Source organism: Triturus cristatus, chromosome 2_1 (assembly GCF_964204655.1).
Source record: "Triturus cristatus chromosome 2_1, aTriCri1.1, whole genome shotgun sequence".
Classification (NCBI taxonomy): domain Eukaryota; kingdom Metazoa; phylum Chordata; class Amphibia; order Caudata; family Salamandridae; genus Triturus; species Triturus cristatus.
The window spans coordinates 19,943,364-20,087,542 of NC_140581.1; the positions used below are offsets into that span (position 1 = coordinate 19,943,364).

At 45.5% G+C, this 144,179-nt stretch overlaps 1 protein-coding gene across 1 annotated transcript; it reads left to right on the forward strand.

The window, feature by feature from the left end:
- Window positions 1-3,272: 3,272 nt before the first annotated feature.
- On the forward strand, window positions 3,273-91,134 carry LOC146863626 (extracellular calcium-sensing receptor-like). Its single transcript, XM_085636643.1, has 4 exons — window positions 3,273-3,326; window positions 29,472-30,299; window positions 32,768-32,922; window positions 91,053-91,134. The coding sequence occupies exons 1-4, from the start codon at window positions 3,273-3,275 to the stop codon at window positions 91,132-91,134; spliced, it is 1,119 nt and encodes a 372-aa protein (XP_085492769.1).
- The last annotated feature ends 53,045 nt before the right edge of the window (window positions 91,135-144,179 follow it).

The window sequence follows — 144,179 nt, forward strand, 5'->3', positions numbered from 1 at the left end:
AAGAGGCATCCTTTGTTACTTGCAATTTATACCTTGCAGTACCACGCCAGGAGCTGTCCTCCGGTGACTGATTTGACCGCCCCCCCTTACCCCTATGTAAGGCGGCAAAGCCCGGCCATTGCCTTGGCTGCGGGCTCCCTTGGGTGGGGGGCAGCTCCTGGGGTGCAGAGGGAGCGGCACCTCTCCCCTGGTCAGGGCAGCGGTCGGCAATCTGGGGGCGAGAGGTAGCTCGCATCGGGCCGGAGTTTCTTGGTTCAGCAACCCCCCCCCTCCTCTGGGGTTAAGGCCCCTCCCCTTGTTGCCCCGCTGCTCCCCTTTCGTTTCTGATCAATACGGCAGAGCCGGTAGCAGGGTTGCGGCCAGCATGGGCCGGAGGTTGTGTGCTGGGGGGGCTGCGAGGGCCGCGGCCCCCCCCCCCTTTCTACTGCACCGCACCAAAAGAAGGGACCCTTCTAGCAGGCTTTCTGCAGTGCGCAAGAAAGCTGCTTGGTCGGGCCCGCGATTAGAAAAGGATGTGGCGTAAGGGCATCAGGGGCAAAAGCTGCAAATTCCAGGCAAGCTGGCCTGGCAGGAATCCTGCTGGGCACCTCGCAAAGCAAAACAACCAGCACTGCCGGTCTGTGAATACACTACCGGGTCGAACAGAAGGGGAGACAGGAAAGAGTTCAAATCTCGAAAGGAACCTTCAGCGTCAAGGGGGTATGGGGGCGCGGAGTGCGTTACAAAACCCACCAAAAGAAAGATGGCAGGCTGGCAGCGAGCATGAGATAATTTGAAGGCAGAGATGTAAACCCCAGAGATACGAATCGAAGAAAATGCTGCACGGGATCACGAGCAATTTTCTGCAGACAAGGAGAAAGAAACGGAAAAGTGGCCTCCTGTCAATTCCGTGTTTGTGTGTTTTCACTCCGTGTGTTGGAATGTGGCCGCAACCTGTCCAGCAGCTGATCCAGGGAGTGGCCTGTGAGCAGCGCCGTGTACTGTAGGGCGATGTAAAAAGAGTGTTTACAGGTGGAAGTCAGACTTACACCCTGGACAAGTCATAAATTACACAAGCACGCGTGCTACGAGGTGGTGCTGTATGTGTTGCGTGATTACAAACGTACATACCGCGCCTTCAACAGTACGAGAACAGCTTCAGTTTAAACTGGGTTCACCTAGCATGGAACGGCTCTGTTCAGGGGACAGACGGTCACTTTTGGGCAGACATAGGTTTTAATTTACTTTACACTAGCTCTTAGTGTATAAAATATAAAGTACACGGGCCCAATCTCTGAGGACCCCTTCTGCAGGTAGCACCACTCACTTCTCCCTGCGCCTCCAGACCTCACGGTGCATTGCGGGGCGGCGCCTACTCCGGCTTCTCGTGGTCGCCAGGCATCGCGGGGTGGAGGTGCCATGCATGGCAGTGGGGGGTTGGAGCGCCGGTTTGCGCAGTGGTCCGAGGCACAAGCTGCTGGCTTGGGTAGGAAACCAGGGATCGAGTCTCGGAGTCGCGTCCGCATCCTGTATTCCTGGGGCATAACATTCACTATCGCTGTGACTGAAATATGTAGTTACTCGGTGCGCACGCCAGCGCTCCTATCCTTCGGGCCGAGTACGCGTTCTTATCGCAACGCTTCCCGCTCCCTCCACTGCGGAGTTATTTTAAAGTAATCTTTAAACTAGGTTGCCGGGCCAGGACAGGTCAGCATGGCTGTGGATTGCGCGGGCGCTCCCTCGGCGTCCCTTGGTTGCCTTGTCTCCCGGAGGGTGGGGCATTGCTCGGTAGTTGGGGGGTGGAGCGTCGGGTTGCACGTCCGCCGAGGACCAGGCTGCTGACTTTGGCGCAGGAGACCAGGGACCGAGCCTTAGGTCGAGTTTACACTTACCGACATCCTAGGCAGATCTCTTATCTTCTCGCTGGTTTTGATAAGGCTGTCACTCTTGAACAAGGAAGTTCGTGGCAGAAGGCACAAAAGGGCAATTTGTTGTCAAAAAACGGCATTTTTACGCAGTTATGATTTGCATTTCAAGGAAATGTTTTAATAGATTCCCCAGTCTCGAGACAGGCTTCAGCAAGGGTGGGGAAGCCCCCTGCACATGCGCAAGAGTCAAACTCAGAGGCGGAAGTTTTTACTAATCCACTTGTAACATGCTTGAGTGACAGAGGGAAAATTAATGTTCCAGCATTTAATAATTCCATTATTCTTATAGGATTTGCAACGCAGCACGGTATGAAGTATTATCGGTTTCTTCTAGAAAGTGGTCTTTTGGGTGGTAATAGGACCGGGTCGGGTGGCGCAGTGAGCTAATCCCCCCCCCCCCCCCCTACAGGGACCGGTGTCTGAACTCTGGGTCACTGTTTCGATTGCTCAGCCTTTCTTCCAGCTGAGGTTGATTAACTGCGTTCCATTGAGTTGGGTCGCTAGAACCATCTGCTATTAAGTGCCCAGTCACCTTCTGCTCGGCCTTTCATCCACATGAGCTCGATAAGATGAGTACCTTTGAGCTGGGTAACTAGTGGCATCTGATATTTAGTACCAGGCTAACCAATGGCTCAGCGTGTCAGCCACTTGAGGTCGTTAAATGAGTACAATTGAGTTGGGCATCAGGAACAATCTGTTATTTAGTGTGTTTTCGACACAAATTTAGGGGCCCCTCGGCCGCTAAGCGGAGGAGCTGGGTTGAGCCCGGAGGGAGCGTGCAGTATGCGGGGCATCTAGAAGTTATGGGTTGTTTTGAAATTTTCAGGAGAGTCCCCCGTTATACTGCCACGGTACACAAACGGTATCTCACCGGCAGTGGTATTTAGTGCTACCTCAGTGGTTCGCCAGTTATGGCACAAAACGATTCAGCTTATTTCCTTGTTTCGGTTATCAGAGTTTTTTCCGTAGTCTTCTCAGAGAAAGATGTCCCCGCACACTTGAAATAGATCTTTCATCCACCCACCTTGTTTGCGTGCTGCCAAGCAGTGGAAAGCCCTGCAAAGCTGCACTGGTCACCTTTCTTCAGCTTATGGCGGTATTTAGGTATTAGGCTGGTACTAATGAAGTGCAACCTGTACCCAGAAAGTGTTCCAAGTTTAATAAATGTGAAAAGAATGAAGTATACCATTACAAGATGGCTGTATTGTGCCACATAGTTTGCCTTTGCTTGGTGCGGTTTTACTCGACCCAGCTGCATTATTGTCCCTCACAGCCACATCCTCCAGGGCGTAGCAGAGGGCCTGGAGCAAACAGATATTATGTCAGCACATGCCATCACCGGGCGACTAGGACTGGGGGTCGAACATGCAGAGATGTGGGGCGGGCAGCGAGGTTGCGCCGCTCTCCTCTTGTGCAAAGGTGAGGAGGTATGTTCGATAGGCGTTACATCTTCAGCTTCTGAATACATTGGTCCGAGTCCCTCTGTTGTCACTTAGTTTCAGCTAGGAATACTTTTGCAGCTGCTCATGTTTAAACGAGGCTCTACGCACTTGGGGTAACATAATCATGCAGTGGCAAGCGTTGGTCCCTAACCCCTCTGGGCGATGGCTGTGGGGGGTCGGCGCGCCGCTGTATAATACAGAATGGTTACTGCTTGAGAAGTGCTGCTAGGGGTAATACCAGGCGTGTAGCGAACGGCTGGTGATTTGGTTCTTAGGCCCCTCTGTTATGCTTCCGCAAGCAGGGAGGTAGCATCGGTTCTAATATCGGTTGTAATTTTCAGGCACAGCACTGGTTCAGTTTGATGTGGGATGGAGTTTTCTTTGAGCACAGTCACATGGTGGGTTTGTTCTGTGTCGGACTGGGGTTAGCCTTCCGTTATCTCCCTGTGTGTCTCACACGGTTGTAAGACAGTTGGACATCTGCCCTGTGCTGATTGAGTTGCTACCACGCTATTAGTATTAACACATCAGGTACTCGTGGAACCCAACTATAGGTACTCTAGGGCGCAGGTCCTCCATCACACACTTCCTCAGACTGGACTGCCCCTCCCCCGCCCCTCCAATCCTTGGTGCAATAGGGGTCCAAATACTTGTGGGGTTGGCAGGCTTGGACAGAGGTTGGTGGCGGGCTCCCACATCATTCGGTAGGAGGATTTCGAAGAGTCTTTGGGCAGGTCATTGGCCGCTCCTCCCGCTGTATTTACTGTCATCTCATTCCCACTGGAAACCCTTACTCCTTCATGCTTATTGTTAGCTGAGGATGCCTGTTGACGCTGTTAGACCTGCGATTAGTTATTACACACACCTGTGTGCCTTGGCATGGTTTGTTTCGCATCAGGGCCAGTTTGGGGTTACTGGTGAATTGTTAGCTGTAGGGCTGAAGCGGGCGCTTCTAGAACAGGGCAAGATTGCTTAGGCCAGGCAGCAGGACAAAGGTCTTTCGGAAGCTGGCAGAATGGTCCAGGCTGCAACGTAGTGCCATTGCAGAACATAGATTTGTCAACATTCTGCTAGGAAACGACCAGGCACTCTAGGGCAGCTGGGGCGGGAGTGTGCCAGTGCCAAGAGGGTGCGAGTTGCCTGGTTAGGGCGGCTGGTTTGGAGGGAACACTAATACGGATCGCCACAAGAGCACATTTTGCACTCATAGGAGGCTGAATGGATACTTTTATGGCATGGTGTCAGTTGCTTTAGTTATGCGCATGTTTTCTTGGCAGTGCCAGAAACATTCAGAACGCAATGCTGGTGGTTAGCCTGTTGTCATGCTGTTCAAGGTGTTTTAGCTCAGGCATGGCCAAGCATGGGTTATAGACCGGTGGTCTTCCAACTTTACAGCCAGACTCTGAGCAGGCAAAGGCATACTTGCGATGGTGCAATGGGCACTCAGCAGTAGAGTTAGATGGGTCATCATACCCCGGTATGACGCAGTGATGAAACATAGGTTATGGCCTCACACGACCAGGCACTCGAGGGCAGCTGTGGCGGGGGTGTGCCAGTGCCAAGAGGGTGCGGGTTGCCTGTTAGGGCTGCTGGCTTGGAGGGAGCACTACTCTGATCGCCACAAGGGCACGTTTGTTTCATAGAAGGCTGAACTGTTACTTTTATGGCAGGGTGCCAGTTGCTTTAGTTATGCGCGTGTTTCTTGGCAGTGTCAGAAACATTCAGAACGCAATGCTGGTGGTTAGCCTGTTGTCAGGCTGTTCAGAGGTATTTTAGCTCAGGCATGGCCAAGCATGGGTTATAGGCCGGTGGTCTGCCCTGGGATTCGTGTTAACAGGCAGGTGAAGCAGCAGAACTTGGAGGGGCTTGGGTTTGACCTCTGGGTACTAGGGCAGAGTCTGGTTGCTCATTCGGTAGCACGCCCTTGAGTTTGGCGAAACAGGTACCTTTGCGAGCATCAGTACCGGGTAACTTCGCCCGCCCTACAGCACTGGCTGGCAGCTATGCAGGTTGTGGAAGTGGCCTTCCAACAGGGGCCTATGGTCCATATGATTAAGGGAAGCACCGGGGGAACACTTTAAGCTATAAATCTGTTGGAGACCAATTGGCTTTTCCAGTATTCAAATAGAGAAGCATTTTACACGTTGTTCTCCTCTGTGGTCACTCTGACCTGTCTCTCCCTGGTATACTAGCAGAACTTTGGGAGGGCAAGGCTTTACATTTGGTGGTGACTGATGGAATACGATGGGCATACTCCAACGGAGTGAAAGAGGAAGGAAGGCAGGCTGGGCACTGCCAGGCAGGAGTGTCTTGGCAAAGGGATTGTTATTTAGCCATGCACAGGCAACTTTGGACCATCGCCTATTTAGGTTTAGGTCATTTCAGTCAAATCCACGGTGGAGTTTAGAAAGGTTGGGGGAACCTGTCCTGATGGTGCACGCTGGCCGCCGGCCCGGTTGGGCGTAGACTTGTTTTGACTGGACCTGGGAGATGCCCGGTATCAGTATGCTGTAGGTATGATGGCCTACCAGGAGCCATGCGCAGTTGCGCAGAGCAAAGAGGTCTTGGCTTCATCAGGCATGGTCTTATACACGCCAAGTCCTCAGGGTGCCGGGAGGGAGATGGGGTGCACCTCCCTAGTTTAGGCACGGGTCTTTTCCTACTGGACCTAGGGGAAGCTTTGGCTGCAGCAGGCTGTTAGTAATAGGCTACCTTGGCTAGGAGCCCGCTCAGGAGAAGCCATTGAGGTGTCAAGGAGAAAAGTTAATAGCGCCATGTGCAAGTTCACTGAGCTAAGAGGCTTTGGCTTCATCAGGCATGGCCTTTTACACGCCAAATCACAAGGGTGTCTGGAGGGTGATGGGGTGCTCCTCTCCACGCTAGGCATGAATTTAATTTTACTTGACCTTGGTGAAGCCTTGGCAGCTGCGGGTTGCGAATAGACTGGTCCTACTGGGCCTAGGGGAAGCTTTGGCTGCAGCAGGTTGTAAGGAAATAGGTCTACCTTGGTGGGGGGCCCTGGTAGTGACGGTGGCCACTCCCAAGGCTGTGGAGGAGTTACAGGGCGATCCAGGGTCTGCACATACCAAGGGGTATAGCATGCAGCAGCACCGTGTGGTGCTAAGCCAGGATACCCAGGGATCTTTTAGCGTGTCCACTGGAAGACCTACGGCGCCCCGCTAACCGACAGGCGGTTGTGGGTCTGAGCAACCGGGGGCTGCCATGTATGCTCCGCCCACCCATCACGGGGGGGCGTGGTGAAGCATGTGGACTGGAGGTCCACGGATGGGAGGGGTGGACCCTCCCAACATTTGGTGGTCACCAATTGGCGTTGCCATGGTGACTCTAGGCTTATCAGACGGGCAGGCGGCATGGGGCTGGCCTGCCCTGGGATCGCCCGTAAGATAACCCACCGTGTTTGCATATTTATTATGCTAATAAACCTGCAGCAATATTTCTCCACTTACATTCAGTGTCATGTGTTTTATTATGATTATGTACTGATGTATGCTATGATAACGGTTGCCGATATTGGCACTATGTAAGGCTGCCCGGGGTGGGGGTTGCGCAGCGGCCCGCCCCCTTGAGGGCGGCCGCCTTAGTGCCACAGGAAGGCACAGGGGTGGGAGGTCGTGTCCCTGGGCTTGACCTAGGGAGACCCCAGTCAGGTAGCTGCTTCCGGCGGGGAGGAGCCAAGGGGGGGGTACATATTCGGTCCCCGCCCCCTCCTCGCCCTCTTGTCCGCTCGTTTGCCTTGCCCGCCCATCCGCTTACCCGGCATCAGGAGGGACAAGAAGGGGGGGGAAGGTTTTTCTAACAACTTTCACTTTTGTGTTGCAGGAGGAGTTACAGGGCGATCCAGGGTCTGCACATACCAAGGGGTATAGCATGCAGCAGCACCGTGTGGTGCTAAGCCAGGATACCCAGGGATCTTTTAGCGTGTCCACTGGAAGACCTACGGCGCCCCGCTAACCGACAGGCGGTTGTGGGTCTGAGCAACCGGGGGCTGCCATGTATGCTCCGCCCACCCATCACGGGGGGGCGTGGTGAAGCATGTGGACTGGAGGTCCACGGATGGGAGGGGTGGACCCTCCCAACATTTGGTGGTCACCAATTGGCGTTGCCATGGTGACTCTAGGCTTATCAGACGGGCAGGCGGCATGGGGCTGGCCTGCCCTGGGATCGCCCGCAAGATAACCCACCGTGTTTGCATATTTATTATGCTAATAAACCTGCAGCAATATTTCTCCACTTACATTCAGTGTCATGTGTTTTATTATGATTATGTACTGATGTATGCTATGATAACGGTTGCCGATATTGGCACTAATGCACTCGCATGTCGCAAGATGTCGATATAGAGTAAAGAGAAGCACATGTCTCAACATTCCGATTTACTTTTCTTAACTACATATCTGCAGGTCTTGACTATGTATATGTGTGTGTGTGTGTATTTGTGTATGTATATTCTTACTTTCGCAACTATTTGCTATACTGGTCATGATGATTTTTTAGGTCTATATTTCCTGTCAACCCAACAACACATTGAACAGGAAACCACATTTACAACACGAGAGAGCATCGTCTGACACCCGTCCCAGTCTCATCTCAACGGGACTATATTTCTAGCTTCCACAATTTACCAATAAACGTCTTGTGTTCCCTTTCTGCCACGTGCACAAAAAATACATGCACAACGATCACAAACAAGAAAGATGAAACATCAGGCATTCTGGTTACTCTGCTGTGGTTGTAATGCATTCTGTGCACAGCTCCCTGTTGCCCCGCCCTGCTCAGTCAGTGCGTGACGTCATGGAATCTTGCAGAGTGGACTGAAGGCCAGACATAGAGAGAGGGCTGAGCAGAGAGGATGCCGGTCCTGGTGAGGTGTTCTATTCAGTAACCTCTTCAACAAACCTATACCTGATCACCTATATGAACTGCCTACCTGAATCCTACTTGCTAAGGAACGGAAAGTGAACCTACATGTGAAACAAAGAAGAGAAGGGAGATTAAAGACTTAAGAAGAGACAGAGATGCTCTGAACCTCACCAGTGTCCTTTCCATCAGACACCCCACAGACAACTAACTCAAAGACAGAAACCTTAAGAGTGTGGCGTGTTGAGCTCTGGGGGCACACACATGAACAAGGATGAACGTCTAACCAACACCAACGTTTAATGGGTTCAAACTGCTATTAAATACGGGCTGACATCTTATAGGCTGGAGAGCGCTGACAAGCAGCCAAGGATTTGAACTAGACCGCTGTGCCTCATAGCAGGAACCATACCAAATGCAGATTTATTTAGACTTTTTGGAAAGAATAAAATCGCTGAGTGGGTTGCGGCAGTGTCAGTTAGAAGCACAAACATTTTCTTTCTTGTGCATGGTGTGAAATACTTGTGAGGCAGGTGTGCACTGTCTCCGCCCACCCATGTGCATGCTGACAGCGTAGAATGTCGGCAAACATCCTCATTGTGCTGCGCATGCGTCAACAAGAGACTAGTGCGCGACAAGCGACAAACAATAAACTGCATTCAGAGTGGTAGAGCGCCATGAGATTCCGAAATTTGTAGGGGTGCTTCATATTCACCGTTAGTCAGCGCCCGCATATTAATCGATGTATGTTTAGAAGCGCCATAGAAATGTATTTGCTGGAATCGTTTAACATAGATGTGGTTAGAAATGAAATAATGCTTTTGTGAAGATCAGCGTTACAAGTTATTGTAAATGTATTCAGTAAAAACATGATCATTAGGTTTGTGTATTGCAATGTGTTAGGTTAAACGCGTGTCATGTTAAAGTTATACGTGTAGGTTGCTTATTTACGCATGAGAATAATGAACTAATGCTTAGAGTGTGATTTAATAGTGTGTTTAATTTTGTAAAGGTCTAACTGCATATACGTTAGAAGCGAGGGCCTGTTCATTTTCTTATGTTAGCTAACGTTGTAGGCCGAACATGATTCCCTTGGTAAAGGCTTTGGGTTGTAGAGAAATGTACAATCTTAAAGACGTGAAATGTTTCTTCTTTTGTTCCCATGTTTCTGTTGCAGGTGCAAGGACATTTAGCTCGTTAGTGAGAATAAGTCTTTGTTTTAGGAGTTGGGATGCTGTGAGAAGCCAACAGGGGAGTGCATTGGAATGTGCAAAAGTTACTTTTAGCGAGAAAGGTGCCTAGGACCCAAGGTCAACCTAACCGTCGTCGGATGCCAACCGTGGACTGCAGGAAAATTACTGGGAGAAGACCTGGCCAAAGAGGTGTGCCGAAGGGCGTGTTCTACGATTTTGGGGTTTTGTATTAGGGACAGTGCCCCGTGGGTTGAGCAGATGAGGATTAGAAGGGAAGCTAGAAGGAGCATCTTAGATCGAGCTCTGACTAAGTGAATGTACTTCTTAGGAGGTCTTCACTTCTGACACCTTTTTCTTGATTCTCTTACCTGGGATGGGAATGTTAAGTAGGGAATTCAATTTAAAGTTAGTGTAGGGACAGATTGATGTTTTCTTCCTTTGACTAATGATTCCTAATTTAGATGTAGGTCTGACCATTGCCTTTTTGATGATTTGGGAATCAGTAATTCTTTTTGTCCTAAGCCAAATGAGAATCTTGCGTAGGCTTGCTTTTGTTTTAGTGCCCATTTATCTTTTACACCTTGTATTGAGGTGTTTGTACGTTCAGTTGTTTTTGATTGTAATAAAATCCTATAAATTTTAGATTCGGAGTCAGTGGTCCTTTCCAAATGAAGTCTAATTGTGGTAGATATATTTTGATAATTGTGTTCATCCCCTCTACGCTATCTGGCAGATAAAAAGATCCTGGCGACCTGAGTGGGTTCTTGGAGATAATCAGGTAGGCATGAACCCGGCCCGATCAATAGCATGTTGGTAGCTTCGGAAGCGGCGAACCAAGAAGTACTTGCACAGTGTTGATAGAGGTGAAGCAGGGGGATACTGGCACAATGTTACATGCACCTTAGCAGCACTCTGAGATGTTGAAGCTGCAAGTAATAAACATAGAAGCAACTGAGATAGAACCAACAGTAAACCACACAATGTTATCCACACAAGAATGCATTTTTGGCATCTTGTATGATTAATGAATGTTCATTGTGTAGAGGGGATTCTTCACACAAGGAAATTAAGCCTAGGCAATGCCAGTGACCAGTTAAGCAAACAATCAGAAGAGAGAAAGGATTTCCACATGACTTTGTTTGCAGTCCTGCAAGAGTGTGCAGTAAAGGGGGAGTTTGTAGTTTTCTTTCCTGGCCCTGCCAAAGTGCAATATACAGAATTGTGCAAAGAAGGGAAAGAGCATGCTTTATGCCCCTAGTCCTGTGATTGACTGGCTGACAGTAGAGTGTATGTGTATAACTTGTGCCTGGTCCTGCAAGAGAGTGCAGTAGAAAGCATGTGTAGTATATGCCCTTTGTGTGTAGTTGTGGATCTACAATCAGTGTTTTGTGATGTCATAGAAAGTTGGTGAATGGACTGAAGGCGAGACATAGAGAGAGGACTGAGCAGAGAGGATGCTGCTCCTGGTGGGGTATTCTATTAAGTAACCAGTAACCTCTTTAACAAACTTATAACCTGTTAACCTATGGAAACTGGTAACATGACTCATTCTTACTAAGGAGGAATCTTCAATTACAACACATTCTAGGCTGCATTGAGAGCACAAGCAGCTTTGGTTAGCCCTTTTCCATCTTAAAAAGACGCCTGCCACAGGAGCCCTGGCAATTCTGGAAGGGGGTACCACTCCAGGTGGGAGGGTACAGAGCCCCAACAAGGAGGGGGAGGACCAGGTGTGGGAAACCTACCCCAGTCTCCTGTCCAGCCGCCGGGTACAGGCCTGGGGCTTGTGGGTTAGTGCCAGGATGTCATACCTGACCTGAGAGGAGGGAGAAGGGACAAAGGGTGCCAAGCACCTGGGGCTACTGCCCCCGCTCTCTGACGCCACAGAGGTTTGGGAGTCCTGAGAGGCATAGTGCCTGGGTCTCATCACTGACTACTGTCAGTGGCCACTGTGACTTGCTGTCTGTCTGTTGGGACGCACCTGTGAGCAGGCTAAGGTTAGGTGCTGCACAGGTGATGTCCACAGATGAGGAAAAGTATACCCCATGGATTAGCTTGGTGGACCCTGAGAGCATGGACAGAGGGATTCCAATAGGTTCAGATTGGCATAGAACTGGAGTCTGCCCCTGCAGTTGCGGGCCAGGTTCATGTTCTATCGCCCAAAGCAGGGAAGCCCATCAAGGTAGTGATTGGTCTACCCTGCGTTTTGGCTGGAAGGGGGTTGTGTTGGACTTGGCCCTTTTTGCAGGGTCATCCATGAACTTTTTGCCTTCCTCCTATATTTTTTCTGACCTGTTGTTGGCTGTTTTATGACTCTGGGCACTTTACCACTGCTGATCAGTGCTAAAGTGCATATGCTCTCCCTACTGTAAATTAATGTATTAATTTGTGACTCCGTGATTGACTGTTTGGTTTACTTGTCAGATCCTAGTACAGTGCACTGAGTGAGCCTAGGGCGTGTAAATCCAAATGCTGCTGGTGGGCTTGCAGCACTGGTTGTGCCACCCACAGAAGCAGCCTTGTAAAATGTGTCTAAGGTCTGCCATTGCAGAGCCTGTGTGCAGTCTGGTACTGTCATACTGACTGGGCAAGTGTGGTGCAGATTGGGGTGTACAAATTCTCCCTACTTCCACGGATAGAGTAAATTCACAGATACACGCACATACACTCATCATACGCTTGGGCCCATTTCACTAACTTACACTCAGATTACTCTATTAGCACTAAACCTGTGGAAAGAAACCTTCTAAACACCCTACATCTACACACATGGTCGATAAGACCTAATTGACACTGTCTTGAGTCATGATTTAACCAATAATAATCAACAATAATCAAATAGAGTACTCAATAATTGACAAGAAATAATAACCAACACTGTATTTAAAATCATGATTCTTTATCTAAAATTAGTTCAAATGGAAATCAATTCAAAGCAAAATCATTATTCTCATAATTACCTATTCCAGCTAAATGTCAGAATGGGTCAGGACAGGTCTCTCAGTAAAGTCTCCCGAGTCGCCGTCCTCACAGCATAGATCCTCACCAACGCAGGTTTGGGAAGAAGTGGCAAAGTGGCAAAAACCCTCTCTAGACTAACAATATTTATAATGATTTAAACAATAGAAGGCAACATAAAATGTTTTCGATATCCGCTGAACCGCTGAGCAAAGCGAGCAAGAAAGGATGTAGCATCGCTACATTTGGAAAATCTCCGCTCAGGAAAAATCACAAAAAATAAAAAGACAGAACAGGAACTAAAAATTAAAAAGTATCACTCCACATTCACATTTCCTCGGAACTAACATCGTGATCTCAGAGTTCATTCATTATGGCTCCTTTGTCCTCCAAGGCTACTCGGATGTATCTGGAGACTTGCCTAGAACCGCTGCTGTCCTCACGGAAAATTTTAACCAAGCGAAGACTGTGGTCAGATGACTCTCGACCATGTTCAGCAAGGCCTTCTCATCACAAAATTCACTCAAACACAGGCTTTAAACGGTAGCCATTTTCCCACCAGACCAAAATGTACCATCTTAATTAAACGAGACAAAACAACGTTACCACAGCATAGTGATTAAACAGTGTTAACCCCACTAATACCCTTATGTGTATGTAATTATCTAGCCTTTGCAACACAAGAAAAGCATTAGTACATGACATTTAAAAAGCATTTTCGTGCTTTAAAATACACAGCACTCAGCAACATTTATTAATAAAACATGCACATTTATTAATTAGCAACGCAAAAGCATTTCCACGTGTCGTTTTTCTCTCATTAGTACACATTGGTTAGTTAAAACATTTACACAAAACAAATAATTAATAGTTAAAATTAATATTTTATTAATCGACAAATAGACAAACCAGAGCTTTAAAAAACCCAATAGATTTTCAACAGAAAACTCTGCTCCAGCAATCCCCCCTTTGGTGATATTATCACCAAATAAACAACCCAAAAAAAAAATTAGTAAAATTTTAGTCCCAATTTTTAGGAGAAACTGGAAATGTCTTTTTCTTTTTCACAACACTAGACACCAGACTCCCTTTCATCATCCCTCTTTGTCTCCAAATAAACACTCTCCCTCAATTCTTCTAATTCTATTTCTTGTGGATCTCTTTTTCTTTTATTTCTCCTTTCAATATTTCTTTTAATCAATTTCTTTTTCCCTCCCCTGTTTTTACAACACAAACACACCAATCTTCGTATCAATAAAGCAACAATTATACAAGTCAAAGGAAACAATATCTTACCTATAATAGTACTACCTATTTTTGCAATAAAATTCTTAACAGCAACTACTTTATTAGCTATTTTAGTCCAAATACTCTCAGCTTTCAGTGGTACTAATTCTTCATGCAAATCAGTAATATTTTTGATATAGACCTTCAGGTCTTTGCTTTCATCTGGAATGTAAGTGCAACAATGTTGAACTTTCAATATTCCACAAACTCCACCCTCCTTGGCCAATAGAATATCAAGGGCAAGTCGATTTTGCATAGACATGGCACGTACGGCAATCAATTCCGTATTCACCAAAACAAACCCTCCAGCGGTATTTGTCGATAAGCGATCCACCACTGTTGACAGTTTCCGAATTTTATATGCATTCAAAGAAATTCCCACTGCTGGAATTAAAGCTCCAAAAATGTCACCCACTATTTCAGACCAAGTTTTTCTCTTAAAACGTGTTAGTAAATTAATATGTTCTACATCTTCTATTCTATCTATATGAAAAATCTTTGGAAAAACCAGGCCCACATAACACGTGCCATACCAATGGTCAGGCAACTTGTAATAAGCCTTGTTCCCACAAACATAATACACTCCTGGAAAAATTGGATCCTCTCCTCCTCTAAAACCCCATCCTGTTGCAATGAAGTATGTATCATGACACTCACTAGTCCCAACAAAGTATGTATCATATTGGGATTTCCTTCTTGTAATGCATAGCTTACCCTTCTGTGGTGCATCTAAAGCTAAAGTTGGACTAGCTCCATTTCTCAATTCTTTTCCCATCTCAATGTCCCAAATTGTCTCACTCACTTTGTATTTCCCTGCCTTTTCATGCATGCTCAATCTCCTTTCCTCCACCATGTTTAGGAAAGCTTTCTCCTCTTCTTTCAAACTACAAGTTAAATTATTCTTAAAAATGTAATCTAATGTTAATTCTTCTTTCTCAATAAAAATCTCACCAAAAATGTTAGCTTCTTTAGCTGGATTCAGCTTCTCATTCATAGGCAATTGCCCAAAAATACTATCTTTGTTAGACATCTTATAATCTATTTTCCCTAGCAAATAAAAAACACTACTCAACACACTACAAGAAATTCCATACGTAGCTGGTAAATGGTGATAAGTAACACCCTCTGAAACGGATGCAGGTAATTGCATACAAACATAGCAATCCCTCACTTCCATTGTTTTTACATATTCATATAACAATTTTGAAAAAACATTACTAGAAAAATCATTAATTGACCTATCTTTATGCATGTAAGTTTTACTAATTCTAGTTGGAACTACTTTTTGCGAACTTTTCTCTACATTAGTCTCATTCTCAGTATGTATTTCAAATGTACCTATTGAAACTCTAAATGTAACTAATAAAGCTAAAACACCCCATAGTAGCATTAATAATGCAGTACAGTACCAGCACATTCTACACCATCTTTTCAAGAAGGCACATCTACTTTGATTATTCTCCATGTTAGCCATTTTACTACTTTGACCTTGTCTTTTGACTTAGCCTCTACTACTCCACTACTGTATTACTCTTTAATTCTGGATTACTTCAAACAGCTGGATTTCAGACTTTCTTCTTTTCACTTTTCTCCAAGTGATCTCTTCAGTTCACTCAATTTGGATATTCATCACTTTTCACTCCTTGTTCTTCAGCAACATCAAATTGTATCAGATCATCAACAACATCCTGTGCATCCGACTCTTCTCCAATGTCAGTCAGGATAACTTTTAAGATTCCAACAGATTCTTCCTTTTCCTCAACCACTTTTCTCAAGATCCCCTCCGGATTGTCTCGATTCACTGTGTCTTCTTCTTCTCCTCCTTCAGACAGTGCCACATAAGACCATTCCGGTGATCTGTACTTTTGGTTGGGTCTTCTAATTCTCTTTATCTCCTCAGGTTCTCTTGACTCCTTTTGCTCTTTCCTTTTTACTTCGTTTTGACTCAACACTTCATTCACTTGTTCAGCTTTCGATGTATTTGCTCTTATCAGTCTATATCTCAGCCTCTTTACTCTGTTGTTAGGCCAAAAATCTCCTCTTACAACCTTTTTCGGTCTTGTTTCTGTATTATTTCTCTCTCCAATCCAAGTTCTTTTCCTCAGAACTCGACCTTCTGATTTTTCATTCTCACTTTCATCCGATTCTGTTTCAAATGCCTCTTCTTCTTCAGCAGTTTTCTTCCGCTCCACAGTCTTTTTCACCACTGTTTGAGACTTCCCTACTTCTTTCCCTCCTCGAGTCTCCGACACGCAATCTTCTTGCTGTCTACTTGTCCCTTCACCTAGCTTATCAGAAGTGTTCCCTACACCTCCTCGGGGGTCTTCCACAATCTGTCCCTCTCTATCTTCTTCTGACCCTATTTCTTCAGGTATAATCTCAAGTGGTTCTTCAATCTCCTCCTCTTCTGGTTCAGGAGTAATTTCTGTGGAACTGCTCTTTTCTTTTCTTTTTCCTCCACTGCTTTTTGGAACTTCAGGCTCTCTTACAGAATCTGATCTCCCTTCTGAGATTCTCAATGGTTCTCTTGAAGACTTTTCTGCTTCTTTTTCTGAACTTTGATTCTTTCTCACTGGTTCTGGGTCTTCATCATCACTGGAATCTGACTCTTCAAAATACTCCTTGCCAGTCCCATCCTTTGGGTTTGGAACTCTCAGAGTATGACTTGCATGTACCCAGTTTTTCACACCAGCACACTTCACTGCAGTTGTCGTAGTCAAAATAACTTGTCTTGGTCTTCCCCACCTTGGAACCAAGCAATTTCTTCTTCTGTGTACTTTAATCCTCACCCAGTCTCCTGGACTCAGATCATGAGCTTGCTTCTTCTCAAGTGTGGTAGCTTCTTCTCAAATCTGGTGAAACACAGAATGAACTGCGTCAGCCAGACCTTTACAGTAATCCAAAATCATGTCATCAGTTATTGTCATCAACTTATTGACAGGCACATATGCATGTCGCATTGCGCGTCCCATTAGGATTTCATGCGGACTTAAACCAGTAGTTCTATCTGGAGTAGATCTAATAGTCATTAGCACTAGAGGCAAAACATCAGGCCATTTCATTCCAGTGGCTAAACACATCTTACCAATCCTGTTCTTGATTGTGCCATTAATCTGCTCAACAACACCAGAAGCCTCTGGCCTGTATGCACAATGTAGCTTTTGCTGTATGCCCAATGCTTCACAAATCAAACTCATGAGCTCATTATAGAAGTGTCCACCTCTATCAGACTCAATTGTTACTGGAAACCCGTACCTAGGAATCAACTCTCTTAACAGTAACTTTGCCACTGTTATTCCATCATTTCTCCTAGTCGGATAGGCCTCCACCCATCTTGAGAACAAACAAACTACCACTAGAACATACCTCAGTCTGTTCACTTGGGGCATTTCAATGAAATCAATCTGCATTCTCGTGAAAGGACCACCTTCTCTGCCTATTGTTCCCAGACTCACCACTGTCTTTTTCCCAGTGTTAAATTGCAGGCAAATCAAACACCTTTGACAGATGCTTTCTGCAATTGTCCTGAACTTTGCATTGTACCAAGTCTGTTTAAAAGACCTGATCATCGCATCCCTTCCCAAATGTCCCTGGCCATGATACATCCTTGCCATTGCTGACAGCATGGAATTAGGCATGACTGGTCTGCCATCCCTATAGACCCAAACATGGTCTGTTTCTCTTGGGGCACAACCTGCCTTGATCCAGTCTTTCTTTTCTTCCTTTCCTGCCTCATCCTGCAACTGTTTCACTTCATCCCATGTTTCTAGGACATTAGTAAACATCACAGAACAAAAAGACATTTCACCTTCTCGTTCCCTATTAATTGAGTGATTGTTCTTCGCGCAATATTGTGCAATGTCGTTAGCAAATCTATTGCCAACAGTCACAAAATCATCTCCTTGTCCATGAGCAGCACATTTCACAACTGCTAATTCTTTAGGCAGCTGTATCGCCTCAAGCAATTTCCCAATCACTTCAGCATTCTTTATTGGAGTCCCACTCGACGTCAAGAAACCTCTCTGTAGCCAAAGTTGGCCAAAATCACGCACAACTCCAAATCCATACTGACTATCAGTCATCACAGTCACTCTCAGATCTTTCCCAATCTCACAAGCTTTCGTCAATGCCACCAATTCTGCAACTTGTGCGGATTTCACTCCTTTCAATGGTGATGCTTCCATTACTTCTGAAACCTTGCACACTGCATATGCTGCACTCAGCACACCCTCATCATTCCTCAGGCATGATCCATCCACAAACAGCACATGATCACTCTCAAGTAAAGGAAGATCCCTTATGTCTGGTCTCGGTTTTGTACAATAATCCAACACATCCAAACAATTGTGATCATCTTCTGTCTTCACACCCACATTTTCAACATCCGGCAACAATGTCGCTGGATTCACATTCACACATCTCTCAAGAGTCACATTTGATGCTCCCAGAATGACTTTCTCATATTTAGTCAGCCGACTATGTGACATGTACTGGGTTCTGCTTCTTGTCAAAAGAATTGCCACATTATGAGGTACGAATACCCTTACAGGATATCCCATTATAATTCCCTCACTCTGTTCCAGACTTCTGCATGTTGCAGCCACAGATTTCAGACAACCTGGTAAACCCACAGCTACAGGGTCAAGTGTCGATGAGAAGTACGCAATAGGCCTTCTCAGTAATCCATGCTTCTGGATCAACACTGAAAGTGCACATCCATTTCTCTCACTGCAGTACAATTCAAACTCTTTCTCATAGTCTGGCATACCCAAAGCAGGTGCTTCACACATTCTACTCTTCAGCTCCTCAATTGCTGCCATTTGTTCTCCATCTAGTTCCAATGGATCTGTCATCTCACTTTTTGTCAGCTTAATCAGTGGCTTTGCTATCAAAGAGAAATTAATTATCCACTGACGACAATAACCCACCATTCCCAAGAACATTCTCACTTCTCTCTGGGTCTTTGGGGCTTTCATTTCTCTGATAATTTTAATCCTGTCATCAGTCACTTTTCTCAGACCTTTTTCAATATTGTGTCCAAGATAATGCACCTCTTTTTTTGCAAAATTGCAATTTAGCTGGAGATACCTTTAACCCTCCATCTGCCAGATGATTCAGTAAAGCTATGGTATCTACTTCACAAGCTTCACGTGTCTTTGATGCCACTAGTAGGTCATCAATATATTGTACTAGCACTGAGTTTTCAGGCATGATCAAACTCTCTAATGACTTTTTCAATAACTGATTGAATATCGAAGGACTCTCTGTATACCCCTGTGGGATACGACACCATTCTAAAATACGCTGGCCAAACCTAAATGCAAAAATCGGCTGGCTGTCATGATGCAATGGAATTGAGAAGAAAGCATGACACAAATCAATCACTGTGTACCACTCAGCATCATGTGGAATCTGATACAAAATCACTGACGGATTTGGCACAATAGGACAACACGCCACCACAATTTGATTAACTTTTCTCAAATCCTGTACAATCCTGAACCTCCCATTAGGTTTCTTTAGCCCCATTATCGGTGAGTTACACGGACTACTCAATAGTTCTCTCAAAACTCCTTGCTGAATCATTTTCTCAATTATAGGAGTTATTCCTTCAATTATTTCTGGTGTCATTTTGTACTGAGGAATGTTAGGATAAGTAATTCCCTCTTTCACTGCAATTTTCACAGGATCTACATTATTCATCAATCCCACATCTTCTCCAGTAAAATCCCAAACTGTCCTTTTCACTGTGTCTCTCAACTCTTGAGGCAAATCCTCCGGATCAAACACAGCATATGCACCAATTAACTCACTCTCTCTATTTTCTAGAGTCATTCGGTACAAAACATCCTCATCTGGTGTTTCAAAAGCTATTCCATCCGGTGTACAAAAAATTGTACAATTCATCTTACAAAGTAGATCCCTACCTAACAAATTCACTGGACTAGTGTCACAGACAATAAACCTGTGCATGTCTGAAAATTTTCCTATTTGTACTCTTACTGGTTCAGTAAGACGTGTCTTGATTTGTGTATTGGCTACACTAACTACTTGGATTGCTTCATCCGAGAGAGGAAGATTTCTAATCTCTGTTGACCTGACAGTTGATCTTGTCGCACCTGTGTCTACTAAAAAAGTAACACCTTCTTCATTTATTTTCCCATCCACAAATGGTCCTGCCTGGTCTATTTCTAGAGTTGCACCAAGTATGCACTCTTCCTCCTCTCTTCGGCACCGTCAATAATCACCTTCAGACTCACTCCCTTCATTCTTTAACAAGTACTGCTGTACCTGGTTAGAACGCCTCGATTTGTTTACCTGCTCATCATTGTAGAATCCCGAATCCGGATTATACTTTTGTGACCCTCTATTCTGCAGCAAGGGCGGTTTTGGCTCTAGACTCTGCTGTTTCACAACAGAAGATTGTTGCTGCTGTCGATTATTCCCTTCGTTCTGCACCTGTTGATTTACATTTTTATTCTCATTATTCGCTAATGGTGGATTGGTACACTCAGATCTCCAATGTCCCAGTTGGCCACAGTTGTGACACGGGAACTTTTTTTTGGCTTCCTCAAGATTCCCCTTTCCTTTCCCTGCATATCTAGGTCTATTCCCTGGATTATTTCCTGCATTATTCGCCTGTTCCACCAATTGTGCTTCCTGTCTTTCCACAACTTTCACTTGTGCCCACATTGCTTTCTCTTTCAGCTTTCTCTGTTTTGCTTCAATTTCATCACTGAAATATTTTGCATGTCTCAAAATCTCATCTATTTTCTTACTCTGCCAATCCACAGTATGCTCACGAATTCTCTCACTAATCTCAGGTCTCAGGCCATATACAAATCTGTATACAAAGTGACTCAAATCTTTGTCACCCAGGTGTTCATCCCCACTGAATTGTTTAAAAGCCAGTATCAGCCTCTCATAAAAAGCATGAACTGATTCTTTTGCTTCCTGATGTGTTCGATCTATTTTAACCCAGTCTGTCTCTTTTGGAGGTACTTTATTTTTCAGGTATACGATCACCTGCTCATACTTTCTCATTACCTCTGGATCTGGTGCTCCTGTTCTCTGATCTCTTGGATATTCCTCAGTAGGCCAACTTACAACTATTTTACACTCAGCCCACAAATCTGCTGGAACAATTATATCAAACAGACTATTCAGGTCAATCCACAGCACTTTTGACAATTTTACAAACCTGTCTACCTGCCTATACCACTCGACGGGCTTTTCTCTCAGTCGAGGGAAATCATTCATAAATGATAAAATATCCTGTCTGGTCCATGGAACATGTACATATCCTCCTCCAGGTATTTCTCTCATAGGATAAACAACAGTGGATGCTTTCTCTTTTTCTCTCACAGGAAATGCTGAATAAGTCCTATCCCTTGATTCTTCTCTTTTCTTGTACCACCTATCCTTCCACTTCTCAACATCACCCCATTTTCGCAATAAAGCGATCATCTCTTTAATCTGTCCTGTTCTACCAGCACCATTCAAGTTTTCTATGTCTTTGTCCGTGAAATCCATCCTGTAAGACTTCTGCAAAGCTTTCACTTTATCCATATCAACTCCTTGCTCATTCGCTATTGCTCTTAACCTGTCATGTGTATTTTTAGTTCTCCAGGTGATATTTTTACACATAAATAACAATTCACCATCATGATGATTTTTTAGAATTTCTGTAGGAACTGTCCCTGCAACAAGCTCTTCTAATTCTACACGTAACCTAGCCACATCAATTGCCTGTGAATCTTTATCCCTCTTTTGAAGAACTTTCATACATTCATTCAAATCTTCAGCTGTTATTTCAGTAGATTTTCTCACTGGAACCACTTTCTTCTGCGGTTCTAAAATCGGCATCCCTGAACAACTAGCTTCACCAGCATTCAATCCTGAATTAGACTGTATCTCCAATCCTTCACTATATGTCTCATGTCTGAATTTTTCTGTCCTTTTTCCTGAATCTCCTGAAGGACCAGCCAAACTTGTCAATCTATTCCCAACACATGGAATCACCAAACCATTCTCACCTGTCCTCTGCTTATCAAAAACAGGCATAATCGGACCTATGGTTACAGGCACCGTAACAGCGTCTAGATTCTTTGTCAGCTCTTTGATCTTTTCAGTCAACTCCGATGTAGTTCTGACTAATTCTCTCGTATTTTCGCCACCGCTTCTATTCTCTCTTTCCCTGAAAGGATTACCACTTCTTAACTCAGGTGTCACATTTTCTGTCTCAATGATACGCAATGTATCTCTTATCGGAGAAACAACTGGTGTACTCTCTTCTGGTTCTGGTCTATATGGGGGTGGTCTTTTATAAATCATGTCATTCAAGACTTCATCCTCATACTCATTAACTCCATATCTTCTCACTTCTGCTTCAGGAACCCTTTCTGTACCCTTCTCTTCAATTGTTCTCATAGGGTATAATCCCTCTGACATACTAGCATCTCGCCATCTCGTCATTCGATCATGATGAGTTTCACGACCATGTCTCCTCCCAAACATATACCTATAGTTTCCCCCAGACCTCTGCTTTTCTCGCTCATGTACTTCCTCCTCCCATTCCACTAAAGCCTCAAACTGTGTCGGCCTTGGTCTTGGGTCAAGACATAACATCTTTTCCCGCAAATTTTTCAACACGGCCAGATTAAATGAACCATGTTCTGGAAATGCTAGAACACCATCTTCCTTTGTATACCTAACCCAATTCTCCAACCATATACAGGTATGATACCCATATCTCGCAGCCATGAAGGATGCAGGCGTTTTCGATGCAGGTAACAATTCACCCTCTCTCGTTTTAACATCTTTGTCCTTGTCGAACCAATTTTTAATCTTTCTGAACAAAGATTTTTTCTTTTTCTCTTCTTGGTAATACATTTTAGCTTTTACCAAACTTTTCTAATCCCTTCCGTAATACAACTGAATATTACGATGTTTTATCCAATAACAGCGCGACTCGCACTAACGCACCAATCCTGGAGCGTCTACGTCACTAGAGTACAGAGTGACTCTTTCCAATCCCTGCGCGGCTCACACCAACACACCAATCTCAGCGCGAGCACTGTTCTGATCTAATATCCAATCAGAGCGCGGTCTGTTTGACGTCAGCAGTCGCTGCAGTTTCTCGCTCCTGTCTCCTGTCAGTCGTCTACCCCTCCTTTACAAAATGTTTCAGTTGACTTCGTGTCAGATTCTACAAAATCTATTAGTTACAACATATAAACATCTCCATTGTCTGCTTCGCTAACCAAAGAATAGTAAAGAAAAATCTATTTCACAAGAATCCCGTTGACACAGTAGCACATCCCTCTGCTCTGCCCTTCTAACATGCATTTATTAACTGTTTCCTCTCGGACTGCTCCAAAGAGTATTACAATTAACTAAATATATGAGCATTCACGCACATTCATACAAGAAAATGTAGTACATACACACAGAATCCTGCTTTTCCCGAGAACAGCGAACAATCTGCTCCACTACAGAATCATAACATACGTTAACCAAGCAGCGCTTACCTCTGCCCAGTCCTTCAAACAAGCTCAGTGAATACCTATTACTCCTCCCGCAATAAGCCTTAACGGTGAACCTTACGGATCCCTGGGACTTAAGACCAAAGTTTCACAGATAACCTTCGCTACCATACACACTCCTTTTATACCAGAATATTTCTAATAGTAACACACAACGATGTCACTAATTCCGAACACAGACAATGTGACGCGCAACTTCAATTGTCACACGTTTTCTTTTCCTGCATACATACAGGACCAACAATCCCGTCTTTCCCGAGAGCAGCATATACTTCCCTCTGCCCTACTACGGAACTGCTACCAGCTCCCAAATTCCAGAAGCACTACATAAAACTCAACATGACAACTTCAACATATAGTATTAGTACATATACCAACATCAATCAATAATCAATAAATCAAAAGCCAATGTACAAGCAATCTAATCAGATCAAGACAATCATCAATAACCATCAAATTCTGCTACCAGGAAATTGGTGCAGATTGGGGTGTACAAATTCTCCCTACTTCCACGGATAGAGTAAATTCACAGATACACGCACATACACTCATCATACGCTTGGGCCCATTTCACTAACTTACACTCAGATTACTCTATTAGCACTAAACCTGTGGAAAGAAACCTTCTAAACACCCTACATCTACACACATGGTCGATAAGACCTAATTGACACTGTCTTGAGTCATGATTTAACCAATAATAATCAACAATAATCAAATAGAGTACTCAATAATTGACAAGAAATAATAACCAACACTGTATTTAAAATTATGATTCTTTATCTAAAATTAGTTCAAATGGAAATCAATTCAAAGCAAAATCATTATTCTCATAATTACCTATTCTAGCTAAATGTCAGAATGGGTCAGGACAGGTCTCTCAGTAAAGTCTCCCGAGTCGCCGTCCTCACAGCATAGATCCTCACCAACGCAGGTTTGGGAAGAAGTGGCAAAAACCCTCTCTAGGCTAACAATATTTATAATGATTTAAACAATAGAAGGCAACATAAAATGTTTTCGATATCCGCTGAACCGCTGAGCAAAGCGAGCAAGAAAGGATGTAGCATCGCTACATTTGGAAAATCTCCGCTCAGGAAAAATCACAAAAAATAAAAAGACAGAACAGGAACTAAAAATTAAAAAGTATCTCTCCACATTCACATTTCCTCGGAACTAACATCGTGATCTCAGAGTTCATTCATTATGGCTCCTTTGTCCTCCAAGGCTACTCGGATGTATCTGGAGACTTGCCCAGAACCGCTGCTGTCCTCACGGAAAATTTTAACCAAGCGAAGACTGTGGTCAGATGACTCTCGACCATGTTCAGCAAGGCTTTCTCATCACAAAATTCACTCGAACACAGGCTTTAAACGGTAGCCATTTTCCCACCAGACCAAAATGTACCATCTTAATTAAAAGAGACAAAACAACGTTACCACAGCATAGTGATTAAACAGTGTTAACCCCACTAATACCCTTATGTGTATGTAATTATCTAGCCTTTGCAACACAAGAAAAGCATTAGTACATGACATTTAAAAAGCATTTTCGTGCTTTAAAATACACAGCACTCAGCAACATTTATTAATAAAACATGCACATTTATTAATTAGCAACGCAAAAGCATTCCCACGTGTCGTTTTTCTCTCATTAGTACATATTGGTTAGTTAAAACATTTACACAAAACAAATAATTAATAGTTAAAATTAATATTTTATTAATCGACAAATAGACAAACCAGAGCTTTAAAAAACCCAATAGATTTTCAACAGAAAACTCTGCTCCAGCAATTGCACCCACTTGCCAGTCCCTAAACCTTCCCTTTTCTTCATGTCAGACACCCCTATGGTAGGCCCAAGGGCAGGGTGCATTGTAAGTATAAGGTCGGACATGCCATGATGTGTGTGGCATGTCTTAATAGTGAATTACAGCCATTTTCGTTTTTCACTATTGCAAGGCTAACTGTTCTCCATAGGCCAGAATGGGCTGTTAGATTATTACATGTTTATAATTTTAACTGACTCAGGGAACATGGTAGAAATTCGAATTTAGTATGCCTGAACTCAGAATGATAAAATACACCTTTTAGTGAAGGTGGTTTTAACATTCTGTGTTTGAAAATACCACTTTTAGAAAGTAGGTATTTTCTTGCCTAACCTTTCAAGCCTGCCTCTGCTAGGTTGTGTATTCCTTTGTCTGGTTTCTGTGAGTGACAGGGCTGGGGGATTCCAAGAGACAGGATGAGTCAGCCCAGTGGTGAATAGAGAGATCTGCATCTAGATGGGAGGGAGGGGTTACACCTGAACCTTGAATAGGGCTGTGCCTGCCTTCCACAATGTTGGCTCCACCTCCTGGGGAGTGGCTGATGTCTCTGCCATGCACAGTGATTGAAGAGAAGGAATCCTGTCAAAAAAGTGCTCCAGAGCTGTACTTGCCTTCCACAATGCTGGCTACACCTCCTGTGGGACGTCTGATGTTTCTGCCCTACACTGTGATCGGAAAGGAGAAGTCTGGTAAACAGAGTGCTCAGGAACTGGTTTGGACCAGGCAAAGGCCCCGCTCTCCTCAGAGAACAAAGGATTTTGGGGTATAAGTAGTGGGAGCCTGATCCCAAGAATTTAGATCACTTTTGGAACAAGAAGAAACCTTTACTGAGGAGCTGAACCTGAAGAAACTGAGGAGAGACTATCCCTAAGCTAAAGTGCTGCTTGGGGCATTGGCCTGCAGTGGTTTGCCTGACTGCCAAAGGAAGGAGAAGAGACTTTGTGTGCCTATTTCAACTTGTAAGGATCTCCAAGGGCTTGGAACAGAGCTTGCCTCCTGCTGAAGTCTCAGGGACAACAGACTTGAACCCCCAGCTCCCCAGAGTTCTTTGGAAGTGCCTGCTGCTGTTTTGGGCATTCTGAGGGACTGCGTGTCGCAAGGAGCTGGAAGCGCGACTCAACGAAGCTGAAGCGTGTCGCCATCGCTGCTGCTGCCATCGCACTTCTGAACAAGGGTGTCACCGCTGGAGTTGTCGCACTGCACCGCATCGAGAGAAGCGTCTCGCAATGAAGAGGAAGCGTGTCGCCGTCGCTGCTGCCTGCCGTCACACTTCTGAACAAGGGTGTCGCCGCTGGAGTTGTCACACTGCACCGCATCGAGAGAAGGGTCTCCTCAACGAGGAAGAAGCGTGTCGCCATCGCTGTTGATGCCGTTGCACTTCTGAACAAGGGTGTCGCCACTGGAAATGTCACATTGCACCGCATCGAGGAAAGCGCCTTGCATCCCAAGAGATGTGCGCCGCCGTCGGAACTGCTGCAGTCGCGTTTCTGAACAAGGTTGTCGCCGCTGTGGTTGTCGCATTGTGCAGAAGCTTCATGCAAACTGGGAGATGAGTGTCACAGCTGAAGCTGTTGCTGTCGCACTTCTGAACAAGGGTGTCACCGCTGCAGTCCACGCATTGAACCGAGAACTTCTCGCATCCCCGTAGAAGCATGCCGCATCTGGAAAATCTTCACGTCTTTATTTCTTTGCACCAGAACTTTGCCGCATTTCCATCGCTATGACATTGCTTGTCGTGGAAGCGCAACGCATCGTAAGGTACATTGACGCAAAGTGTTGCATCTTAAGAACTGAACTGAACTAAGCTAAAAACTACCATCTTAAAGTAATAGTATTGTGTATTTTTGTCGTTTATGGTCTTTTGGTAAATCTATATAAAGTATACTTATTTTTTATATAAAACCTGTGTGGTGTCCATTTGTAGTGTTGTCACTGGATTACTGTATGTAGTCACAAATGCTTTACACACTGCCTCTGAGATAAGCCTGTCTGCTCATGCCAAGCTACCAAGGGGGTGAGCAGGGGTTATTGTAGGAGTGTACTCCCTTACCATGACTATAGGCAAGGGTCCCTATTTGTCACAAGTACCTACCTGTGCCAACTAGAGACCCCAAAATCTATCAAACAGCAATGCATTCCCATTAAAACTCCAGTGTTGAAGACAATCAGCACCTTACACTAAGCCTTTTGCTGTGCTGTCCTTAGAAGGTAATGTAGGAAGGTGGAATCTGACTATATGGTTGCCTCCACTTTTTGCCTGGTGTTTTCCTGGTTTATGACTTAGGTGGACTGGGATCCTGCTATTCAGGGCCCCAGTCTATCTGCTTCCTCTGTAAAATGGTTTGCATGTACATTAGGTACATATCTAATTGGATTCTGGAGTGCCTTATAAGCCCCTAGTATATGGTATACTACGTAACTAGGGCATAGGTACCACAAAGGCCTACCAGGGGCTGAAACATGTATTATGCCAGCCCTGAGAAGCACTCCAAAATGGCACCACAGGTCTCCTACTGCAGCCTGGGTAAGGGTGTGCTGGCACCCCTTACAGCGGTATAGGCTACCTATATCATTACCATTGCACACACATATAAATCCTATAATTCACTCCTATGGCAGGCCTTAACAATCCTGAAGGCAGAGTGCTTGGTTTTTATGTGAGAGGGTGCACCTGTATGAGCAGAGCCCCTCTGCAGTATTCAGAGTACCTCCTCTGATGCTATTTGTGGTGCAGCCTGATCATATACTCTTAAGTGCAATATAACCTCGCGGTAAAAGCTAACTTTGGAATGGCTGCACGGAAACATGTTGTGTTTGGTGTCAAACGCTTTGGAATACAAGCCCCCTGCCAGTTCTGGTGGCAGGGATAGCATTCCACCCTTCTAGAGGGATAGACATGTTCACACTTGTCTTACCCGGTAGGACTTTCTAAAGACCTGGCATCACAAAATGGATGCCCCTGCACAGACACGGGTCTGGCCTCCTGCTGCTGACTGAAACTCCGGCGGGGGAGGCCTGAACAATAGGTTTCCTGTCCCAGGGAGGTGTAACCACCTTCCCAGACAGGCAGATGTGTATTGGGGCTTGGCGGGAGCACTCTCTGGTGCTTTGAAGTCCTGCACTGGGGGCACACTTGGTGTCCCTGTGCATAGTCTGGTTCAAACCGGTTGCAGGGGCTACCTGCCCCTGCTCTGGCGCAAAACTGGACAAAGGAAATGGGTGTAACCATCCCTCTTTCCAAACACTCCCATAGGTGGGTCCCTAGAGTATGTCCAACCCCCAAACTTAGTATAAGTAGGGGAACCCAGTCCTTGCAACTTTAGATTACCCTGGATGAAACTCTGCAATACATATCCTGGACCTTTGATGTTCTATCCTGACTAGAAGACTGAAGAAATCTCCCTTGGAGTCAAGGAGTGACTCCCATGCATGGCAGGCACCAAAGAAGCAACTGTCTGGTCTGCAATTCCGAAGCTCCGGTTGGACGCCGAAGTCTCTGCATCACCAGAGGTGGATTTCCTGACTTTCCTGAGACTTCCCTGAGTCCATAGCAAAGCTGAGGCCCGTGGCTATCGTGGGTGACAAGGAACCATGACCCATGGGCACCACATACTATTGCTGGTACATTGACTTCCTGTTTATCCTTGAAGTTCTGCTTTGCGCTCCGAGTAGCCCCAGCCTTGAGCACTAACTGCACTAAAGATCTCCAGCCTCCACTACACGAGTGACCCTTGGGCCCAAACGTGTATTTGTGCTATTACTACTGATTGCTAACTTGTAAATTAAGTACTTCGAACTCCAGTCTCATAAAGAGACTAGAGGGGTGTGTTTTATCTTAAATACATATATTTTAAATATATACATGGTGTGGTTGTCCTTTAATTTGATCATTCAAGAGATTATAGACTGGTAAAACAAGCTGCTTTACATTCCTTCAAGACTTAGCGTAAAGGCTGCTTCCCAAAGCTACCACTAGGATAGCTTTCAATAAAGGTTGTCTTTTACCAATCACCATAAGGGGTTGTTTGGACTGATACAAGGTGCCCACTAGAAATAGTGGACAGCACATATGATGCCACCTTCTCACAGGTAAGATGTGTTGCATCTGACCAAATTGAAATTTTCACTCTACAGGTAGCACCTTTTACAGAAACCCTTTGCAAATAATCAGACATAAAGGTATTTCACCTAAAATATCTTGGCAGATAATGTTTTAATTAGAATCTATTTTTTGTTAAATTTGTAATAATTGTTTTTGAAGATCATGTTTGCTATTACAATATTTTATCTTCATTCAAACCAGTAATATTTTGTTATATGTTTCCTTTACCTAATTTCTGAATCTTGTGTTAAAATTCCATTTGTGTCGCATAGCCCATATAAGAGTGTGTAGAAATTTTTCACGAGCTTTCTCTATAATTTGTTCTCATTTACAGATTAGCTTTGGAGCTTTGGATCCCATTTTTAGTAACAAATTGAGCTTCCCATCCTTTTACCGGACAGTTCCCAGTGAGTTCTCCCAGCTGGAAGGTATTTCTCAGTTGCTAAAACTTTTTTCCTGGAGCTGGGTTGGGATTCTTGTTCCAGAGACTGACAGCGGTGAGAGAGCTTTGCGACAACTGATGACGCTGATCACCGAGGGTGGAGGATGTGTTGAGTTTTTTCATATGTTACCTGTTACAGATTCAAACATGAATAGTGAAAGACTGATCCTGATCGCAACTGCTCTCAAGAGGTCCACCGCTCAGGCCATCATTCTGTATGGCAGTGGCGCAGAAATAGTAGACTTTTACTGGTTTTCTGTTTGGTACCATGTGCCACCGAAGGTTTGGGTGGTGTCAGGGGAAGCCCATGTTGAGGAATTATTTCATATTCGCGATGCCTGGAAATCATTTAATAAACTCATCACATTTTCAATCAAGAAAGGGGAAATCAATGGATTTAAAGATGTTCTTCAAGGTGTCAATCCTGCCACATTTCCAGAGTTTGGTCCCTTGGACTTTCTCTGGGAAGGAATTTTTGAATGTGAGTCAGCTGGAAGAGGGAATAATACTGGGGTTTATTTGCCTTTTTGTTCAGGAAATGAAACTCTGCAAAGTGTTCATTTGCCCAGCTATGATGTTGTGAACTTTAGATATACATTCAGTGTTTACACAGCTGTCTATGCTCTTGCACATGCTTTACATGAGATGCTTGAATCACCCTCCAAGGAAGGAACAGCTCGTGCTGCTGGGAGCTTCCATCGGGATCTCAAGCCCTGGAAGGTAAGGGCTCTTTGCATAGACCTGCAATGCCATATGTGTCTCTTTCCACAATAACACTGGACACCTGGCCATTACTTTTTAACAGTAGCGTCATGTATTTTTTTCAGTATGGGTATCAAATATATCTGTTGAGATTTTGCTGCATTAAGTCAAAGACTCTTCAGATTTTCATCAGAAGTAACAGTATAATGCTAGCGGATCAAACCTTCTCATATGGCCAATACCTGATATGATATGTCATATATTGTCCTCAGTAGAATCACTTTAGAAAACATACTAAATAGTTTGCAATTCCCATCTATTGATTTACACTGGGACTGGAGATAACTGCCATAATTCTTCATAGTGTAATTACTCACAATTATAGTAATTATGTGTAATTACATGGGAAGTGTAATCTAGAATTTAGTAATAATCTCTTAGAGCAAAATACACTCTTGTGTTCAAACCAAGTCTGGGTGGTGAACTCTGCTCTGCTTGCATCAACTTCAAGTTGGCGAGCACGAGCATGGAAAAGCAACCTCCTAGCGAGATTTCTCAATGCGGGCGGTCAGATTTCTCATTGCGAGTGATTGCGTACGCTCGCATTGAGAAACAGTCCGTTCCCGTTGACTCAAGTAAAAATCTACTCAAACAGCAGAAAGGAATCCGCGCACGCTTGCGTAGTGCATGGTGCTATTTGCGATGATTGCACTGTGTGCACAAGCACTTGACACTGAAAATCACCGGGAACTGCATTTATCTAACACCCTCCACTGCTCGCGGAGCACGGCATAGCGCAGCGGAGGTTTTTTTGCACTTTCAAACTGGGCCTGAGGATGCATTTTCCACTATGAAAATAGCACAAAATGGTGCAGGCAATGGACAGCCACAGCCAGCAGATTCTAGACTTTCTTTTAGATCATTGTTCCTGCGCTCCTGCAGCAGTATTCATTCCCCAAATTACACTTGATTACTTAAGCTAGATTAATCGTGTAATTTTGGCAATTTTGCATTTCAAGACTAAGGACTCATTTTTGAAATTACTCTGATTACTCCAGCATAATTAAAATTATGCCCAGGCCTAATTTTCACCCTTGGCATAGAGTATATATGGGTTCAGGTACAATGATGAGATGGGCATAGCCAAAATTATTTTAAATTGTAAATATGCATTCTTCTTCTTATTAATATTAAGATTATTATTAAGACCATATTTATTTTGTTGCCATATTAGTGTACCATATTGTTCTAAAAATGTGTAGAATACATCAAGTCCATGCTTCAAGGTTAAGAGAGCAAGGAAACTGACAGGATCCTAAATAACCGCACATTTTAAAGTCTCGGCTGCCACCTTGATTCCCAAAAATATTTAAACCTACCCAGAGGAGTACGGCTTGCTATGCAATCTACTAATTTACCTGCAGATTTGTATCAGTCGGTGTCCTACTGCACAATACCCAGAAACTGCTGATTTATTTCTGGATTATTCTATACACTGCAAGGGACATATTTGGCAAAGCATGAGTACCCTAAGAAAAGAAAAAAGATTTCAAAAAAGCCAAATTAGTGATAGAATGTGACATGCATTCCAGCGTTTTCCCTAAGAAAAGAAAATGAAAAGCATGTTTAACCTATGAGCAGTGTATAGACATGTGCAACAACTAGAAACATGTTACATGAGGACTAACGTGATTATTATTATTATTATTATATGACATTTGATTAAGCGTGCGGCTACCCCCAACGGGGGTGTCCCGGCGCTGCGGACAACTGCGGTACGGAGCAGAAAAGGCTAGCAGCTAGCAAATAGCCAGGTCTTCAGGTTTCGTCTGAAAAGGGATTCGGTGTCAGTCATACGGATGTGAAGAGGGAGGGCATTCCATAGCCTTGCAGTGATTACTGCAAAGGCTCTACCACCTCTCCTTGCTCTATGGTATCTGGGGGGAAGCAGTAGTCGCAGGTGATTGGATCTAAGTGTCCGGACGGAGTGAACCTGCTTCAGCCTGTGTCTAAGATATCCTGGCCCCCTACCGTTCAAGGCCCTGAAGGTAAGAACCAGGGCCTTAAACTTAATCTTAAGATGAGGAGAGATCGAATGGCGGTAAGGGATATTACAAATCAACCTGGCCGCCGCGTTTTGGACCAGTTGGAGTCGGTGGAGGAGATAAGCTGGTGTCCCCACATAGAGGCTATTACAATAGTCCAGGAGGGATGTGATGAGAGCATGCACGATAGTTTTCAAGGAATCCCGAGGTAGATAAGGAGACATCTTTTTTATCATATGGAGTTTGCCAAAGCAGGCTGAGGTGACTTTATGGATTTGGATCTTGCCAGATAGCTCATTATCCAGTTGGAAGCCCAAATTGTGGGCTACATTGACCGGGGAGGGGGGAGGGTTTAGTTCTGAAGGGCACCATAAAGATGGGGGAAGAGGAGTTTTTTGGTTAAAAAAAAAGCACCTCGGTTTTGTCCGTATTATGCTTCAGAGTATTGGAGGTCATCCAGGCTACAATGTTCGAGAGGCAGGTTTTGAAATTGGAAAGTCTTTCGTCAGAGTGGTCTCTAAAGGAAACGATAAGCTGAGTATCATCCGCATAGGAGACCACTCTGACTCCAGAGGCCTCTACCACGTTTGCCAAAGGTGAGACATAGACGTTGAAGAAAAGAGGGCTAAGCGCCCACCCCTGAGGGACTCCGCAGCTAAGGTTTTTTTTGTCTTTCAACATAAAGGGGTTGCACCATGCCTGTTGGGTTCTGTTAGATAGAAAGGATTTGATCCAGGCTAACGGTGTATTACGAATCCCAACGTCGTAGAGTCTATCTAGCAATATGGCATGTGAGACAGTGTCGAAAGCTGCGGACAGGTCGAGGAGTACAAACATGGCCACCTCGCCTCTGTCCACGCTTTCCCTAATGGTTTCCGAGACCTCTAGTAGTGCAGTCTCCGTACTGTAGCCGGATCTGAAGCCGGATTGAGAGTCGTGAAGTCGATTTTGGGCCTCCAGGTAGGCAGTAAGCTGTTCCTGCACTACCTTTTCTAATATTTTGGCTGGTTTGGGAAGAAGTGATATCGGACGATAGTTAGAATAAATTAAAGGATCAGCTTCCGCTTTTTTTAGAATAGGAATTAACATGGCCTGTTTCCAAGAAGTAGGAAATATGCCTGTGGCAAGAGAAGAATTCCAGATAGAGATGAGCGGGTGTACAATAGCCGGGGCAAGGGCAGTAAACACCTGGGCTGGAACTGGGTCGAGAGGAGAACCTGATTTACATTGCTATATTTTTAAAAAAGCAGTGTCAACTGTGATTGCTTTGAAGGCATGAAACAGTGTAGAGAGGATGGGATCCTGAAGAAGAGTATCCACTTCCGTTCTCTCCGAGGGATTGAAAGTGGAAAAAATATTGATTATTTTAGTGTGAAAAAAATTGGAAAGGCCATCACAGATCTCTTGACTGGATTTAGTGGGACCAGTAAGGGCAGTAGGATTAGTAAAATTTCTCACCCATTTGATAAAGTGTTTTGGTTGAATTTTAATGGAGAAGTATTCTTTCATAGTAGCCTTTTTAAGTATGTGGAATTTTTTCACTGCAGCTCTATAGGTGTTTTTAGCCGAGGGGTCGTATGTTAGTCTCCATCGACATTCAAGCTTTTTGCATTTGCTCTTCTCTTCTCGGAGCTTAGGAGAGAACCAGGGGGCCGAGGGAGTCAACCGTGTCGAGGCGAACGGTAGCAGGGGAGCGATGGTGTCCACAGCTAAAGAGAGGCAACTATTAAACTTCTCCACATTTGAATTAGGGTCAGCCGATGAGAGTTCGTTCAGATTGTTCAATCTGGGCTTGATTTTATCACAGGTGACTTTATACCATTTTCTCCCCAACCCCTCTTTACGGCTGTCGCTGGACAGCTGGGGGCTGAGGTTAAAGTGAAATGGTATAAGGAAATGATCAGACCAGAGCAAGGGTTGCGGCTCGAGGGTGGTGAAGGTTGATAAGTTAGTAAAAATAAGGTCAAGGGTGTGCCCCGCCTTATGCGTAGGACTATGGATTCTTTGGTCTAGGTTTAGGCCTTCGAGAGTTTCTAGTAAAGATCTGGCTTTAGGGCATGAGCTTTCATCTACATGGAGATTGAAATCACCTAGAATTATGAAATGGGGGTGTTTTAGTGATAAGTCCGCTAAGGTCACAAGTAGCTCTGAGAGATGCGAAGAAAGTGTGCCAGGAGGATTATAAATCAAGACTCCTGCCAGAATTAAGTGCGAGGCATCAGATATGCTAAAATACATGGCTTCAATGGGGCCTGAGTTTGTTAAATTTCTCGATGTGATGTTCCATTCTTTCCGTAGTATTATGGCAATTCCCCCCCCCCCCCCTTTAGTGCCTGGCCGGTTGATCCCTGCAAGGTAGTATTCCCCGGGAATTGCTATAGCAATATCTGGTTTAGAAGTGTCTTTAAGCCAGGTTTCGGTTAGAAACATCAGGTCCCATGCGTGAGACGTGAGAGATAGCCAGATATCATTGGCATGTTTTGGGAAGGACCGGCAATTTAGTAGGCAAGCGTTTATTTGTCTGGGCGGCGTCTGATGGGGATTCAGAGAGCAACGATCTTGCAAGTTGTTAGGCACATAGGCGAGTGAGCATGAGCAGTATTTACATACAAAGCGCCTGGTTAATAGTTGCACAGGGTTACATATCTTTCCATTGCAGGGCCGGGGTCTTAGTGATAGCAGAAATCACCTTGACAGGCATATCCGCCTGATTGGGGGGCCACTGACAGAGTTTCCCGCGCTAGTCGCGGCACAGGCGCGGGGTTCACATAGCCTTTCTACAGGAAACTCACCTTAATCAAACTGAGGGATTAGCGCTGAAATGTAGATGGTGAGGTCAACTCTTTTACACGACTTATTCGGCTTTTGCAAGGGGAGCATTGATATGGATTAGAGCGGGAGTCCCATTCCAACCAATAAATTGCACAGTAGATCCAGAGGGGAGGTTTGGAGCAGTATTGGGCCGCCTCGATGGGATAGATGTAACATTGTGCAGCATATACGCTCTCAATGTGGATCAGATCCCCTTCCTTAACCACCTATCTGGGAAATTGGCTCCCTACTTGACTGGACCAGTTTTAATGGGGGCGGACTTTAATTCCATAGCAGACATCACAATGGATAGATCCCACCCCCCGCTCTCTGACGCTCCCATACATAAACTCTCCAAGGCTAGACATGCGTGGCAGGACAAGTGGAGGTTGATAGACACATGGCGCGCATATCACTTAGAAGAGCAAGATTACCGCGCTCCATGAACTGCACGTGTGGTTAGAGGCGATGTTGTGCACCCCTGGTATCCACGCTAAAGTGACTCACAGTGAATACCTCGCAAGAACACTTTCTGACCACAACCCTCTGCTGGTGACTATGTGTTGGGCCAGGAAGAGACCTGTGGTGTCGACTTGGAGATTGCGTCCAGAAGCATTGGAGGACACAGTCTTCCGCGAGGCAATTAAGACAGGTATCACCCAATACTTTAATGAGAACGAAGGGACAGCTACCACAGTGGCGCTGGAGTGGGACGCTTTTAAGGTGGTAACACGGGGCCTATGTCTCGCAAAGATGGTGGGGGTGTGGAAGACGCTTGTGAACGATATTGACACAGCGGAGCAACGTTTGCGTACAGTTTTAGAAGCTAGGGAAGCAGTAGCAACCCAAGTGGAACGCTTACGCTGCTTTGACCATAGAACCTATTTAGCGAAGGCGCATGCAGAGGGAGACAAGGCGAGCACATTATTGGCATGGCTAGCAAATCCAAATCCTCTGGGCGCGCTCATCGTAGGACTGACGTTTCCGGCGGGAGAGCTGGTATGCACCCAACAAGAGAATAATGGGCTGTTTCTGGATTACTGTACCGAATTATATCGAAGCAAGTTGGGAATTATACAGGAGAGATCCTATCAGACTTGACCCTGCCACAATTAGATAAGGAACAAGCAACATTATTGGGACAGGATATTACACTAGGGGAAATACGGGGCGCAATCAAACACATGGCACGCAACAAAACGCCGGGAATAGATGGCCTGCCCATAGAGTTTTATTCAACATATGTAGATTGCCTAGCACCGCGGTTGCTAGCAGTGTTCCAGGAAGCACAGGAAACGGGACAGCTACCTGCCTTTACTAGGGAAGCAATAATTATTCCTTTTTTAAAGTCTGGAGGGACCCTCACTGATAGGGCTGCCTATCGCCCTCTCTCCATGTTGACCACTGATTATAAAATTTTAAGTAGAATCCTTGCGACTCGACTCCTCCCATATATGGTACAGCTGGTCCATTGTGACCAGGCAGGATTCATACCCACCCGGAATACATCTACTAGTGTAAACCGGTTACTTCGCAATTTAGGGGAAGATCATAGTGCGACGGTCTTATCGGTGGACATTGCAAAGGCCTTTGATAGCCTGGAGTGGCCATATTTGTTTCAGGTCCTGAGAGCACTGGGCCTGGGGGAGGATTTTGTGAGATGGACTGAAATACTTTATAGATCAGCCACTGCGCGGGTGCCGACAGGAGCGACAATATCCTCTCCTTGGTTAATCGAACGAGGCACGCGACAGGGGTGCCCACTCTCCCCTCTACTATTTGCACTAGCCATCGAACCTTTGGTGGCCAAAGCCAGATCGGGAAGACATTATACTGGCCTAGAATTACGTGGAGACATGCAATATATATCGCTCTATGCTGATGACCTCCTCATGTTCCTGGCTGATACAGAGGGAGCTCTGCGTGGAGCGACATCTCTGCTGCGTACCTTTGGGTCGACCTCGGGATTGCAGGTGAACTGGGCGAAGACTTGCCTGTTTCCTGTGGACAAATCGATGACGAGCCCTATGCAAGTAGAGGATATTCGATGGGAACCTCACTGCCTACCTTATCTTGGAACTAATATATATCACTCGCAGGAAGACCTATTGGATGGTAATATAGGCAGAGCTTTGAGAGGCATCAAGGGTAGTATGGTGTTCTGGAGCACTCTGCCCCTTTCCGTAGCAGGTCGAGTGGCACTGTTGAAAATGGTGGCTTTACCCTGGTTGTATTATTTTAGAGTGCTGCTAATATGGATACCAAGTTCGATTTTTAAAACACTCCGCTCTATGATGGGGGGGTTCTTGTGGGGCAACGGACAGAGAAGGGTGGCATTGGACATAATGATGCGGCCACGAGGTGAGGGGGGTTGGGCAGTCCCAGATTTTGAATCTGGTGGCACAACTGCAATGTCTCACCCAAGCAGTGGCCAGGGAGTTCAGGGGCCCGGATGATTTGGCCAGTCGGTGGATCCCACGTCACATACTGTCCTTCATTATCCTCCAGCAGCGACTGCACCTTATAGTATTGTCCCATGAGGAGCGGACACTACGATTATGCTGGAATCGGACTCAGCGCAGAGGCGAGATTGCCCACCCATATGCCCCGGAGATACCCCTGGGCATGTGTACTGCACTCCCGCATTGGGGGATTGGACTGCATTGGCCGTGTGGGAGGAGTTAGGGGTCCACGTGCTGCAGAATAGATGCGGCCTTCCCAGGGGCGACTTTTTACTGCACTCAGCTTTAACATCAGTAATTCAGCGGCATTGGGGAGGAGGGCTATCAGAACCGCGGACGACTTTGGATTGCCAATACGTTGTGATGGCAGCAGGGACATTTAAAGCTGTCACATGCTTAGATAGGCGAATGATAAATGAGGGAGTAAAACCATTGACTCAATTGCAGGGGAAATGGGAGGCAGACCTTGGTAGGGAAATCCCGGAGACAACATGTTGAAAGAGCGTTGAAGAGCACACGTAATGCCAGGTTTCAATTGGTTCATTTTTATATACTACACAGAGCATACTTAACCCCAGATAAGATCAATAGGTATTTTAAGGTGGATACTGCTCAATGCCCACGCTGCAATCTAGAAGGAGCGGACTTTCCCCACATGATGTGGAGCTGCCCACAATTGGGAACGTATTGGGAGGAGGTGGTTGACTTACTCCGAGAGGTGACATATCGACAAATAGAGTCAGATATGGGTGTGTGCCTCTTGCACTGGTTCCCACACACAACTAGAACATAAGTCACAAGCAAGTTCTGGGACTTGGGTTTGTTGTTAGCTAAGAGGGAGCTTACAATACACTGGAAATCTAAGCAGGGTCCCACCTTTCCACGATGGAGGGCAACATTTCTCAAATGGGCGACAAGTGAGAGCATAGTTCGATTCCAACAAGCTAAGAGAGCTAACAACGAAAAGGCACTTGAAACTGCAAGGGCGTGGGAGCCCTTAGTTGCATTGTTACATGACCCTGAGTTAGATTCGGATGGGACACAGTGCTAGAAACATAAATGGAAGAACCTTGAGCAGCTGTCTAACAGGAGAGTTGAAGTGTTGATCGGGCACTATAATAATACACATAGGACTATAATAGAATGAGCTGAACAACTAGGGAGCTACTGAGTTAATTAACTTTGTGCATCACAGAGCACATATCAGAACCGCGGACGACTTTGGATTGCCAATACGTTGTGATGGCAGCAGGGACATTTAAAGCTGTCACATGCTTAGATAGGCGAATGATAAATGAGGGAGTAACACCATTAACTCAATTGCAGGGGAAATGGGAGGCAGACCTTGGTAGGGAAATCTCGGAGACAACATGTTGAAAGAGCGTGGAAGAGCACACGTAATGCCAGGTTTCAATTGGTTCATTTTTATGTACTACACAGAGCATACTTAACCCCAGATAAGATCAATAGGTATTTTAAGGTGGATACTGCTCAATGCCCACGCTGCAATCTAGAAGGAGCGGACTTTCCCCACATGATGTGGAGCTGCCCACAATTGGGAACGTATTGGAAGGAGGTGGTTGACGTGTTGATCGGGCACTATAATAAGACACATAGGACTATAATAGAATGAGCTGAACAACTAGGGAGCTACTGAGTTATTTAACTTTGTGCATCACAGAGCATGGTTTCTATACACCTATTGCATATAACCTGAACACACCGGTGGTAGGAGGTAGGAAGGGGGAGGGAGTGAGGGGGGAAGAACTGGTTTGCTTATTACTGATGTGGTTGCTTATTAATTAAAATGATGTGTCTTGTTTGTGGGCCACTTATAGTCACACAACTGCAAGAGGACAATTACTCGAAAGGGCAGTACTGAGACATAGCCTCTCATAGATGGAATTGTAACCACTCCAACATATAGACAACTAATGGGGTACAATCTATCGAAGAACTTTGGTAAAATGTATATCAACCAAATGTATGCAAATCAAACACCAGTAGATTTGGTTTTTCTTTGTTTGTTTTAAAATCCAATAACAATTTTTATTTTAAATGACAGTCAACAAGTGTTTAAACATGTATATATGTTTCATTCTGAATAGAACACATAACTGTTGTGAAATTTGTTTCAAACCCTACACATGAGAGAATCATTTGAAGGGAAAAGAAATGACAAGTAGCTAAGGTATTACTAATGTTTAGCACAATCAGTAGTCACAGTGGTAAATCTAACACACCATTCTACAAATATATGCACTCCCCCAATATTTGTGGCATTGTAATATAGAACAATAAATCTTGCCCCCTTGATGTATGCACTTTTCTCAATGTTGTAGCGACTTACAGAATGTAGCTGTGAATCTGAATATACCTGTGACTGTCTGCTAGGACATGACATGGAGCAAACTGTCTGGAAGGAGGTAGAGCTCTCATCACATCATTAGATGTTGGGGCTGCCTGAGTTCGTGCTCATGGCCAAACGGTCCAGGGCAGCCTGTGAGGGGAGTCAGAGGGACCCAGAGCCTGAAACAGTGGTTGCAGTACCTGGCAGAGAGAGAGGGGTCAGGCGGCATGAGAAATTAGACCAAATATTTCCCACAGTCCAAAAGCAGTCTAATCTTGAGGTGGAGGACCTGGTACCTACAGGAGAATACATGTCTGCCATGGGAGACCCACCTGACCTGGCTGGATGGCAGCCTGTAGGAAGACTGTCCAAGCCATAGTTCTGCAATGTACAGAGAGAGTGCCCAACTCTCAAGAGTCTATGGTGATGACTAAGGCCCATAAAATTGGAGCATTTCTGGTTATTGCCTCATTTACAAGCAGAAGGATCTCCTGAATAGTGAGCCTATTGTCTCTAAGCCTGTGTGAAACCAGAGTGTTGATGGGCCTCCAGTTTTGTACACCATTCCTTCTGGAGCTGGCTCATGATATTCCCTTGGTAGGACATTTAGGGTGGGCCAAAAACTCTTTGCTACCTGTTAATCCAATTTTATTGTCCCCAGATAAGGATGAAGTCAAATACATTTCACAGATCCTGTATGTCATGTCAGGCCAATGAATAGTCAGGTTGGAAGTGCAAGGCTCCCATCCAGAATTTCCCAATGTTGAAGCACGCTTTGACAGGGTGGGTGTAGACATTGTTGGTCCCATTAATCACAAGACAGTCCTTGGGAACAGGTTTATCCTGGTGTTGGTGGACAATGCCACCCGGGGTGCTAAGGTCATACCCATGGTAGCCAGGGCACTGATGGTGATATTTACCTGAGTGGGGTTCCCTAAAAGGGTAGTGTCTGATAGAGACATCAGCTTCATATGATAGTACATGAATTCCATATAGATAAAGTGTGCTCTTACCTACCAGTTCCCCAAACCATACCATCTCAAGACCAATGGGCGTGTTGGCAGATTCAACAAGATCCTGGAGGGATAATCATTGGGGCTCTTTCACCCTCAAAGAATCAGGATGCCTTGCTTCCATGCCTGTTGTTTGATTACAGAGTGGTACTACACAAGGCAGCAGGTTTCAGTGCCTTTGAGGTGTTCTTAGGGCACTCTGTGAAAGGACCTATCAGTCTCACGAAAGAGGGATGGGAGAAAGCAATGAGGAAACCCTCATAAAATGTGGCTGATACATGAAACAAGGTACTGAAAATTCAGATGACAGTCAGAAAATGATCAAACAATTGCATGACAAATAGGCCACTCTGGTGGAATACTAACCTTGCCATGAAGTGCAAATTATAGAACCCATGGAGCTTTAAACCCCCACAATATTAGTGGATTGGATTGTATGAAATCAAGGATTAATCCTGTCCCCCACACTGACAGAAGGCCATCAGAGAAACTGTGTATTCATTCAATCAATCAATCAATCAATAAATCAATATATCTATCAATCAATCAGCATATGTAAAGGGCAGCACTGTCATTCCTAAGGCTATCTGGGCACTAAGGGTGCCAAGTCTCTATTGCAAAGCCATAGAATTGAGTTTCTTTCTGAAGTCTGCCAGGGAGGGTGCTGTTCAGAGGTGGAGAGACAGGTGGAGTGGCCCCACTGCCCCTGCGATGGATGTAGGGTGTGTGTGCAAGGGCAAGTGAGGCAGAGATCAGGTGTCTTGAGGGCAGATGGAACTTCAGTCAGTGGTTGATGTAGAATGGTCCTTAGTTGTGAAGAGCTTTGTAGGCATGTATGTGGATCTTGAACTGGCATCTTTTCTGAATGGGAAGTCATTGGAGGTTTTTGAGATGAGGGGTGATGTAGGTCCATTTGGGGAGGTCCAGGATGAGTCTGTCTGAAGTTCTCCATGGTCTGGGGTCTTCTGTGGAGCTGGGTGGAAATTTTAGTGTAGAGAGTGTTACCGAAGTCGAGGCGACTGTTGACAAGGGTGTGTGTGATGTTCTTTCTGGTGTTGATTGGTATCCATCTGAGGATTCTGCAGAAGGAGGTGACTGGGAGGTTGAGGTTGTTGAGGCTGGGAGAGTTGGTTTGGGAATAAAAGTTGTTGTGGATGGTGGCGATTGCTGTGGAAGTGGTTCAAGAGGGTGTTGCAGAGTTCTTGGGAGGGGTGTGTGGTGTTCTCTGTGGCTGTTGGTTTGGAGAATTTCTTGAGTAATTTGAAGACCTCCTAGACATGGTTGGCCATGGTTTCAATGCAGGCAGTGATGGCTGGTCTCTTGGCTTCATTGAGGCACAGGTCGTAGTTGCTGCGGGCTGCTTTGTGAGCGGCACTGACTGAAGGATTCTTAATGTCGAGCTATAGCTTCTGAGTCACTTGGTGGTTCTGATCTGACTGTTGACAGTTGTTAGGACAATTTGCCTCAATATTCTCACGAACTATTCAGCTCAGAAATTAATGTAACCATGACATTCATCCAAGGGAGAGGAGGCCAATCAAAAACAAGATTTGCAGGCTATTTCATAAGGTGAGAGACAGCATCAAGCATCAGGTGTCCAAGATGTTGGAGATAGGGGTGGTTGAGCACAGTGGTATTGGTATCAAAGGCTGCCTCACCAAGTAGTGGTTCTGTTTGGACTACAAGGGCCTCAACACAGTCACATAGTGGTGATGAGCTTTTGACAGGTTAGGAGCTTCCACGTTTCTCAGTTCTTTTTACTTGACGCTACTGTATTTGTAGGTAATTCTAACAGCGGGAGCCAATAAAAGGTTGAGAATGACCCTGTCACCTTCAAAAGTTTATTCAACTGGGTCCTGGCTGCGTAGAAGAACTTTAGTGCTACCTACCTGGATGACATTGCTGTCTTCAGCTCCACCTAACCAATGTGAAGGAATTACTACAGTCCCTGAAGCCATCGGGCATGAATATTAAGGCCAGTAACTGGCAGATAGGGAACTGTTCTCTTGGGTACATGGGTCACATAGCTGTTTTTGGACTTGTACAGCCTCTCCAGCCCAAGACCCAAACCATCCTGGCCTAAGAAACTCCCAATACAAGACCCAGGTGAGAGCCTTTTTAAGCCTCACTTGATATTATAGGAGGTTTGTGGGTGTTACCACACTATTCTTAACTCCCTGGCTGAGCTGACTCCCAAAAGCAGCACAGGAATGTGATCTGGATAGAGCTCTGTCAAAAAATGTTGATAGTAACAATGATGCTGTGTGCACAGCACCAGTGCTCAAGGCACTTGACTTTTGTACGGAATTGTTTGTGCAGGCAAATGCTTTCATAACTTAATGAGGGATGAAAGACCAACCTATAGCCTTCATCAGTAGATGGCTACTAACCAGGGAGCAAGGCTGCAGATCAATTGAGAGAGAGGTATTTGCAGTGGTTCAGACAGACTACAGGCCACCCAGATAGCTGATGCAGGTGCGAGGTGAGAAGCCTTAACAGTTGAGGTAGTCCAATTTCCTACTGGAATTTAAACCAATGCTTAGTGTCTTTCCTGGTTTTTCCACCTTGAAGATGAGCATTTCCATGGGAGTCATGGCGGTTGGTAGTTTTCTATGCATTCTGGTTATATAGGAAATGATCATCTTATAATTCAAGAATCATGTTAATTTCTATTCAAAATCCAATCTGACAGAAAAACTGAATTTTTAATCATTACATTTTCCATGCCTAAATCTTCTGGAGGTTAATTTGCATTAACCTCCAGCTGCAGCCCTCTGAGTGCCCACTCCCAGATAAGGTGTGAAAACTTCTCCCAGAGAGGAGACAAAGAATAGTAACTCAGACCCCCTACATTTGTATGCATTTCCCCCTTTATTTGTGAGATAAGAGTTGCATTAGTAAATCTGACACCCCATTCCACAAACATAAGCGCTTTCCCCAATGTTTGTGTCATTGCAATTTACAACAATGAATCTCATACCTTTAATTTATGCACTTTTCTTTGTTAGAGGGACTGGATTTAGAAAAATAAATCTCGTCCTTCCCCTCCAATTCAAAATATGCATTTTGCCTAATGTTTCTAAGAATAGAGTTAGAAGAGTAAATCGCACCCCTTCATATGCATATTATCCCCAGTGCTAATAGGACCGGAGTGAGAAGAGTGTCAAAAGTGCTTACATTTTGGGTTGACTAAATGCAATGTTTGCAAGTCATGAGTTCGAACACATTTTAACCCAGGCTTGGTTGTAGGAGCTCTCCCCAATGTATATGGGTTTACAGTTAAATTAGTTATTCTACCCCTCACCACAAAATGTGAAAACAAAAGTACTCACTTTCTCTAATTGAAGTTAAAATAGGATGATTTATGTACTTTTCCAAGTCTTTTGGGTATTGAAGTTAGAATAGTAAATATGATTCCCCCACATTTACGTGCCATCCTTGATCTTAGTGCATTTTTAATGTATTGTAACATCATTATTATGTGCTGTATAACCCTACACGAGGCATGGAAGTGCTCTACAGTACATAGGATGTTACTCTACTTAAGTGATAAAAATAATATTTACCACAGTCCATCGAATATATGCTTTTTCTCCAATGCTTGTTGTCTAATTAAAAAAGTAAATCATTCTCCCCAAAAATGTGCATCTTCTCTAATGTTTGTGAATTTGACTGAAAATTAACTGGACTATTTAAGCCCCACTATCTGTAACAGTGGATTAGCATAGGAAATTCACATTTTTGTCATCAATATTTGTGGTTCTTATTTTACATTTTGAATTATTCCAGAAATGTTTATGACATTTTAGACAAAGGTTTAAAATATTTGTAAAAAATAGGCATTATAGTAAATTCCAAGTTTGTAAAGAAGAATACACCCTTTGGCTATATAAATATCAATTTCAAGTATTAACACTTGTTGAAAAAACAAGATATTTTTTGCATTTTATATAACTTCAATTTAAAAGAAAACTACAATTGCATACAGTTAGATACATCTTAATAAATTAATAAGTATGTATAGTTACCTAAAAACACATACTTTAGGCAAAAATAAAGTGTGCTTAAACAACGTGAAAGATTTCTTTCCATTAAATATTCAATAATTTGACAGATATATTTTTATTTTTATATATTGATCATATAATTAGAAAAGGTAAAGAACATATTTTGGTTAGAAGTCAAGAGCTAAGTATTATTATTTATTTATGCAATATTTTGTGTATTTTATTTTTGTTTTCTGTATTTTGACAAAGTGAATTGTTCATTTTTAAATACTGTGCTTATGTCACAATATTTGTATGACATTTCACATGAGATAAAACCAAAACAGGACGTAAGCACAAGTACAGTATGTTTGCTCCATAAATATCCATATTATCAAAAAGTATAACAAGCACTTGTAGTTGTGGTAGGGCAAGCTGGGTGGACCATTTGTGGAAGGGACGCTGAAAGACTGTGCTCTGACTTTAAGCCTAATGGCATAAAAGATACACACTGGGCTGTACAGAGCTTGACACAAAATATGAATAATCGATGTGTGAGAGAGTATATTGTGAATCATTGTCTCCAAATTGCAAAGGAATATGATTGGAGCGTATTTGGTCTTCACCCTTCTATTAATTTTATATGCTGAGATGTTTATAATTATGACATTAATTTATACTCATGCAGAAGACTGGTAAATAACAGAAAAACGTATTTACTAATTACAAAATAGCAATATATATGTGAATAGTTGTTTTGAGATGCAGTATAGAATTACCTCAAGAGCATAGCTCCATGAGAGTGCTGTGAGACTTCTGCCAGTTTTTCCCTTCTCTGAAAATGGTGTACTTTAATTTTGTGTATTAGATAATCTACTAGGTGTGACCCCAAAATGTCAAGGACCATGATATATATATATATATATATATATATATATTGAATGAACAGCACTGAGAAGTATAATTCAAGCAAAACCCTTTTAAAGTTATTGTTAGCAGCAAGTAGAGACACATACTGCAGGGAGGTGGAAGTTCAGCAGTGAAATACTGCTGTGGTGGGATTAAACAGATAACCATAAGGAAAATATTATCCATTAAGGTCAATGGGTAGGAGAAAATGATTATTGGAGGCACATTTTTAGCATATATTTGAAAATTTTATTAAGGTGATTTTTAAAGGGCCTGTAGGAAGGTGGAATCTGACTATATGGTTGCCCCCAAACTTTTGCCTGGTGTTTGGATGTTTTTTGACTAGTCTGGCTGGGATCCTGCTATCCAGGACCCCAGCCTATCTGCTTCCTCCCTAAAACGATGTGAGTACCCTAGGTACAACCCAATTGGATACTGAGGATACCCTGTCAGCCCCTTGTAGATGGTACCCTAGGTACCCAGGGCATGGGTCCCTCAGAGGCCTACCAGGGCTGCAGCCCTTCTTGTGCTAAGCTGGGACAGCCATACCAACTGACACCACCAGACCACTTCTGTAGTCTGGGTAAGGTGGTGCTTGTGCACCTTACAGGGATCCAGGTACCCTGTATCCCACCTATTGTGGTAAATAATTTAATTACCGGGACTTAATTTGATACAGAAACATAATAAAATAGCTCAGTAAATAAGAGGCAGAATCCGTGGTATTAGAGGTTCGGAATGGGCTTTATTCCAATGGTCGATTATAATCGGTTGCTCCAAGTTCCGTCACCACGAAGGTTCAGGAAGTGAAGTACATACGTTATTGACAATCAATTACTTTTATACAATAGGCTTTACAGTGAAGCAAATACAAGAGGCGTAACAATTGATAGTGTAGATAATATATTCATGCGTAGCAAAAATAGGCGTAACTGGGTGTGATTAAAGAACGTCATCAGATGTGATGTCATAATAGGGTGGTTCTATGAAAGAATTTCGCAATGTCAGCAGAAATACTTGGCAGAAATGCGCGCGCAGCAACATGACGTGTGATTGACGTGCAACTAGGGGGTGAAGGGGACTTGACATTTAGCTCTACATGTGGCGACAGAAGTCTGAAGGGTCAAGTCAACCTAATCCCAAATCATATCTAACATCCTATGTTTAAAGAACTATGTTATCCAAAAGAGAGGTCTCTTAGAGTAGAATCTTATTCTATACTGACTATACTGACTGTTAGTGCGTGTACAAGCGTCTAGGTGTCTACACTAGATGCGAGGGTAGAAATCTTCCATAATAATAGGGCTATGAATTACTTGCATAAAGACAGAGAAGCCGGGCCTTTTCTCGGTAGCTGGAAGAATGTTTACTTAAACTATTAGACAGGAATGCATTGGGCAGGGAACGGAGCAGATAATTTCGAAGGTGAAATACAGTTTTTGGCAGGCAGCAAGCTAATGTCAGGCTTCGTGGGCCGCGCAGAGAATGAGACAAAGTTCATGGTCACGGATGCAGGCTCAGACTGGAGCTTTCAGAGGCAGAAGGCAAGAAGAGTTCGACGACAGAATCAGGGCCTACTTGCCTGGACTGTAAAATGGCATAAGTGAACCATATAAAGCCGGTGGCCTTTCATACTTAGGAATGGAATATCCGGCCTATTTATGGCGGATCTGAAAGAGGACATGTTGACGGTGGACGCACATGTGTTTGCGTCTTCATAACTGGAACTGGAGGGGACATACATGTACTTGTGATTCATACATGAAACCGTTGGGGTCCAAGATAGGGGACATAACTGATCAGAAAAATCCATATTTCCACATTCCCTCCTTGTCCCCTACTTGCCCGTTAAGAGATATCAATCTTCATCAATCCATTGATCTGTTCATATAGCATCATTTGTTCTTCTTTCTTCTTCCGGGATGAATGAAATCCTGGTGGTGGAATACACGATGTGGCACACAGACCACAGATCGCTGGTCCACATTGCAGACATAGACAGCAACTGAATAGTACGAGAAGGCCAATACCTAGGAAAGATAGGACCTTCCATCCAAAGGTAGATATTACACTCCAAAACCAACCGGACCAAGTCCAGGTGCCTGGGTTCTGGTGTATCTGGCTTACAATCTTATGAAGGCGAGTTATGGCTTTATATACAGATGGCGAATTTTCTGGTATGAAAATGCAACAGCTTGATCCGATGACCCTACAAGCTCCGCCCCTATCGGCCAGGATGACGTCAAGGACAAGACGATTTTGAAGCAGAACAATCCGCATAGCAGACTGCTCTTCTGTTAAATTGCCTAAGGCGGAAATAGTTTCGTTCACTACTGCTTCAAGTGTTCTAGTTAATCTACGTATCAGCTTACTATTGGTAACGGTACCTATATAGGGAAAGAGACCTTTATTGAAATCTGTGTATTTTTCCCATGCTGTTTCAGTATAATCAACTATTGGGAGATCTCTCCTTACTCTATTATATACTAAATGAGTATTTCTGTGATAATCAGGAGGAGCTAGAAAAACAGGTGGCAAAAGGAATCCAATGTAGCAAGTACCATCCCAATCTAGAGGCAGACGTACATAGGCCGTCTGACCACATATGAAATAGGAATGGCGGGAAGCTCTAAATGTAGACTTGCCTTGATCACTAAATTCTACTACAGTGGTGCATCTACTATGGCCCATATGTATGGAACCATTCTTTCTTACACATAATTCACCCTTTACTGGAAATATTGACATAGCGGGCACAATTGGAGTAGCTTCGGATTCGACATTTAGGATCATAAGATTAAGCGTAAAATTACCTAATCCATATACTTCATTTTCTAGATCAGTTCCTGTTCTCTGAGGAAGTCCCTCCTTGTTAGGGTAGCAGACTTTAAGTAGAACTAAGTTCAAATTTCCCCATACCCAGTTATCTTGGTAAACTGCAGAATTCGAATCTAGAGAATTTATTAAACTAAACCATGCTCCACAGGAGCCGTTGTGTGTGAACGGGTATGGAAAGAGAGGTAGAATTCCTTTATAATTCGGATAGGGAGGGAGTCGGCCACATATCCAACAATTTGTAGTATTGTTAACCTGATGGGAATGATGTAACATACTAATAAACGTGTTATTGCGCAGCGCAAATCTATAAGACAACTCAAGCGGAGGTAATTCACTAAAAGAATGCTCAGCAGTAACATTGTAAACACGTCTAGAAATAGGATAATATATGTGCAACAATATACTTGCAGTAATTATTAAAAGACTTAAGAAAAACAAAATTAATAACGTCACTATGCAATGACTACGCAGTGATTTACAGTACGCCTGTCGTTTCAACATTTTTCCGGTGTTATCTCTATTCAGGTCCAAGGGATACATGTCAGAGACAATTCAACCGCTTCACCTCGGAGAGGACTTAAACAATCAAATTGCTTGACTGATTGGACCTGAGCTTTAGTTTATAATGTTCGGAATTACTCTTTTCAACAAAAGGAAGTTTTGAGTCAATGGGTGAAGACTCACGAGGTGTGGTATTCACATCCGAGGGTAGTCCATGAAATTTCTTGATATGACTTGAATGAATCCAACCTTTCCTGCCCTCGATCTTCACGGCTGTCCTTGTGGTGAGCAAGACCAGCTGCGGTGACTTCCACCTAGGTTCCAGTTGAGTCTTTCGATCAAAGTTCCTCACCAGGACCAGGTCTCCCGGAACTACGTCATGGGGTTTCACCTCAGTGTTGTCAGGAAAAGCTGCAGCTACCTGTGAACGACAAGATTGTAGTGCAGACATCAAGGAAGCCAAGTAATCTGTCAGCATATTACAGTCAATATCAGTTATTTTGCGTGGTATGGGCGTCCCCCACATATTTGGTGGTCTGCCAAAGATCACCTCATACGGGGATAGCCCAGTTCGTGAGTGTGCTACCATTCTCATGTAGAAGAGTGCAACTGGTAACGCTACTACCCAGTCGACACCTTTCTCTCTGCATATTTTGGACAATCTAATTTTCAGGATCTGATTATGTCTTTCTACGAGACCTGCTGCCTCGGGGTGTCGGACACAGTGGAATTTCCACTGATAGCCTAACAAGAGCGAAACGTGTTTCATTAATTCGGATGAGAACGGCTGGCCGTTATCTGAGTAGACGACACGTGGTAAACCGTATCGTGGGAAGAATTCTCGAACCAACTGTTTGGCAGTAGTCGGGGCAGTGTAATCTGAAACCGGGTATGCCTCCGTCCAACGGGAAAGAGCACAGACAACTACGAGAACATATTTGAATCCTCGACATCGTTCCATCTGGATATAATCCATCTGGAGGACTTCAAAAGGGTGATCAGGGGGCTGAAATCCACCCTGTTCTACGGGAACGCTTTTTCCTGGGTTGAACTGACAACAGATCATACAGGTACGAACTTTTTGTTTAGCTGCTGTTCGTAAATGTTTATTGAACCAAATGTGTTGAATGCTGTCTAGCATAGCTTTTTCTCCTAGATGCGCTGGACTATGTACAGTGTTAATTATAACCTGGACCATTGAATCAGGAAGGAACCACACAGACTTTTCCTTCATCATCCATCCTTGTTCCGTTTGGATCCCTCCTAATTCAGTCCATTTCTTTATTTCGTCTGGTGTAGCATGTGTCTGTATATCAATTACATCAAGAGTAGGATCTTTAATCGTCATACAATGTGTTGGCGTCGGGACTATTGTCTTTGTCATGTCGGATGTTTGAGTTTGAGCAGTCTGTTTAGCTGTTCTGTCAGCTAGATCATTGCCTTGAGAAATGATATCAGTAACTTTCGTATGAGCTTTACATTTCATAACTGATATTGCAGTGGGTAGATGTATTGCATCTAATAAGGCATGAATGAGGGGTCCGTGCTGAATGTGGGCACCGTGGGAAGTTAAATAACCTCTCTCTCGCCACAGCACGCCGAAGTCATGTACAACTCCGAATGCATAACGTGAATCAGTGTATATGTTGACTTTTTTATTTGTGGCTTGAATACAGGCTTGTGTCAGAGCGATGAGCTCTGCGGCTTGAGCTGACAAGGTATTTATGCAATTTGTTTCAATGATTTCAGTATCTGTTGTGACTGCGTAAGCGGCCACTAACTCTCCTGTACTTGTTCTCATACATGAACCATCTACATACAACGTCAGGTCTGGGTCTGACAATAGAACATCGGTTAAGTCTTGTCTGGGTTTCGTCGTGATTGTAATAACTTCAATACAGTCATGGGCTAGTGGGTCTGTTCCGTTTATAGGTAAAAGTGTGGCAGGATTCAATGTGTTACAACGTCTGATTTCTATATGTGGTTGGAACAATGTTAATTCATACCCTGTAAGTCGTGCTATAGTCAAGTGTTGTGTTTGCGTTCGATTCACGAGAACCTCTACTGCATGTGGTACTTGAATTGTCAATGGATGTCCTAACACTATGGCATCGCTTTGTCTGATTGCTAAAGCGGTTGCTGCCACTGATTTTAGGCATGCAGGCAAAGCCTGAGCTACTGGATCTAATGTACTAGAGAAATAGGCACATGGTTTGTGTGATCCTGCTTGTTCCTGTGTGAGTACTGACAAGGCAGTACCTTCGCGTTCTGTAACAAAGAGTGTAAACTGTTTATTGTAACATGGTGTTGCTAAAACAGGTGCTTGGCATAAAGCTTTCTTTAGGCTTTCAAAAGCTTGTGTATGTTCCTGAGTCCAAGGGAGAACAGTCGATGTGGCTGCCTCCTGTGTTGTCAATTGAATGAGTGGTTTTGCTAGGAATGCATACTGAGGGATCCACTGTCTACAATATGAAGTGAGGCCTATGAAAGCCCGCACCTCCTTTTGTGTCCTGGGTATTGGCATGTTAGCTATTAACTGAATGCGGTCGGGTGTAAGCTGCCTTCCCTCCTTGGACAGCGAGTGTCCAAGATAAACAACTCGCTGGACACAGAATTGCAGCTTAGAAGGGGACACCTTGTGCCCCTTTTCGGCTAGAAATTGTAAAACTGTCAGTGATGCTTTCTCACATTCATGTTCGCTTCTCGCGGTGATCAGCAGATCATCGACATATTGAAGCAAGGCAGTGTTAACTGGCATGTGGATACTGTCGAGTTCTCGTTTCAGTGCTTGGCTATAGATGCTGGGGCTTTCTGTAAATCCTTGAGGTGCGCGTGAGAATTTAAAGCTGCGTCCATTTAAACTGAATCCGAACAAGTATTGGCTTTCTGGATTTATTGGGACGCTGAAAAAGGCATTCTTGAGATCAATTACAGTAAAGAATGTTGCTTCGGAATCAATAGCTGTCAGTAAGGACGAGATATCTGGGACCACAGGGAATTGTGGCACAATGCACTTGTTCAATTCGCGCAGATCAATAACCAGTCGATATACTGGCGGGGCCTTCGGATCTGTTCGTTTAAGAATCGGAATTATCGGTGAATTACATACATTGGAGTCTGTTTCCACAACCACTCCTTGGGCAATGAGCTCGTCAATGATTTGCAGTAAAGCCACTACAGCATCTGGTGGTAACTTGTATTGTCGCATTCGTGGTAGTACCACTCCTGCCTTTAGTGTAACTCGGTATGGTGTAATATTCATGCAACCAACATCAGTAGGGCCTTGCGCCCATAGATGTGTAGGTAAAGTCTGCAGTCGGGGATCCATGTCTCTGGACACATAGTGACCTTTAAAATCACGTAAAAACAATCTTACTCCTTCCGGAGAACAACATATTATAGCTCCTAGAGCTTTCAGTGTTTTTATACCTAACAAGTTTTCTGGACATGATTTAGTAAGCAATAAATCTGTAGTTCGGGTCAAAGGTCCTATTGTAAGTGGAAGAGGCTGTGACACTTCATTAACAATAGGTTTTCCTGAAAAACCAAGGGAAATATTTTGTGAGCCTGAGAGGGGTGCCCCTGGAACTTCACTACATTTTATAGTTGTTCGACTTGCCCCTGTATCAAGTAAAAATTTTCTATCTTGGCCTAATAATTCACTGTGTACATAAGGTCCCTCTTGGTCTACAGGGACCTCGATAAGGGGTAAGTCAACTTCCCTCTCTAGGCTGCTTCATGCGTATCGTTGATAATCAGGATAGTCGTACTGTGCGGTCTGGTACAGCTGTCGTGTCGTGGTTTGTGTGGCAGCAACAGGCAGCGCTGGTGCAGCTGGCACAAACTGTATAGACTGTGGTGGAGCTGGCATGGACTGTGCATGCTGCGGGGCTCCTTGTTCATTCTGATCCTGTCTAGGTGGCCGTGGTCTTTCTTTTGTATTACCTATGGCGATATTATGTTTCAAAACTGGACAATCGTGTACGTAATGACCTGGCTTTTTACAATAGTTGCATGTCCCTTTTACAGGTCCTGTTGAATCACCGGAATGTGTCGTACCCTTTTTATGTCCTTCAGCTGGAACTGTCTGGGAGACTAACATTTTCATTTTCGTGTCTTTCATGCGTCTTTGTTTATGTTCTTGTTCCTCTCTAATTCTATTGTGATGATACTGTAACATTTGTAACATTTGTGATGGAGTGTTACCTTGCCAGGTACTCTCGAATTTTAATACTCTATTCTTCACTTGAGGCAAGGAATTTTCAACCAATTTTGTCACAAACAGATGTGGGTATGATTCGCTACTTGCTTTTATGCCACTATTTATACCAAAACATTTTTCAAATCGTGCATAGAAATCACAAGTGTCTTCATCTTGCTTTTGTTTACAGGCTGAAATTGTACCCCAATCTTCCTTTTTCGTAGTTAATAAACGTGGCAGTACCTGTACTAGTAAACCTGGTAGTGCTTTAGTTTTATCCCCAAGCCCTGCTCCTGCAGTTCGGGCCTTTTCTTCTGCTTCTAATGCTGACCATTCTATCTTTTGGTCGCCTACCTCCCACTCTTTTTCCCTGAGTTTTTCAAAAATGCCAGCAGGCATTAATACCTTTAATATTGTCATAATGTCGGGATAGGTATACTCTCCCATGAGTAACATGTCTTTAATTTCTCGGTGGAAACCTGCTGGGTCTTTGTCATGACTGGGTACCACTTTCTTCATTTCTAACAATTCTATTTTCGATATGGGCGTATATACAAATACGCGCTTAAACTCATTGTCCTCGCCTTTTATTGGGTGTACTTCTCGTAAGGGATTCTGTCTGTCCATGTAATACGTGGTTCTTTCCTTGATGGGCAATGAGACATGTTCTGGACATACAAAAAGAATGTACTGTTTCTTGATTCTAGTATTTCTTTAATTAATTTAGTACCTGAACCTCTCCATCTATTCGTGAGTAATTCAGTCAGTATTTCAGGTAAGGGACCGGGATCTGAATGCTGACTTTGATATAGTATAAGGAGTTGTTGAATCATATAAATCCCAGCTAAACGCTGTTCATCTGGGGGGAGATTCAAAAATGTGTGTGCTACTGTATCATCACCATACATTCCGGGACTGTCAACCCATTGAACGGCTGACCTGGCTAATTCTGGCTAATTCTTGTTCATCCCTAGAATCGAGAAAATGATAACCCCTTCGTTCTCGGAGTAATTTGTCAGCGGCTTGGAACAAATGCTCGTGAGACCTTATATTTATTATAGGTGTTTGGAAATTCCTGTTATTATCCGGATATATCGGACGTATCGGGTCAATAAGACATCTAGTATTATTACAAGATCTTCCTCTACCTACATAGGCTATGGTGTCCGACTGTCCTGTGGGCAGTCCTGATCCTTCCTCCTCGCTTTGTTCGAACTGGTCTACCGCTATTCTTTCTTTGTGTAGGCGTTCTATTTCTTTACGGATCTTTCGGCACATGGCTATTATACAATTTTGCTTATCATGTCTCCCTTCTGATATATTCTGGCTCCATCTGGTAAGAGTTTGCATTGCTTCCGGGTCTACCCCCGGTCGGTCTTGATTTCTGATCACACAATTTACAAGGAAACGTAACAGTTCCCCCTGTATCTCCACTTTCTGGTATTCCATAGCTCTGTTAATACACTCAGAATCTCGCCCTGTTTGGACAAAATGATATATATTATCTAGATGTGCAGTCATTCCGGGTAACTTCCCTAGATACACCGCGGCTCGTCTGATACGTAATGATGCCATGATCATTTCGTCCTCTTTGCCGGGCACAGGGTCATATCTACAATCTATAAGAAGTTCCTTAAGCGTACGGGCATTTATGAGTTTGGGGGTACGTGAATGTGCTGACTCTTGAAAGGTAAGTTTATTTATTCTGGGTGGCGTAGAAAAAATGTTGGTAGCACTTCCCGTAGCTCCGTCTGGGGTATCGGGTGTGAAAGGATTCGTTGAACGCGATACCGCAACTATAGGTGTGGACACAGCTATAGAAGTAGCTGTGGGAGCAGATGTAGAAACAGATGTGCTTGCCGGGACTTGTGTCAGGATTTGTGGCTGTAGAGATACAGATACTGGATCTTGGCGTTGAACCTCCCTGGCAGGCGGTCTATGTGGGGCGGGATTAGCGTACTCGGGAACTGCGTCATCTAAATATGAGGAAAGAAAAACATCTTCTGCGGTTCTAGGATGCCCCTTAGGATGTACTTTTATTGGAAATAATGGGGGTGGCAAGTCTTTTGGTATTTCCGGGGTAGCCTTAGGTAATCCCTCGGCCAGGAGGGGATACATACCATTCATAAGGGCATTTCTTTGTCTGTCTATTTGTTCTGATTTCACTCGTGTACCTTCTTTAATTAATAGATTTTCTCGGACTTTATTTGAATTCTCTCTATTTTTCTCTTCCTGTCGGAGTGCTTTTTCTGTACGTCTATGAGATTCTTTACGCCATAACTCAATGGCGTCTTTCTGTGACTGTCTGACTTTCCTTTTCCATAACTCCTCCTCTACTTTCATGATGCACTCTGCATCCCAGGTCCCAGCTGCGGGCCACCTCTGACTTTCTGGTAATTCCTTGGTGTAGTCTACCCATAAATCAAGAAATAATATAGCGTCTAAGCCATGTTTATGATACATGAAGTACCCTGGAGTGTCCCTAGGAGGAATAGGAACGGCTTCTTCGAGTACCCCTTTTCTCGTTGTGATCTGTCTTAATTTTGAAAAGAGCGGCATATTGAAAACTGATCTGATACTTGATTTTGAACAAACTTAATACAGTAAACACAATAATGAACAGTCATTCATACCACAATATGCAGAACGTATTTAAAACATTTAACATTTAACATTTAACCGAGCAACAATGATGATGACGATCTAAGGAAAACTTAATCACTAAACATAATACTCGACATTATCTTGGTTATTCTGAATATATAAACTTGATATACTAGATATACTGCTAAACAGTACAGATACACTGCTGAAACAGTGCAGACCGGATTTGTGTACCCAAACCCGTCTTGACCGGCACAACCTATGTGCACGTCAGAACGCCTCCCCAGTAATGGTACTCACCGGGTAGCTCGGAAACGGAAGGCCTCGGAAACTGAACTGAACTTGAACCGGACTGGACTCGACTCGAACACTTCGGAAACTGGACTCGACTCGGGACTTCGGAAAACTGGTGGGCCTCTGTATACCTCGGATCTTGCTCTCTCAGCTAGGCTCTGGTCGGGATACTTCGCACTTCTCACCGCCTCGTCTGGGTGTTGATTGCAGCCTCAGTCGCCCCCGCTTGACCGGAGGGAGATACAGGAAATCCTGCTGGTACGCGTTGTTGTCCGTCCAGCTGTGGCAGGAGACCGGGCCTGCAACTCACCGCCGGCGCGTGAGATGAGAAAGTGTCCCTATTCGGGCGCCATTCATGTGGTAAATAATTTAATTACCGGGACTTAATTTGATACAGAAACATAATAAAATAGCTCAGTAAATAAGAGGCAGAATCCGTGGTATTAGAGGTTCGGAATGGGCTTTATTCCAATGGTCGATTATAATCGGTTGCTCCAAGTTCCGTCACCACGAAGGTTCAGGAATTGAAGTACATACGTTATTGACAATCAATTACTTTTATACAATAGGCTTTACAGTGAAGCAAATACAAGAGGCGTAACAATTGATAGTGTAGATAATATATTCATGCGTAGCAAAAATAGGCGTAACTGGGTGTGATTAAAGAACGTCATCAGATGTGATGTCATAATAGGGTGGTTCTATGAAAGAATTTCGCAATGTCAGCAGAAATACTTGGCAGAAATGCGCGCGCAGCAACATGACGTGTGATTGACGTGCAACTAGGGGGTGAAGGGGACTTGACATTTAGCTCTACATGTGGCGACAGAAGTCTGAAGGGTCAAGTCAACCTAATCCCAAATCATATCTAACATCCTATGTTTAAAGAACTATGTTATCCAAAAGAGAGGTCTCTTAGAGTAGAATCTTATTCTATACTGACTATACTGACTGTTAGTGCGTGTACAAGCGTCTAGGTGTCTACACTAGATGCGAGGGTAGAAATCTTCCATAATAATAGGGCTATGAATTACTTGCATAAAGACAGAGAAGCCGGGCCTTTTCTCGGTAGCTGGAAGAATGTTTACTTAAACTATTAGACAGGAATGCATTGGGCAGGGAACGGAGCAGATAATTTCGAAGGTGAAATACAGTTTTTGGCAGGCAGCAAGCTAATGTCAGGCTTCGTGGGCTGCGCAGAGAATGAGACAAAGTTCATGGTCACGGATGCAGGCTCAGACTGGAGCTTTCAGAGGCAGAAGGCAAGAAGAGTTCGACGACAGAATCAGGGCCTACTTGCCTGGACTGTAAAATGGCATAAGTGAACCATATAAAGCCGGTGGCCTTTCATACTTAGGAATGGAATATCCGGCCTATTTATGGCGGATCTGAAAGAGGACATGTTGACGGTGGACGCACATGTGTTTGCGTCTTCATAACTGGAACTGGAGGGGACATACATGTACTTGTGATTCATACATGAAACCGTTGGGGTCCAAGATAGGGGACATAACTGATCAGAAAAATCCATATTTCCACACATTTACAACACATATACTCTCATAGGTCACCCCTATAGCAGGCCTTGGTAATCCTACAAGGCAGGGTGCTGAGGTATGTGTGAGGGGGACCCCTACCTGAGTAGGGCCAGTCTGCAACCTTCGTAAAACCATTGCTGGGTTGTTTGTAGTGTAGCCATACCATATACTCTTAACCGCATTATAAGTCTATCGCGATAACCTGATAACTTGAGAATGGCTACACAGAACCATATTGTGTTTGGTGTCAAACATGTAGGAATCATACCCCCAGTCCAGCCATGGGCATGAGGATACGATTCCCCCCTGCTAGGTGGGCGATGTGGGAAAAGCGGCAGAATTTAGACACCAATTTAAAAGTGCACACGCAGTACAAAATGGATGCTACCAGCCACCCACACAACTCTGGCTGCCTGTTGCTGGGGAAAACCCCAGCCTCGACAGCTGGACAATAGGGCTCCTGTGACAAGGAGGTGCCAGCACCTCCCCAGACAGGATATGTGAATTGGAACTGGGTGGGTGCACCATAGGATGCCTTTCAGAGTTGCAAGTAGGCTGCTACAGCGCCACAATTCTGCATAAACCACCTGGAACTGGTTCAGGGGCATCCTGCCCCTTGCCCAGGCGGGAAACACACAAAGGGGAGAGGGTGTAGCCACCCTTTCACGCCTCACCACTCATTGGTGGACACTACTCTGGACACTCCCCTAATCTTGGGGATAAATGTGAATAACGTGGCCCCAGAGCCTCAGATCAATCTTGGACTTCACAGACTTGACCTTCGACGAGCTGCTGCCCAGCTGACTGAAGAATTCTCCCTTGGGGTAAAGGAGTTACACCCCTGCTTGGCAGGCACCTGAAACACTGCAAATGACCCAGTTGGAACTTTGCTGCTCCCCCAGACTTTGTCAACCTCCAGCAACCTTGAGGTGGGTTTCCCAAGCATCACAGGGGCCAGTGAGTGTGCACAGCAAGTCAGAGCACCGTGGACCGCATGGGGGCCGAGATTCCCAATACCCCAGGACACCAGCCACCTCTTGCATAGCACACGACCCTGACCAGTGGGGAAGTTTTTCTTTGGCCCATTAATGAGCCAACCTCTCAGCAGCAATTGTGCCAAAGATCAGCACCCTAGCCTCCTCCGGTGGCCCGTGGGCTCCCTTTTACTCACTCCAAATTGCTGCTTCCTGTGGTCCCTTGTCTTTCAACTGATGGGCTCTAGCGGAGGTCAATCTCGACATTTAAGAGTTTCCTTGGTTGCTCCAGGTCTGCTCTATAGTCTCTCCAAAGGAGACCTCTCACAGACCTCGTGGGTCTTCATCAGTAGTGGATTTGTTCATCTTGCGTGGGTTGCGGTTGCCAAGGCTTAGTGGATCCAATCCGGACACTAACACTGCAGCGACCCTCACCTTGCATAGGACAGTCGCTCTCCAGAAGCTGGCCTTCCTTGAAGCCTCCCGGAGCCCGTGGCTGCAGATCCAAGCCACACCTCTTTCCACTTGAAGCACCCAACATTGAAGGGCTCTTTCCTTTGAGCTCCCTGGTCACTGTGCCGTGACCCAGACTCTGTCGCCTCTGCTTTCAGGTTCCTCTCTACAAGATCTACAACTACATTCTTCACGACATCATCAACGCTTTTGGCTAGCAGCAGTTTGGTACATTTTCCCATTGAAAATCAGCCCGCGACCCGACATCGAAAACGACCTATGCACCCGGATTCCCTGGGGCAGGTAACAGTGGTACCTCGGTACTCTCGTGGTAGTGAGCTCCTCAAAAGCTTAACTCTAAGCCCTTGACTTTGAACTCCTGCTAGAAGTGTCCCTAATCTTTTAAAATCAAACCGCAACATTCTCCTTAGGCTATAATAGTGATCCAGATAGCAGCTATTTGCACTGCACGCGTCTCCCGTGGGTCCCCTTCCTCATAACCTGGGGTGTATTCTTAAGGGGCCAGAGATCCTAAATGCCCTAGGCATTGTCTGTAGAATTGTCGAGGTTCTTATACCACTTTTTTAATATATGGTTTGGTCCCCCCGGGGCCCTGTGATTTCAGTGCTATTTATTGTATCTATAAATGCTTGTTTGATTTGTAACTTTACCTCTAGCCTCATAAAGAGACTTGTGGGATTCTGGCTAGAATAAATACATATATTTTATTTATATACCTGTGTGAACTACTCTTTCATTTGGTCATTCAAGAGGTTATCTATGGTAAAACAATAAGCTTAACACTCCTTCAAGACTTAGCCTGAAGGCTGCTCTCCACAGCTACCACTAGGATAGCTTTCTTTAAAGGTTGTCTTTTAAACCTATCATCATAAGAGTCGAATTGAACTGGTACAAGGTTGCCACTATAACTAGTGACCAGCATAGGCCAACTTGTCACATTGGTGTGCAGCGGTTGGATTCAAGCTTGCCATTGTTTTACCAGATAACAAATTGAATTTCTAAAGTGAAAACCACTTGGTACTAAAGGTACATATAAATTCAAGCTTAGAATATAATAAGTTCTACTGAACTTAGGAGTTGTGTGTAGAGGGTTTAGCACACCTTGACTACAACTCAAGAAAGGGTTCAGTAGGCCACACCTAGTGTAGGTAGATACACCAGTACCACTACACAAGACATGTCTTTAAGTTCAGGTGCCCATAAGGCCCTGGAAGGACCCTCAAGGGTACCAGTCGACAAGTATGACCACCTCTCTTTTGCTGAGCTTAGGGAGATGTGTACTAGCAGACAACTTAAGACAAACAAAGGTGCCAACACTCAACGTCTCAGAGAAATCCTGCTCATAGCAGACTTTAAGCAGACTTTAATGTCTGAGGGAGTAGACAGGTTGGGTGGGCAACCCACAGAAGAGGACACCCAGTTGGTGGACTCTGATGAGGACCAGGAAGAGGAAGTTGAACTTGACCTGGATGACCAAGACCACTCACAACATGGAGGTGATGGCCCAAGAGGCACTCTCTCCATCCCTAATGGGAGAGTGGTGGATCCAAGCAGAAGGAACAGATCTCCCTCAGTGGGGTCTAACCATTCTGAGAGATCCCAAAGGACCTCTGCCTCTTCTCAGAGAAGAGAATCCTCCCAAGAGAGGTATAGCAGACTGCTCCAGTATGAGCAAGCCAAGCTTCAGCTCAGAAGAGAACAGTTGGCACTAGACAGGGAGTCCCTGGAGCTTCAGAAAGCTTCAAGAAAGTGGGGTCTAGAGACCCCTGGTGGCAGTATTAATACCCCTAGAGTTAGAGAGAAAGCTCCTGACAATAGGAACCTGCATAAGATTGTGCCCCCCTATCAGTCAGGGGATGACATCCACAAATGGATAACTGCACTTGAGAGGGCCTGTAAAGTACAGAGGGTCCCAATAGAGCAGTGGGCAGCAATCTTATGGCTCTCCTTTGCAGACAAAGGCAGAGACAAGCTCCTCTCTGTAAGAGAAGAGGATGCAGATGATTATTATATCTTGAAAAATGCTTTGATAGATGGGTTTGGCTTAACTACTGATCAGTACAGGTTGAAGTTCAGAGACACCCAGAAAGCACCAGATCAAGATTGGGTAGACGTTGTGGATTGTGCTACTAAGGCTCTGGAGGGTTGGTTAAATGGCAGCAAAGTAAATGATTATCAAGGATTGTACAATCTCATCATGAGGGAGCAGATTCTTAATAATTGTCAAAACCAACTCTTACACCAGCACATGGTGGACTCTGATCTGACCTCTCCCCAAGAATTGGGAAAGAAGGCAGACAAATTGGTCAGAACCAGGATTAGGCCCAAGAACCAAGGTGGTGACCAGAAGAAAGATTCCACAAAGCCCAAAGAGAAAGGTGGGGAAAAATCCCCTGAAGGGCCCCAAAAATCCACTTCTGGGGGTGGGTCCCAAAATCCTTCCTCTTCCAATAGGAAACCCTATTGCCATGTGTGTAAGCAACCTGGCCACTGGAAAACTGACTCCAGTGTCGTACTTTAGAATTTGGGACCGCGTAGGAGGCAGGGCCCTACCCCTGTCTATCCCGGTATTAGCGAACCGCGAATGGTCAATGCGGTATGTACAAGTGCTTTGTGTAACGTTTTAGCTATGAATGCACTGTGTATACGCTATTATACATCACTACGTGGGTTCCATCTTGGAGCAGTGGCCATCTTATGGTTGCCCTCACATAGGCTACCTATTATGAAGTAAATACGGGCCTTTAGAGCACATGTACCTTCCTTTGACTTCTCTGTGACCTGGGCAGCTTGGCTCCGCTGCCCCAGGTCAGTCCGGTCTCACGAGCTCCCCGTCCCCCGGCCACATGTGATTAGCATCAGGGCTTGACACACCATAAAGCCTTTACATCAAACACGAGCCTCCTGCTAATCTCTTTCACACCTGACTGTTCCTGCTTTATGGCTTGTTTTCCGAACAGGAGATGCTCATGTTTATTGGGGCCTATCGATATCTGATGTGGGATCTGAGCCTTGCTGGGTAAATAATTGCGGGCTGGCTTAACTGGAATGTGGGATGGTCATCATGACTCTGCCTTTTCGTTTATAATGTATACATGTAATGGCCATATCGTAAACCAAGGAATGTGTGCCTGAAGCACGATATTTTTGTATTTAAGGAGAAGCCCGTTTCTGTGATTTTTAGCAGTCTCCTGAGAACATACACGCTGTTGTACTTCTAGGATACCTGTAATTGGTCTGCAGCCAATAAACTGATTTTGACTTCACCCAGAAGACTCTGTGTTTCTGTAGGTCTGAAACAGGAAGAACCCCGAAGTCATAGGGTGTGTTCCCCTGCACCGCTGGGCTTAAAATACCCAGCACTTCAGTTGGCGCCCAACTCGGCGCGATTTCAGCGGTACCGGTCCAAGCCAGAGGTTCGTGAGGAGCTTCGTGTGGAAATTCTGGAGGAAGGCCGCCACTTCATCGACCCCTGCATGTCGACGTGGTCCGAAAGTCTTTTCTGCGAGGTTCTCCGCGTCCCGACGGCTACGAAGGACTGCTGCCCTGATTAATCGCCCTGTTTTGGACCCTTGACGATTTTTTGGTAGAGCGAAACAATCGAGAGAGTCTTCTGGTGATGCCATCGATCATCAATATTCAGTTAAGTATAAGTGGAGCGTCTCCTAGTTTGAATTTGGTATCCTTCGGGATCATTTTTGATTTGGTGCTTGCAAGTCCCAAAGCCAGAGGACTCGTGTATTCACGAGACTATCATATTCGATAATCCTTTGACGTTTGAAACTAGACTAGTGAGCGAAGATGCCTGGTGCTAGTGTATTTGGTAATTGGTTTTGTTTAAGTTGTAGAAGGGATTTCCAGTTGGAGGATGCATGTCCGGTTCCTCCAATTGGAACTCCTACTTATGAGCTTTATGTAAAACATGGCGTGGTCCCCATTGCATATAATGAAGTATGGATCCGATACACCAGAAAGGACGGTGTTTTAAAATGGCCCCAAAATGGTAGTTTCGATACAGATATCTTAGATAATTTGGAAGTTAAATTGTTTAAAAAGAAAGCCGGCCGGCGATGTTTGATTCTTTCCGCCTATGGCGAAAGGAAGCCAAACAGAAGGAAATTAAGCTAGCGAAAAAGAATAAGAAAGAAAAAGGTATGTCAATGATGCAAGCAGCTGTGCAATTTAAAGAGAATGAGGAGGAACAAATGAATGAGCAATTACATAGACAGCGCAAACTAGGGATTGATAAATGTTACCCTGTTTTGTCACCCCTTGTGCAAGATGAGACAAAAGAGAAAGATTCCCTAATGTCCCATTTGCTAAGTTTGTCACCCCCGTATGCGCAAAATGCTACCGCGCCTCCACAGCCTGTAAATGCGCAGCCTCCAGTAAATATGCCGCAAGCCTTCCCACAGCCGCCAGCTCCTCCTCAGCTGGCTCCTACCCCTATAGTGCAGCCCTTTCAAGGGCCGCCAGTTTTGTTACCTGTTGCCCCCGCGCTTCCTGTGACTTTGCCTAGCACGCCAGCTGCCTCCTCTGGCACTCCTTCTTACACTACCCAGGTACCAGTATCTGAATCTGTGTTTCTTCCCTCTGTCTATCCCCCCGTTGTCGCTTCAACTTCTCCTTCAGCACGACAACGACTAGCTAATGTAGTGACTACTTTAATGTCGCCTCTCTTTGGGTCATCTAGTGCGACCCCTGGTTTACAACGTAAGCAATTGCGCAGTCAGCTGCCTGATCCTGAAGAGAAAATGGTATTAGATCATATGGCGCGTAGGTGGATTATTTTTTCTTCACTCTATGATGTGGAGTCAGTTGTTGACGTTTTTCACCAATGGGATGCCCCGAAACAGAGGTATGTGTTCGAGAAAATGTGTGAAATCCTCTGTGAGGAATTGGATGATCATGGCAGAGATCGAAACCCGCAGGAGTTGTGTCAAGTGAGATTCGATTTTGAAAAAGGTACGATTGTGGGCCCCGATATAAATAGAGCAGTTGTGATCTTATTATCTTTGAGGAATGATGATTGCCAGCAGTCGTTGTTTGAGCAGGATTTCCCTGTGGGGAAGAAGGTAAAAGCACGCCAATATCCAATGCGTGAGGTTCCTCCAATGTGGAGACCTGGTGATTTGGCTGCTAACCCACCTGTTCAGCCATATTTTCAGCGTATTTGGGTACATGTCCCTTGGAAACGATCCGAAGTGTTAGCGCTTAAGCAGACATTGCCTGACCCCCGTAAAAACCCTGCAGGATATTATAAGGAGTTATCATAAACTGCAGAATCGTGTGTAATGAATCTGGCTGACATAGACATGTTGTTTGGGAATGTTGTTTCACAGCCTTTATGGGGATCCATTCGTAAAGTAGATCACGCTGCAGAATTGGGTAACACATGGGCTAATATCATTGCTGCAGATGCTGGGCAAGTTGGTGGCGCGAAACCTGACCCTTTAGTAGCAGAACTCCCTGGTCGAATTATTACCTACATGAAAACTATAATACCCGCGATGCGCGTAAATTGGGATAAATTATCAGCATGTAAGCAGAAGAAAGATGAGACAGTGTCTGATTTCTTTACCAGGTTTGAAGAAACATTTATCGACCACAGTGGTCAAGACATGAGTACTGAAGGTGGCCAACGGTTATTTGTTGATAAATTTGTGCAGAATCTACTTCCCGAGTTGTGTAAGAAATTAAAAGACTCAGAAAGTTCTTGGGCTGTTTCCTCTTCAGCGCAAATACTGGCTACTGCACAGTATTATGAAAATAGAGATAAAGACGAAAAAGATAGAACAGACAAGAAAACGAAAGAACTGAAAATGAAGGTCCTTTTGCAGCAGGCCTATCCGCCACGTGGAGGACAGAATAATTATAGGCAAACACAAGGTGTCTATCACCAGCCCCAACAATTTCAGAATAATCAGCAAATGAATGGGTATTATCAACCACACATCCCTGTAGGTCCCAACCAATGTTCATATTGCAAAGAGGAAGTTCATTTCAAGTATAGTTGTCCTAAATTAATGCAGCGTAACAGTAATGCGTATGGCGCAAGAGGTAGAGGTGGTCAGCAAGCTCCTAGAGGTAGGGGGCGTGGAAATGTTCCCCAGAACGCGCGTCCTCTTCCGCCTCAAAATACCATAAACAGCTTTGATCAGCAAGCCAACGCGACTGGTAATACAGCTCAGTATTACAATAATGATTATTATGCAGAAGATGACAATGTAGAAGATAATGATTACTAGGACAGCCGTAGACAGAGAGAGGGAGTTGTTTCAGTGCCAGTGGATCAGAGCGGACCTTATGTTAAAGTAACAACAGCAAATGTAACGGAGCCCTTTCTGCTGGATACTGGTGCTGCAAAGAGTTCAATAATGCATTCAAAACTCCCTGGCGCGCCTTTGTCTGGCGAAATGAATGTTTCAGTAGGTTTTTCTGGCGCCCCAGTTAAGAACCCGATTTCTAGTCCTATGTCTCTTTCTGTTGGACCTTGTGAGCTAAAAGCACCTCTCATCCTAACAACAGGTTGTGGTGAGAATTTGTTAGGATTAGATTTGCTAAAAAGATTACATGCGACGCTATATTGTTCTCCTTCAGGAGTACAACTTACATTAGGTAAGAAAGTGATTTCCCCAATGTATTTATCTAAAAATGCAATGCCGCCTGAATTGTCATCCCTTCCGGATGTTCTGTGGGCTACTGGTCCCAATGATGTGGGTCTCTTGGAAATACCGCCATATGTGGTAACTTTAAAGGCCAATGTCAGATTGCCACGTATTCCCCAGTATAAGATCTCCAATGAAGGTCAGAAAGTGTTGTTAGAAATTGTCAGCGATTTGATTAAAAAGGGTGTAATTGAAGAGACAAGAGGCAACGTTTGCAATAGTCCGGTTTAACCTGTCTTAAAAAGAACGGACCCTTCACAGCCACCTGTTTACAGATTTGTGATTGAGCTTAGAGAGGTTAATAAGATTGTTGTGCCACAGGTTCCAGTTGTCCCTGATATAACTGCCTTGTTAATCATGATTCCTGCCTCCGCTGCATGGTTCTCAGTGATCGATTTAAAGAATGCTTTCTTTAGCATCCCAATTGCAGAGGAGAGCAGAGACATTTTTGGCTTCAGTTTAGGAGGTCGCAGCTTCCGCTTTAAACGCGCTCCTCAGGGCTACTGTGAAAGCCCATCAATATACAGCCAAGCTTTGAAAGCGCAGCTTGATGCACTTGTTTAACCTAGTGGCGCTATCCTCATTCAGTACGTTGACGATTTACTAATCGCCGCGGATACTGAAAAGATTTGCAAAGAAGCTACATTATCATTGTTGCGTCATTTGTCTGACTTCCATCACAAAGTGTCTCTCTCAAAATTGCAATATTGTCGACAAGAAGTGACCTACTTAGGTCATCTCTTATCGAAGGAGGGAAGGAAACTGACCCCAGAAAGAATTCAAGCCATTGCACAGTTGAGTGTGCCAAGAACACAGAGAGAAGTGCGTGCTTTCTTGGGCATTACCTCATACTGTAGGCATTGGATTCCCAATTTTTCCTTGTTGGCAAAACCTTTGTTAGCATTAACATGTAAAGACACACCAAATCCTATCCCATGGTCTGAAGAGTGTCAGAAAAGTTTTTTGGAATTGCGCAATGCATTATGTTCAGCTCCTGTGTTGGGTACCCCTGACTACAGCAAGCCTTTTACATTGTATGTTCACGAGAAAGATGGTTGCGCATTATCAGTGTTAACACAGTTTTTTGGCGACAGACCGCGCCCATGCGCATATTTTTCATCAACCTTGGACCCTGTAGCGAGGGCATTGCCAAGTTGTCTGAGATCCACAGCTGCCGCAGCTATGTCTATTCGACAGTCTGCTGACTAGTAATGGATAATACATTGATTGTTATGGTTCCACATGCTGTGGACACATTGTTAAACAGGACCAAGACGCAGCACTTAACTAGTGCGCGATTATCTGGATATGAGCTGACACTGTTAGCAAATCACATACACATAAAGAGATGCAACACGTTGAATCCAGCTACATTATTGCCAATTCCAATAGATCTAGATGAGATTGAGCAACATGATTGTCTGTTCAGAACAGAAGAAGAGACGAAAGGGAGAGTAGATCTCAAAGATACTCCCCTGACTGAGTGTGATGGTACCTTATGGGTGGATGGTTCGTGGTTCAAGCTCCCGAATGGTGATACAACTGCTGCATATGCTATCACTACTTTGCACACGATCGTGGAAACTGCACGTGTGCCACAAAATTCGGCTCAAGCAGCAGAATTGATTGCCCTTACGAGAGCATGCGTGTTGTCTGAAGGAATGAGAGTGAACATATATACGGATAGCCAGTACGCCTTTGGCGTGGCCCACAGTTTTGGGCGATTATGGAAGGAACGTGGGTTCCTGACTTCGCATGGAGCTAAGATTCAGAATGGCAAGTTGGTGAATGATCTCCTTGAGTCACTGACCCTACCGTTGCAAGTTGCGATTATGAAATGCAGTGCGCACAAGAAAATCACTGATGATGTTGGTCGTGGTAATGCGTTTGTTGATGAAGTCGCGAAAGAAACAGCAAAAGATGTGAAGACTCGAATGTATGTTGCAGGCCCTGCAAGATGGGTTGGTGATGTTGGAATGTGTGAAAACACAATAGAAAGTGTAAAGTCCCTTCAAGCTGAAGCCACAGAGAAAGAGTTGAGCAAGTGGAGAGAAAGTATGGGTAAGTTGGATGAGAATGGTTGTTGGGTTGATTTGTCAGAACATAGGCGATGGTTGTTACCTGATGCATATGTGCTTCCAGTGGTCACGATGGCACACGGAATGGCACATATCAGTACGAAAGGAATCTGTAAGTTATTGGCTCCAGTATGGCAGAATGCTGGAATTCCCAAGTGTGCAGAGAATGTGGTCAAGAATTGTATGGTGTGCTTGAAGTACAACCCTGGTAGGGGAACCCCAACTCCAGCTGGTCATTTTGCGCCTCCATCACATCCATTTGAAGTTTTGCAGCTAGATTTTATTCACATGGAAAGGTGCAACAACCTGAACTATGTATTGGTGGTTGTTTGCGCTTTTTCAAAATGGATAGAGGCCTATCCCCTAAAAGATAATACTGCTCTATCCACAGCCAAAGCCCTTGTGAAATAATTTTTCCCCAGGTTTGGAATGCCAAGAATGGTGTGGAGTGATAATGGGAGTGAGTTTGTGGGTAAAGTGATGAAGAATGTGTGTGAGGGACTAGGTATAAAGCAAAAATTTCATGCTGCAAATCACCCCCAATCAGCTGGATTAGTAGAGCGCTACAACGGCGCTCTAAAACTTAAATTGGCCAAAATCCAGGCGAGCACCGGTCTTAAATGGCCTGACGCTCTGCCTTTAGCACTCCTATCCACAAGAATGACCGTGCAGTCACGAGTGGGACTTAGTCCTTATGAGGTAGTTTTTGGCCGCCCGGCCAATGTATGGGGTGTGCCAAGACCTACGAAATTCAGTGAAATCGAGCATCCAGTACTGCTTGATTACTTGTATGATTTGACGGTTAAACTGCTTGTTTTACACCAACAGGTGCATGATACTCTCCCCCCGGCCTCTGAGGCTCCAGGACACCCTATCGACCCTGGCACGTGGGTCTTGGTGAAAAATTTCCAGCGCAAGAGCAACGATGAGCCTCGTTGGATCGGCCCTCATCTCGTACTCCTATCTACACGATCAGCTGTTCGAGTAAAGGGGAAGAAGAACTGGATCCACGGCGCCCACGTGAAAAGGATCCCTTTGCCTCTGCCGTATGACCAGTGGGTCCAGGAGGGTATCGCTGACTCTGAAACAGACACTGTACCTCGTTTTGTACCATTCAGTGATGCACGCATAAAAGGCACAACTTCAGCACAACAGAGTGACGACATTTTGCAAGAAACTGTGCCACCGTCAATTCGATTGGACACTACCGAGCCTGAACTCTTGTTTCAAGATCAAACAGTACCTGGCCGTCTCCACTACAATCTGAGACCAAGGCCTATGGACAAATAAATATTCTTTTCCTCACCTTTTTGTTTTTGATACCATAGCTCTCCCATCTGAAGGACTTTCTTGATTTTTGTTTTTCGAACCACCATCCGGGTTCAGCCGCAGGGTTGCGGTGCCAAGACTTTGGGGTACAGGCCGGAGACGTTAGGTCAACGGTTCTGGTTGGTCTAGGGCGTTCCCTGGACTGACAGGCGTACTCCTTAGCAGAAGAAACTCACCCGCCGCGAGCGGCACGATTAGAGGATGGAGTTTTTTAAGATGGAGAGACCCGCTGAGGAAATGAACTTTAAAGCAAGAATATGTAAAATAATGAAAAGCAAATGTTTTGTATTTTTATGCCTGTTTATACTATGTAGTATGGTAGTGTTTACTGTAGGATTTGTATTCTTCTCCTCTCAAGAGCCCATTACGCCCACTGTACAGCCTATACCTCCTTCTACTGTCTCCTTACACTCTTTTCACCCTTTGCCTGAACATGAACAAGCTAGACGGTCTGAGTTTGTAAACAACTCGTTTATTCAGCTCCTACACCAGCACCAACTAGTCATGAATACAACCAATTGCTGGGTGTGTGGTTTAATGCCACATACCATTAACAAGGGTATTCCATATCTAGTGCTGCCGTTTAGTTACAATGGATCGTCATGGGCATTCCAGACCATGTTTCTCTTTGCCCTAGATGCTTACTCCCCGCGACAACCGCGTTCCATCAGACCTAGCACCAATAATAAAGCCTTAATGAAAGGAGTTGCCGATATGAGCAGAGATATCGATGCATACTCATCTATTCCCAAGGAAGAATTGAGAGCTTATGTAGGGTGGAACGCGACGGGGTATAGTATTAGTCTGGGTGAAAGACAGCGAAATATTTCATCCCCAATCTGGGTTGTACCCCACATAGGTCGGTTCTGTTTGCAAGGTAATGGTCAGAATCCTAGAGCTCAACTGGGGAGAAGTGACTGTACTGAAATGTACACTTTCCCATCACAGTTTTCCCCTGCGTTTCTGGCTGCCAAGGGTACATATTTTGTATGCAATGACCGAGCATATACATGGTTGCCCCCTGATTTCTCGGGCACATGTTATATTGCAAATCTGCTACCGCCGACATTTACTGCTGCCTCTGACTATCACAAGACCAGAGTTGTGAGAGGCGTGATTAGTAAGGAGGATACTGCCGGTCAGGAAGCAGGAGACTTCTTCTTGGGTTTCTTGCCGTTTGGGGACCTATGGTCAATAGTAGGAACCTGAGACAACTGACTTGTGTGGTTGAATCCACTGTTAATGTTACGGCTGGTGCCCTTGGTAATTTGACAGCTGAGCTCCAAGCGGATCGCCTCATGACTTTGCAGAACCGCATGGTTCTAGACGTCATACTTGCAGACCGCGGTGGGGTATGTAAGGTTATCCAATCTAGTTGTTGCATTTTCATACCAGACAACGCTCCAACAGTTTATCAAGCCATCTCCAAACTGCATAAAATATCTGAGTCCATACACGTGGATAAATGAGATTGGTCACTGGTGGGGTGGTTCTGGGAACTGATATCTGCCTGGGGTTGGAAAGTTCTGATGGTCATTGGAATGATCTTAGCCATCCTTTTCCTGTTCTGTCTGTGCATACAGTGTGCTCCTGCGATATGTGGCCTCTGTGCTACATTATGTGTAAGGAAACCTGTATCGAGGGACGAGCTAAGTAATAGGATGATGCTACAGCAACATCTCCATGACTTCGTGAATATTGACCTAGACTCGGATTGAAATGAGTATAGTTATTGCCTATGTAAGGGCAAAAGGAGGGTCTGTCGTACTTTAGAATTTGGGACCGCGTAGGAGGCAGGGCCCTACCCCTGTCTATCCCGGTATTAGCGAACCGCGAATGGTCAATGCGGTATGTACAAGTGCTTTGTGTAACGTTTTAGCTATGAATGCACTGTGTATACGCTATTATACATCACTACGTGGGTTCCATCTTGGAGCAGTGGCCATCTTATGGTTGCCCTCACATAGGCTACCTATTATGAAGTAAATACGGGCCTTTAGAGCACATGTACCTTCCTTTGACTTCTCTGTGACCTGGGCAGCTTGGCTCCGCTGCCCCAGGTCAGTCCGGTCTCACGAGCTCCCCGTCCCCCGGCCACCTGTGATTAGCATCAGGGCTTGACACACCATAAAGCCTTTACATCAAACACGAGCCTCCAGCTAATCTCTTTCACACCTGACTGTTCCTGCTTTATGGCTTGTTTTCCAAACAGGAGATGCTCATGTTTATTGGGGCCTATCGATATCTGATGTGGGATCTGAGCCTTGCTGGGTAAATAATTGCGGGCTGGCTTAACTGGAATGTGGGATGGTCATCATGACTCTGCCTTTTCGTTTGTAATGTATACATGTAATGGCCATATCGTAAACCAAGGAATGTGTGCCTGAAGCACGATATTTTTGTATTTAAGGAGAAGCCTGTTTCTGTGATTTTTAGCAGTCTCCTGAGAACATACACGCAGTGATCTTTGACTTCACCCAGAAGACTCTGTGTTTCTGTAGGTCTGAAACAGGAAGAACCCCGAAGTCATAGGGTGTGTTCCCCTGCACCGCTGGGCTTAAAATACCCAGCACTTCACCAGTTGTCCAAAGAATGGCAATAAAGAAAATGTTCCTCCCATTGCAGCTCCAACACCTCCTGTTACTACTAGTAGTAATCCCCCAGGTGGTGGAAGTGTACCCAAAAACCTAGTTGGGCTTTCTTGGGGAACTCAGGTGGACTCTGACCTAGCCAGGTCCCCTACACAAGCAACTCTAGTCTGTGATGGTGGCATGGGGTTTGTCAACTTTACCATGACTCCCAGTATCCTGGGCAGGTACAGACAAGAGCCTATGATCAATGGTCAGAAGGCTGTGGCCTATAGGGACACAGGGGCTAGTGTCACCATGGTGACAAGGAAACTAGTGCCCCTACAACAGCTTTTACCTCAGTTTAGCTACCAGGTGACCAATATTGATGGAATTAGGACAGACCATCCCATGGCAGTGGTAAATCTCAGCTGGGGAGGGGTCACTGGCCCAAAGAGAGTGGCAGTGTCCCCAAACTTGCCTGTAGATTGTCTACTGGGGAATGATCTGGAAATCTCAGCCTGGGCTGAGGTGGATCACAAGGCCCATTTAAAAATGTTAGGCATCTCTGGGAGAGTGGAGGAGACCCTGAGGGCCTCACCTCCACCCCAGGAGAAATTAAGGGGAATGAAGCCCGAAACTATGGATCACTCCACCCAAACAGAGAGCATAGGACGTGAGGAACAGTCCTCCCCCCACCAGACTAAAGGTAAGGTCAGCTTTCTAAGGGAACTGATCCTGCCCCTTGTGAAGTAACTACCCCTGAAGTGGTTAGGCCTGTCCTGGCCACAGCTCTGATGGCAGGGGATCCTTCCAAGGTGGTACCCAGTCTGGAGCAGGTATCCTGCCCCTCTCTACCCTGCCTCAGTCAGCCCAGGGCTGCAGAGGTCAGGGAGGTCAGGGAGGTCAGGGGACCCTTAATGGGCCCCTGTCAAGAAGAACCCCCTCATCAGCAGATTAGGGACACCCAGCAGAGTAGTTCTAGCCAGGTGAATATTCCTCTACAAACTGAGGGATCCCCCTTACCCCTAGGTACAGGTACCCCCCAGATGGACTTTGTTGGGCACAGGGAAACCTGGAGTACAGTTGCCCCAAACCTTCCAGTGCCCTCCACTATTCCAACCAGAGGGACCCAACCCCCAGCAGTAGGCAGCCAGAGGTTGACCCTTAGGGCCAGATATGACACAGTCATGGACAGAAAGGCTTCCATGGTGACCAGTGACCTGAGGAGGTTGAGACCACCCCAAATAGGGCCTCACTTAGACTCAGACACCCCACCAGCCTGCTTCTGTACCAAAACCCAATACAGGTAATTTCCCTAGACTTTGGAGAAACTCTAAAACCCCTTGGGGTAGGATTTCCCAAGTGGACCATGAGACAGGGAGCAACCATGCTAGTGCAGGCTCTTCCTTATATGGCCACTCAGGAAATAAATGCTTATCTGGACAAGGTTAGCCTTATCTCCTTTCGTTTGGGGTGGGTTATGTACGAAGGTGGAATCTGACTATATGGTTGCCCCCAACATTTTGCCTGGTGTTTGGATGGTTTTTGACTAGTCTGGCTAGGATCCTGCTATCCAGGACCCCAGCCTATCTGCTTCCTCCCTAAAACGATGTGAGTACCCTAGGTACAACCCAATTGGATACTGAGGATACCCTGTCAGCTCCTTGTTGATGGTACCCTAGGTACCCAGGGCATGGGTACCTCAGAGGCCTACCAGGGCTGCAGCACTTATTGTGCCACCCTGGGACAGCCATACCAACTGACACCACCAGACCACTACTGTAGTCTGGGTAAGGTGGTGCTTGCACCCCTTACAGGGATACAGGTACCCACCTATTTACAACACATATACTCTCATAGGTCACCCCTATAGCATGCCTTGGTAATCCTACAAGGCAGGGTGCTGAGGTATGTGTGAGGGGGGACCCCTACCTGAGTAGGGCCCCTCTGCAACCTTTGTAAAACCATTGCTGGGTTGTTTGTAGTGTAGCCATACCATATACTCTTAACCGCATTATAAGTCTATCGCGATAACGTGATAACTTGAGAATGGCTACACAGAACCATATCGTGTTTGATGTCAAACATGTAGGAATCATACCCCCAGTCCAGCCATGGGCATGAGGATATGATTCCCCCCTGCTAGAGGGGCGATATGGGAAAAGCGGCAGAATTTAGACACCAATTTAAAAGTGCACACGCAGTACAAAATGGATGCTACCAGCCACCCACACGTCTCTGACTGCCTGTTGCTGGGGAACACCCCAGCCTCGACAGCTGGACAATAGGGCTCCTGTGACAGGGAGGTGCCAGCACCTCCCCAGACAGGATATGTGAATTGGAACTAGGTGGGTGCACCATAGGATGCCTTTCAGAGTTGCACGTAGGCTGCTACAGCGCCTACATTCTGCATACACTGCCTGGAACCGGTTCAGGGGCATCCTGCCCCTCACCCAGGTGGGAAACACACAAAGGGGAGAGGGTGTAGCCACCCTTTCCCGCCTCACCACTCATTGGTGGACACTACTCTGGACACTCCCCTAATCTTGGGGATAAAGGTGAATAACGATGCCCCAGAGCCTCAGATTAATCTTGGACTTCACAGACTTGACCTTCGACGAGCTGCTGCCCAGCTGACTGAAGAAATCTCCCTTGGGGTAAAGGAGTTACCCCCCTGCTTGGCAGGCACCTGAAACACTGCAATTGACCTGGTTGGAACTTTGCTGCTCCCCCAGACTTCGTCGACCTCCAGCAACCTTGAGGTGGGTTTCCCAAGCATCACAGAGGCCAGTGAGTGTGCACAGCAAGTCTGAGCACCATGGACCGCATGGGTGCCGAGATTCCCAATACCCCAGGACACCAGCCACCTCTTGCATAGCACACGACCCTGACCAGTGGGGAAGTTGTGCTTTGGCCCATGATTGAGTCAACTACTCAGCAGCAATTGTGCCAAAGATCAGCGCCCTAGCTCCCTCCGGTGGCCCGTGGGCTCCGTTTTTCACACTCCAAATTGCTGCCACCTGCAGTCCCTTGTCTTTCAACTGGTGGGCCCTAGCCGAGGTCAATCTCGACATTTAAGAGTTCCCCTAGTTGCTCCAGGCCTGCTCTACAGTCTCTCCAAAAGAGACCTCTCACAGACCTCGTGGGTCTGCATCAGTAGCTGATTTGTTCATCTTGTGTGTGTTGCAGTTGCCAAGGCTTAGTGGATCCAATCCGGACACTAACACTGCAGGGACCCTTATCTGGCGTGGGACAGTTGCTGTCCAAAAGCTGGCCTTCCTTGAAGCCTCCCGAAGCCCGTGACTGCAGATCCAAGCTACACCTCTTTCCACTTGAAGCACCCGACACTGAAGGGCTCTTTCCTTTGAGCTCCCTGGTCACTGTGCCGTGACCCAGACTCTGTCCCCTCTGCTTTCAGGTTCCTCTCTACAAGATCTACAACTTCATTCTTCACGACATCATCGACGCTTTTGGCTAGCAGCAGTTTTGTACATTTTCCCATTGAAAATCAGCCCGCGACCCGACATCGAAAACGACCTATGCACCCGGCTTCCCTGGGGCAGGTAACAGTGGTACCTCGGTACTCTCGTGGTAGTGGGCTCCTCAAAGGCTTAACTCTAAGCCCTTGACTTTGAACTCCTGCTAGAAGTGTCCCTAATCTTTTAAAATCAAACCGCGACATTCTCCATAGGCTGTAATGGAGATCCCGATAGCAGCTATTTCCACTGCACGCGCCTCCCGTGGGTCCCCTTCCTCATCACCTGGGGTGGATTCTTAAGGGGCCAGCGATCCTAAATGCCCTAGGCATTGTCTGTAGATTTGTCGTGGTTCTTATACCACTTTTTTAATATATGGTTTGGTCCCCCCCTGGGGCCCTGTGATTCCAGTGCTATTTATTGTATCTATAAATGCTTGTTTGAATTGTAACTATACCTCTAGCCTCATAAAGAGACTTGTGGTATTCTGTCTAGAATAAATACATATATTTTATATATATACCTGTGTGGACTACTCTTTCATTTGGTCATTCAAGAGGTTATCTATGGTAAAACAATAAGCTTAACACTCCTTCAAGACTTAGCCTGAAGGCTGCTCTCCACAGCTACCACTAGGATAGCTTTCATTAAAGGTTGTCTTTTAAACCTATCACCATAAGAGTCGAATTGGACTGGTACAAGGTGGCCACTATAACTAGTGACCAGCATATGCCAGGCCAACTTCTCACAGGGCCAACATAGGAAGGTCCAGATTCCCATAGGTACTCTCTGGCTTCTTTTGCACAACCTTAAGGTCAATCAATCAATCAATCAAAGCATTTATATAGCGCACTACTCACCCGGAGGGTCTCAAGGCGCTAGGGGGGGGGGTCCGCTACTGCTCGAACAGCCAGGTCTTGAGCTGCTTCCTGAAGGCAAGGTGGTCCTGAGTCAGGCGGAGGTGGGTCTTGGAGGGAGTTCCAAGTCTTGGCGGCCAGGTAGGAGAAGGACCTTCCTCCTGTGGTGGCTCTTCGGATGCGGGGGACGGCGGCGAGGGCGTGGCGGGTCGATTGAAGCTGGTGTGTGGGAGCGTAGAAGTTGAGGCGGCTGTTGAGGTATCCTGGGCCTTGGTTGTGTAGGGCTGTGTGTGCGTGGGTGAGGAGACGGAAGGTGATTCTCTTTGACCGGAAGCCAGTGCAGATCTCTCAGGTGTCCGGAGATGTGGCTGCGACGGGGGATGTCCAGGATGAGTCGTGCTGAGGCGTTCTGAATCCGCTGGAGTCTCTTCTGGAGTTTGGCGGTGGTTCCGGCGTAGAGGGAGTTGCCGTAGTCCAGACGGCTGGTGACGAGGGCCTGGGTGACCGTCTTCCTGGTCTCAGTGGGGATCCACCGGAAGATCTTACATAGCATGCGCAGGATGTTGAAGCACGACGAGGAGACGGCGTTGACTTGTCTGGTCATAGAGAGGGAGGAGTCCAGGATGAAGCCCAGGTTGCGTGCGTGGTCTGTTGGTTTGGGTGCGCTGCCCAGGGCGGGGGGCCACCAGGAGTCGTCCCAGGTGGAGGGTGAAGATCCCAGGATGAGGACTTCCGTCTTGTCCGAGTTCAGTTTCAGGCGGCTGTTCATCATCCACTTGGCTACGTCTGTCATCCCTTCGTGTGGGTTGGCTCTGGCGGTGGCGGGGTCGTTGGTGAGGGAGAGGATCAGCTGGGTGTCGTTGGCGTAGGAGATGATGTTGAGGTTGTGTTGATGTGCGATGGCTGCGAGGGGGCTCATGTAGACGTTGAAGAGGGTTGGGCTGAGCGAGGAGCCTTGAGGAATGCCGCAGATGACTTCGGTGGCCTCTGATCTGAACGGGGGAGGCAGACTCTCTGTGTCCTTCCGGCAAGGAACGAGATGATCCATTCCAGTGCCTTCTCCTGGATTCCGACGTTGCTGAGGCGCTGCACTAGGGTACGGTGGCAGACAGTGTCAAAGGCCGCGGAGAGGTCTAGGAGGATGAGGGCCGCTGTTTCTCAGTTGTCGAGCAGGGCTCGGATGTCATCGGTGGCTGCGATCAGGGCGGTCTCGGTGCTGTAGTTGGCCCGGAAACCAGACTGCGAGAGGTCGAGGGATCTGTTCGTCTCGAGGAAGGCGGCCAGCTGCTTGTTGACGGTCTCCTCGATGACTTTTGCAGGGAACGGGAGCAGCGAGATGGGGCGGTAGCTCTTGAGGTCGGTTGGGTCAGCTGATGGCTTCTTTAGTAGAGCGCTGAGTTCGGCATGCTTCCAGCTCTCTGGGAAGGTAGCGGTGTCGAAGGAGGTGTTGATGATGTCCCGCAGGTAGGGTGCGATGACAGCGTCGGCCTTGTTGAAGACGTGGTGAGGGCAGGGGTCGGTCGGGGATCCGGAGTGGATGGAGTTCATCGTGCGGACGGTGTCTTCGGTGCTGATCGGGGTCCAGGCACGGAGGGTTGTGGTGGGGGGTGGTGGTTCAGTCATGGCGTGCGTCGGTTGAGTGCTGAAGCTGTTGTGTATGTCCGCGATCTTGTTGTGGAAGTAGGAGGCGAGGGAGTTGCAGAGGTCTTGTGAAGGGGTGATGTTGTTGTTTCCGGCGTTGGGGTTGGAGAGCTCTTTAATGATGTTGAAGAGTTCCTTGCTGTTGTGGGAGTTGTTGTCCAGTCGTTCCTTGAATGCAGTTTTCTTGGTGGCGTGGATCAGTTGGTGGTGTTTTCGGGTGGCGAGCTTGAGGGCAGTCATGTTGTTCTGCGCCAGGCTTTCTCGAGGGCGCGGCAGTTCTTCTTGGAGCTCTTGAGTTCGTCGGTGAACCATGGGGCTTTCTTGCTGCCGGGTCTGCTAGGCGGGGTCTTCAGAGGGGCGAGGTCGTCTGCGTAGGTGCAACAGAAATAGTTTATCAACAGAATAGTTTATCAAAATATTCAGATGAATATTCTCTGCTAAAAGTAACATTTAAGTCCCATTGCCTTTTCGGTGGTCCATGTTGGCATAGTCTACAGTTTTGAAACTCGTCAAATTTCCCTAAAGCTATCACACAAGCAGAGTATTTCAACTTCAATTACTTCCATGAATGATTTTAAGAGTGTCAGCATTATGAACACAATGGGCCTGATTGCGATGGTGGTGAACCCGTGACCGGCAGGCTGTCGGTGGTGGGTTCACGGCCATCTTAAGGCTAATTACCGCCCGCCAGATTGTGATGGCGGGCAGTGTGCCGGTGAGCGGTAAGCCACGGGTCCGACAGAGGCAATTGTTATGATTGCCTATCGGACCACCCGCATCCTCAGAATGGTGGCAGTGCCTAGGAGGCACCGCCCACCGGATTAGGATGCTAGATCCCCGTCAGCCTTTCCAAGGTGGTACCCCCACCATGGACAGGCTGGCGGGGAGTGAATATGGGAGCCCATTGCAGGCCCCCGTGCAGGGTCAGTTCGTTACTACACTTGGGGGGCACCTATGGTGCCCCCTACATTTCCCTGCACCATGTGTCAGGCACCGCATGGTGCCTGGCACGTAGTGAGGGAAATATACAAGGTGCATTTTTAACATTGCTGCAGGTGTTGCAGGTAGCTAGCCGTGGTGGCGGTCGCATCCTAATTCCATGTGTAAGGCTGCCACCTTATAGGTGGGCGGGTCCAGTCCCCTACACGATGGTAGACAGACTGAAGTTCGTCCGCCACAGTAATGAGCCCCAATATATTCAATATGGAGAGGTGAGTATTACAAGAAATAACCCATGGCCCTTGGCAAAGCTGTTCGATACTGATAAGATCATTAGACAGGTTGAGTGGGAAAGGGGTTCTTGTTTATCCACATGAAGGGCTGCCATAATCGTCCTGGCTATAATGCATTTAAAGCTCTTGGTGCATGTTTTTATTAACTGCTAATTTCACTAGCCCATGTATTAAAAGCAAGCACCTATTTTCTTCCTGAGTTATGGCTGTATACGTCTTATATCTAGACACAAATTCAGCTTCAAAATGAGGTATAGATTTCTTAACATTCAGGAATATAGCCCAATGGGCTGGAGTTGCAATTAAGACTAACAGCTTTATTTAGGCAATCATCACAGATTGTATTTGTTTTAATTGTCAAATTTCTCAATACCTCTACTTTCTTCAAGCCAGCTGCATTGGGCCAGGTGACTTTGCTCCTAGAAACATTACTTTGGGCCTGAGTTTTTTTCCCATGAATTTCTGGACGTCATCTAACTAACATTTCTGGTGTTGTAAGGGTTATTACTTGGAGTAGATATATGTCCACCAAAAGGAATAAGTCCACAAAGTGTTCAGGTTAATACAAAGTTTGCATATTTCAAACCAGGGTCAAAACATGTTAGATATGGTACAAAGCAGGTTTACCTTAGGAAAATAATTAAAGTATTTAGCCATACCAACACTTTTATAACAGTAAAAAACATCACTACAAACAGCACCACAATCAATTCCCAAATATCAAGATAAGAGAACTGAACATAAGATTTAAAAAAATGTATAAATAAAAAGGCACTAAGAAACAGAATGGCTTCTTTGGCTGAAGTATACTGTGTCCTAGGTACAAGCTGAGACTGACCATGACAAACCTGAGACGGACAAAGTTCAGTGCATCGACTGAGTCAAAATGTTTACCTTTTGACATTAGGCATGAATAAAGTATTCAATGGTACCCTCCATCTGTTAGGGTGGCAGAGGTAATTACCTCAGTCAACCTGGTCAAACTACTACCCATCATATTTTGTGATTGTCACAAACCCTGTCATGCCTTTGTACCTCTGAATGGGATTTCACGATGGGTAACCCAACAAGACATGAGATATCAAACATTAACAGACAAACTGCAGAAGCTGCATACAGAAAACATACCTAGAGGACATGTAGTAAATATTTACTTAAGTAAGGTCATGAAACTCATAACATTACATCTAGTGCTTAGTACCCAATATGCACCACTACAAAACTACACATTTTTTTAAAATATACAGAACTTAATGTGGCTAAGAAATTGGTTATAAAAAATAATATTGCAATATACGCACCCAACATCACAATATACATACCTACCTCACCAAAGAATGGGGCACAATAGGCCAGAGCCACTGTGCTGCTATTATTCTAAAAAATAACCTCATGTTCCCTATCAATACGCTACATGGAAGCCTCCTCAAATTACAAATATGATAGAAGACAAAACACAGTATCTGAAAGTATTACATCTAAACTCAAATTGTGTTACTCATTAACACCAATCAAAATCAAGCAAGATGTCAAGGCAATCACTTATACCTTGGAAGAAACATGTAACTCTAAAAATGATAAGGAAATATAATATCTACCATACAATAGTGATTGTATGTCCTTCGACAAACAATAAAGGAATAGTGAAAGAGAGAACAGTCTGTGACAAGAGTTTCCTCCCTCATTACCAATTGTTTCCTCAGCATACCTTATTCATACAACTTTACAATTCCTGCCATTCCATTTCTATGGTGCAGAAAATATTGAATGACATCAAGGACAAAGCTACAATGTACAAGAGCATTCTATAGCAATATATATAATGTCAACTACAATGACAAAAATATCAACATTACCCGTTTCCTTCATTTCGAGGTGACACTGAAAATCCTTGTCATCTCCATCTGCAGTGCTGCCCATGCCTCTATAGGAAACATAATCCCAAGCCTCAGTGGAAGCATTATCCCTTCTCATGAGGGATCATAAGGATTCCATCAAGGAGAATACAGGGAATGAGGCTCAAGTGCAAAACCATTTTATTGTGCCGCATACACAAAGAAATACATGGAAAGATTGGAGACCGTAGAGGACCAGTTGTAGGTTGCTGGCCTGCATTGAGATGGTCAGGAACAGTATTTTCAGCCAGGCCGGGTCATTTAGAGCTAACACTGTACTTGCTGGTTCCCATAAGAAGGCTCATATCTAACAAAATCGCACCTAACAACTTTCTGTTTGTTGTATTGCTCTACATCTCTCAGTGTGTCACTATTCCATTGTTCGCATTTGTTCTTTTTGTTCCTTTCCCAGCTTGTGTATTCCTTGTTCCTTTTGTATCCTATTGTTTTCCCTCAGCCTTGTTCCTGATCTCCAGGAACGTTGGGTGGCTGCCTGTTCACAAGTGTGTTTACTGGCTGCTTCTGGGTCTCAGAGCCTTTCCTGGTTCATTCTGGGGTTATTATTGCCATCTCCGCTGAAGTTCCTGGTGATTCCACACTGTCTTTCTGTTCCTATTCATTCCATCCTTATTTGTACTCCCATTTGTATTGTTCAGATACGTTAATCTTTATTATGCCATTTGTTCTTAGAGGACATTTCTGCCTTGACCCTAAAATCCCCCACTACACGTCCATTGGCTCTTGACATGCAGAGGGATTCTCCTGTGAAAGTTCTTCACTAATGCAGTGTGTTCACTATCTCACCTTCCCTTACTCCTATACCACTATTACCCTGCTCCAGAGACACTAGAAAGTTACTCAAACTATAGCACTTTTTTGGACATTGGTAGAATATTGTCTGATCTAACGCCTTGGTCTCTCTTGCAGGAATGCACACATTCCTGACAGGAAGACCTTAATGACCATCCTGGGTCACACACACCCACTGTGCCCACCCCCCACAACCACTATATTTAATAATGGACAGTACTGCCCTAGCTGCTGTAATAACCACTGGCATAGCATTTGTTGTGCAGCTGTGTAAGTCCACACCTGTAACCACATATTTTGGTAACAGGTTGGTTTTGAAAAGGATAGGGTAATACTTGTAGGTGGAGGAATGTTGAGGGTGCAGCCACCAGTGTTATTGGCATGACAAGAAACCTGCAGGAGTGTAAGCTGGGCCACATTGTTGATCTCCGAATAGCCTAGAAACATCTCTTGATCGCCAAAATGTTATCCAGTGGGCCAGAATGATGTCTTGAGCATCAACTGAGTGAGATAACACTACATTCTAGCATGGTGCAGGATGCCCTAACAAAACTTACTGCTGCAGTGTCAGAATTAGCATCCTCTTTCCATGAACAAGCACCATCTGCTGCCAGTTGCAAATTTGAAACAGACCCAGCTAGCAGCAGCTAGATTTATTCAGTGATCCTTAAGAAGGGCATGCATCTGACCCTGCTGAGAGCATCACTAAGATACCCATTAGTAAGAGAGGTAGAAAGTGATGCCCTGCTGTGACGCTCTGGACAATTCAAATGATCCACCTAATAAGTATGCATTTGCCATCTACTTGTGGACTGAAGTCAACAAAAAGCTCTAAATATGATTCCATAACTAACCAGGCCAGTGGAAAAGTCATATTTACATTAAATAATAAGGAAAACAACTTTTAGAAAGGTTCATTTCCCTTGCCTAAAACTCATGAAAGCTAGGTTACATGAGCCTTACACCTGTCACTCAGCTGGTGCCTTCCCTGAATGAGGTGAAGAGACAAAGGCCTGGGTGTAGGGTGTTTTTTTGTTCCTTTGGTAGGATGTACATTTCAGCTGTGCCTGCAGACTTAATTTATTTCAAATGGGCCTCCCCTGAAACAAGCAGATGTCAATGGACACCTGGACAGGCCCCGTCTTTTGTACTCTGAGTTAGGCAGTCACAAACCCCAGTGGGTTGAAGCTTCACCCAGAACAGGTTTGCAGTAGGGTGAAACTAATTTCACTGGCCTCACTTCTGGTTGGGCACACAGGCACAAATTGAGGAGGGTTTCACCATTTGAGGTTTTATATGTGAGGGTTACTTTCAGATTGGTTGCAGTTTGGCAAACAGGAGCTGCTGAAAATGATGTGCTGCTGCTGGCACCAGGCCTAATGATGACTGTTTCAAAATGTGCTTTGAATGGGCTGGATGCACAACAGCTTGAGTTTGAGTGGAACTTTTGTGGGAGTGTTTCTGGGTGGCAATGCTCTCTTCACAAAACGACACGGCCCCCTGGCACAAACTCCTGGGATGATGCTCTTCTCCCTGGTTGGTTCTGTTGAGAGATACTTTTGCTGCCTTTGTTTCTCCAGTCCTGCTTCCAAGAATCATCTAGTGAGGATATTGACAATCTAAGCTTCCCAATTCCTAATGGCAACATTCTGATTTTCACATAATTTCTTGTTTTATGAATTATAAAAGGAATAAGTTCCTTTTGCCTCATGCATTGCAGTGCTTTGTCAGTCCTGTGGGTATGTTTCTCGCTCCAGACCCTGTATCTTTATATTTCTTGAGATAGTCTGTTTCCAGTTCTTGCTTAAGTTCCTGGTAGTTCAAGTCTTCTCCAGCTTTCTCCTGTTACCTGGAGGTTCGGCCACTATTCGCTACCTTCTTTGTCCCCCTGGAGCCTTGCTGCCATTTAGGAGCTTTTTCATCCATCAGGGCTCCTTCTGGAAGGCACCATCTGCTTGGGTTATACCAAGTGTTGACGCTATTGTGGCTACTTGAAGAAGTCGCCCATACCTCTGGCAGACCAGGGCTATTAAACCCTGGGAGTCCTGATCATCCTGAAGTCAGAAGCCCCTTTCCAGGCAAAACTCCCCTTACAGCAAAAGTACATAGGGTTATTCCAGGGAACTTCTATCCCAATAGTTAGGGACGGGCCAGGATTATACCCCCCCTTAAGCAAGTACGAGGCATATATGTTGTATATCCTGGCATCCTCCTCAGAACACTTTCTGGACTCACTGAAGATCAGAAGAAAACTGAACTTCCTGTCTGTGACCTATAATGAGCCCTAAAAGTCTCGACCGGCTCCATCTTGTGCACAGAACAAAGAAGTAGACCCCAGCGGTCCTTAGGCTGACCTGAGTCACAGGCACACAGGGACAAGTCTGAAGAGGCCTTTTGTGCAACTGCCGACCTTACCAGAAGCAGCTAGATCTGCCCTGTTCCTTCAAGTGCTGTTGCTGAGGTCCTGGCTGAGTCTCCTTGGCAGCAGGACCTCATAGAGAATTGATCTTGACTCATGGAGCCCTCATTAACTACAGCCTGCAACCTTGCCGCATTGACTATTTTTGAGCTACAAAAAAGTAACCAACTGTGAATGTAGAACAGATCTTGACCAGGTAAAGGTCCCAAATGTATATGGTCAGGGAAAGTATTTAGGACCAGGTCACGTGATGTCACTGACCATGTAATGAGAGATGTAATATGTGAGGTCATAAGCAGTGCATTGGGGGGGCGTAAGTAATAGTTAGCTCAACTAACTATAACTGCAGAGTGAAATCTGAGCCGAACTATAACATCCATTTAACGTTTGATTTTGTCAGTGAATTTGTGAGGTATATTTAAATTCTATTTCCTAATCATAAAGTTCATGTAACATTTGGTTTTTAAGTGAATTTCGATTGTTTTTCACATTCTATTTCCTAACTATAAAATTCCTGTAACCTTTAGTTTTTTCAGTGAATTTCTATTTTTTTCAACTAGTAGTCGTGTTTGGAGAGTGGTGGAGAAAGGGAGCGGGGTCTCCAACCAGCTCTCAGGAATCACGCAGACTTACTGAAGGTAACAGGAGGGCTTGTTGGCCTCCCAAGGGCCCTCACCATCCAAGGGGACTTCATCCCCCAACCAGTGGTGTGCCAGGAGTTGTGTTTGCAGAGTGTTGGAGAAAGGGGACAGGCTTCCAACAACCTCTCAGCAATCCCACTGTGTAGGAGTTACTGAAGGCAACAGGAGGGATAATTGGCTCCGTAGGACCCTCAGGAGGTACGGGGACTTAATCCTTTAACCAGTAGTAAGCCAGGAGTCATATTTGCAGAGTGTTGGTGAAAAGGGGCGGGACATCCGACATCTTGTTGGGACATCTCTTTTTTTTCTTTGTATTCTTATTTGTTCCTTGTGTTAGGGAAGGGGGGCATGTGGCCCCATTCCCTAGTCCGATTTCAGTCTGGCAGATCCCATCCTCCGGTACCAGTACACAAGGAGCCTGAATGCCCTTACAACCCCTGCCAGCTCCCTGCCTCCTGCGGGACCCGGCAAAGTTTGATACACAGAGAACTGCTAAACATGCAGCTCCTTGTGTGTCAAAGCAATTCTCATCTGTTACCTTGCCCACATGTCTGTCAGCAGGGATACAGAGGACACCTTATCTCTCAGCACTAGGAACACAGTTCCCACTTGCTGAGAGCAGAGTGTTTGCTCTGAATTGGCAAGAGCTGTCAAAGCTCCCACCAAGTCAAAGTAAAATGCTATGTCCCGCTATGGGCACCCCGGACCATAGCAGGAGCTGCCCCTGGTGGCCCCAGGGCCATTATTGGCTCCATGAGGGGGACCCTGTGGCCATCCTCTTTTCTTGGATTTTGCACTGGCAAGGTGGTGATCCCTGAGGTGTGAGTGGGCCAAGTTGAATTACCACACCCATATTTGGGAATACCTCAGGGAGGTGGTAGTTTCCAGGACTGCGGGGGGCAGTCTGCGTGGCCCCCTTGCATTAAGTGCTGCAAGTCCTGGGGGAGGTGGTGGTCCCCGGGGCTGTGGGGGTCCTCGCTGTCTCTCGCACCCAATCTTAAGAAAGCCCTAAGGAGTTGGCCCCCCACATTGTTATCATTGTTTGTCCCAGGGAGGTGGTGGTCCCACTGGCATTTCTAAAGCCATGGAGGGGGCCCCATGATCCTCCTTTCTTTATTAGGATAACGCCGCATGCCCCAGGATTTGGCCAAACTTAGACTCCCTCTAAAAGATGAAAATTTGCAGCAAAATTGAATTTAAAAAATGCTTTTAACCCCCAGTGGGATGGATTTTGCCCAAATCGCAAAAAACTCACTTTCTGGACCAACATCTAGCTTTCCGCCAAATGTGGCGTGATTCCGTTCAGTGGTTCAGGCTCTAGTCATGTTCAAAATCCCTATGGGAAAATGCATTGTTTTGGGAAACCCCCTTATTTCGCAACCACCCGCTTGATGGATCATTCCAAACTTTTAACACACTAGCTGAACTGACTGTAGCACAAGTTTATAACACGTTGTGAAGATTCATAAAGCAGCACAAAAGTTATTGTCAAAACAAAAACACTCTTCCGATGGAAACAAGGTTCTAACAGCTTATATATATATATATATATATATATATATATTACCTACTGGCGGTCGCAAGTAGGTAGTTATAGTTAGGACCACGTTTCCATAGGAAATCCGCAACATTTTATTTTGAATAACTTTGGCGCCGGTCGACGAATCCTCGCGAATTTTTCAAAATAAGTGGGGCGCTATGCTCCGCTCCTACCCTGAAAGTCTCGGGGGGATACGTCAAGCGGGGGCTGAGATAAAAGGGGGGTCCCAAAACGCGTTTTTCCCATGCATTTTTCCATAGGACCTTTAGACAGGGCTACAGCCCGAACGGCTGAACAGAATTACTAGAAATTTGGCAGAGAGGTAGTCCTCAGGTCAAGGAAGTGCCTTTTGTAGGTTTGGTGTAAATCTGTTCAGTAGATTCTGAGAAAATAGCCTTTAAATCAATATATATATCTGAGCCAGCTTACGGTGCGCTTACGGTACGCTTACCGTACGCGTACGGTGGCGTGCGCGAGCGCGATTCTGATTGGCTCTTAGATCTTAGTAAACATTCGAATCGGCCGAAACCAGGAAGCGGCGGCCGCCATTTTCTCTCTCGCACTGAGAGTGATGTTCAAAATATAAAGCCCAAAAACATATAAAGGGGCTGTTTAGACAGCTCCCACACACATAGCAATGTTGAGGGAGTCCCCAAAGATCCCCCAAGGCCAAAAACGGAATTTTTATTTTTTCGCTAATTTCGCGGATTACGCTTACCGTAGGCGTACGGTAAAAAATTATAAAAAAAAAAAATTATCCACACACACTCTCCCCACCCCGTGTGCAATTGGTGCATGGCTTATTAATAATGATTTAAACTAAAATATTTAAAAAAAAAATAATAAAAAAAAAAATTATCCACACTCTCTCCACCCCGTGTGCAAATGGTGCCCGAAGGGCACCATTTGTGCATGGCTTTTAATATATACGAAAAATTAAAATATTACCTTTCAAAACGAAGTGCATCATATGTCCTCCATGTGCGCACGGTGCGCGAAGCGCATCGTGCGTACATGGCCCATCTAGCGTAACGTGGGCACGCGGTGCGCGTAGCGCACCGCGTGCCCACCGTGCGTGCACGGCACTAACTGCGTAAAGTGGGCGCGTGGTGCGCGAAGCGCACCGCGTGCTCACTGTGCGCGCACGGTGCGCGAAGCGCACCGTGCGCGCACGGAACGAACTGCGTTAAGTGGGCGCGCACGCCACGAATGGCGTAAAGTAACTTAGCATTTAAAAAAAACGTACAAATTCACTGAAAAAACCATAGGTTTCACACACGTTATAGTTAGGAATTAGCATTTAAAAAACCTTGCAAATTCACTGAAAAAACCATAGGTTTCACACATGTTATAGTTAGCGGAAATTTTACTGATAAAAAACCAATGAAATTCCCCCGTTATAGTTAGTGCAGGCAACTATAACTCACGCGACCGCAATCTTCTGCTGATGACATATGTGTCTTTATGAAAAAAAAAATATTTGTAATATATGTATAGCTAGAGATGTATGGAAGAAGACATGGGCAAATAAGTGTCTAAATACAGTATTAGCATCAGCAGAGGATTGCGGTCGCGTGAGTTATAGTTGCCTGCACTAACTATAACGGGGGAATTTCATTGGTTTTTTATCAGTAAAATTTCCGCTAACTATAACATGTGTGAAACCTATGGTTTTTTCAGTGAATATATATATATATATATATATATATATATATATATATATATATATATATATATATATATATATATCAAAAACCGCAAAGGTAGCGAACTCGCTACCGTTAGCCCTCCCCCTACTCACTTGTGATGGTGGTCCGCAGTGAGGTGGCAAACCTCTCCGTATTCCGACAACGCTGTAATTCCTCCTTTTCCGAATCCCCAGCAACCACGGACACCAATTGAGCTTCAAAACGATCTTTTTAATGAGAGCAAATTAGGCAAACAATACTCTACGCGTTTCGGGATCACACTCCCTTGATCACGAGTAAAGCAAAGTGAAACAGGAAGTGCAATAAATAGTCATGTGATTATTTTGATAAACAACGAAAACAGACTCTTAGGCTACTCGTTACTTTCACGAGGCCATTTTTTTCTTGAAAGCAACTTTAACAAGTTAACAATGACAGTGCATTTCGGGCGACTGAGTGACACGTTTGTTGTGATCTGACCATTCATTGCAATGTATGCTAGTCAGTGACTATTCCAGTCCATACAAATGTATGCATTTCACCCAATTCCGATTCGCTCGTGATTGTTTCAAAACATTCACTGCTCCAGCCCAAGTGGGCATTATATGCAAACGTTCAAATAACTGGTTTGAACGACAATTACTTCTACTTGACAATTAAATCCATATAAATGTATTTCACTAAATTCCGATTCGCTCGTGATTATTTTCAAACCATTCTCTACTCCAGCCCTAGTGGGCATTGTATACAAATGTCCAAATTACTTTTACGAACGATAGTTAATTATACTTGATAGTCTAGTCACATATATGCATCTTCAGTCAACACTTCTTGCCCCAGTGGGCTTATCAGAGATACTCAATCTTCCATATGTCACCCGAATAGGACAGAGTGTGCATCTACAAGAAAAAACAAATAAATCAATCAACAATTGATCCAAAAAATTAAAGTAAGACTATACTTCCTGAAACTATGCAGTTTTAAAAATTCATAAAAACATTTTAAGCAATGACATTTAAACACGAGTTGCTGACTCTTGTTTCAAAAAATGCTGACCTGTGAAGATTCAAAACATAAACTTGTTCAATTCATCCCAAGTGCACCGCTAACTCTTCGTCACAGTTATGGCCTATCGGAGCCAAAGTACCATATTGGATTATAAGTTTTGACTCCAATCGTCTGAGGTCCTGTACTCTATTTCCTCCCCTCTCATTCATCCTTATTGTGTCAAGGACACAAAAACTCAGTAAATCACTGTTTTGATTGTGATGACTCAGGAAATGTCGTGCAACAGGGTATTGTTTATCGCCATGCTTGATGGCGCGAAGGTGTTCTAAAATTCTAATCTTGGCCTTATGTATGGTGCTGCCAATGTAGGCTTTTTTACAAGGACAAAACAGGGCATAGACGGCATAATCTGTGTTGCATGATGTATGTTTTAAAATCTTGTGGGGCTTGTTGTTTGGAGAAAGGATGCATTCCTTGCAGTTTTTGCTGTGTTTGCACGCCTTACACTTTCTGCAAGTGTAAAAGCCTTGTACCCCTAGAGTGTTGGTCTGTGTGGGTTCAATGGTTCTGCAGAGTGTATCCTTTAATGATTTCGCCTTTCTATATGTGATTTGTGGAAACATTTCCACACTTTTTGAAAGGTCACTGTCAGTGTGTAACACTGGCCAAAAAGTATTGAGGCTCTTGCGCAGATCCCTGGCTTGATTGTTAAAGGACGTAATGAACCTTATTTTCTCTGTTTCATCATCTTTTATTTCTTTTTCAGTCAGTAATGATTCTCTTGATCTTTTAGCTACTTCTATCTTTGCTTTGTTCACAGTGGTCTCTGAATACCCTCTTTCCAGAAATCTCAGAGTCATAACTCCTTCTTCCTTTACGTAATCCTCCGGGGAGCTACAATTGCGCTTGGCTCGCAAGAGTTCTCCCAAAGGGATACTGTCTAGCAGAGGTTTCGGGTGACAGCTGCGTGCATGCAAAAGGCTGTTTCCACTGTGAACAAAGCAAAGATAGAAGTAGCTAAAAGATCAAGAGAATCATTACTGACTGAAAAAGAAATAAAAGATGATGAAACAGAGAAAATAAGGTTCATTACGTCCTTTAACAATCAAGCCAGGGATCTGCGCAAGAGCCTCAATACTTTTTGGCCAGTGTTACACACTGACAGTGACCTTTCAAAAAGTGTGGAAATGTTTCCACAAATCACATATAGAAAGGCGAAATCATTAAAGGATACACTCTGCAGAACCATTGAACCCACACAGACCAACACTCTAGGGGTACAAGGCTTTTACACTTGCAGAAAGTGTAAGGCGTGCAAACACAGCAAAAACTGCAAGGAATGCATCCTTTCTCCAAACAACAAGCCCCACAAGATTTTAAAACATACATCATGCAACACAGATTATGCCGTCTATGCCCTGTTTTGTCCTTGTAAAAAAGCCTACATTGGCAGCACCATACATAAGGCCAAGATTAGAATTTTAGAACACCTTCGCGCCATCAAGCATGGCGATAAACAATACCCTGTTGCACGACATTTCCTGAGTCATCACAATCAAAACAGTGATTTACTGAGTTTTTGTGTCCTTGACACAATAAGGATGAATGAGAGGGGAGGAAATAGAGTACAGGACCTCAGACGATTGGAGTCAAAACTTATAATCCAATATGGTACTTTGGCTCCGATAGGCCATAACTGTGACGAAGAGTTAGCGGTGCACTTGGGATGAATTGAACAAGTTTATGTTTTGAATCTTCACAGGTCAGCATTTTTTGAAACAAGAGTCAGCAACTCGTGTTTAAATGTCATTGCTTAAAATGTTTTTATGAATTTTTAAAACTGCATAGTTTCAGGAAGTATAGTCTTACTTTAATTTTTTGGATCAATTGTTGATTGATTTATTTGTTTTTTCTTGTAGATGCACACTCTGTCCTATTCGGGTGACATATGGAAGATTGAGTATCTCTGATAAGCCCACTGGGGCAAGAAGTGTTGACTGAAGATGCATATATGTGACTAGACTATCAAGTATAATTAACTATCGTTCGTAAAAGTAATTTGGACATTTGTATACAATGCCCACTAGGGCTGGAGTAGAGAATGGTTTGAAAATAATCACGAGCGAATCGGAATTTAGTGAAATACATTTATATGGATTTAATTGTCAAGTAGAAGTAATTGTCGTTCAAACCAGTTATTTGAACGTTTGCATATAATGCCCACTTGGGCTGGAGCAGTGAATGTTTTGAAACAATCACGAGCGAATCGGAATTGGGTGAAATGCATACATTTGTATGGACTGGAATAGTCACTGACTAGCATACATTGCAATGAATGGTCAGATCACAACAAACGTGTCACTCAGTCGCCCGAAATGCACTGTCATTGTTAACTTGTTAAAGTTGCTTTCAAGAAAAAAATGGCCTTGTGAAAGTAACGAGTAGCCTAAGAGTCTGTTTTCGTTGTTTATCAAAATAATCACATGACTATTTATTGCACTTCCTGTTTCACTTTGCTTTACTCGTGATCAAGGGAGTGTGATCCCGAAACGCGTAGAGTATTGTTTGCCTAATTTGCTCTCATTAAAAAGATCGTTTTGAAGCTCAATTGGTGTCCGTGGTTGCTGGGGATTCGGAAAAGGAGGAATTACAGCGTTGTCGGAATATATATATATATATATATATATATATTATCTACTGGCGGTCGCCAGTAGATAGTTATAGTTAGGACCGTGTTTCCATAGGAAATCCGCAACATTCTATTTGAAATAACTTTGGCGTGGTTGACGAATCCTCGAGAAATTTTCAAAATAGGTGGGGCGCTCCGCTCCGCTCCTACCCTGAAAGTCTCGGGGGGATTCGTCAAGCGGGGGCTGAGAAAAAAGGGGGTCCCGAAACACGTTTTCCCCATGCAATTTTCCATAGGGACCTTTAGTCCAAGGTACAGCCCGAACGGCTGAACAGAATAACTTTAAATTTGCCAAAGAGGTAGTCTTCAGGTCAGGGATGTGCCTTTTGCAGGTCTGGTGTCAATCTGTTCAGTAGTTCCTGAGAAAATCAAAAGTAAAATCATATATATATGTGGGCGGAGCCTAACGACACATCTCATCCTGAGATCTGATTGGCTGTCAGCACTTCATCCAAGAAGTGTTGGCAGCCATCTTGGGACCAATATACATGATAGCACCTCATTAAAAAGCATTGCAGTTAATAGAAGGTTTTAAGACTTTAGTTACATTATAAATCATTTGTTGATGGTACCATACTCATTTTAGGAATTGTGGTATGTTCTAAGGTGATTTCACCATGTGAAAAAGCCTTCTGCTGGGATATCATGATTGAGAGAAAAATATTTTCTCATGCTTTTCCCACAGAGGTGTGGAAGGTGATCTATAAGCTAAACTGAGAGCTTATTTTCTGTAAATTCACATTATCTTTCTCAGTCATGTGAGAATGAAGTCTGACATTCTCAGTAAAACATGTACATCCAACAAGGGCAGAGACTGTCAGTTGATTCCTTTGTGTTCTACTGCAGCTTCCCAGAGTGTTCCAAAGAACAACTAGAGCGCTAACAGTCCTACTTATGATAAACGTATGGCACACCTGAAGCCATCTTGCTTGGATTAAAGTGGTAACTCTTAAAACATTTAATTTAAAAAGGAACAAAATGAGGGGATTCATTTTTCCATAAAAAGTATGATTAGTGCTGCAGAAAGAAAAATTAGGGCACATTTTGAGTGACTTCTCAAATCCTCTTCTATTTCATTAAAAAATTCTGACATGCAGACTGAAACATGCACTTTCAATACCAGCAGCAGTTTCCCCTGGTGAGCAGTAGCTTTACTACAGTGATCTAATGAGCAAAAAGAGTGCTAACATTCTGAATTGATGGCAAATGTGTGACACATCTGAATGCCTTCTTGATGGAATCAAAGTAAAAAACTGAAAGTATTTCCTACTGAAGAGACTGCAGTAAATGAGGAAATTAGGAAACTTCATAACAAATAAGTCTCCCAAGACGGCCACCAGAGACAAAAGAGCCCAAATGTAGCCCAAATATCACCCAGATGTAGCCCAAGTATAGCCCAATGACAGAATGTCCCAGAGTGTTCTTAAAAACAACAAGAGCGCTTACTGTCTTCATTATGACAAAAGTATGGCACACCTGAAGCCATCTTGATTGGAATAAACTGGTAACACTTAAAACATTTAATTTAAAAAGGAACACAATGAGGGGGTTCATTTTGCCATAGAAATTATGATTAATGCTGAAGAAAGAAAATGAGGGCACATTTTGAGTGAAACATGCACTTTTAATACCAGGAGCAGACTTCCATGGTGAACAGTAGTTTTACTACAGTGATCTAATGAGCAACTAGAGTGCTAACTTTCAGAATTTATGGCAAATGTGTGACATATCTGAATACCTTCATGATGGAATCAAAGTAAAAAACTGAAAGCATTTCCTACTGAGGAGACTGCAGTACATGAGGAAATTAGGAAACTTCATAACAAATAAATCTCCCAAGATGGCCACCGGAGACAAAATAGCCCAAATGTAGCCCAAAATCACCCAGATGTAGCCCAAATATAGCCCAATGCAGACTTGTTAGGTATTGGAGTGCTTTACATGAGCATTGGTTACATCACACAAGAACAAATTCATTTTGGTTGTAGACATGGGGAGACTAAGTGATTTGACCAGAATCACAGAATGTTGAGCTGAAGCAGAAACTCCAACCTGGTTCCCCAGTTGCAGTTCTGGAAGTAACACCACATCCTCTCCCCTAAGTGCAACATTTAATCAAGTGGTCAACTGGATAAAAAAACATAAAGATAACAAATAATTTAAAAGTGCTTTGTCGCTATTTGAAAACTCAGAAAATATGTCCCTATTTTAGTCTTTTAGAGCACTAACCATAATTTTGATGCCAATAAGACCCTCTAATATATGTAATTTCTAAAGGAAATGCTCTAGGTATTACAGTTTTGATTACATCAAGATGACGTCAGGCGTTCCACACTTTTGTAATAAATATAGAATGTTAGCAATCTAGTTGTTCATTAGGATACTGTTGAGAGGCAGAGTCCAGGGGCATGGACTCTGAAAATTGAAGGCAGGTAGGAGGGTGCAAAGGCCACAATTTAACCACACTGAGCAGGCAGGAAGGGCCGTGGCAGCACAACAGACTAGGGAGGGCAGTGGAAAGGGGGGCAGGGGCAACAAACCAACAATACAGGACTTGCAAGAGAGGCTGTGGCAATGTAATAGACCATTGTGGGCAGAAGGAAGAGGCAATGGTAGTACAACCATACATGCCAACAGACCCGATTCAGCCAGGAAACGTCCAATGTTTTTAAGCTCAAATGGGCTTTATTTGATCTGTCTCCTGTCTACAATCTCCTCTTTTTCAATGTAACTCAAAGGGGAAAATCAATACCCCAGTTTTTTTTCAAAATCTCCCTCTTACCAAGCTCAAAATGTTCGCAAGTATGGTACATTGGATCATGGAAGGAAATGGGGTAGGGACATGGACTTGGATAACAGAGGACAGGAGGGACATGGAGAGGTGCACCAAACTGACCCTGCAGGGCAGGCATCAGGGTTTGCAGCAGCACAATACACCACACAGGGCATGCGGGACGGGAGTGCAGCACAACAATTCATAGAAAGCAAGAGGGAGGGGACAGGACCATGCACATTGACAACAGAGAACAGAGGGGCAAGAGGCAATGGTAGCTAGCTGACCATAATGGACAGACAGGAGAGAAAGCTGCAGCATAACAGACCATAAAGGGCAGGAGGGACGGATCAGGGGAATTACAATGGAACAGACAAGCCAGGAGGGAGGGAGTAAGGGTCTTCACATGTAAACAGAGGGCTGGGGGCAAGGGGGAAGGGCAGGAGCAGCAAGATAGCCATGGAGGTCAGGCAGGATGGGCACTAGAAGCAAGACACACCATGAAGAGCAACAGTGAGACTGTGATGGCATACACACAGACCATGGAGGGAAGGTGGGAGGGGGTCAGGGGCAGCTAACTGACCACACAGGGAAGGTGGGAGGGGCCATGGCAGCACAGAAGACCATGCATGGCAAGTGGGAGGGTTAGTGGCAGCACAATGGCTATGATGGGCAAGAAGGAGGGTGCAGGGGCATGCACAAAGGACGATGGAGGATAGAAGGGAGGGTCAGGACCTGTGCACAGACAAGAAAGTTCAGGGAAAGGGGCCTCACAACAGACCGCACGGGGCAGGCAGGAGGAGCAGTTGCAGCACAACAGACCAGGGAGGGCAGAAGGGTGTGGCAGTACAATGGACCATGTAGGACAGGAGGAAGAGGATAGGGGCATGGCATGTGGACAGGCAGGGTGGAGGTGGCAGGGACAGGTTACAGTCATCTGACAATGCTAGGCAGGTGGGAGGGGAGTGGCAGCTCAACAGAACACTCAGAGTAGATAGGAGTGGCAGGTCCATGGAACATGGTGGGCAAAAAGGATGGAGCAGGGGCATGCACAAAGACATCGGAGGGCAGGGGGAAGGAGAATAGGGTCAGCAAGCTAAGCACAGAGTTTAAGCAGGAGGTCAATGATGGGGCATAGAATTGGGCAATGGAGGGCAGGAGGAGTGGACTGGTACATCATACTAAATTTAGGGCAGTGGCAGCACATCAGACCATGCATGGCAGGAGGGAGGAGGCTAGTCCATGGATTCACACAACAGAGGATAGGGAGGAGGGGGATGGGGCAGCAAGCTAACTGTTCAGAGAAGGCGGGTATTAGGAACTTTATTGTTTTTAAAACGTGTGTCTGTGCGAACTACTTAAAATATGAACAAGTATGCAGCATAATCTCACTTTTATTGAGGAAGAAGAGGGCGTTTGTGACTGTGACTCCGGGCTCACTTGGCAGAAACACCCCCTGACCCTCCACCCCCTATCGCAAAATGTAATGCCCGTGAAAAGGGTAGCTGAACACAGTGTTATATAGAACATACTCCTGAGAGCACGATTGAAAATTAAAACTAGATATAGTGTATGGTATAAACTATGCACCAAAAAGTGTGATATAAGATGAACCGGGCATGAAATATAATATGCAATACATTGTGCGCAATGACAGATTCATTGGAGAGCGCGAGATAGCACAGGCACTAGCGCGTGCTATGCGATATGCGCCTTGGAGTGTAATATGCACAGGGCAGTGTTGTGTAACCTAACTAGTCTCTAAAGTTGTAATATAAAATATGTGCTGGGGAGTGTAACGTTGCATATGCACTGTGACAAAGATATGGATCCCAGATTGTAATATGTATGGCATAGCACTGTGCGTTATAACATAGGCATCGAGGAAGGCACGTTAGATGGGGCAATATAACCCGTGCGAAGACAAGTGTGGCATGACATATTCACGTGGTGGTGTTACAGTGCACATGGGCTAGAGAGTGTCATAGCATATGCACTGGCTGGTGGAATACAACACAGAGGTGTGTGGCACTCGGCAGGCAATGGTGGGTGTAACACAGCATTGGGCTCTGCCAGGAGCGCGCTGTGACTCTCAAGTGATGTTCGTCTCCTTTCCAGAGAGTAAAATAAAAAGAATCACACATCCGGCAGTGGATGTGTATTTTATTAACCGTGAGCGGGGTTTCTTGTATAGTTTTGGTCGAATTCTTGTTGAATCCCCTTTGAATGGCTTGGTGTGCATGTGTATTAAATGTGCCCGTCAATAGCTACCCATGTTTGTATAAATAAACGACAAGGGTGTCTACCGGGATTAGGCACGGTAGGGCATCAGACATGTCAGAGCTTCACTAGTGGTGTAAATACATTCCACGTGGATTCATTGTATGCATAGTCGCCTTTTAATGAATATCACGCAAATCGTCATGGTGATAGGTAAATGTAAATGTAAATGTAGTTGAGCTTATATAGCGCACAGCTACCCGCTGTGGGTTTCCCGGCGCTTTCTTAGGGAACCCGTCCTGGTATTCCCCTGTGAGATAGCAGGGTATCCACAAGGTGAAAGTCAGGCATCCCGCCGCGAGGGGCCGTTGTACGTACGGTTTGTCCAGCATGTCCTAGGTGTGTCTATAAATATATATTTTTTAAAAATAATAAAAAACAGTGTCCGGCCCTGGGGATTGGGGTCAAAAAAATATAATGAGGAGACAGGCCCTGGGGGATGGGGTCATCAGGGCCAATAAATTAGAATAAGAAGGGGAACCACACAGCCCCCCTTCTTAAAAAATTAAAATAAATAAAAGGCTGGCATCATGCCGGAGGCCACGCCCCCTCCTTGCAGCACTCTGCAAACGCGCCCCCTGGCGAGTTGTAAGTTGGGGAATTAATTCCTCTTCAATACTGAGGGTCCCTGAGGGCCAACTAGCCCAACAGGCATCTCCAGTATGCGCCAGGGAGCTGCGCTGCAGAGAGGTGTTCTGAAGGCAAGCCCCTTTTTACACCTCTCTGCAACGCAGCTCTGTGGCGCTTACTGGAGGTACCTAGTGGTCTAGTTTGACCCTAGGGACCCTTAGGATTCAAGAGGACTTAATCTCTCAACTTAGAACAGCCACAGGGCGTGTTTACACAGTGGTGAAGGGAGGGGACGGGGCCTGAGGTGACGTGTGCAAACACGCACTATGGCACGTTTTAAATTGGGGATATAATTTCCCTTCAATACTGAGGGCCCCTGGGGGCTAACTAGCCCACCAAGTGCTTCCAGTAAGCGCCACTGAGCTGCATTGCAGAGAGGTGGTCCAGGCCGTGCCACTTTTTACACCTCTCTGCAACGCAGCTCTGTGGCACTTACTGGAGGTACCTAGTGGGCTAGTTGGACCCTAGGGACCCTCAGGATTCAAATGAACTTAATCTCCCAACTAAAAATGGACACATGGCGTGTTTACACAGTGGTGAAGGGAGGGGACGGGGCCTGAGTTAACGTGTGCAAAAATGCCCTGTGGCCTGTTTTAAGAGGTAGTTTTAACCCCCCTGCCCTATTATATACTAGGGGCTTACAGAGGAGGTCATGCTAATCACAGGGGGACCCCAACGCATAATGTTCCCTAGTGTATGTAGGTGTTTTCACTGTACTCTAAGTGTCTTTTAACATAGCACTGGCTCTAGGACTGGTTAGTCAGACTCAGTTACCACCAGTATCCGTCTGAAAAAGTTGAGGGTACAGGATGATTTTGCAACAAGGATTCTTTCTGCTCTTCTTTTTGTTCTTTCTGCACGTTATCCTTCTTCCTGCACTTTTCTTCGTCTTTGAGGACTTCTGTTGCTTCTTTCTGCACTTCTTTTTTTTCTTTCTGTGCATTTTTTCTTCTTTCTTCACATGTCCTATCTCTGTAGGCATAGTTAGAAATTAGCATTTAAAAAACCTCTGAAATTCACAGAAAAAAACCATAGGTTTCAGGCACATTATAGTTAGGAATTAGCATTTAAAAAACCTCAGAAATTCACAAAAAAAAAACCAAAGGTTTCAGGGGTGTTATAGTTAGCTGGACTTTTCACTTGTACAAAACCATTGAAATTCCCCCGTTATAGTTAGTTCAGCTAACTATAACTCGCGTGCCCGCAATGCACTGCTGATGACGTCACATATTACATCACTCATGACATGGTCAGTGACATCACTCATGACATCACTGATGACATCTCAAATGACTCCCCATGCACTTCTCTACTCAGCCATCCAGCACCATGTACTAATCGAAACACTGCGCCAAACCCAAACACTTATAAATACACCCAGGCACTCTCATTGCAGTACATTAATCATTCAATCAGTACACAAGTAGTCATGCAGTGACCCAGCCCTTAACACATGCATTGCTACAAACCCCTGTCCACTACCCATGCATACCTCTAACCACCTATACACTTCTCCTTCACACCTTCAATTTCCCAGGCAGTACCTATAGACTCCAGCAATCAACCTGTCACTCCTCATGCACTACTCCACTCAGCCATCCAGCCACATGTACTAATCCAAAAACTGCGCCAAAACCCAACCAGTTTTAAATTCACCAAGACACTCTCCTTGCAGTACTCTAATCCTTCAGTCAGTTCCCAAGTACTCATGCAATGACCCAGGCCTTAACACATGCACTGCTACAAACCCTTGTCCACTATGCATGCAGTCATCTAACCACCTACACACGTGTCTTTCACACCTTCAATATCCCAGGCAGTACCCATACACTCCAGCAATCACCCTATCACTCCCCATGCACACATCCAGTCAGCCATTTAGCACCAAGTACTAATCCTTTCACTATGCAAAAACCCAAACACTTATAAATTCACCCAGGCACTCTCCTTGCAGTACATTAATCATTCTGTCAGAACCCAAGTAGTCATGCAATGACCCAGGCCTTAACACATGCACTGCTACAAATCCCTGTCCACTACGCATGCAGTCCTCTAACCACCTACACACTTGTCTTTCACATCTTCAATTCTGCCAGGCAGTATACATACACTCTAGCAAACAACCTGCACTCCCCATGCACTCCTCCACTCAGCCATCCAGGACCATGTACTAATCCAAATACTGCACCAAAACCCAAACACTTATACATTCACCCAGGCACTCCTCTTGCAGTACATTAATCATTCAGTCAGTATTCATGTACTCATGCAGTGACCCAGGCCTTAACACATGGACTGCTACAAAACCCTCTCCACTACTCATGCAGTCCTCTAACCACATACACACTTGTCTTTCACACCTTCAATTACCCAGGCATTAACTATACACTCCAGTAATCACCCTGTCACTCCCCATGCACTTCTCTACTCAGCCATCCAGCACCATGTACTAATCGAAACACTGCGCCAAACCCTAACACTCATAAATACACCCAGGCACTCTCATTGCAGTACATTAATCATTCAGTCAGTACACAAGTAGTCATGCAGTGACCCAGCCCTTAACACATGCACTGCTACAAACCCCTGTCGACTACCCATGCATACCTCTAACCACCTATACACTTCACCTTCACACCTTCAATTACCCAGGCAGTACTTATACATCCACCAATCACCCTGTCCCTCCTCATGCACTCCTCCACCCAGCTATCCAGCACCATGTACTAATCCAAAAACTGCGCCAAAACCCAGACACTTATAAATTCATCCAGGCACTCTCCTTGCAGTACTCTAATCATAAAGTCAGTATTCAAGTACGTATGCAGTGACCCAGGCTTTAACATATGCACTGCTACAAACCCCTGTTCACTATACATGCAGTCATCTGACCACCTACACACTTGTCTTTCACACCTTCAATTACCCAGGCAGTACCTATACACTCCAGAAAACACCCTGTCACTCCCCATGTAATTGTCTAGTCAGCCATCCAGCACCATAGACTAATCCAAACACTGCGCCAAAACCCAAACAATTATACATTTAACCAGGCACTGTCCTTGCAGTATTCTAATCATTCAGTCAGTATCCAAGAAATCATGCAGTGACCCAGCCCTTAACACATGCACTGCTACAAACCCCTGTCCACTACCCATGCAGTCCTCTAACCACCTATACACTTCTCCTTCACACCTTCAATTTCCCAGGCAGTACCTATAGACTCCAGCAATCAACCTGTCACTCCTCATGCACTACTCCACTCAGCCATCCAGCCACATGTACTAATCCAAAAACTGCGCCAAAACCCAACCAATTTTAAATTCACCTAGACACTCTCCTTGCAGTACTCTAATCATTCAGTCAGTTCCCAAGTACTCATGCAATGACCCAGGCCTTAACACATGCACTGCTACAAACCCTTGTCCACTATGCATGCAGTCATCTAACCACCTACACACATGTCTTTCACACCGTCAATTGCCCAGGCAGTACCCATACACTCCAGCAATCACCCTATCACTCCCCATGCACACGTCCAGTCAGCCATTTAGCACCAAGTACTAATCCTTTAACTGTGCAAAAACCCAAACACTTATAAATTCTCCCAGGCACTCTCCTTGCAGTACATTAATCATTCTGTCAGAACCCAAGTAGTCATGCAATGACCCAGGCCTTAACACATGCACTGCTACAAATCCCTGTCCACTACGTATGCAGTCCTCTAACCACTTACACACTTGTCTTTCACATCTTCAATTCTGCCAGGTAGTATACATACACTCCAGCAAACAACCAGCACTCCCCATGCACTCCTCCACTCAGCCATCCAGGACCATGTACTAATCCAAATACTGCACCAAAACCCAAACACTTATACATTCACCCAGGCACTCCTCTTGCAGTACATTCATCTTTCAGTCAGTACACAAGTAGTGATGCAGTGACCCAGCCCTTAACAGATGCACTGCTACAAACCCCTGTCCACTACCCATGCATTCCTCTAACCACCTATACACTTCTCTTTCACACCTTCAATTACCCAGGCAGTACCTATACACTCCAGCAATCACCCTGTCGCTCCTCATGCACTCCTCCACTCAGTCATCCAGCACCATGTACTAATCCAAAAACTGCACCAAAACCCAAACACTTATAAAATCATCCAGGCACTCTCCTTGCAGTACTCTAATAATTCAGTCAGTATTCATGTACTCATGCAGTGACCCAGGCCTTAACGCATGGACTGCTACAAAACCCTCTCCACTACTCATGCAGTCCTCTAACCACATACACACTTGTCTTTCACATCTTCAATTACCCAGGCATTAACTATACACTCCAGCAATCACCCTGTCACTCCCCATGCACTCCTCCAGTCAGCCATCCTTCATGTCCTAATCCAAACAATGCGCCAAAACCCAAACACTTATAAATTCACACAGGCACTCTCCTTGCAGGACTCCAATCATTCAGTCAGTACCCAAGTACTCATGCAGTGACCCAGGCTTTAACACATGCACTGCTACAAACCCCTGTCCACTATGCATGCAGTTCTCTTACCACCTATACACTTCCCTTTCATACCTTCAATTACTCAGGCAGTACCCATACACTCCAGCAATCACCCTCTCACTCCCCATGCACTCCTCCACTTAGCCATCCAGCACCATGTACTAATCCAAACACTGCCCCAAAACCCAAACACTTATAAATTCACAAAGGTACTCTCCTTGCAGTACATTAATCATTCAGTCAGTACATAAGAAGTCATGCAGTGAACCAGCCCTTAACACATGCACTGCTACAAACCCCTGTCCACTACCCATGCATTCCTCTAACCACCTATACACATCTCCTTCACACCTTCAATTACCCAGGCAATACCTATACTCTCCAGCAATCACCCTGTCACTCCTCATGCACTCCTCCACTCAGCCATCCAGCACCATGTAGTAATCCAAAAACTGCGCCCAAACCCAAACACTTATAAATTCATCCAGGCACTCTCCTTGCAGTACTCTGATCATTCGGTCAGTATTCATGTACTCATGCAGTGCTACAAACACCTCTCCACTACTCATGCAGTCCTCTAACCAAATACACACTTATCTTTCACACCTTCAATTACCCAGGCATTAACTATACACTCCATTAATCACCCTGTCACTCCTCATGCACTCCTCCACTCAGCCATCCAGCACCATGTACTAATCCAAAAACTGCGCCCAAACCCAAACACTTATAAATTCACCAGGCACTCGCCTTACAGTACTCTAATCATTCAGTCAGTACACAAGTATTCATGCAGTGACCCAGGCTTTAACACATGCAAAGCTACAAACCTCTGTCCACTATGCATGCAGTTCTCTTACCACCTATCCACTTCTCTTTCACACCTTCAATTACTCAGGTAGTACCCATACAGTCCAGCAATCACCCTCTCAATCCCCATGCACTCCTCTACTCAGCCATACAGCACCATGTACTAATCCAAACACTGCGCCAAAACCCAAACACTTATAAATTCATCCAGGCCCTCCCCTTGTAGTACTCTAATCATTCAGTCAGTATTCAAGTACTTATGCAGTGACCCAGGCCTTAACATGTGCACTGCTACAAACCCCTGTTCACTATGCATGCAGTCATCTGACCACCAACACACTTGTCTTTCACACCTTCAATTACCCAGGTTGTACCTATACACTCCAGCAAACACCCTGTCACTCCCCATGCAATTCTCCAGTCAGCCATCCAGCACCAAGGACTAATCCAAACACTGCGCCAAAACTCAAACATAAATTTTCCCAGGCACTCTCCTTGCATTATTCTAGTCAGTCAGTCAGTATCCAAGTAATCATGCAGTGACCCAGCCCTTAACACATGCACTGCTACAAACCCCTGTCCACTACCCATGCAGTCCTCTAACCACCTACACACTTCTCCTTCACACCTTCAATTACCCATGCAGTACCTATACACTCCAGCAATCACCCTGTCACTCCTCATGCACTCCTCCACTCAGCCATCCAGCACCATGTACTAATCCAAAAACTGTGACAAAACCCAACCACTTTTAAATTCACCCAGGCACTCTCCTTGCAGTACATTAATCATTCAGTCAGAACCCAAGTAATTGTGCAGTGACCCAGGCCTTAACACATGCACTGCTACAAATCCCTGTCCACTACGCATGCAGTCCTCTAACCACCTACACACTTGTCTTTCACATCTTCAATTCCTCAGGCAGTATACATACACTCCAGCAAACACCCTGTCACTCCCCATGCACTCCTCCACTCAGCCATCCAGGACCATGGACTAATCCAAAAACTGCGCCAAAACCCAAACACTTAAAAATTCATCCAGGCACTCTCCTTGCAGTACTCTAATCATTCAGTCAGTACCCAAGTACTAATGCAGTGACCCAGGCCTTAACACAAGCACTGCTCCAAACCCCTGTCCACTATGCATGCAGTACTCTAACCACCTACACACTTGTCTTTCACACCTTCAATTACCCAGGCAGTACCTATACACTCCAGCAAACACCCTGTCACTCTTTATGCACTCCTCCAGTCAGCCATCCTGCAATATGGGCTAATCCAAACACTGCGCCAAATCCCAAACACTTATAAATTCACCCAGGCACTCTCCTTGCAGTACTCTAATTCTTCAGTCAGTACCCAAGTACTATGCAGTGACCCAGGCCTTAACACATGCACTGCTACAAACCCCTGCGCACTATACATACAGTCCTCTAACCATCTATACACATCTCTTTCACACCTTCAGTTACTCAGATAGTACCCATACACTCCAGAAAACACCCTGTCACTCCCCATGCACTCCTCCACTCAGCCAATCTAGCACCATGTATTAATCCAAACACTGCGCCAAAACCCACACACTTATTCACCTAGGAACTTTCCATGCAGTACTCTTTTCATTCAGTTAGTACTCAAGTACTCATGCAATGACCCAGGCCTTAACACCTGCACTGCTACAAACCCCTGTCCACTGCGCATGCAGTACTCTAACCACCTACACACTTGTCTTGCACACCTTCAATTACCCAGGCAGTACCTATACACACCAGCAATCACCATGTCACTCCCCATGCACTCCTCCAATCAGTCATCCATCACCATGTACTAATTCACACACTCCGCAAAACTAACCCTGGGCGTAGTTCGCGTAGTCGCGCTTCGCGAAGCTTCGCGAAGATGTCATTGCACTACGCGACCTTCGCGAAGCTTCGCGAGCTTGCGTAGTTGCTTGTGGCAACCTGTTCGCGATGGCTTTTTCTTGTTCGCGAGCGCGGTAAGCATGTTCGGGGAACTGTTTGCATGCTCGGGGGATATATCTCGCGATCTTACCCATGCGGTCGCCAATGGGCGCGGCCATCTTGTTTTTCTATAGTCCCGCCCGCTCGCGATGCCTTATTTCCTGTTCCGGGTCGCGGATAGCGTGTTCGCGATGTGCATTGACGTGTTCGGGAGCGCATTTTACTTGTTCGCGATAAATTGTACATGTTCGCGAGAAATATCGCGCGAACTTACCCACGCGGTCGCGAATGGGCGCGGCCATCTTGTTTTTCACTCTATGCCATGTTTCTGGGCCTACTTTTGTATCCTCCCTTTATCACAGCAATCCTTTGTCTTTAAAGCCTTTTTCCTGACTTTTTTTAGTTATTATCTATCTCTCTGTTTGCCTCAGTTTATATTTTGCATTTTATTTCTACTTTTACTGTGTTTTTGTTACTTTTATAAAGTTCTTTCTATCTTCTTCCCCCTAACTTTTTTTCCCCTTCGGACTTTTCTTTTCTGCCTCCCACCCACCCCAGAACCATGGCCAAGGGCACACCAAGTCCCAAGGGCAAGGGACCTGCAGGCGCAGAGAAGCGCCGCCTGCCTTGCGGCAGAATGCGTCCTGCAGGGGTGCAGGCCCGGCAACTGTTTGGGGAGGAGGAGGTGGCGGCTCTTGTTTTTTTCATCCAGCGCCTCCTCCCCTTGACCTTGGCAGCAGGCGGCAGGCCCGGCTCCGGGTACGCTACCCAGGAGCGGCACCGTCGGTGGGCGAAGGTGCGCCGGGCCGTGTTCCGGTGCACTGGGATCCGGCGCACCCACAACCAGCTAGCTCACCGGTGGTCCGACATCCTGGACCGGGAGCAGGACCTGTTGGACCTGCTAGGTGTCGAGGTCATCGGGCTTGGTGAGTAACTGATTGTGTATATTAAATTAGATGAACAACAAGATTACTGCTGCGTGTCAAGCGTTGCTGGTATTACGTTCCAAAAAGCAAAATGTTCTTTGATTTAAGGACCCAGGTGCACGGTGGTACTCTTACTTGTTTGCAACGTAGTTTGCGCTAGCTTGTGCTGATGCTGATTATGTAAGAGTTTACTTTACAGAACTGAAGTTAGGTAATGCGATTTGCTAGAGAGACTCTAGTCCTTCCATTGTCCTACTGTGAAATAGTGGTGGATGGATATTGGATACTAGGTTTAGTTTGTTAGTAGTAGTTACTAATTGTTTTATGCGGTCTGCGTGACGCATCCTCTGTCACTGAGTGCTGCTTACCCCAGTCCTCCGTCGAACCTTTTGTACTTTGTTTAGTGAGTGGTAGGCTTAGCATGGTCAGTCAGTAGCAGAACTAGATCAGCATTATGCAACCAACCCACAATTTGTTGTATGTATGCACTAATGTATGCAACTATGCATGTGTCCTCCATCTCATCATCTATGCATTTGATGGCTGAAAAAAATTGAAGTGCAGACTTAGTGAACAATTGGCCGGTCTGGAATAGGTGGTGTAGGTCAGGTGGTACTTACTAGGCTTTGTTAGTATTTGGAATCAGAATGATCAAGGAACACTGGAGTGTTCATAAATAAGTAGACGATCCGTAAATGCACTAGGAAGCAGCCAGTAGTCGATCCATCTGATTAGATAGGTCAATTTTATTGCACTTGTTGTTTCCTAAAATGTTCTTTGACTTATTGTTTTTCCAAATGATTTATTATTTTTCTCACAGCACTCCTTAATGTTGGTCTCTTTCTTTATTATATTTTACATGATCATCAGCACCACCCAGGAGCAAGAAGACGGGGTCGGAGTCGGCGGGGGAACCCCAGGACCTCTCCTCTACTGAGGCTCCTGCAGCTGGCCCCAGTAAGTCCTCCATTGGTTAGATTGACATTTATATTTCCCTAAATGTTATGTTACTGCATCTTTTCTTTCCCAAACTCTAAATTATGGTTCAACTTTCTGAATCTCTTTTTTACAAAAGCTTACTTCTTTGACCTTGACTATCTGTTTACTAATTCTGTTTATCCCTGCCTCGAAGTTGCTTCTAACTCCTTCTGCTATGACTCTCTGTGCTACTAATACTACTACTACTATTACTATTATTACTCTGTGTGTAGCGAAGCTTGCACAGTTGCCCACTCTTTAATAGAAGGTTTTCTTTGCAACAATAAAACTCTGATTGACCAATAGCTCTAGCCACTGGGTCCTGTCCTTTGGGTTGTCCTCTTGAAGTCTTCTCAATGATGAGGCTTTGACAATTACCACAAACAAAATGCCCAACCAGATATTTGACTAGTATTTTTGATCGGATAGTACATGATACTACTATTGTCTAGGATTCTGCAGAGCCACATACAGAACTATGCACAACAAAATAGGATGGTGCTGATGGGAGGTTGGATCTTACTGATCACACCTCAGTCCGAAGAACCCAGGATCCCCTAACAGACTAGCTATAGTGTCTCACATTAGGGTCCCACTCCCGACCCCCCCACGAAGACGATACACAATGTTGATGATGACGGAGACAGAGACAATCCAGAACATAATAACAAACACCATTATGCTCACACACTTGTGTAAGTCCACTCCACCACACCAAATACCACAGAGTCTATGTGTAAGTTCAAAAGGTTTATTTGAAACAAGTATCAAACTCTGTACATCGTTAATATGAAATTTAATTTACGACAGCCATAGTCAATAAGCCAGCAAAAAGCCTAACATTAAAACAGTAAACATTTACAAGTGCATGATTGACAACAAGAACAAGAGCCAAGATCTTTATAATTCTGGAAGATCCCTCACCGTAGAACGTAGAAATACTGGTTACATCATCTTGCAGCCACTATGCTCTGTAAATCTCTGGTTTGTAGAAGGGAATCTTTCGCCTATGATATATGAGAAAAACGCTGCGAGTTAGCCGTTAGATAGTATACTGGTGAATGATGCTAGCATTTTGCAGTCATGCCAAAAAGTGTAACATGTATGTGTGATGGCTAAGCAATATAAACTAAACAAAGTCAATATGTTGTTTTTTTTTCGACCTCTTCACTTGTACGCAACAGTCAAGCGGCCTTAAAGGCATCTACTGCACATGTCAATATGCTGGCAGGTATAATATGCACCAAAAGAGTAGTAGTCGACATGATGAATCTAAAAGGGTTACTCATGGCTCAGGCTAACTTTCAAAAGAGCTGAGTAGGACTAGATGACCCTAGGAAGTGGAACCATATCCTACTAGTGTCTGTCTACTGACTGTACTTACTGTCTAGTGCTGATGTATGTTGCATCGCATTAACTTTTTGTTCAATGTTCCAAGTGAACACTTAAAATAGGGGGAGGGTTACAGGCATCTAAAAAATTTTTGATGCTTTTTTCTAGGCACACTACCATCCACCAGTGCCGTCGGGGCCAGCGATGCGGCCATTCCGGAGGGGGCAGGCGAACTGGCGGCACCTGCAGGAGACACAGGGCCCAGGGGGGATCCAGCAGCAGTGGCCGGCGGCGGTAAGTTATATTCATTACTTCTTGACATTACAGCTAGATGGAACTGTGTTCACTATTTCACTGTACTGTGCGACATTATACAACGGTTGAAGAAGACACCCTTTACGTAGCATTACCAGCGTGAGTAGAGTAACCAATGGCCTCTTCTATTTGACTCCAAAATCAGCTGTGAATGTTTTATGGAGAAGACAAACTCAGATCAGATGACCTTCATGGATGTGTTGAACATAGAGGGAAAGCACTAAGGGTGGAAGGACGGGCGAGATAAACAATATGACTGACCGGCAGAGAAGGATATGTTGTTGGAAGCATGTATAGGAGTCTGATAGTAATAAGATCAGATGCATGGGTTGTTGAAGGATGGGTGGAAGGTGAAAGAATGCCTGCCTGGGTGGGCGACACAGTATGGGTGGATAGTACTAGATAGCAAGAATCAGCGGTGTTTTTGGTTCAAACTCAAAGCCAAGGCAAGGAAGGAAGGAGCAGAAGCATGGGTGTTTGTTGGTGAAACCAACTAAGGTTTGTTAAGAGATATATACAAAAGGATAGACGTTTACTTTAATGGATGTATGCCTGGATGTACGATCACCAAGAGACAGTATAGGTGGAAAGTGTCACTGGAGATTCTTACTTTGAAGAAAATGTAACAGAAACTGCGCGACAGTAGCAAAGCCTAGAGGAATCAAGGTAGTATTATGAGCATACAGTACACTTGCAGTAGTTTGCAAGCACGTCATATATTATCAAGCGGAAACCCCTTCCTCCCACTCTGGGGACCACTCCCTACCTATTATTATTAATGTATTTACGATTGGGGCAGCCAGCCTGCAAAGGGTGGCCTATCTGTTGTTTAATGTTTATGTATATTGGTTACACAAGCAATGAAAGCAAAGTACCCTCTGCAGTAGCGGTTGGTGGTGGGATTGTTGGCGGGCGGCGACATGGGGAGGGGACGGGTGGGTGGCACTGGCGAGTAAACTGTGTATTACTGTTACGGCCAAATACAGGTAATCAACATAAAAATAAATAAAACTATTTTCAAGGTGCGCACTGCACCGCCGAATGCGATGCAGTGTGTGCTACTGTGTGCAGCAATGTTTTTTTTTTTATGTATTCTTTAATTACCTGTGAATGTCCTTAATCCATCGTTTACTATCCCCACCCTGCACCTTCCCACGTCACCGACCGGCAGCACTCCCACCACCGACCGCTACCGACCTGATGTCGTATATCGTATTAGCACTAGCAGCATCTATAATATGAATATAAGCAATGATCGTTGGATCCGATAAATAAATAATCAGCCTTTTTGTAGTACCCATGGTAGGGTGTAAGTGAAATTTTGCATGCCATTTGCCCTCATGTAACAGAGTATGACCAGTGCCAACGGCCGTAAGGCGTCAGACAAAAAGATGAGCTTCCCCACCTGCAGACAGTAGTAGTAAATAAAAGTAACGTGAGTCTGCATCATCATGTGGCTCATATCTGTTTCTCTTGGGTGCAAGCTTAGCTGATGGACCTGGCATGCCGCCTACAACAAGGTTATGTAATTGGGCTAAACTACAGATAAGAACAGCACGACTGGTGTACCGCAGTACATACATAGTACGATTATATTTATAAATAATGTCTGAAACGGTCACAAATGTTAGAGTCCAAGGAAGTAGGATTAGAGATACTTACCCCAGCACCAAATCCCAAATGTTATGAACTGTGCTTGCTAGTGATACTGTGACACTATGTGTTGAATGATTTTAGTGTTCCTGTTTTGCTAAGAGTATTGGCTCCAACATGTTCTTTTTCTTTTTTGATATAGATGATACTCCTTCCAATAAACCATCAAGGAAGGAGTTGGCCGCTAGGGCCCGGCGCCGGAAACTGGAGGCCATCTGCGAGCATTATCGCCGGCTGGTGGCTCAGGAGGAGGAGGAGGAGGAGGCGGCTGATGCTGCAGCCTCCTCCAATGCCCCGGGCCCCAGTCAGGCCCGGCCTCCACTTTCACGGCGCCGTGGTCCGGCATTTGCCCGCCGCCGCGCCTCGATTTCCAGCACTGCTGCCCCCCACCCTGGAAGCAACTTTAGGGCATTTCGCCGCCAGCTGCTCCGCCGGATGGCCCGCTGGGAGGAGAACATGGAGGAGCGGGTCAAGATCCTGGTGGACAAACACCTTAAGGCCCGCCGACAATAGAGGACCTCGTCGTTTGCCCCTTTTTTAATTCCTTTTGTTGGTGGGTGGGTTTGTGGGCGTTGGGGATTTCAACGGACTTTGGGACTTTGAACTTTCGTTTCGTTGGGGTTAGGGAGGGGGGTGGGTTAGGTCAGAGCGGGATAGTTTATTTTTGTTAGGGGATATTAAAAATATACTTACTATTTATTTATATGATGTTAATGTTTTTTGTGGTGGGTTACAGTTTTCCGAATTCAATGTAAGTTACATGCTTGTTTACTTTGTTTCCGTGCTGCTGCATGCCCACAGCCAGTGTTTGATTTAAAAGATCTGCCGATTTTGTAACACACAAACCGATAGATGCAGTACCCCTCACTGAGTTATTTTTAATTGTCATAGTACTGTCAGTCTCTCCTCCTAGTCCATACCTCCCACCAAACTTATCTTACCTGTGATTGATGATGAAGTTCGGCACACTGATGGCTGCATGGTTGGTTTCCCAAATTGACGGAGTAGATGCCATTATAGTGGTGGTAGTAGTAGACACTGGCAATAGCGTTTGAAAAAAGAAAGAGAAAGTCACTTGACTGAGACTCAGGGAGGAGGAGTGGAACAGAACACAAAGTAAACTACAGCATGGGTGGTCAAGCAGAAGAAGATCCTTGCCCTGCCTTAGTTGAAATTCAATTAGTGTTGCTTTCACCACATCTGCCCCAGCAAGCGTGTGATCAATTGGTGTACATAGTCATCACATCACACCTCAATATAAATCACACAGCCCGGGGGAAGAGGGTTAGGGATTGATGATTGGATGGGAAGTGGGGTTTTGGGAAAGGATTGAGAAAGAAAAACAGACAATATGCATGGACACAACAAAAGTAAAACACAATCTTGTAAGACGACCATGATCCATTATCAAAGAAATCAAAGTATGAAGTGAGAGAAAGCAAATGCATGCATGCTGAGGATGATAACTTGATGGTTAATGAGATAATGAGTTGTACTATAACTACTATGACCCAATGAGACAGTACAGTCAGGGACGAAATTGAAATTTGCCTTGCCTGTCTGACGCCCTCAGAGCTCAGACCGAACCCAATTACCTGCTCTACCGGGCTTACTTTCATTTTTCAAGCTAGCTAAGGAAACTAAAAAAAAGCTGGATCAATTAACAAACAAACCACAACACACAGTCGTAATGATTAAAGAGAAAAAAGCAAGCAAATAAATGTAAAGACGAATGATGATACTAAAGTTACTGTATTATCCTGGTCCAAATGAGGAGTTGCATCATTCTCGTCATTCTTCTTGGTCCTCCCTTCCATGGACACTCCGCACATCAATCTTGGGTATCACTGCCTGCCTGATGCGTATTGGTAAGGTACGTGTGAGTCGTTTCTCCCACTGTAGCACAGGGTAAAGGGCCGGCCGGCCTGTAAGTGTAGATGGAAAAACAAACGGGGTATTGAAAAATTACAGCCTTTACAACAATAAACTCAATTACAGTGGAGTGCAAGACAACACTCTGGAGAGAACACTTTCAGACTGAGGCAGCTTGGATAGGCTACATAGTGTGTCTACTCTACAGCAAGCATTAAGGTACAACAACAACGGGACAGGATTCAGGAGCCAGCACAGCCACAGAACAGGAGAACCGCGGCACAGGCCAGGCACCCTACCCCTTACTTACATTTTGACCGAGCCAAAGAAATGTCAAATGCACTGCAGCAACCTAGAATTTTCCCAATGAAGTGACTAAATCAATGCGCCACTGTCCGTCATACCACTACACTCTACTCCAGTCCACACCACTACAAGGACATCTAGCCTAGGTCTGCTGTGGTTCTTGTTCAAACTTTTTACCTGTTATTCCATAAATTTTCTCCAATCCAACTGACTGTGTGCAAAGATAGTATGCTCAGCATCCTCAATGATGGTGACCGTGTGGTACGTATTCTCCAACACCAACTCAGTCTGTAGTGACTGATTACGTTTATAATATATTCCATATTACCAAATTGCAACGGATATTGGCCGGCACCTGCAGTGGTAGGAGTACAATGTGGTCATTATTAAACAACAAGGAAACATTAACTGTCACCACACCTGAGTCACTTGTACTTTGTCGATAAACTAGTATAGTTCTACTTCATGGCATGCACAATTCTTCGTAGTCAGCCAGCATCCAATGCAATGCATGCCACCATCATTCACAATAATCACTCATTACCTGTCTTGGTGTTCTCTTTGGCTGTCTGATCTGATGCCTGCCTAGCCTTCTGCCAGTCAGTGATGAGTTTCTTTCGGATTGGAACCAAAATGGAATATAGGTGGAGTCACGTTTCACTTCTTATGGAGGGACTGTTAGAGGCAACATGTATTGTACTATACTCCATCTCCATCCAATGTCTGACTTGCTTGAAATGTACTTAGGGAGAGTAAGGAACATGGAGCAGGACCCTGAGGAGTGGAGTGGACAGTTATGCACAGACGTGCAACTCCAATAGGGAAATAAACAAGCATTTGCAATGCAATAGGTCTCGCAGTTACAGAAGTTTAAGCTATTGGCATTGTAAATGACAATGCCTTTTATGTACGTTTTTAAAACGAAAACAAAAATAAAAGGCATTGTTATTTGCAATGTCAATAGCTCAAACTCGCGTAAATGGAACACCTATTGCATTGAAAGGCTTGTTCTAGTTATATTCGGCATATATTTTCGCTATTCCAGTATGTATAAAAAGTGGTAGTATTGCTGTTCTTTATTTTCCAGCCTCCATACATGTTGTTGCAGATCAGTTCCTGAAAAGTGTTTGACAGGCAGCATGAAACTGTTGATTTGGCCATAAGGGGGGCAAACGCCATTGTCTATACACCCCAGGCTTACCTCAAGGAGCCAAGCAGAGTAGACTGTAGAAGAATGCTGCGGTTCAGAGAGCTGTGAACGTGACATTGCATTTATAAATGATAGTTCAGTGAGGGTTCAGCATTCATTTGCCGTGTAGAGGAGATTAGCTCCCTCTCTCAAGCTGTCTACACGATTACATATTTAGTGTAATCGAAAAATCACACATTATCTATAATACACAAAGTATTTCCGTTTCTAGGAATAGCTGGCCGTCCGTTTTATTAAAAATACAGTTAGGGCCCCGTGACGTTTCGCCAGATAATAGCCGAGCCGGGTCTCGCTGACTTTATTAATGCTGGCGTAGCCTGAAAAGAAGCCTTTCCGTGGCGCAGGGATGTACAGAACATTATTTGCAACAATGAAAAACAAGACAGGGGCAGGGACGAGCTGGGCTTGCAGCGCGTTTCTCATCCGATTTTTAAAGGCAGATTTTTTGGCTGGTAAATTCGGGTCCAGAAACACTATTTCAGTGGAATCGGGCAGAGCGGTATCCTACCTGGGAATTCTTTTCAGTCTGACTCATATCTCGTCATTACTTGGCCTGCTTTGTTGGTAAAAGTCATCAGAGTGTTGTTAACTGCATGACGTTTGCTAGTAAAAGAAAACACAAAGTTAACTTGCGTTTTCACAGGACGGACAGGAAAGTTGTTTTGCATACACAGGTCTCTCGACCACATATGATTATTTTGGCAAGCAATCGCGTTGGATTTTTTTTAGAGAGTTTAGTGCTGTCTTTTGGCTCTGTAAGTAATTTGACGTTAAAAGGTTATGAGCTTTAGTGTGAGAGCAGATTTAAGAAATGTTTGCTTATGAAACTAGTGCGTCACTTTCCTTAAATTAAGCGTAGAGCTGACTTAAGTCCATAAGTGTGCTCTTTTTGGAATGGTTCTACAGAAACTGGGGCTAAAACACAGTGATGGAAAATTTCGGTCTGAAGCTGCTGTACTTCGCATGCCTCAAGAGCTGTTAACCACGGAACAAACTCTGGGTGCGGGGTGGGGGCCTCCATGAACCTCCTCGTTTTGCTAATTATTTACGTGCGGTTATTGAGGTGTTGAGCCTCTCTTAAAAGTCCTCCATATTTAATTTAAAAAATACTTTCAATAAATGTCCCTAAAATCGAAAGTGCTTAATTGAGACTCTTAGAAACGTTGAAAAAGTATATTTCATTTTATATATTATGTTCCTTATTTTTTCATGACATTTGTTGCCTGATTTCCATAATGAACCGTTTGTTGGTTTGGCGCGTGCCTTGGCTCAATACGGAAGAGCCAGACCTGGCCCTCTTTGAGTTTGCTGGCTTGTATTTTGTTATGTAAGGGAGCTCACGGTTACAGAAGCCTTTTCCATTCAGCAAGGTGGCGCGAGTCTAAACATTTGTGTTTAGAATTGTGTTCGAATACAGAGCTGCGTGGATGTGGGCTGAGTGTTTTTTGTAGTGTGCGTGTGTTGGGGGAAGGAGCGGTTATTTTATACTCTGGTATTTCCTACTACTATAAATGCACGGTCCGTTCTAAATCCCCCTTGATTTCAGGCCCACAGACAGTTTACTTCCTGGCTGCTGTTCATTAGGCTGCATTTACTGTCTGAAGACAGCAGAGGCCCTCGGTAACCTAGTTTGATGTGCGTACTTCTCAAGACTATGTCAGCTTCAACTGCAACGAGCATTGGACCGCAACTCGACCACATATGATTATTTTGGCAAGCAATCGCGTTGGATTTCTTTTAGAGAGTTTAGTGCTGTCTTTTGGCTCTGTAAGTAATTTGACGTTAAAAGGTTATGAGCTTTAGTGTGAGAGCAGATTTAAGAAATGTTTGCTTATGAAACTAGTGCGTCACTTTCCTTAAATTAAGCGAAATCGCGATCGCGATCAAAGCTGCCGAGCCAGACCTGGCCCTCTTTGAGTTTGCTGGCTTGTATTTTGTTATGTAAGGGAGCTCACGGTTACAGAAGCCTTTTCCATTCAGCAAGGTGGCGCGAGTCTAAACATTTGTGTTTAGAATTGTGTTCGAATACAGAGCTGCGTGGATGTGGGCTGAGTGTTTTTTGTAGTGTGCGTGTGTTGGGGGAAGGAGCGGTTATTTTATACTCTGGTATTTCCTACTACTATAAATGCACGGTCCGTTCTAAATCACCCTTGATTTCAGGCCCACAGACAGTTTACTTCCTGGCTGCTGTTCATTAGGCTGCATTTACTGTCTGAAGACAGCAGAGGCCCTCGGTAACCTAGTTTGATGTGCGTACTTCTCAAGACTATGTCAGCTTCAACTGCAACGAGCATTGGACCGCAACTCGACCACATATGATTATTTTGGCAAGCAATCGCGTTGGATTTCTTTTAGAGAGTTTAGTGCTGTCTTTTGGCTCTGTAAGTAATTTGACGTTAAAAGGTTATGAGCTTTAGTGTGAGAGCAGATTTAAGAAATGTTTGCTTATGAAACTAGTGCGTCACTTTCCTTAAATTAAGCGAAATCGCGATCGCGATCAAAGCTGCCGTGCGGCCGCGAAAGTGAAAGTAAGCGCGGCGCGCGCGCCCGCGCACATGCACTGTAGCTCTAGGCTGGCCTGGCAGCACTTTTTGGAGCCCACATACAAAATGTCTCTTCGAGCCTTTGGCTCGCGAGACCTAAAAAAGGAGACTGTTGATGGCTTTGTTGTGAATGTAGATTTTGAACCAGAAAAACAGATACACACAGTCACACACAAATAAAGGAAGGGAGAACAATTTGAAAGCCTAGTTGTCAGGGAAGAGGAGCTCGTCCTCAAACTCTGGTGGTTCGGACAGCAGTACGTCTAACAATCCGCTACTTATGTCATCAAAGTCACTCTCCTCTTCCTCCTGTGATTCACGTATTTTGTACTCTGGTGGTATAAAGTGTTGATTCATTTTGATCATGGTTAACCTCTCAACACTTTTGGGCGAGAGACTGGTCCTTTTGACAGTAACAATGGCACCAGCAGCACTGAAAACACGCTCTGAAGAGACACTTGCAACAGGGCAAGCCACATACTTTATCGCCAGCCTGCTGAGCACTGGCCATTGGCTTCTTTTCCCATACCAATACACCAATGGGCTTTGCTCCATGTAGACCTCTGTTGTGTCATCTAGATAGGCCTGAACCATCCGCTCAATGTTCAGGGGTGCTCCGATTTCCTGGGCCTCTTTTGCCTTTGCATCAGTCATTGATGTGCAATACCCTTTCCGTAGAAACCAATCACCTGCCGTTTTTGTACATGTGCCTGATGATCCTGTTGGTGCTGTTGATGTTATTGCTGCTGGCAGTGTTGACTGCTGGGAGGCAAACGCACTGCTCTTGGCTTCTGAAGTAGAACTTCGTTCTGGGTGCCCTGCAGTACTTTTTCTGCCCTGGAGGGGCAGGCCTTTAATGAAGATCCTTTCGTTTTCAAACTCAGTGGCTTCCTCAGCTATCAAAGTTTTGTACTGGGCAACATTCACTTCTGAAAAAGGAATGACTTCATTACTGCGCAGCAATAATTTGTAACGTGGATCCAAAATTGAGGCAGTAATGTAATGTGGATCTGACAGAATGTTATTTTGAATCCTTGTATTGTGAGATAAGCGAGCGGATAAGGTGTCTGCCAAAGAATGTGCGTCTACTTTGTCATCCACATCTGCGTACATTTCTGCCACCTCCTTCAGCTGTTGCTCTAGCATGTACAACAATGGGATAGCTTGGCCCATAGTACAGTCCTCCCGGCTCACTTCACGGGTGAAGACCTCAAAAGGAAGTAGCATCTCTGTCAGGCTTTTGACAAGGTCCCATTGGGCCATCTCAACTCTCATGCCTTTCACTGTAGGATCCCCTGACCTTTTCATGACATAAGCATTAAGTGGTATGTACTGCTCAAACAGACGCTCAAGCATGTAATACGTTGAGTTCCAACGTGTTGGCACCTCTTGGATGAGTGCTTTGACTGGCATTTTATGCTCACGTTGAATCACCCTCAGCTCCTTCCGGGCTTTAAAAGAATGGTTGAAATGTGTGCATATTCTTCTGCAGGTGGTCAGTAAGCTGCTGACTTTGCTTTCATTTTTCAGAAAGTCTTGCACAACAATGTTAATGCAGTGTGCCAAACATGGCACCCTGAAATACCCACCATCTTTCATGGCCCGAACTACATTACTGCCATTGTCCGTGGCAACAAAACCAATGGTAAGACCTCTTGGTCGCAGCCACTCAAACACCTTGCTGTTAAACTCATCCAAAATGTTAGCAGCAGTATGAGATTTCTCCATTGCAAACATGGCTACAGTTGCATGTTTGCGAGTGTCTTTAAAAATCTCAGCGGTGTCAACAACGCCGTCAGATATCTTATCTTTAACACCCGAAAAAGAGACCCAGTGTGCAGTGATGCACATGTAATCAGTGGCTTGGCAACTGGTCCACATGTCTGTTGTCAGGTGTATACTCTGAACAGCACTCTGTTTTAAGGCTTTTCCAAGCAATTCCAGCACGTCGTGATGTAGTGCTGGAACAGCAACTCTTGCAAAATAGTAGCGGCTGGGAACTTTCCATTTTGGGCAGATGGTGGTCACAAACTCAAGAAAACCCACCCCTTCAACAAAAGAAAAAGGGAGAAGGTCCAGTGCTAACATTTTTGCCAGCTTAGCATTGTACAAACGTGCTATTGGGTGATTGCGTTCGTACTGCCCCTCCGGCCTACTAAACATGCTAAGAATGGTAGGCTGCATGGTATTCCTTCCTGTGGTCGACTTCGCACTTTTTGGCCCAGCAGTACTCCTTGGTGTCTCAGGCTGGCTCTTACTCTTGTGCCAATGAGATGTGGCTGAGGATGTGGGCGTTACCACTGCAGTGCTGGGGACAGGGCTACTTTGTCTACCACTAGCACAGAGAATGTCTCCCTCTTCTTCCTGTTCCACCGTGAGCGGACTTTCTACTCGTTTATGCCCAACAGCAATGGTTCCAGTTTTGATGAGCCTAAGGTGCTCCTCCCACTGGATTGCGTGGTGTTTTTTCAGATGGGTCATTTGGCCTCCGGTACCATAGTTTGTACCAAGCTTTCCACGGCTAACAGAGGAATGACAAACGGAGCATACAGCAATGTTCTCCTCCTTTGGGCTAACCGTAAAGTAGTCCCACACTGGGGAGCTTAACTTTTGTCTCCTGCTGGAGGTGCCACTCCCACTTCCAATGCCGGATGAACTGGAGGGTGTGTGTTGAATTTGACTCTGTGCAGGACCACTACCTACTTCTGCTGAGGTGGTGCTTGTTGTGCTGGATGTAGGACGCTGCCGGCCCTTTGCTAATGTAAATATGGAAGCTGGAGGTCGTGTTGGTGTTACCTGTGTTGGAGGTATGCGTGCTACATCCCTCGCATCCATTTTGGATAATGTAAAAATGTTGCTCTCCATCTCCTCAGGCCCGGGAGTGATGTTTGTGAAGACTGGCTCATCATCATCATCATCATCAACCTGCTCTTCTACATCAACATCCATAAGTGTAAGGCTTTCTGGAACCTTCCTTTTGCCATGCCTGCTCTTGTGATGTGTTTCCCTCTCAGACTCAGTTTGTGGCTTCCAAGTGACATCTAGATCATCAGAAGGGGGGCTTGGTGAAGAACTTGATGTACTAACCCTCCTTTTCCTTGCTGGGGATTTAAAAGCCAATGCAACTTCTAAAGGAGTGGCTTCCTCTTCTTCCTCTGCATGAGGCTCAATTTCCTGAACTGCCCCTACTTCAGGAGGAACAGCTACTATTGCGGGCGGTAGCTGCGGCTGTTGACCACTTATCTGCTGTGTTGATGATGTTCCCTCCTGCGTGGATTGTGTACTACTTTGAGATAGCGATAAGTTTAGTTCAGGCTCAGCATCACTGCTTTCTACCATAAGGCTGGCTACCTCTTCCACACTCATCTGCTTGGGCATGGGTTGGTGGGTTGGGCCCACTGATGTGGAGGTGCTGCCCCCAGCTTGCCCCCCCGACACCGCTGCTGCAGGCCTCATTTTTGGTGAACCAAAAAAGGTTTTGGGAGGCACACCAGACTTAAGTGACACTTCCTTCTTCTTCTGTTCCTTCTTCTCCATGGCAACTTTCTTGGTACAGGAGGACCTGCTACCTGCTTTCTTTGGGGGCATCTTCAACAGATGTCAAAACAGCACTCAGTTGCACAAGTTGCAGAGATGCCTGGTCAGGTCACTGACACGTCACGTTGTGTACACTACAGCAGCAGGACGTTGGTCTGGCACCACAACAGTGGATGATGATGACACACCTCTGTCTTTGGTGCACCTAAAAGCAAAAAGCCAGAAGAACATCAGTCAAAAGATCCATAATATAATATATAATTTATTAGTGTCTCGTGGGTGGTCATCACAATTATTAAATTTCATGCAGTCAGTGAACAACATCAACAGTATAGCCAGCCATTAAGAGACTGACAAGGCCAGGGATCCTTTTGTATTTGTACTGTGTAGTGTACACTTAGGAAGAAGAATAGCAAGGGAAAAAAACCCGCCGTGATGATTGCTGAGTTGTACCCCTGGGCCTACTGTACGACTAGGCCACAAGTTTGGACACCTATGGCAAAGGCACAATGCATGCCTTCCTAAAATGGCCGCCACACACATGCCCAGCCCCCCCACCACAATAACACACAAAAAGTGATTGGAAAGGACAGGAAGAGGAAGTTGTAGTGTCTGTGGAACTTAATCCCTCTCATAAAAATGTTTTCCAGACAAATAACAGCTTCTCCCTGCTCCAAACCTACAGCTCAATGACAGCCTGAGGAGTTTTTTGTGCAGAAATGCACAAAAAAGCGTTTTCGAGAAGGGTCTATGTTGCTCGCGAGATATTGTTTGCCAGATTGCAAAAGCTGCGTGTTCGGGATCGCGAACTGTACAAAAAGGCTTTCTCGCGTGCGCGAACACGCATATTGCGAGCGCAAAAATGACGAAAACTGTAAGTCCGCGTTGTCGCGCTGTGCAGAGTTACCGAAAGTTCGCGAGCTGAATCCCTTGCCTTACATGCAGGCCAAAATAGCCCAATTTGTATAGCACACACCCAAAAAATGCTATTGCACCCCAAACACACCTTTTGCAACAAAATCCAAAGCCATCCATGGAGTAAAGGAAAATCACCAGACAACACCAACTGTACATGTAAAATCACGCACCACAGCTTGGAGGCTGACTACCTCTGGGCCTAGTGGAAGACTACTAGGCCACAAGCTTGGAACCGGATGGCAAAAGCAAGCACACTGCTTGGATGGCTTCACAAAATGGCCGCCACACACCCACAACAACCACAAGAAATGGGAGACAGTAAATGGACGCCTATGGCAAAGGCACAATGCATGCCTTCCTAAAATGGCCGCCACACACATGCTCAGCCCCCCCACCACAATAACACACAAAAAGTGATTGGAAAGGACAGGAAGAGGAAGTTGTAGTGTCTGTGGAACTTAATCCCTCTCATAAAAATGTTTTCCAGACAAATAACAGCTTCTCCCTGCTCCAAACCTACAGCTCAATGACAGCCTGAGGAGTTTTTTGTGCAGAAATGCACAAAAAAGCGTTTTCGAGAAGGGTCTATGTTGCTCGCAAGATATTGTTTGCCAGATTGCAAAAGCTGCGTGTTCGGGATCGCGAACTGTACAAAAAGGCTTTCTCGCGTGCGCGAACACGCATATTGCGAGCGCAAAAATGACGAAAACTGTAAGTCCGCGTTGTCGCGCTGTGCAGAGTTACCGAAAGTTCGCGAGCTGAATCCCTTGCCTTACATGCAGGCCAAAATAGCCCAATTTGTTTAGCACACACCCAAAAAATGCTATTGCACCCCAAACACACCTTTTGCAACAAAATCCAAAGCCATCCATGGAGTAAAGGAAAATCACCAGACAACACCAACTGTACATGTAAAATCACGCACCACAGCTTGGAGGCTGACTACCTCTGGGCCTAGTGGAAGACTACTAGGCCACAAGCTTGGAACCGGATGGCAAAAGCAAGCACACTGCTTCGATGGCTTCACAAAATGGCCGCCACACACCCACAACAACCACAAGAAATGGGAGACAGTCAATGGACGCCTATGGCAAAGGCACAATGCATGCCTTCCTAAAATGGCCGTTCGCGAGCTGAATCCCTTGCCTTACATGCAGGCCAAAATAGCCCAATTTGTTTAGCACACACCCAAAAATTGCTATTGCACCCAAACACACCTTTTGCAACAAAATCCAAAGCCATCCATGGAGTAAAGGAAAATCACCAGACAACACCAACTGTACATGTAAAATCACGCACCACAGCTTGGAGGCTGACTACCTCTGGGCCTAGTGGAAGACTACTAGGCCACAAGCTTGGAACCGGATGGCAAAAGCAAGCACACTGCTTGGATGGCTTCACAAAATGGCCGCCACACACCCACAACAACCACAAGAAATGGGAGACAGTCAATGGACGCCTATGGCAAAGGCACAATGCATGCCTTCCTAAAATGGCCGCCACACACATGCTCAGCCCCCCCACCACAATAACACACAAAAAGTGATTGGAAAGGACAGGAAGAGGAAGTTGTAGTGTCTGTGGAACTTAATCCCTCTCATAAAAATGTTTTCCAGACAAATAACAGCTTCTCCCTGCTCCAAACCTACAGCTCAATGACAGCCTGAGGAGTTTTTTGTGCAGAAATGCACAAAAAAGCGTTTTCGAGAAGGGTCTATGTTGCTCGCGAGATATTGTTTGCCAGATTGCAAAAGCTGCGTGTTCGGGATCGCGAACTGTACAAAAAGGCTTTCTCGCGTGCGCGAACACGCATATTGCGAGCGCAAAAATGACGAAAACTGTAAGTCCGCGTTGTCGCGCTGTGCAGAGTTACCGAAAGTTCGCGAGCTGAATCCCTTGCCTTACATGCAGGCCAAAATAGCCCAATTTGTTTAGCACACACCCAAAAAATGCTATTGCACCCCAAACACACCTTTTGCAACAAAATCCAAAGCCATCCATGGAGTAAAGGAAAATCACCAGACAACACCAACTGTACATGTAAAATCACGCACCACAGCTTGGAGGCTGACTACCTCTGGGCCTAGTGGAAGACTACTAGGCCACAAGCTTGGAACCGGATGGCAAAAGCAAGCACACTGCTTCGATGGCTTCACAAAATGGCCGCCACACACCCACAACAACCACAAGAAATGGGAGACAGTCAATGGACGCCTATGGCAAAGGCACAATGCATGCCTTCCTAAAATGGCCGTTCGCGAGCTGAATCCCTTGCCTTACATGCAGGCCAAAATAGCCCAATTTGTTTAGCACACACCCAAAAAATGCTATTGCACCCCAAACACACCTTTTGCAACAAAATCCAAAGCCATCCATGGAGTAAAGGAAAATCACCAGACAACACCAACTGTACATGTAAAATCACGCACCACAGCTTGGAGGCTGACTACCTCTGGGCCTAGTGGAAGACTACTAGGCCACAAGCTTGGAACCGGATGGCAAAAGCAAGCACACTGCTTGGATTGCTTCACAAAATGGCCGCCACACACCCACAACAACCACAAGAAATGGGAGACAGTCAATGGACGCCTATGGCAAAGGCACAATGCATGCCTTCCTAAAATGGCCGCCACACACATGCTCAGCCCCCCCACCACAATAACACACAAAAAGTGATTGGAAAGGACAGGAAGAGGAAGTTGTAGTGTCTGTGGAACTTAATCCCTCTCATAAAAATGTTTTCCAGACAAATAACAGCTTCTCCCTGCTCCAAACCTACAGCTCAATGACAGCCTGAGGAGTTTTTTGTGCAGAAATGCACAAAAAAGCGTTTTCGAGAAGGGTCTATGTTGCTCGCGAGATATTGTTTGCCAGATTGCAAAAGCTGCGTGTTCGGGATCGCGAACTGTACAAAAAGGCTTTCTCGCGTGCGCGAACACGCATATTGCGAGCGCAAAAATGACGAAAACTGTAAGTCCGCGTTGTCGCGCTGTGCAGAGTTACCGAAAGTTCGCGAGCTGAATCCCTTGCCTTACATGCAGGCCAAAATAGCCCAATTTGTTTAGCACACACCCAAAAAATGCTATTGCACCCCAAACACACCTTTTGCAACAAAATCCAAAGCCATCCATGGAGTAAAGGAAAATCACCAGACAACACCAACTGTACATGTAAAATCACGCACCACAGCTTGGAGGCTGACTACCTCTGGGCCTAGTGGAAGACTACTAGGCCACAAGCTTGGAACCGGATGGCAAAAGCAAGCACACTGCTTCGATGGCTTCACAAAATGGCCGCCACACACCCACAACAACCACAAGAAATGGGAGACAGTCAATGGACGCCTATGGCAAAGGCACAATGCATGCCTTCCTAAAATGGCCGTTCGCGAGCTGAATCCCTTGCCTTACATGCAGGCCAAAATAGCCCAATTTGTTTAGCACACACCCAAAAAATGCTATTGCACCCCAAACACACCTTTTGCAACAAAATCCAAAGCCATCCATGGAGTAAAGGAAAATCACCAGACAACACCAACTGTACATGTAAAATCACGCACCACAGCTTGGAGGCTGACTACCTCTGGGCCTAGTGGAAGACTACTAGGCCACAAGCTTGGAACCGGATGGCAAAAGCAAGCACACTGCTTGGATGGCTTCACAAAATGGCCGCCACACACCCACAACAACCACAAGAAATGGGAGACAGTCAATGGACGCCTATGGCAAAGGCACAATGCATGCCTTCCTAAAATGGCCGTTCGCGAGCTGAATCCCTTGCCTTACATGCAGGCCAAAATAGCCCAATTTGTTTAGCACACACCCAAAAAATGCTATTGCACCCCAAACACACCTTTTGCAAAAAAATCCAAAGCCATCCATGGAGTAAAGGAAAATCACCAGACAACACCAACTGTACATGTAAAATCACGCACCACAGCTTGGAGGCTGACTACCTCTGGGCCTAGTGGAAGACTACTAGGCCACAAGCTTGGAACCGGATGGCAAAAGCAAGCACACTGCTTGGATGGCTTCACAAAATGGCCGCCACACACCCACAACAACCACAAGAAATGGGAGACAGTCAATGGACGCCTATGGCAAAGGCACAATGCATGCCTTCCTAAAATGGCCGCCACACACATGCTCAGCCCCCCCACCACAATAACACACAAAAAGTGATTGGAAAGGACAGGAAGAGGAAGTTGTAGTGTCTGTGGAACTTAATCCCTCTCATAAAAATGTTTTCCAGACAAATAACAGCTTCTCCCTGCTCCAAACCTACAGCTCAATGACAGCCTGAGGAGTTTTTTGTGCAGAAATGCACAAAAAAGCGTTTTCGAGAAGGGTCTATGTTGCTCGCGAGATATTGTTTGCCAGATTGCAAAAGTTGCGTGTTCGGGATCGCGAACTGTACAAAAAGGCTTTCTCGCGTGCGCGAACACGCATATTGCGAGCGCAAAAATGACGAAAACAGTAAGTCCGCGTTGTCGCGCTGTGCAGAGTTACCGAAAGTTCGCGAGCTGAATCCCTTGCCTTACATGCAGGCCAAAATAGCCCAATTTGTTTAGCACACACCCAAAAAATGCTATTGCACCCCAAACACACCTTTTGCAACAAAATCCAAAGCCATCCATGGAGTAAAGGAAAATCACCAGACAACACCAACTGTACATGTAAAATCACGCACCACAGCTTGGAGGCTGACTACCTCTGGGCCTAGTGGAAGACTACTAGGCCACAAGCTTGGAACCGGATGGCAAAAGCAAGCACACTGCTTGGATGGCTTCACAAAATGGCCGCCACACACCCACAACAACCACAAGAAATGGGAGACAGTCAATGGACGCCTATGGCAAAGGCACAATGCATGCCTTCCTAAAATGGCCGCCACACACATGCTCAGCCCCCCCACCACAATAACACACAAAAAGTGATTGGAAAGGACAGGAAGAGGAAGTTGTAGTGTCTGTGGAACTTAATCCCTCTCATAAAAATGTTTTCCAGACAAATAACAGCTTCTCCCTGCTCCAAACCTACAGCTCAATGACAGCCTGAGGAGTTTTTTGTGCAGAAATGCACAAAAAAGCGTTTTCGAGAAGGGTCTATGTTGCTCGCGAGATATTGTTTGCCAGATTGCAAAAGCTGCGTGTTCGGGATCGCGAACTGTACAAAAAGGCTTTCTCGCGTGCGCGAACACGCATATTGCGAGCGCAAAAATGACGAAAACTGTAAGTCCGCGTTGTCGCGCTGTGCAGAGTTACCGAAAGTTCGCGAGCTGAATCCCTTGCCTTACATGCAGGCCAAAATAGCCCAATTTGTTTAGCACACACCCAAAAAATGCTATTGCACCCCAAACACACCTTTTGCAACAAAATCCAAAGCCATCCATGGAGTAAAGGAAAATCACCAGACAACACCAACTGTACATGTAAAATCACGCACCACAGCTTGGAGGCTGACTACCTCTGGGCCTAGTGGAAGACTACTAGGCCACAAGCTTGGAACCGGATGGCAAAAGCAAGCACACTGCTTCGATGGCTTCACAAAATGGCCGCCACACACCCACAACAACCACAAGAAATGGGAGACAGTCAATGGACGCCTATGGCAAAGGCACAATGCATGCCTTCCTAAAATGGCCGTTCGCGAGCTGAATCCCTTGCCTTACATGCAGGCCAAAATAGCCCAATTTGTTTAGCACACACCCAAAAAATGCTATTGCACCCCAAACACACCTTTTGCAACAAAATCCAAAGCCATCCATGGAGTAAAGGAAAATCACCAGACAACACCAACTGTACATGTAAAATCACGCACCACAGCTTGGAGGCTGACTACCTCTGGGCCTAGTGGAAGACTACTAGGCCACAAGCTTGGAACCGGATGGCAAAAGCAAGCACACTGCTTGGATGGCTTCACAAAATGGCCGCCACACACCCACAACAACCACAAGAAATGGGAGACAGTCAATGGACGCCTATGGCAAAGGCACAATGCATGCCTTCCTAAAATGGCCGCCACACACATGCTCAGCCCCCCCACCACAATAACACACAAAAAGTGATTGGAAAGGACAGGAAGAGGAAGTTGTAGTGTCTGTGGAACTTAATCCCTCTCATAAAAATGTTTTCCAGACAAATAACAGCTTCTCCCTGCTCCAAACCTACAGCTCAATGACAGCCTGAGGAGTTTTTTGTGCAGAAATGCACAAAAAAGCGTTTTCGAGAAGGGTCTATGTTGCTCGCGAGATATTGTTTGCCAGATTGCAAAAGCTGCGTGTTCGGGATCGCGAACTGTACAAAAAGGCTTTCTCGCGTGCGCGAACACGCATATTGCGAGCGCAAAAATGACGAAAACTGTAAGTCCGCGTTGTCGCGCTGTGCAGAGTTACCGAAAGTTCGCGAGCTGAATCCCTTGCCTTACATGCAGGCCAAAATAGCCCAATTTGTTTAGCACACACCCAAAAAATGCTATTGCACCCCAAACACACCTTTTGCAACAAAATCCAAAGCCATCCATGGAGTAAAGGAAAATCACCAGACAACACCAACTGTACATGTAAAATCACGCACCACAGCTTGGAGGCTGACTACCTCTGGGCCTAGTGGAAGACTACTAGGCCACAAGCTTGGAACCGGATGGCAAAAGCAAGCACACTGCTTCGATGGCTTCACAAAATGGCCGCCACACACCCACAACAACCACAAGAAATGGGAGACAGTCAATGGACGCCTATGGCAAAGGCACAATGCATGCCTTCCTAAAATGGCCGTTTGCGAGCTGAATCCCTTGCCTTACATGCAGGCCAAAATAGCCCAATTTGTTTAGCACACACCCAAAAAATGCTATTGCACCCCAAACACACCTTTTGCAACAAAATCCAAAGCCATCCATGGAGTAAAGGAAAATCACCAGACAACACCAACTGTACATGTAAAATCACGCACCACAGCTTGGAGGCTGACTACCTCTGGGCCTAGTGGAAGACTACTAGGCCACAAGCTTGGAACCGGATGGCAAAAGCAAGCACACTGCTTGGATGGCTTCACAAAATGGCCGCCACACACCCACAACAACCACAAGAAATGGGAGACAGTCAATGGACGCCTATGGCAAAGGCACAATGCATGCCTTCCTAAAATGGCCGCCACACACATGCTCAGCCCCCCCACCACAATAACACACAAAAAGTGATTGGAAAGGACAGGAAGAGGAAGTTGTAGTGTCTGTGGAACTTAATCCCTCTCATAAAAATGTTTTCCAGACAAATAACAGCTTCTCCCTGCTCCAAACCTACAGCTCAATGACAGCCTGAGGAGTTTTTTGTGCAGAAATGCACAAAAAAGCGTTTTCGAGAAGGGTCTATGTTGCTCGCAAGATATTGTTTGCCAGATTGCAAAAGCTGCGTGTTCGGGATCGCGAACTGTACAAAAAGGCTTTCTCGCGTGCGCGAACACGCATATTGCGAGCGCAAAAATGACGAAAACTGTAAGTCCGCGTTGTCGCGCTGTGCAGAGTTACCGAAAGTTCGCGAGCTGAATCCCTTGCCTTACATGCAGGCCAAAATAGCCCAATTTGTTTAGCACACACCCAAAAAATGCTATTGCACCCCAAACACACCTTTTGCAACAAAATCCAAAGCCATCCATGGAGTAAAGGAAAATCACCAGACAACACCAACTGTACATGTAAAATCACGCACCACAGCTTGGAGGCTGACTACCTCTGGGCCTAGTGGAAGACTACTAGGCCACAAGCTTGGAACCGGATGGCAAAAGCAAGCACACTGCTTCGATGGCTTCACAAAATGGCCGCCACACACCCACAACAACCACAAGAAATGGGAGACAGTCAATGGACGCCTATGGCAAAGGCACAATGCATGCCTTCCTAAAATGGCCGTTCGCGAGCTGAATCCCTTGCCTTACATGCAGGCCAAAATAGCCCAATTTGTTTAGCACACACCCAAAAAATGCTATTGCACCCCAAACACACCTTTTGCAACAAAATCCAAAGCCATCCATGGAGTAAAGGAAAATCACCAGACAACACCAACTGTACATGTAAAATCACGCACCACAGCTTGGAGGCTGACTACCTCTGGGCCTAGTGGAAGACTACTAGGCCACAAGCTTGGAACCGGATGGCAAAAGCAAGCACACTGCTTGGATGGCTTCACAAAATGGCCGCCACACACCCACAACAACCACAAGAAATGGGAGACAGTCAATGGACGCCTATGGCAAAGGCACAATGCATGCCTTCCTAAAATGGCCGCCACACACATGCTCAGCCCCCCCACCACAATAACACACAAAAAGTGATTGGAAAGGACAGGAAGAGGAAGTTGTAGTGTCTGTGGAACTTAATCCCTCTCATAAAAATGTTTTCCAGACAAATAACAGCTTCTCCCTGCTCCAAACCTACAGCTCAATGACAGCCTGAGGAGTTTTTTGTGCAGAAATGCACAAAAAAGCGTTTTCGAGAAGGGTCTATGTTGCTCGCGAGATATTGTTTGCCAGATTGCAAAAGCTGCGTGTTCGGGATCGCGAACTGTACAAAAAGGCTTTCTCGCGTGCGCGAACACGCATATTGCGAGCGCAAAAATGACGAAAACTGTAAGTCCGCGTTGTCGCGCTGTGCAGAGTTACCGAAAGTTCGCGAGCTGAATCCCTTGCCTTACATGCAGGCCAAAATAGCCCAATTTGTTTAGCACACACCCAAAAAATGCTATTGCACCCCAAACACACCTTTTGCAACAAAATCCAAAGCCATCCATGGAGTAAAGGAAAATCACCAGACAACACCAACTGTACATGTAAAATCACGCACCACAGCTTGGAGGCTGACTACCTCTGGGCCTAGTGGAAGACTACTAGGCCACAAGCTTGGAACCGGATGGCAAAAGCAAGCACACTGCTTCGATGGCTTCACAAAATGGCCGTCACACACCCACAACAACCACAAGAAATGGGAGACAGTCAATGGACGCCTATGGCAAAGGCACAATGCATGCCTTCCTAAAATGGCCGTTCGCGAGCTGAATCCCTTGCCTTACATGCAGGCCAAAATAGCCCAATTTGTTTAGCACACACCCAAAAAATGCTATTGCACCCCAAACACACCTTTTGCAAAAAAATCCAAAGCCATCCATGGAGTAAAGGAAAATCACCAGACAACACCAACTGTACATGTAAAATCACGCACCACAGCTTGGAGGCTGACTACCTCTGGGCCTAGTGGAAGACTACTAGGCCACAAGCTTGGAACCGGATGGCAAAAGCAAGCACACTGCTTGGATGGCTTCACAAAATGGCCGCCACACACCCACAACAACCACAAGAAATGGGAGACAGTCAATGGACGCCTATGGCAAAGGCACAATGCATGCCTTCCTAAAATGGCCGCCACACACATGCTCAGCCCCCCCACCACAATAACACACAAAAAGTGATTGGAAAGGACAGGAAGAGGAAGTTGTAGTGTCTGTGGAACTTAATCCCTCTCATAAAAATGTTTTCCAGACAAATAACAGCTTCTCCCTGCTCCAAACCTACAGCTCAATGACAGCCTGAGGAGTTTTTTGTGCAGAAATGCACAAAAAAGCGTTTTCGAGAAGGGTCTATGTTGCTCGCGAGATATTGTTTGCCAGATTGCAAAAGCTGCGTGTTCGGGATCGCGAACTGTACAAAAAGGCTTTCTCGCGTGCGCGAACACGCATATTGCGAGCGCAAAAATGACGAAAACTGTAAGTCCGCGTTGTCGCGCTGTGCAGAGTTACCGAAAGTTCACGAGCTGAATCCCTTGCCTTACATGCAGGCCAAAATAGCCCAATTTGTTTAGCACACACCCAAAAAATGCTATTGCACCCCAAACACACCTTTTGCAACAAAATCCAAAGCCATCCATGGAGTAAAGGAAAATCACCAGACAACACCAACTGTACATGAAAAATCACGCACCACAGCTTGGAGGCTGACTACCTCTGGGCCTAGTGGAAGACTACTAGGCCACAAGCTTGGAACCGGATGGCAAAAGCAAGCACACTGCTTGGATGGCTTCACAAAATGGCCGCCACACACCCACAACAACCACAAGAAATGGGAGACAGTCAATGGACGCCTATGGCAAAGGCACAATGCATGCCTTCCTAAAATGGCCGCCACACACATGCTCAGCCCCCCCACCACAATAACACACAAAAAGTGATTGGAAAGGACAGGAAGAGGAAGTTGTAGTGTCTGTGGAACTTAATCCCTCTCATAAAAATGTTTTCCAGACAAATAACAGCTTCTCCCTGCTCCAAACCTACAGCTCAATGACAGCCTGAGGAGTTTTTTGTGCAGAAATGCACAAAAAAGCGTTTTCGAGAAGGGTCTATGTTGCTCGCGAGATATTGTTTGCCAGATTGCAAAAGCTGCGTGTTCGGGATAGCGAACTGTACAAAAAGGCTTTCTCGCGTGCGCGAACACGCATATTGCGAGCGCAAAAATGACGAAAACTGTAAGTCCGCGTTGTCGCGCTGTGCAGAGTTACCGAAAGTTCGCGAGCTGAATCCCTTGCCTTACATGCAGGCCAAAATAGCCCAATTTGTTTAGCACACACCCAAAAAATGCTATTGCACCCCAAACACACCTTTTGCAACAAAATCCAAAGCCATCCATGGAGTAAAGGAAAATCACCAGACAACACCAACTGTACATGTAAAATCACGCACCACAGCTTGGAGGCTGACTACCTCTGGGCCTAGTGGAAGACTACTAGGCCACAAGCTTGGAACCGGATGGCAAAAGCAAGCACACTGCTTCGATGGCTTCACAAAATGGCCGCCACACACCCACAACAACCACAAGAAATGGGAGACAGTCAATGGACGCCTATGGCAAAGGCACAATGCATGCCTTCCTAAAATGGCCGTTCGCGAGCTGAATCCCTTGCCTTACATGCAGGCCAAAATAGCCCAATTTGTTTAGCACACACCCAAAAAATGCTATTGCACCCCAAACACACCTTTTGCAACAAAATCCAAAGCCATCCATGGAGTAAAGGAAAATCACCAGACAACACCAACTGTACATGTAAAATCACGCACCACAGCTTGGAGGCTGACTACCTCTGGGCCTAGTGGAAGACTACTAGGCCACAAGCTTGGAACCGGATGGCAAAAGCAAGCACACTGCTTGGATGGCTTCACAAAATGGCCGCCACACACCCACAACAACCACAAGAAATGGGAGACAGTCAATGGACGCCTATGGCAAAGGCACAATGCATGCCTTCCTAAAATGGCCGCCACACACATGCTCAGCCCCCCCACCACAATAACACACAAAAAGTGATTGGAAAGGACAGGAAGAGGAAGTTGTAGTGTCTGTGGAACTTAATCCCTCTCATAAAAATGTTTTCCAGACAAATAACAGCTTCTCCCTGCTCCAAACCTACAGCTCAATGACAGCCTGAGGAGTTTTTTGTGCAGAAATGCACAAAAAAGCGTTTTCGAGAAGGGTCTATGTTGCTCGCAAGATATTGTTTGCCAGATTGCAAAAGCTGCGTGTTCGGGATCGCGAACTGTACAAAAAGGCTTTCTCGCGTGCGCGAACACGCATATTGCGAGCGCAAAAATGACGAAAACTGTAAGTCCGCGTTGTCGCGCTGTGCAGAGTTACCGAAAGTTCGCGAGCTGAATCCCTTGCCTTACATGCAGGCCAAAATAGCCCAATTTGTTTAGCACACACCCAAAAAATGCTATTGCACCCCAAACACACCTTTTGCAACAAAATCCAAAGCCATCCATGGAGTAAAGGAAAATCACCAGACAACACCAACTGTACATGTAAAATCACGCACCACAGCTTGGAGGCTGACTACCTCTGGGCCTAGTGGAAGACTACTAGGCCACAAGCTTGGAACCGGATGGCAAAAGCAAGCACACTGCTTCGATGGCTTCACAAAATGGCCGCCACACACCCACAACAACCACAAGAAATGGGAGACAGTCAATGGACGCCTATGGCAAAGGCACAATGCATGCCTTCCTAAAATGGCCGTTCGCGAGCTGAATCCCTTGCCTTACATGCAGGCCAAAATAGCCCAATTTGTTTAGCACACACCCAAAAAATGCTATTGCACCCCAAACACACCTTTTGCAACAAAATCCAAAGCCATCCATGGAGTAAAGGAAAATCACCAGACAACACCAACTGTACATGTAAAATCACGCACCACAGCTTGGAGGCTGACTACCTCTGGGCCTTGTGGAAGACTACTAGGCCACAAGCTTGGAACCGGATGGCAAAAGCAAGCACACTGCTTGGATGGCTTCACAAAATGGCCGCCACACACCCACAACAACCACAAGAAATGGGAGACAGTCAATGGACGCCTATGGCAAAGGCACAATGCATGCCTTCCTAAAATGGCCGCCACACACATGCTCAGCCCCCCCACCACAATAACACACAAAAAGTGATTGGAAAGGACAGGAAGAGGAAGTTGTAGTGTCTGTGGAACTTAATCCCTCTCATAAAAATGTTTTCCAGACAAATAACAGCTTCTCCCTGCTCCAAACCTACAGCTCAATGACAGCCTGAGGAGTTTTTTGTGCAGAAATGCACAAAAAAGCGTTTTCGAGAAGGGTCTATGTTGCTCGCGAGATATTGTTTGCCAGATTGCAAAAGCTGCGTGTTCGGGATCGCGAACTGTACAAAAAGGCTTTCTCGCGTGCGCGAACACGCATATTGCGAGCGCAAAAATGACGAAAACTGTAAGTCCGCGTTGTCTCGCTGTGCAGAGTTACCGAAAGTTCGCGAGCTGAATCCCTTGCCTTACATGCAGGCCAAAATAGCCCAATTTGTTTAGCACACACCCAAAAAATGCTATTGCACCCCAAACACACCTTTTGCAACAAAATCCAAAGCCATCCATGGAGTAAAGGAAAATCACCAGACAACACCAACTGTACATGTAAAATCACGCACCACAGCTTGGAGGCTGACTACCTCTGGGCCTAGTGGAAGACTACTAGGCCACAAGCTTGGAACCGGATGGCAAAAGCAAGCACACTGCTTCGATGGCTTCACAAAATGGCCGCCACACACCCACAACAACCACAAGAAATGGGAGACAGTCAATGGACGCCTATGGCAAAGGCACAATGCATGCCTTCCTAAAATGGCCGTTCGCGAGCTGAATCCCTTGCCTTACATGCAGGCCAAAATAGCCCAATTTGTTTAGCACACACCCAAAAAATGCTATTGCACCCCAAACACACCTTTTGCAACAAAATCCAAAGCCATCCATGGAGTAAAGGAAAATCACCAGACAACACCAACTGTACATGTAAAATCACGCACCACAGCTTGGAGGCTGACTACCTCTGGGCCTAGTGGAAGACTACTAGGCCACAAGCTTGGAACCGGATGGCAAAAGCAAGCACACTGCTTGGATGGCTTCACAAAATGGCCGCCACACACCCACAACAACCACAAGAAATGGGAGACAGTCAATGGACGCCTATGGCAAAGGCACAATGCATGCCTTCCTAAAATGGCCGCCACACACATGCTCAGCCCCCCCACCACAATAACACACAAAAAGTGATTGGAAAGGACAGGAAGAGGAAGTTGTAGTGTCTGTGGAACTTAATCCCTCTCATAAAAATGTTTTCCAGACAAATAACAGCTTCTCCCTGCTCCAAACCTACAGCTCAATGACAGCCTGAGGAGTTTTTTGTGCAGAAATGCACAAAAAAGCGTTTTCGAGAAGGGTCTATGTTGCTCGCGAGATATTGTTTGCCAGATTGCAAAAGCTGCGTGTTCGGGATCGCGAACTGTACAAAAAGGCTTTCTCGCGTGCGCGAACACGCATATTGCGAGCGCAAAAATGACGAAAACTGTAAGTCCGCGTTGTCGCGCTGTGCAGAGTTACCGAAAGTTCGCGAGCTGAATCCCTTGCCTTACATGCAGGCCAAAATAGCCCAATTTGTTTAGCACACACCCAAAAAATGCTATTGCACCCCAAACACACCTTTTGCAACAAAATCCAAAGCCATCCATGGAGTAAAGGAAAATCACCAGACAACACCAACTGTACATGTAAAATCACGCACCACAGCTTGGAGGCTGACTACCTCTGGGCCTAGTGGAAGACTACTAGGCCACAAGCTTGGAACCGGATGGCAAAAGCAAGCACACTGCTTCGATGGCTTCACAAAATGGCCGCCACACACCCACAACAACCACAAGAAATGGGAGACAGTCAATGGACGCCTATGGCAAAGGCACAATGCATGCCTTCCTAAAATGGCCGTTCGCGAGCTGAATCCCTTGCCTTACATGCAGGCCAAAATAGCCCAATTTGTTTAGCACACACCCAAAAAATGCTATTGCACCCCAAACACACCTTTTGCAACAAAATCCAAAGCCATCCATGGAGTAAAGGAAAATCACCAGACAACACCAACTGTACATGTAAAATCACGCACCACAGCTTGGAGGCTGACTACCTCTGGGCCTAGTGGAAGACTACTAGGCCACAAGCTTGGAACCGGATGGCAAAAGCAAGCACACTGCTTGGATGGCTTCACAAAATGGCCGCCACACACCCACAACAACCACAAGAAATGGGAGACAGTCAATGGACGCCTATGGCAAAGGCACAATGCATGCCTTCCTAAAATGGCCGCCACACACATGCTCAGCCCCCCCACCACAATAACACACAAAAAGTGATTGGAAAGGACAGGAAGAGGAAGTTGTAGTGTCTGTGGAACTTAATCCCTCTCATAAAAATGTTTTCCAGACAAATAACAGCTTCTCCCTGCTCCAAACCTACAGCTCAATGACAGCCTGAGGAGTTTTTTGTGCAGAAATGCACAAAAAAGCGTTTTCGAGAAGGGTCTATGTTGCTCGCGAGATATTGTTTGCCAGATTGCAAAAGCTGCGTGTTCGGGATCGCGAACTGTACAAAAAGGCTTTCTCGCGTGCGCGAACACGCATATTGCGAGCGCAAAAATGACGAAAACTGTAAGTCCGCGTTGTCGCGCTGTGCAGAGTTACCGAAAGTTCGCGAGCTGAATCCCTTGCCTTACATGCAGGCCAAAATAGCCCAATTTGTTTAGCACACACCCAAAAAATGCTATTGCACCCCAAACACACCTTTTGCAACAAAATCCAAAGCCATCCATGGAGTAAAGGAAAATCACCAGACAACACCAACTGTACATGTAAAATCACGCACCACAGCTTGGAGGCTGACTACCTCTGGGCCTAGTGGAAGACTACTAGGCCACAAGCTTGGAACCGGATGGCAAAAGCAAGCACACTGCTTCGATGGCTTCACAAAATGGCCGCCACACACCCACAACAACCACAAGAAATGGGAGACAGTCAATGGACGCCTATGGCAAAGGCACAATGCATGCCTTCCTAAAATGGCCGTTCGCGAGCTGAATCCCTTGCCTTACATGCAGGCCAAAATAGCCCAATTTGTTTAGCACACACCCAAAAAATGCTATTGCACCCCAAACACACCTTTTGCAACAAAATCCAAAGCCATCCATGGAGTAAAGGAAAATCACCAGACAACACCAACTGTACATGTAAAATCACGCACCACAGCTTGGAGGCTGACTACCTCTGGGCCTAGTGGAAGACTACTAGGCCACAAGCTTGGAACCGGATGGCAAAAGCAAGCACACTGCTTGGATGGCTTCACAAAATGGCCGCCACACACCCACAACAACCACAAGAAATGGGAGACAGTCAATGGACGCCTATGGCAAAGGCACAATGCATGCCTTCCTAAAATGGCCGCCACACACATGCTCAGCCCCCCCACCACAATAACACACAAAAAGTGATTGGAAAGGACAGGAAGAGGAAGTTGTAGTGTCTGTGGAACTTAATCCCTCTCATAAAAATGTTTTCCAGACAAATAACAGCTTCTCCCTGCTCCAAACCTACAGCTCAATGACAGCCTGAGGAGTTTTTTGTGCAGAAATGCACAAAAAAGCGTTTTCGAGAAGGGTCTATGTTGCTCGCAAGATATTGTTTGCCAGATTGCAAAAGCTGCGTGTTCGGGATCGCGAACTGTACAAAAAGGCTTTCTCGCGTGCGCGAACACGCATATTGCGAGCGCAAAAATGACGAAAACTGTAAGTCCGCGTTGTCGCGCTGTGCAGAGTTACCGAAAGTTCGCGAGCTGAATCCCTTGCCTTACATGCAGGCCAAAATAGCCCAATTTGTTTAGCACACACCCAAAAAATGCTATTGCACCCCAAACACACCTTTTGCAACAAAATCCAAAGCCATCCATGGAGTAAAGGAAAATCACCAGACAACACCAACTGTACATGTAAAATCACGCACCACAGCTTGGAGGCTGACTACCTCTGGGCCTAGTGGAAGACTACTAGGCCACAAGCTTGGAACCGGATGGCAAAAGCAAGCACACTGCTTCGATGGCTTCACAAAATGGCCGCCACACACCCACAACAACCACAAGAAATGGGAGACAGTCAATGGACGCCTATGGCAAAGGCACAATGCATGCCTTCCTAAAATGGCCGTTCGCGAGCTGAATCCCTTGCCTTACATGCAGGCCAAAATAGCCCAATTTGTTTAGCACACACCCAAAAAATGCTATTGCACCCCAAACACACCTTTTGCAACAAAATCCAAAGCCATCCATGGAGTAAAGGAAAATCACCAGACAACACCAACTGTACATGTAAAATCACGCACCACAGCTTGGAGGCTGACTACCTCTGGGCCTAGTGGAAGACTACTAGGCCACAAGCTTGGAACCGGATGGCAAAAGCAAGCACACTGCTTGGATGGCTTCACAAAATGGCCGCCACACACCCACAACAACCACAAGAAATGGGAGACAGTCAATGGACGCCTATGGCAAAGGCACAATGCATGCCTTCCTAAAATGGCCGCCACACACATGCTCAGCCCCCCCACCACAATAACACACAAAAAGTGATTGGAAAGGACAGGAAGAGGAAGTTGTAGTGTCTGTGGAACTTAATCCCTCTCATAAAAATGTTTTCCAGACAAATAACAGCTTCTCCCTGCTCCAAACCTACAGCTCAATGACAGCCTGAGGAGTTTTTTGTGCAGAAATGCACAAAAAAGCGTTTTCGAGAAGGGTCTATGTTGCTCGCGAGATATTGTTTGCCAGATTGCAAAAGCTGCGTGTTCGGGATCGCGAACTGTACAAAAAGGCTTTCTCGCGTGCGCGAACACGCATATTGCGAGCGCAAAAATGACGAAAACTGTAAGTCCGCGTTGTCGCGCTGTGCAGAGTTACCGAAAGTTCGCGAGCTGAATCCCTTGCCTTACATGCAGGCCAAAATAGCCCAATTTGTTTAGCACACACCCAAAAAATGCTATTGCACCCCAAACACACCTTTTGCAACAAAATCCAAAGCCATCCATGGAGTAAAGGAAAATCACCAGACAACACCAACTGTACATGTAAAATCACGCACCACAGCTTGGAGGCTGACTACCTCTGGGCCTAGTGGAAGACTACTAGGCCACAAGCTTGGAACCGGATGGCAAAAGCAAGCACACTGCTTCGATGGCTTCACAAAATGGCCGCCACACACCCACAACAACCACAAGAAATGGGAGACAGTCAATGGACGCCTATGGCAAAGGCACAATGCATGCCTTCCTAAAATGGCCGTTCGCGAGCTGAATCCCTTGCCTTACATGCAGGCCAAAATAGCACAATTTGTTTAGCACACACCCAAAAAATGCTATTGCACCCCAAACACACCTTTTGCAACAAAATCCAAAGCCATCCATGGAGTAAAGGAAAATCACCAGACAACACCAACTGTACATGTAAAATCACGCACCACAGCTTGGAGGCTGACTACCTCTGGGCCTAGTGGAAGACTACTAGGCCACAAGCTTGGAACCGGATGGCAAAAGCAAGCACACTGCTTGGATGGCTTCACAAAATGGCCGCCACACACCCACAACAACCACAAGAAATGGGAGACAGTCAATGGACGCCTATGGCAAAGGCACAATGCATGCCTTCCTAAAATGGCCGCCACACACATGCTCAGCCCCCCCACCACAATAACACACAAAAAGTGATTGGAAAGGACAGGAAGAGGAAGTTGTAGTGTCTGTGGAACTTAATCCCTCTCATAAAAATGTTTTCCAGACAAATAACAGCTTCTCCCTGCTCCAAACCTACAGCTCAATGACAGCCTGAGGAGTTTTTTGTGCAGAAATGCACAAAAAAGCGTTTTCGAGAAGGGTCTATGTTGCTCGCAAGATATTGTTTGCCAGATTGCAAAAGCTGCGTGTTCGGGATCGCGAACTGTACAAAAAGGCTTTCTCGCGTGCGCGAACACGCATATTGCGAGCGCAAAAATGACGAAAACTGTAAGTCCGCGTTGTCGCGCTGTGCAGAGTTACCGAAAGTTCGCGAGCTGAATCCCTTGCCTTACATGCAGGCCAAAATAGCCCAATTTGTTTAGCACACACCCAAAAAATGCTATTGCACCCCAAACACACCTTTTGCAACAAAATCCAAAGCCATCCATGGAGTAAAGGAAAATCACCAGACAACACCAACTGTACATGTAAAATCACGCACCACAGCTTGGAGGCTGACTACCTCTGGGCCTAGTGGAAGACTACTAGGCCACAAGCTTGGAACCGGATGGCAAAAGCAAGCACACTGCTTCGATGGCTTCACAAAATGGCCGCCACACACCCACAACAACCACAAGAAATGGGAGACAGTCAATGGACGCCTATGGCAAAGGCACAATGCATGCCTTCCTAAAATGGCCGTTCGCGAGCTGAATCCCTTGCCTTACATGCAGGCCAAAATAGCCCAATTTGTTTAGCACACACCCAAAAAATGCTATTGCACCCCAAACACACCTTTTGCAACAAAATCCAAAGCCATCCATGGAGTAAAGGAAAATCACCAGACAACACCAACTGTACATGTAAAATCACGCACCACAGCTTGGAGGCTGACTACCTCTGGGCCTAGTGGAAGACTACTAGGCCACAAGCTTGGAACCGGATGGCAAAAGCAAGCACACTGCTTGGATGGCTTCACAAAATGGCCGCCACACACCCACAACAACCACAAGAAATGGGAGACAGTCAATGGACGCCTATGGCAAAGGCACAATGCATGCCTTCCTAAAATGGCCGCCACACACATGCTCAGCCCCCCCACCACAATAACACACAAAAAGTGATTGGAAAGGACAGGAAGAGGAAGTTGTAGTGTCTGTGGAACTTAATCCCTCTCATAAAAATGTTTTCCAGACAAATAACAGCTTCTCCCTGCTCCAAACCTACAGCTCAATGACAGCCTGAGGAGTTTTTTGTGCAGAAATGCACAAAAAAGCGTTTTCGAGAAGGGTCTATGTTGCTCGCAAGATATTGTTTGCCAGATTGCAAAAGCTGCGTGTTTGGGATCGCGAACTGTACAAAAAGGCTTTCTCGCGTGCGCGAACACGCATATTGCGAGCGCAAAAATGACGAAAACTGTAAGTCCGCGTTGTCGCGCTGTGCAGAGTTACCGAAAGTTCGCGAGCTGAATCCCTTGCCTTACATGCAGGCCAAAATAGCCCAATTTGTTTAGCACACACCCAAAAAATGCTATTGCACCCCAAACACACCTTTTGCAACAAAATCCAAAGCCATCCATGGAGTAAAGGAAAATCACCAGACAACACCAACTGTACATGTAAAATCACGCACCACAGCTTGGAGGCTGACTACCTCTGGGCCTAGTGGAAGACTACTAGGCCACAAGCTTGGAACCGGATGGCAAAAGCAAGCACACTGCTTCGATGGCTTCACAAAATGGCCGCCACACACCCACAACAACCACAAGAAATGGGAGACAGTCAATGGACGCCTATGGCAAAGGCACAATGCATGCCTTCCTAAAATGGCCGTTCGCGAGCTGAATCCCTTGCCTTACATGCAGGCCAAAATAGCCCAATTTGTTTAGCACACACCCAAAAAATGCTATTGCACCCCAAACACACCTTTTGCAACAAAATCCAAAGCCATCCATGGAGTAAAGGAAAATCACCAGACAACACCAACTGTACATGTAAAATCACGCACCACAGCTTGGAGGCTGACTACCTCTGGGCCTAGTGGAAGACTACTAGGCCACAAGCTTGGAACCGGATGGCAAAAGCAAGCACACTGCTTGGATGGCTTCACAAAATGGCCGCCACACACCCACAACAACCACAAGAAATGGGAGACAGTCAATGGACGCCTATGGCAAAGGCACAATGCATGCCTTCCTAAAATGGCCGCCACACACATGCTCAGCCCCCCCACCACAATAACACACAAAAAGTGATTGGAAAGGACAGGAAGAGGAAGTTGTAGTGTCTGTGGAACTTAATCCCTCTCATAAAAATGTTTTCCAGACAAATAACAGCTTCTCCCTGCTCCAAACCTACAGCTCAATGACAGCCTGAGGAGTTTTTTGTGCAGAAATGCACAAAAAAGCGTTTTCGAGAAGGGTCTATGTTGCTCGCGAGATATTGTTTGCCAGATTGCAAAAGCTGCGTGTTCGGGATCGCGAACTGTACAAAAAGGCTTTCTCGCGTGCGCGAACACGCATATTGCGAGCGCAAAAATGACGAAAACTGTAAGTCCGCGTTGTCGCGCTGTGCAGAGTTACCGAAAGTTCGCGAGCTGAATCCCTTGCCTTACATGCAGGCCAAAATAGCCCAATTTGTTTAGCACACACCCAAAAAATGCTATTGCACCCCAAACACACCTTTTGCAACAAAATCCAAAGCCATCCATGGAGTAAAGGAAAATCACCAGACAACACCAACTGTACATGTAAAATCACGCACCACAGCTTGGAGGCTGACTACCTCTGGGCCTAGTGGAAGACTACTAGGCCACAAGCTTGGAACCGGATGGCAAAAGCAAGCACACTGCTTCGATGGCTTCACAAAATGGCCACCACACACCCACAACAACCACAAGAAATGGGAGACAGTCAATGGACGCCTATGGCAAAGGCACAATGCATGCCTTCCTAAAATGGCCGTTCGCGAGCTGAATCCCTTGCCTTACATGCAGGCCAAAATAGCCCAATTTGTTTAGCACACACCCAAAAAATGCTATTGCACCCCAAACACACCTTTTGCAACAAAATCCAAAGCCATCCATGGAGTAAAGGAAAATCACCAGACAACACCAACTGTACATGTAAAATCACGCACCACAGCTTGGAGGCTGACTACCTCTGGGCCTAGAGGAAGACTACTAGGCCACAAGCTTGGAACCGGATGGCAAAAGCAAGCACACTGCTTGGATGGCTTCACAAAATGGCCGCCACACACCCACAACAACCACAAGAAATGGGAGACAGTCAATGGACGCCTATGGCAAAGGCACAATGCATGCCTTCCTAAAATGGCCACCACACACATGCTCAGCCCCCCCACCACAATAACACACAAAAAGTGATTGGAAAGGACAGGAAGAGGAAGTTGTAGTGTCTGTGGAACTTAATCCCTCTCATAAAAATGTTTTCCAGACAAATAACAGCTTCTCCCTGCTCCAAACCTACAGCTCAATGACAGCCTGAGGAGTTTTTTGTGCAGAAATGCACAAAAAAGCGTTTTCGAGAAGGGTCTATGTTGCTCGCGAGATATTGTTTGCCAGATTGCAAAAGCTGCGTGTTCGGGATCGCGAACTGTACAAAAAGGCTTTCTCGCGTGCGCGAACACGCATATTGCGAGCGCAAAAATGACGAAAACTGTAAGTCCGCGTTGTCGCGCTGTGCAGAGTTACCGAAAGTTCGCGAGCTGAATCCCTTGCCTTACATGCAGGCCAAAATAGCCCAATTTGTTTAGCACACACCCAAAAAATGCTATTGCACCCCAAACACACCTTTTGCAACAAAATCCAAAGCCATCCATGGAGTAAAGGAAAATCACCAGACAACACCAACTGTACATGTAAAATCACGCACCACAGCTTGGAGGCTGACTACCTCTGGGCCTAGTGGAAGACTACTAGGCCACAAGCTTGGAACCGGATGGCAAAAGCAAGCACACTGCTTCGATGGCTTCACAAAATGGCCGCCACACACCCACAACAACCACAAGAAATGGGAGACAGTCAATGGACGCCTATGGCAAAGGCACAATGCATGCCTTCCTAAAATGGCCGTTCGCGAGCTGAATCCCTTGCCTTACATGCAGGCCAAAATAGCCCAATTTGTTTAGCACACACCCAAAAAATGCTATTGCACCCCAAACACACCTTTTGCAACAAAATCCAAAGCCATCCATGGAGTAAAGGAAAATCACCAGACAACACCAACTGTACATGTAAAATCACGCACCACAGCTTGGAGGCTGACTACCTCTGGGCCTAGTGGAAGACTACTAGGCCACAAGCTTGGAACCGGATGGCAAAAGCAAGCACACTGCTTGGATGGCTTCACAAAATGGCCGCCACACACCCACAACAACCACAAGAAATGGGAGACAGTCAATGGACGCCTATGGCAAAGGCACAATGCATGCCTTCCTAAAATGGCCGCCACACACATGCTCAGCCCCCCCACCACAATAACACACAAAAAGTGATTGGAAAGGACAGGAAGAGGAAGTTGTAGTGTCTGTGGAACTTAATCCCTCTCATAAAAATGTTTTCCAGACAAATAACAGCTTCTCCCTGCTCCAAACCTACAGCTCAATGACAGCCTGAGGAGTTTTTTGTGCAGAAATGCACAAAAAAGCGTTTTCGAGAAGGGTCTATGTTGCTCGCAAGATATTGTTTGCCAGATTGCAAAAGCTGCGTGTTCGGGATCGCGAACTGTACAAAAAGGCTTTCTCGCGTGCGCGAACACGCATATTGCGAGCGCAAAAATGACGAAAACTGTAAGTCCGCGTTGTCGCGCTGTGCAGAGTTACCGAAAGTTCGCGAGCTGAATCCCTTGCCTTACATGCAGGCCAAAATAGCCCAATTTGTTTAGCACACACCCAAAAAATGCTATTGCACCCCAAACACACCTTTTGCAACAAAATCCAAAGCCATCCATGGAGTAAAGGAAAATCACCAGACAACACCAACTGTACATGTAAAATCATGCACCACAGCTTGGAGGTTGACTACCTCTGGGCCTAGTGGAAGACTACTAGGCCACAAGCTTGGAACCGGATGGCAAAAGCAAGCACACTGCTTCGATGGCTTCACAAAATGGCCGCCACACACCCACAACAACCACAAGAAATGGGAGACAGTCAATGGACGCCTATGGCAAAGGCACAATGCATGCCTTCCTAAAATGGCCGTTCGCGAGCTGAATCCCTTGCCTTACATGCAGGCCAAAATAGCCCAATTTGTTTAGCACACACCCAAAAAATGCTATTGCACCCCAAACACACCTTTTGCAACAAAATCCAAAGCCATCCATGGAGTAAAGGAAAATCACCAGACAACACCAACTGTACATGTAAAATCACGCACCACAGCTTGGAGGCTGACTACCTCTGGGCCTAGTGGAAGACTACTAGGCCACAAGCTTGGAACCGGATGGCAAAAGCAAGCACACTGCTTGGATGGCTTCACAAAATGGCCGCCACACACCCACAACAACCACAAGAAATGGGAGACAGTCAATGGACGCCTATGGCAAAGGCACAATGCATGCCTTCCTAAAATGGCCGCCACACACATGCTCAGCCCCCCCACCACAATAACACACAAAAAGTGATTGGAAAGGACAGGAAGAGGAAGTT

Bases quoted from the DNA above. Each gene is read 5' to 3' on its own strand.
- LOC146863626 (XM_085636643.1), top strand. From the start codon at position 3,273: ATGCAGAGATGTGGGGCGGGCAGCGAGGTTGCGCCGCTCTCCTCTTGT. The intron at 3,327-29,471 runs GTGAGGAGGTAT...TCTCATTTACAG, and splicing joins CGCTCTCCTCTTGTGCAAAG to ATTAGCTTTGGAGCTTTGGA. The intron at 32,923-91,052 runs GTGAGACATAGA...TTTTTCTTGTAG, and splicing joins CTCTACCACGTTTGCCAAAG to ATGCACACTCTGTCCTATTC.